Genomic DNA, 125,887 nt, shown 5'->3' on the forward strand with positions numbered 1-125,887 from the left:
AGCTCGATTTCAAGTTTTTGGAGGAATCTCCATATCGCTTTCCATAAAGGTTGAACTAGACGGCATTCCCACCAGAAGTTGATAAGAGTTCCTTTCTCTCCACATCCCCGCCAACACTGTTTATTCTCATTCTTTGTGATGTGTGCCATTCTGTGTGGTGTGAGGAGGTACCTCATAGTTATTTTGATTTGCATCTCCCTGATGATTAGTGATGTGGAACATTTTTTCATGTGTCTTTTGGCCATTTGTATTTCTTCTTTGTCAAAGTGTCTGTCCATTTCTTCTCCCCATTTTTTGATGGGATTAGAAGTTTTTTTTTTTCTTGTAAAGTTCTGTCAGTGCCTAGTATATTTTGGAGATTAGCCCCTTATCTGATGGGTATTGGGTGAATAGCTTCTCCCACTCAGTGGGTGGCTCTTGTATCCTGGGTGCTATTTCCTTTGAGGTGCAGAAGCTTCTCAGCTTAATATATTCCCATCTGTTAATCTCTGCTTTCACTTGCTTGGAGAGTGCAGTTTCCTCCTGGAAGATGCCTGTAGTCTCAATGTCCGGGAGTGTTTTGCCTATGTGTTGTTCTATATATCTTATGGTTTTGGGTCTGATATTGAGGTCTTTAATCCATTTCAATTTTACCTTCGTACATGATGTTAGCTGGGGTCTAAGTTCAATTTTTTGCAAGTGGCTATCCAGTTGTGCCAGCACCACTTGTTGAAGTGGCTTTTTTTTTTTTTTTTTTTTTTTTTTTGCTCCATTTAGGATTTTTTGCTCCTTTATCAAACATTAGGTGATTGTCTGTCTGGGGAACATTTTCTGAGTATCCAAGCCTATTCCACTGATCGGAGGGCCTGTCCTTATTCCAATACCATGCTGTTTTGATAACTATTGCTTTGTAGTAAAGTTTAAAGTTGGGGAAAGTAATTCCTCCCATATTCTTTTTCCCAATGATTGCTTTAGCTATTCTAGGGTGTTTATTGTTCCAAACAAATTTCAAAAGTGCCTGATCCACTTCTTTCAAGAATGCCATGGGTATCTTTAGAGGGATCGCATTAAATCTGTATAATGCCTTGGGGAGTATTGCCATTTTGATGATGTTAATCCTGCCAATCCATGAGCAGGGTATGCGTTTCCATTTCCGTGTGTCCTCTCTTATTTCTTGGAGCAGAGTTTTATAGTTTTCTTTGTATAGTTTCTTCACATTTTTAGTCAAGTTGATTCCAAGATATTTGAGTTTGTGTGGCACTATTGTGAATAAGGTTGTTTTCTTAATGTCCATTTCTTCCTTTTACTATTGGTGTATAGAAAGGCCATTGATATTTGTGTGTTAATTTTGTAGCCTGCCACCTTGCTATATGAGTCCATTGTTTCTAGAAGCTTTTTGATAGAGTCTTTAGGGTTTTCTAAGTAGAGTATCATATCATCTTCAAACGGTGAAAGCTTGACTTCTTCCTTTCCTATGTGGATTCCCTTGCTATCTTTTTCTTGCCTAATTGCTATAGCAAGTACTTCCAGTGCTACGTTGAATAGGAGTGGTGAGAGGACAGCCTTATCTTGCACCAGAATTTACAGGGAAGGCTTTTAATTTTTCTCCATTGAGGATAGTATTTACCACTGGCTTGTGGTAGATGATCTTAACTATATTGAGAAAGGTTCCTTCCATTCCCATCTTGCTGAGAGTTTTGATCAAGAATGGGTGTTGGACCTTATCAAATGCTTTCTCTGCATCTATTGATATGATTATGTGGTTTTTATTTTTCTTGTTGTTGATGGTGTGTATGATGTTGATAGATTTATGGATGTTAAACCATCCTTGCATTCCTGAGATGAAACCTACTTGATCGTAGTGGATGATCTTCTTAATGAGGCATTGAATCCTATTTGCCAGAATTTTGTTGAGGATCTTTGCATCTGCATTCATCAGTGATATTGATCTGTAATTTTCTTTTTTCGTAGCATCTCTGTCTGGTTTAGGTATCAGGGTGATGTTGGCTTCATAAAAGCTATTTGGAAGTGTTTCCATTTGTTCAATTTCATGAAAGAGTCTTGCCAGGATTGGTAGTAGTTCCTCTTGGAAAGTTTGATAGAATTCATTAGTGAATCCATCTGGGCCTGGGCTTTTGTTTTTCGGCAGACATTTGATTACCATTTTAATTTCATCAATGGTGATGGGGGTGTTTCGGTATGCTACATCCTCGTCCTTCAACCGTGGAAGATTATAAGAGTCCAAGAATTTATCCATTTCTTCCAGGTTCTCATTTTTAGTGGCGTAGAGTTTCTCAAAGTAGTTTCTGATTACCCTTTGAATCTCTGTCATATCAGTAGTGATCTCTCCTTTTTCATTCCTAATAGGACTTATCAAGTTTCTCTCTCTTTGTTAGTTTTGCCAGTGGTCTATCAATCTTGTTTATTTCTTCAAAGAACCAACTTCTGCTTTTGTTGATCTTTTAGATTGTTTTTTGGGTTTCCACTTCATTGATTTCTGCTCTCAGTTTTGTTATTTCCTTCTGTCTCCCTATTTTTGGGTCCTTTTGTTGAGCACTTTCTAGTTCTATTAGCTGTCTCATTAAGCTACTCAGGTAAGCTCCTTCTTCCTTCCTGATGTGTGCTTGCAAAGCTATAAATTTTCCTCTCAGTACTGCTTTTGCTGTGTCCCATAAGTTCTGATAGTTTGTATCTTTATTGTCATTTGTTTCCAGGAACCTTTTGATTTCCTCCTTGATTTCATCTCGGACCCACTGGTTATTCAGTATGAGGCTGTTTAACTTCCAGGTGTTAAAGTGTTTCTTCTGTGTCCCTTTGGAATTCACAAATAATTTTAGAGCCTGTGGTCAGCGAAGGTAGTCTGCAAAATTTCTATCCTCTTGATATTATGGAGGTATGTTTTATATGCCAGCATGTAGTCTATCCTGGAGAATGTCCCATGTACATTGGAGAAGAATGTGTGTCCAGGTTTCTGGGGATGGAGTATCCTATATATATCCACTAGGCCTCTTTCTTCCATTTCTCTCCTCAGGTCTTGTATATTCTTGTTGGGTTTCAGTCTGGTTGACCTATCCAGTGTTGACAAAGCCGTGTTAAGGTCCCCCACAATTATTGTGTTGTTGTTGATATTATTTTTCAGATTTGTCAACAGTTGTATTAAATATTTTGCTGGCCCCTCATTCGGTGCATATATGTTTAGGAGAGTTATTTCTTCCTGCTCTACATACCCCTTGATTAATATAAAATGTCCATCTTTGTCCCTTACAACCTTCCTGAGTAGAAAGTTTGCATTATCTGATATTAGTATGGCCACTCCAGCTTTTTTATGGGTGTTATTTGCTTGGATAATTTTTCTCCAGCCTTTTATTTTGAGTCTATCTTTGTTCTGATTATTCAGGTGCGTTTCTTGTAGGCAGCAGAAGGTTGGATTGAGTTTTTTGATCCATTTAGCCACTCTGTGTCTCTTAACTGGTGCAGTTACTCCATTGACATTGAGAGAAAGAATTTTCCTGGGATTTAGTGCCACCTTTATATCAAAATTTGGTGTGTCTTTTGGTTAGTCTTGTCTTAAATTAGGTCTTTCAGTTTTTCTCTTAAGACTGGTTTTGAGTCTGTAAAGTTTCTGCGCTGCTTTTTGTCTGTGAAACCATGTATTCTTCTGTCAAACCGGAAAGTGAGTTTTGCTGGGTACAGTATTCTAGGTGAAGCATTCATTTCATTCAGTCTTGTCACAATGTCCCACCACTGCTTTCTGGCCTTGAGTGTTTCTGGTGACAGGTCTGCTGTAAATCTCAAGGATGCTCCCTTGAATGTAATTTTTCTTTTTGATCTTGCTGTTTTCAGAATTCTGTCTGTATCTGTGGGATTCGTCATTGTGACTAGGATGTGTCTTGGGGTATTTTTTCTGGGGTCTCTTTTGGTTGGTACTCTTCGAGCATGCAGGATTTGATCACATATATTCTTTAGCTCTGGAAGTTTTTCTTTAATGATGTTCTTGACCATTGATTCTTCCTGGAAATTTTCTTCCTGGGTCTCTGGGACTCCAATGATTCTTAAGTTGTTTCTGTTGAGCTTATCATAGACTTCTATTTTCATCTGTTCCCATTCTTTGACTAATTTTTCCATTGTCTGTTCATTTGCTTTAAGTTTTTATTCCAATCTCTCCTGCTGTATGGAATTGATATGTATCTCATCTTCCACAGCACCAAGCCTATTCTCAGCTTCTGATACCCTGTCCCAGAGCTTATCCATTTTGTCATTCACTTCATTTACTGAGTTTTTCAGGCCTATTAGTTGACATGTTATTTCAGTTTGGGGTTTTGTAATTTCTGTCTTCATATTTTTTTGGTTTTTATTAGTGTTCTGTTCAACTCAATCCATGGTTTCTTTTAGTTCATTGAGCATCTTCCATATTGCTAGTCTAAAGTCCTTATCTGAGAGGTAGATTAGTTGATTGGTCATTATCTGGTCATCAGAATTGTCATCTTCATTCTCTATGTCTGATGCTGGCCTGCGTTGTTTCCCCATTGTCACACTTGTATTGTGGGTTTTTCTACGTGTTGTGGTGGTATTCATTGGCTGAATGATGCAGGCAGCCACACTCCTCCAGCTCCGCCCTTTCTGGATGGGTCGACTTGCCTCCAAGGGAGGGGAGTCCTCCGTGGATGAAGCCTCACACAGGATCAAATCTTAGGCCCAAGCACGCAGCAGAGAAGACAGTCTGGAGAGAAATGCTGGGCTTCAGTGATCCAGCACAGTTCTTAGTGTGATTTTTTTCTTCTTGTTGCAATGGTGTTCTTTTCTTAGAAAGAGCGCATGGCTGTGTAGCAAAGCGGAGCTAAGTGCTCTTCTGGAGCCCCTTTGAGCCCACTCCCAAGAGTTTCATGTAACAGGACAGTAGACAGACACACACAGGCAGCACTCACAATTTTTCACAGTCGAGCCCCACTGGACAGGCATAGTTTCATGGATTTTCCCAGCCTGATGTCACAAATGGGACCTGGCTTTTACAAAGTACTGCTTATAGCCGGTTTTCACTTTATGGAGCAGTTCCTTGGTGTTCCCGCCCTAGAATTGGCCTCTGGGAGAGCGAGTTTTCTGGAACCTCTTTTTGGCCCACTCCCAAGAAGTTCATGCAACAGGACACACCCAGGCAGCACTCACAATTTTTCACAGTTGGGCCCCACTGGGCAGGTGTAATTTCATGGATTTTCCCAGCCTGACATCACAAACAGGGGACCTGGCTTCTGCAAGCCTCTTTTTGGCCCACTCCCAAGAGGTTCACGCAACAGGACAGTAGAAAGACACACACAGGCAGCACTCACAATTTTTCACAGTCAAGCCCCACGGGGCAGGTGTAGTTTCATGGATTTTCCCAGCCTCACTGTTTAATTTGTGAATAAGACTAGTTTTGTGTGTTGCAAGAATAATTTTTAGCATTCTTTCCAGTACTGAAGAGGGTGTTTGTCTTGCATTCAGCTGGCCCAGGCTTGATCCCTGGTATCTTATCTGGTCCCCCAAACACTATCACATGTGATTTCTGTACACAGAGCCAAAAGTAATCTCTGACCATTGTCAGATGTGGAAGAAAACAAAACAAAACAAAAGTCAAAAAACTACCATGAGGTTAGAAAATAAAAGTTATGAACTATTGTAAGCCTAATTATGCTTATTTAATAATGCACATCCCATATCTGCTGAACTCCCAGAAAGCCTATTACATGCCCTCTGTGATGAGCCTTTTACAGGAGTTGTCATGCAATAACTATTGACCTCCCCTTTGTGACCATCTGAATCTGATGGCAAGGATTCACCTTGGATCACCAAGCTAGAAGACCAAGGTAAAAGGAGACACTACTGAGGATAGCAAGTAGTTGAGGGGTAAGACACCCACAGGATTCACAAGGATCCCTAAAGGAAAGGAATTACTCTTCTTTCATTCAGATTTCTGATTTGAATAGTAAGTGGAGATATCTTAAGTGGAAATATGGCAGTGCATGAGTTTCCTCCCTTTGGCTTACTGGCTTACTGTATCTCCCATGATGAGGTAGGCAGCGGGCAGATGAACCTCAGCGCATCATGAGTGTGAGCATAGAAAACTCACACTCATCTCTGTGCTAGTTCTAGAGGAAGTGGCTTCTCATCTCAGACCCACTGCTAGACTCTGAATTCACTTATCTGTTACCCCCCACTTAGGGGGGCACACACCAGACATGGCCTTTTGCCTTCCTGTGGCAGTGCCTTCCTCCCAAAGAATTATTTGCCAAAAGTCCCGCTCAGCAAAGTCAATCATTTGACCCTTTGCATGGATTGTTGGCGTAATTCCAATATGGCTTTAACATTACATTTTCTCTTTATTTGGAAACTATAGAAATCCAGCCTCAGCTTTCCTACAAAGAAATGTCAGTACCAAAAACCTGCCAAAAGTTCCCTGCTGGCTAGTTTATTTGTGACTCGCATAACCTGGTGCCAGCAGCTTGTTTTTCTGAGTCTAGCTCTATGATGGTAAACAATTATTTTCGTCCCCCCTAAAATCTATTTTCCGGCAACTACATAAACATCATAAATGTCTCTGTCTCTTTCATCCTGGTTTCTTGTAAAATCTGTTTTCTGTTTACCCAAAAACACTTCCACCACCAACCTCCCACAGGATAGCTGTTTTGATATGTAGATTCTAGGCTTGGTTCCCCATTGTACTGCTCCCCTGCTCTTTCTACTCCCTGAGGACACCTTGCATACCAGAGTTTGTGCTTATAAATGTCATCAGCTGAAAAGTAAATTTGTCTCTTGTCCCTTGGACGAGGGTCCCCAGACAATGCATGTTGTGTGGTCTCAATTATTTCATTTTCATATTTCATATTCGTCCACCTTGTGTACCTGCTTAATTTACAGTGGGAATTTATCTGATCCACTAAGGTTTTTGCTTAGGGACGCTAACACATCTGCAGCACTTATCTTTATTTCTGTTTTTACAAAATCAGAAAGAAACACTTTTCAGTCATACTCTGTTACTACTTTATTTCATACAGTGGTGGAGATGTTCTATGGTTATCTGCCATTGTAGAGTTGAATGCTGAAGGCCTCTGCAGAACATTGCCCGCCCTTAGGAGTTTCTTGTATGTTGTTGTTATCCTCTTAACAAATATGCAGGGTAAATAGTAGTCTTGAAGCCCAAGTCTTAGTTCATGAATTGAGCTCAAACTATAAATCTTATTCCACAAACTGGATTCTTCCCCACCTCTAAGTGTGTCCTCGTGCTGGCAAGTTCATCAAAGACTGTGCATCACTCTTCTGTGTTTTCTCAAAAATCCAGTCCAAATACTCAACAACTTTAGTATAGACACCTGGTTGATTCCTGCGGGCACAGCCTTCACCCCAACTGGTGATACCCACCTGATGCCATATTCCATTGTGTTTGCAAACTAAGGGGCCACCTGAATCTCCCTGTGTCACAGGGGGTAGAAAAATAAAGTGTTAAGAGTTATAATTGATGTGACTATACAATTCTATAATCACATTGCAAGGCACACATCCAATATTTTGGTGTTTCCAAATAACTAATCTGCCTTATAAGCTGGTGGGTGAAATGAAATATGTGTTAATTGATTTAGTATATTGATTCCCATGAAACTTTAACATCTTCACCACAAATGCCAAAATAATATAATGTCTAGTAAAATAATGATGTATACAATTGTTCTCTCTAAAATATAGCAGGCCCCAGGGTGAAATGTAAATGACATAATATCAGTTTAAACGATCTTTATATGTGTATATATTAGATGTTTAAAAGTTCTTATGAAATTAACCAAACATTTGTCTCTGAATATTTCAACTATAATATACACTATTGGAAAATACTTTTTGAAATTTTCTCAATAGTCTGTTGCATATTTTCTAGTAACCAATCACCTTACCTTACAGGCATCTTTTCCCCCTTCTTTATAGCCAGCACAAGTCATTTGTTTGATTATTTTGTAGCTTCTGTAACTTTTCTGACATTCCTCATTGGGTACCAAAGGAACACTTGCCTTTTGTAGGATACTCTGGACTTCACCTACAAAGTAACCAACACAGAGAAGGAAATACAATCAATATGAAAATAGGGTTAAACCTTAAAGGGAAAAATGGATATTTCTTATTATTTAGGTCTTTAAATTTAAAAAGTTAATAAAAGTTAGATACATTTCCACAAACCCATTTATCATCTCTATCTAGTCTGTTTATACTTATCCTCTATATATCTGTCATGTCTCCTACTACACATATGTACTTTCTCTCATGCTTTCTATATGTATCCATCATCTATATGATTGCTCTATCAAGCTGTATTGGCCTTTTATGATCAAGATAGCATTTAAAGCTTGCCAGACTGTTTTTGTATTCTCTGTTATGATTTTATCTCAATAGAATTCTCTCAGAAATTCCCTCTACTGCCTATAAGCCAACGGCCTCGAAATTTTTACTTTTACTATTTATTTTGTATATCCAGAATAATCTTAAAACATATGATTAAGAAAGTTCTGGGGGCCAAAGAGATAGAATGAAGGCAAAGCATTTGCCTTGCATGCAGAAGGACAGTGGTTCGAATCCTGGCATCCCATATAGTCCCCTGAGCCTGCCAGGAACGATTTCTGAGGGTAGTGCCAGGAGTAATTCCTGAGTGCCGCCAGGTGTGACCCAAATACAAACAAACAAACAAACAAAAACCCAACAACAAAAAAAGAAAGTTCTGACCACAGAGCATATTATTCTTTGAGTAAATTAGCATTTCTCATGGAAAACATTTGTTCACAAAAAATTTTACTTGCACTGGTGTTTAGGTGCCCATTAGATATTTAATAGGAGTATTCTTTGTTTAGTTAAGCTTCTTTTAATCTCTTTAGGTCTCAAAGTACTAGTCAAAATATTTTATAATTTTAATTCACTAAGTGAAGGATTCAATCAGGAAAAATAAAAAGAGCTTGGAAGCTAACTTTTTATCTAAAAAACGATACAAATATGAGGGCTGGAGAGATAGTACAATGGGTAGAGTGTTTGAACATGAACATGGCTAAACTGGGTTTAATCCCCAGCATCCCATATCAACCCCTGTGCCTGTAATTTCTAAACACAGAGCCAGAAGTAAATCCAGAACACCACCAGGTGTGGCCCAAAAACCAAAAAAGGAAAAAGAAACAAGAACAATACAAATAATATTCCTCTTCTATTTTTCCTCAGAAATATAATTTTTGGAAGAATTGTCTAGTTCCTGAACAATTTAAGAGCAATTAAAATACTCCCAAGTATTTGTAATCAGGAATCATTGACCTAGTGTCCATAGAAATAATTCCTAAGAACTATCAACTTTGTTAAGAGATAAATATGTTTTCCATAAACCTCTAGTATATATATGCATATATACTTATACATTCTATTTTTAATTATAAAAACAGCTATTAAGAGTATAAAGGCATAAAGGTATATAAACATATAAACGGATTAGCAGTGCCTTTGATGTTGGCATGACTAGAAGTCACAAACATTTTCATATAGCATTATGAATGGCAATACTTGTTCTCACCATAATTTTAAAATTATATATTTAATTATATATTTATATAATATATATTTTATATATTTATATATTATATATTTTGTATATAATATGTTTATATTTTATATGATTATATATATTAATAAATAATCACATGCACTGTTGTCATACTCAAGAACATTTTGAAACTGTACTTCAATTTTATTGTCTTCTATCATAATACCATGTGTTTTGCTGAAGTATTAAAAACATTATTAGAGGGGTTGGAGCAATAGTACAGCAGGTAGGGCATTTGCTTTGCACATGGCTGACCCAGGTTTGACTCCTGGCACCAAATATGTTCCCCTACATCCCCCTAATCCAGGAATAATTCTCAAGTACAGACCCATAAATAATTCCTGTGCACTACTGTGTGTGCCCTTACATATGTAAACAAAGCAAAAAATAACATCATTAAAAGTGTGGTTCATAGGTATGGTAAGATTAGGGGCCAGAGCAATAATACAGCAGGTAGGGCCTTGCACTCCTATCTGAGTTCAATCCCTGGTACCCCATAAGGTCCCCTGAGTGTAAATCCAGGAGTAGCACTTGAGCATTGCCAGGGGTATGAAGCTCCCCAAAATAAAATATTACAGTAAGGGTTTATGGGGGAGGCAGAAGATGAGGAACCTGCCATGAAAAGAAGTGTTCTTGCCTGCCACTTAGTGATTTCTCACAAGGGAAGACAATGTGATAGAATAATGAACATTATTAACACTGAGGATAGCATGGACCTGAGTGGGTTTGTTAGTTCTATATGAGACTAACCCAAGTCAAACAATGATTTTTATTTTAAAGTAAGATGCTTAAGAGTTTACATTTCAAATTTTTCTAGGACCCAGCAAAAATGCATTTTTTAACAAAACACTTAACAAGAATTTGGGAGTGAAGAGACTAAAAATAACTGGGATATAATTTTAGATAAACTTAGACTAAGCAGTCTCATTGCACATCCTTAACATCTAAAACTTTCCTATGAGCAATGTTAAAAATGCCATTTCATACCTTTGTATTCCTTTGTATGACCCCATCCAGTTACCCAGCAGTTAGAATAAATTGTATTTACATCATCTTTGGAAGGTAGGCATATTGGCTTTTGAAATTCTAAGGAAAAAAATTCAAGATTAGAATTTAGTTAGGAAAAGTTACAGATACTGAATTGAAAATTAAAGACTTTCCTTTCCCTGTATTTTTTTCCTAAAGAGCAACACCCAGAGAAATTGCTTCACTTCTATTTAACTTCTAGTTAGTCCATCAAGAAAGTTTCTCACATCAAAGTCTTTTATACCTGTAACTTTTAGCAGTACATTTTCCCCTTAAAATTTAAAACCAATATTTATTTTCAAAAGCATTTAACTATTTTTAGGTCTTATTCTGTCTGTTATACCCTAAGTGTAGTGGTGCTGATATATATTGTTCTGTTGTTCAAGTGCTTTATCTTACGGACTTTATTACGACTTTATTATAACAAGCTAATGGACTATCAGTCTTGTTTTACAAGGGGAAAAATGGAAAGTTCAAAAAATAAAAGAAGGTAGCCCACGGTCATAGTCATTATGGGGGATTCACTAACTCTGGGTCATTCTATCTCCAGAGTTAGCAGCTTCAGCTAAGATACCACTGTATTCCCAGAGTTCCCTTGTATATCAATCAGTTTTGTCTTACATTATACCTTAAAATTAATAGTGCCACTATTCTCAGAAATCCAAAAATCTCTAATCCCAAGACAATGTTTATGATGATCTTGTTAATGGAAATAATGCTTCTCAAATGGCAAAAAGACATTTCCTGTGCATATTTTTTCAATAATATAGATGGAGTTCTATTCCTAACTGAAGGAATTAATCAACATTTCTTCTCTTTTAATCAGGTTGTTGTTGTTGTTGTTGATCAAGTAACAGGTCTTAATTTTGTAGACAGTCCATACTTTTCCCCAACTCCACCAACCAGAAAATAAAGCTAATATTTCTAGATTCTGACCTCTTAAATATCATGTTGATATATATATTTAAACCAATGCAGTTCAACAGTACAATTTCTCCTTAAATATGCCACGTACCAGTATAATTCAAAGGGGTCTCAAGTTTCACTAAGGCAATATCATGACCACTTTCTGATAGTATATAATTTTGGTGAATAATAATCTCCTTTACTTGTGAGAAATGTGTTTCATTTGATATCGCTGACAGATTTAAAATACCACTATAAATTTGCCAAATATCCGACAAGAGAAGCCTAGGAGGAAAAAATAAATATCTTTTTGAAACCAGAAAGACAGCCTTTAGTTATTCTTCTTTTTTATTTTCTTGCTTTATTGCTCGAAAAAAAACTGGGAAGAAAGTATTACATATGACAATTTTTTCTTACCTGATTATTCCACCTGTCAATTCACCTTCACCACCAGAGCAGTACTGAATTGCTGAAGATTGTTTTGTTTTGTTTTGTTTTGGGGTCAACACCTGTAATGCACAGGGTTACTCAGGGTCCTGTCTGCATTCATGAATCACTCTTGATGGGCTCAGAGGACCATATGGAATGCTGGGGATGGAACATGGGTCAGTTGTGTGTAAGGCAAGTGTCCTACCTGATGTAATATTGCTCCAGCTTTTAAGATATTTGAAGATTTAATACTAAAAGTACACTTATGTGTTTCATGTTTACTGTAAGTAAACAAAAAACAAGAATATGTCTGCTTATTCTAGAGGAATGGGTGAGGAGTGACTATAGCAGTTTACCAAAGAAAATTGATCCATACCTGAGAGCAATTACATCCATGAAATTCAAACTATCAAGGAATAACACTGATATTATATAATTTCCTTTAAAAAGATAAAAAAAAGTGTATATAGGCATACATTTTTTAAATATTTTTGAGAAATATGAAATATTTATATATTTGGGAGATATCAAAACTTTAACCCATTAAAACATGATTCTATACAAAATACATCTAAAATAATGTTCTAATATATTTGTATAGACTCTAATTTTTTTTATTTTATTTTTTGGTTTTGAGTCACACATGGTGACACTCAGGGTTTACTCCTGGCTATGTGCTCAGAAATTGCTCCTGGCTTGGGGGAACATATGGGACACTGAAGAATCTAACCACGGTTCATCCTAGGCTAGCAGGGGCAAGGCTTTACCACTTGCGCTACTGCTCCGGCCCCATTTTATAGACTTTTAAAATTTGCCTTTTAGAGTCTGATATTGGACATACATGCTCATACAAAATTATTGTCTCCATTATTTCAAAGTCATCATACTTCCATGCATATTATTTCTCATAAACTCACAGAGCTTTCAAGAATGAACATTTTTAAACTGATATGACCACTATTGGAACTCAGTCCAGAGATTTTTTTCCAAGTGATTAAAAATAGAGCTACTCTAGGTACATATGAAAATTGCTAAGTGAGATCTTTTCTTTTTAAACTTTATTGATTGATTGATTGATTAATTGGATTTCGGGCGATGCTCAGGGGCTACTACTGGCTTCTGCACTCAGAAATCACCCCCAGAAGTTTGGAGGACCATAGGGAATGCCAGGAATCGAACCGAATCCCTCCTGGGTCGGCCGCATGCAAGGCAAATGCTCTACTGCTATGTTATCTCTCCAGCCCCCACTAAGTGAAATCTTGAAGGTTATTATCACAATTATTTTTAATCATGAGATGTGACAGACATGCTAATATTATTGTAGTAATAACTTTTTATTATATACATATATCAAATCATTATATTATATACCTTAGATTTGCATAATATTATGTCAATTATTGTTCAATGAAGTTGAGAAATGAAGTAATACAAATTCTTAGCCTCAACTTGGAGTGTAGTTAGTAAAAACAATCGCCTGTTATTTCCTATCATAAAGTTTGTTTCTTCTAGACTAATAGCTCCCCCTTAGCAGTGCCATGTGAAGCAGAAGTCCAAATGTTAGTGTCCAGCTGTGCTACAAACCACATGACAGCAGAGCAGCAGAGCTTTGTTCTTATTTGTAACTGGTACAAAGTAAGTCTTTTAGGTAGGGGAATGACTGAATTTTTGTTTTGTTTTTGAGTCACATCCAGTGATTCTTCTGGCTCTGCACTCAGGAGTCAGTCCTGAAAGTGCTCAGAGGACCATATGGGATGCTGGGAATCAAACCCTAGGTCAGCCATCTGCAAGATAAATGCCCTACCCAAATTCTATGGCTCCAGCTTCCAGGAATGAGTAAATTTTGCAAAAACAAGATTACTTTTTGAGAACAATTAAGTAAGTGCTTTTTTTTTTAATATCAGGGATATTGGGACCATATCCAGTTTAACTATCTCTCTAGCTCCCAGAGTACCTTAACTCCTGTATTATTTCTCTGGCTCCCCTTCTTTCCATTTTTTATTAGATGTTATGACAACAATTTTTTTGGTTTTTTTTTTTTGGGGGGGGGTCACACCTGGCAGCGCTCAGGGATTACTTCTGGCTCTACACTCAGAAATTGCTCCTGGCAGGCTCATATGGCAGGGGACCATATGGGATGCCAGAATTCAAAACATTGTCCTTTTGCATGCAAGGCAAATGCCCTACCTCCATGCTATCTCTCTATCCCCAACGATTTATTTTTGTATACTTTTAGTTTCTAGGTATAGTACTAAACAGTTTAAATGCAACATACATTAACTTTCTAATTTATTACAAATAATAAACTGTTATAATTGTATATATTTACAAACAAAAAATTAAGCCTAGAAAAATTTACAAACCATCCAAGATCATTGACACCCTTAGTAAAAGCTACAGAGCTATGACTAGTGTCCTTTTCTGTCCAGAGTCTACTATATGCCATCTTTATCTGACAAAGAAGAAATATCATTTCAGATTATATTAATTGAAATAGACATAATAAAATATTTAATTTATATTTAACTCTATTACATAGTATGTTTGTGGCTCAGAGGTAAAAGTACAATCCCCATGGACATCCTGTAAAATAAGTGTTTGAAGAAGAATATATTTGGGAAATATTTGGGGAGTGATGTATGGAGGTGATAGCATCCTAGTAGAGGGATTTTTTTAAATTATAGTTTGAAATTTAAAAAAAATAGCCCACTCCTTTTTTTGCACTCAAGGATCGTTCATGACCAGCTTGGGGTGTTGGGAATAGAGGGTGCTGGGAATCAAGCCCTGCATGCAAGATAAGCACTTAACCCACTGTGCTATCTCTCCACCCCATATTTTTAAGTATTTTTAAAAAAGAAATGATACCTCTGGGGCTCTCCATGTCCTGCAAAACATGTCACTCTGTTCTAAAATGTCAAATTGATCAGTATGCAGGCCCTCCTGATTCCTTAACACCATTTAGCCTTTGTCATGTTTTAAAATATCTTTCATGATTAGAAAATAACTTTCTATGAATAGGCTAGCAAGGATAGTTGAGATTTTTTTTTGGTAGGTGGGGGTTTAGTGGTAGATTTAGTCCACACCTGGTGGTACTTCGAGCTTTTTTCTGGCTCTGTGCTCAGGGATTTTTATTTTATTTTATTTTATTTTTTGGCTTTTGGTTTTTGGGTCACACCCTGCAGCGCTCCGGGGTTACTCCATTCAGAAATCGCTCCTGGCAGGCTCAAGAGACCATATGGAATGCTGGGATTCGAACTACCGTCCTTCTACATCCAAGGCAAACGCCTTACCTCCATGCTATCTCTCCAGCCCCACAGGGATCACTCTTAATTTTTGGAAGACCATGCCTGGTACTGAGAAATGAAGCAGGGTCAACCATGTCTAAGACAAGCCCATTGTCTTCTGTAATATCTCTCTGGCTCTGGAGGTTGAGAAATTTTATATAGGTTCAATACAAAAGGCACGATAAGCTGCTTATGATAAGATACTTACCCATCAAAGCAATGGGCAGCAGTCAGGACCCACTGGCGTCCAATGATGGATCCTCCACACACATGACTTTGCTCTTTTAGCTTCACTTGCAGGCTGACCTGCCAGGGCCACTCTCCCAAAGAAGAGTCAGTTCCTCCAACAACACGTGCATTTGTTTTTGTAGTACATACTATGGAAGAGAACATTAATAGTTGGAATTGGAGATGATTCAGTTACCTCTTCAGTCAAGGACAGAAAAATACACAATTCCATTAAGATTAAACAATCTGGGCACGGAGAGATAGCATAGCGGCGTTTGCCTTGCAAGCAGCCAATCCAGGACCAAAGGTGGTTGGTTCAAATCCCGGTGTCCCATATGGTCCCCCGTGCCTGCCAGGAGCTATTTCTGAGCAGACAGCCAGGAGTAACCCCTGAGCACCGCCGGGTGTGGCCCAAAAACCAAAAAAAAAAAAAAAAAGACTAAACAATCTGGGGCCAGTGAAGTGGCGCTAGAGGTAAGGTGTCTGCCTTGCAAGCGCTAGCCAAGGAAGGACTGCGGTTCCATCCCCCGGTGTCCCATATGGTCCCCCCAAGCCAAGGGCAATTTCTGAGCGCTTAGCCAGAATTAACCCCTGAGCATCAAACGGGTTTGGCCCCAAAAACAAAACAAAAAGACTAAACAATCTAGTAAAACATCAGACATCCCTTGCAGGGGTCTCAAACTCAATTAACCTAGGGGCCGCAGGAGGCAAAGTCAGGGTGATCCTTGAGTGCAAAGTCAGTAGGAAGCCTTGAACATTGGGGGGTGTGACCCAAACAACTAAAACAAAACAAAACACAAAAAGATTCCTCTAGGGCAGGGCCACAAAATGTTGTACGGAGGGCCGCAAATGGCCCGCGAGTTTGAGACCCCTGCTTTAGAGTCATATGAAAGAGTGAAGTTTACTTACTAGAGTCACCTCCACTTCTGCATAACCTCAAAGAGTATCCAGAGTGTAGTTGGGTCCCAGATGTAATTCTTGTTGGTGAACCATTATGAGATAATCGTAGGGAACACTTACACCTAAACAAAATGATCGGGATGAAGGTTAAACCTTCACTAATGGGTACACATTTCTGAAATTTTCTTGCAAACTTTCTATAAAAAAAAAATAAATGTTTACTAACTTATCTCCTCTACAGTCCTCTGGGAGTGAAGAGTAAGTAAAAAACTGACAGCGAATCATCTTTGTACAAGTTTCTCGGCAAACATTTGTTCCTTTAACGAAGGTCACATTCAATTCTTCCCCTTCAAAATCAAGTCCTGGGTAAAGTTTGGAATGGCAGGGTTCTGTAGCAATTATACATATACATATGCATATATATAAGAATATATATTATATACACAGAATAAAACCACAACTTTCGTTGACAATGATTTTGTTTTAAATCCATTACTTGTTAGGTCATAAAATTTCTCCCTCTATGATAATATTTTTATTGAATAACATTACCAGGAAAAGTTCGCTTGCAGGTTAAAAGGCTATATCCCGATACAGTGTTTTCCTGAGGAGTAGGGGTGCTTGGGTTCCCACTTCTTGATGTCTTAAGGAAACAAACATTTCTATTCAAAATAAAGGAAGAGATGAAAGAAAACTACATTAATAGCAAACATAAAAGAACCTCATACAGGAAAGAAAGCACTTGTATAAATTATTTTGCTGAGAAATATAACTTTAAAGTAGACAAAGTTAGACTAATAAATCACAGTAATTACATGTAAATCAAGCTGCATCACACTGGGAAGAAAACTGATTGGCACAATAACTTGAAAGGAGGAGAATGATAAAGTCCCACTTTCTAACTGAACAACAACAGGGTTGAAGCTATTGCACAGCAGTAGGGCATTTGCCTTGCAAACAGCCAACCTGGGATTAACCCAGATTCTATTCCTGGCATCCTATACGAACCCACCAGCCTGCCAGAAGTGATTTCTGAGAACAGATCTGGGAGTAACCCCTGAGCACCGCTGGGTGTGACCCAAAAGAAAAAGAAGAAAACAAGAAAATGAAAACAACAACAACAACAAAATAGAAGAAAGTAATTCTGGAGATATATGCTAATGATACTATTATATAACTTTACTCCATTTTCTTAGCTCTTACACACAAAGAAGGAAGAGGATTAGCAAAGGGTGAAACTGGAACCTTGGTTAGAATAAACAGGCCTCTTGTTTTCGAAACAGGAATTACAGCCAGTGAGTTTTAAGAATATGTTGCTGTTAAGTGGTTTGTACTTAGAGCCAATTCAGAACTAAGAGCAGTAATAAAGGTGTCAGGTTCTTTGTTTTCATGGTTGTTGTTTCCTTGACTCAGTGGTATGTTTAAGTACACAAGAGAAGACAGGCAGAAAAAAAATCTACTAATCTCTTAATTAATCTGCACCTGGCCAAAAAAAGAAAAGTGCCTATGCTTTGAGCATTTTGAGGAAATGAACAAAACTTTAAAAACTCATAATAAAGAGGCATAATGGAAGCCTGAATTTACACAGCCAAACTCACCTTTGAGACTCTATGGCCCACTGATTTGTATAGAATGTAAAGAAGAGGCAGCTGGGATGGTAGGTACAGATGGTTCGACACACAGTGGCATCTGGTGTAATGACACTGGCAATGTCCACATCTGAAAATGCTAGACGTTGGAAAATATTCATCTGGCAACCTGTAAATTTACAGATGGACAATATTCCTGAGCAGATGACATTGTGCTCATTTTCTTATTTAAAAGTAAATAAATAGTTGCCAGCGACCTTCCCAAGACAGCTCCTCTTGTGCAGAATGGGGGTTGGGAAAAGCCTGGAGTCCCCATTAAATTCCTCCCCGGCACCCACCTCTTTGGCCCCCTGAGCGGGGACCCAGGAATAGTCCAGGATGAAGGAGAGGGAAGACTGTTGGGGTAGGCTGAGCCCTACAGCTTCCCCTAAGCTTGGCAAAAGGACCTTTGGCCTAGACGGGAGCCTTGCTATTTCCCATGCTGGTAAAGGCTTCCTATCCCAGAGAGGAAATTAGTTCCTTAATTGTGTTGGAAGCCAGAAGTTTACCAGCCTGCTCCCCACCCCCACCCCTCTTGTGCAGGTTAGGGGTTGAGTAAAGACTGGGGTCCCAGTTAAACTTCTTCCCAGCACCCAGCTCGCTGGCCCCCTGAGGGGGGTCCAGGGATAGACCCAAAGTCCAGGAGGAAGGAGAGGGAAGGCTGTTGGGGGGAGGCCGAGCCCCACAGCCTCCCCTAAACTTGGCAAAAGGGCTTTCCCACCAATGTCCATTCTCAAACTTCTTGAGGGCTAGGGCCCCCTCGCGTATAATATAGATAGTTTAATAGGATGTAATGAATTTGATCTATGTTTACAATATGTAGAATGTCTATGTTGTATACTTTCCTTCCCCTATTGGCTCATCACATTACAGGCTCATTTATAGTCCTTTACTCTCACCCCCACCGCCTATTACCCAACATTTACCATTTTTACCCTTAGTTCTTGGTTTCTCATGAAGCAGATCATTATCCTCACTCAAGCTAGCTGCCAACCAGCTCCCCAGTGAAAAAATAGACTCTCTGCCTGAGAAGAAATCAATACTCTGTTCCTATTAATCTACTCTCGGTGGTCTTCTATCCTCCACCTTCCTTCACTGTGTACCTATGTTTGCTACCATACTTGGTTTCTGAGAAGCCACCACTCAAAGACATTTCCTGATATGAGACTGCTGGGAGTCGTTTTGCAGATTCCACATGGCCAAATCACAAACCAAAGTGGTGTCCCGGATTCAACACCCTCCCACTGACTATTTCTTTTGTTGTTGTGGTGGTGGTGGTGGTGGTTTTTGGGTCACACTCGGCAGTGCTCAGGGGTTACTCCTGGCTCTACGCTCAGAAATTGCGCCTGACAGGCTCAGAGGACCATATCAGATGCCAGGATTTGAACCACCGTCCTTCTGAATGGAAGGCAAATGCCTTACCTCCATGCTATATTACCGGCCCCTTATTTTTTATTGCATTTTTAAAATTTATTTTATTTTTTATTATTTTCTTTATTTGTATATAATATTTTGTTTTTATTTATTTATTTATTGGTTTTTGGGTCAACCCGGCAGTGCTCAGGGGTTCCTCCTGGCTCTATGCTCAGAAATCGCCCCTGACAGGCTCAGGGGACCATATGGGATGCTGGGATTCAAACCACCATTGGTCCTGGGTCATCGCTTGCAAGGCAAACGCACTACTACTGTGCTATCTCTCCATCCCCCTACTGACTATTTCTAAAGAAATAAAAGGGACTTGTGTATCTCCTTCGTAGATTTTAGATGTATTCCCTTAACATCTATAACTCTTTTTGAATAACCTCTTATATAGTGACAATTTTGCTCACTATTTTTGTTTCTCCTCTGAGATCTGTTCAATAAGGAATTCAGGTAGAAGAGTCTCTTTAGAATTCATGCTAGAACCAAGTTTCGGTGAATGTTGTATTTGTTCCCTCAGCCCCCTTGATGCACCAATAATATCTTATGGCATTGTTTCTCTTTTGCATAGGCATTTTAAAATAGGAAAATATTACATATGCAAACAAGTTCTTGTCTAATAGAGATAGGAACACAAATTTTGTAATGAAGTTAGGCTTTATACTCTGAACATTGGCATAATGACTTGGCTCAGGCCTCAGAAGAATGGACATTGCCCATACACTCCTGAAGCATGGATACCATCTATGGAAACAACCACAATTGTCTATAACATTACCAGGAAGCAAACCTCTACCAGGAAAGACCCTACTGCTGCTCTAGCATTGACTTACTCCAAAGAGTGCTCTCTTAACACCCAGATGGCAGAGAAGGGCTCTCCTTATCTAATGGTGGGGCGAAACTAGAGGATGCTCCACATCAGCCTGATTTGGATGAAGGAAATGCACAAAAACCAGAATCTTTAACTACAGGAACCTGACACCAACAACAACTAATGTGCAAAAAAGTTTCAGTGGGACCACGGAGAATGACTCAGGTGTTGGGCAGCCTGGTATGCCTAGAGCCCAGAGTCTGCCTTATGCTGGAAAACTTCATGGGTGAGGTTTCCTTGTATTTAGGCCAAGACTTTTATTTTTCCGTTTTCCTCATATTTTGCTGGACCTGAGCAAAAAAATGGCGATTGTCACTCTCACACTGTTACTACTGTATTCTTTTAACACTTACCCTTTAAGAAAGAAAAACAAAAAAACTAAACAGCTTACTAAACTTTGAAAAAAAATAACTGTAGTAAAATGCCTGTCTCGAATACAGGCAGCGAATGGGAAGGAGGGGAGGAGCATTGGTAGTGGGAATGTTGCACTGGTGAAGGGAGTTGTTCTATTTATGACTGAAATCCAACTACAATCATGTTTGTAATCATGATGCTTAAATAAAAAATTTATATTAAATAAAAAAGTAAATAAAGTAGCTTTTGTCAGCTATGAAGTTTCCCAGCAGTTACTTGTCCATTTATATTTCAATTTTTATTCTTTGACAGCCTGTAAAGATAACAGCTATACATTCATTTAAAAACTTACAATATCCTGCATCTGAGTGCATTTATTCCATCTGTCTGGCTCCCTCTGATTCATTTCACTCAGCATGATGCATCTCCATATCTAAGCAAATTTCATGACTTCATTTTGACTTGTTTGACTCATGATGATACTCTCCTTTTATAAGCAAATTTCACAATTTCATTTGTCTTAATGGCTGCATAGTATTCCATCATGTAGCTGTACTATAGTTTCTTTATCCACTTATCTGTTCTTGTGCACTTGGGTTGTTTGCACAGCCTTGCTATTATGAATAGTGCTGAAGTGAACATAGGAGTGCAGATGGCTTTTCTGCATTATATTTTTTGGTCCCCGCTCACATTGCGGGATATTAAAAAGAAATTTATATTAAGAGAATAATATCCAAAAACAATATAAATGCGGGCCAAGAGGATTGGTAGGAAGCCTGCCACAAAAATGGGGTGGGGTGCAGTTAAGATCATTATGACAATGATAGTTGGACAAGAATGGAGTGATGAAAGGCGGTAACAGTTTTGCAAACCATAGAATCTAAAACGAAAAAGGTTAAGGGAGTAGGGAGAAAAGTGTCTGCCATAGTGGCAGAGTGTAGGGGAGAAACTGAGGACATTAGTGGTGGGAAGTGTACACTGGTGAAGAGATCGGTGTGGAACATTGCATGACTGAAACTTATGATAGGAGCTGGAAAGATAGTACAGCAGGTGAGGTCAGGTCAGGGTTTGATGCCTGATTAAAGAGACTGTGACCCCAAAACAAAAGTAAATAAAATAATATCTTATGATGGTGTTTTCATCTCTTAGTTTGGATTTCCTTACTTTTAAACTATAGTTTCTTATTTCCTGTTCTACCAGGAAAGATGCATATGCCATTTAAAACAAATGCTTTACTGTCTTAAATTATAAATGTATTTCATCTCTATTGAGAATAGCCTGTCCATTGCAATAGCATTTAATTTGAAAACTGTTTAATTGATAGTAGGCAGGAAAGCAACTTTGTTTGCTTGCAATGGGCAATTCTCAGTTTTATCTCTAAAAAACTCAAGTTTTTATTTTTCTTAGAGTGGGATTATATGTTTTAAGTCAACGATCACTGTAACTAAGGAAATGATGACTAAGTATTATGCAAAGCACTAGCCAAAGTCTATGAAAATATTTTGAAATTTGTTTGCTTTTTAGGAATGAAAAACTCTCATTTTATAAAATATTTATATATCAGAGAAATAAAAATGTTCAACCTATGTTTCTAGCTCTATATTTAATTAGTGCAAAAGTTATTCTTGTTTTCCCTTATTTTATCCTGACATTGAATTTCAAGCTCTAGGAATAAAAAGTTTTATATTATATTTTTCAGAACATTATAAAAAGAATTTTAATAAAATAATATTAAGAAAAACATTATGTGCTACCAAAAATTATATGTTTCCATTGAAATTAGAATAGGATAAAATCTGCTTTCATTATCTTTACATAATATTTCTTTGTAATTTCACTTAACTGTAGTCATATTTATTCTGTTAATTTAATAAAAATTATATTGAAATTGTAGAAGTTTGAAGATATATGATAAAAGACAAAAATCCTAATTCATTTTTTGCATCAAGTGGGAACATTTCTTATAACAATATTTTATATGTGTAGGATAGTAAATTATATTTCAATCAATGAAATGTTTCCTAAAACAAATAAGCAAAACAAAAAAATCAGACTTGGAACTGGAAAAGAAATTATGTCCCATTTAATGCTAACCTATAAAAAAAATTTCTCAAGGATACATATCATACAAATTGTTCACCATTTATTTGGAAAGTTATAGTGTAAAGATCTAACTAACATATGTGTGACAAATTTCTATTGTAGATCATTTTATACGTTAGAATTAAAAAAAAAAAAAATATATATATATATGTTCCCTGACAACATCTATAGAAGCAAGCAAATTAGCCTAATTCATTTTCCAATGATAGCCAGAACATTTTTTAAAAAATTAGGACAGCTATCTTGTTTAAGTATTTTTCAGATTAAATTTCCTAAGCTATTCTTATAATCATTACTTCTTTTGTTTGTTTGCTTGCTTGTTTTGGAGCCACACCCGGTGGAGCTCAGTGGTTACTCCTGACTCTGTCATCAGAAATTGCACTTGGCAGGCTCAGGGGACATATGGGAATTGAACCCACATGGGCTACATGCAATACCCTACCCATTGTGCTATTGCCCTGGTCCCTAATAATTCTTCTATTTATTTTCCAAACCTGGTTGCTAATTTTTGAAGTGTTTTAGTTATGTGTTTTTTTTTTAATTACCCAATGACATCGCCTTTTCTTCCAAGCTCAAGGAATGTCCTAAATTTATTTCCACTAAAAAAAGATGTCACTACAAAATCTCCAAATCTGGCATGCATAGAATGGAGGGAATGGGGTTGTACTACTCTGAAAAATATATCTCCAATTATTATTCACAATTGACCTGTTTGGAGGTTTGAAAGAAAGTCACTGCTATACAGACTAGGTTTTTCTTTTTCTTTTTTGTGGCACTGAGTCAAGCCAGAGTCTATAGCCTTTTCCTTACACGTTTGTGCCAAAAGCCAAAACAGAACAGAAAACGAGCTGAATAATAAGATATTCATGAGTGTTGGTGTCTGAAAAGTCACATATATTCCTGGGATTCCTGAAGACAATATGTAGGGCTGAGTATATGAGTGTGAAAGATTTGTAAAAGCCTTAAACTTGCTGCTGGGTTGGCTGACTGCATCCTGTGCAGTTGAAATTGAAAGCTACTGTGAAGATGCAAAAAGCCTGCCTGAATGTTGAGGGTCTTTCAACAATCTCACAGAAATCCCCTTGTAAAAGTTGTTTTTTACAAACATTTAAGGAAATCTCTGTCCAATATATAGGTAATTACAAAGAAATCAGAAATGGCAGTATCTATAAATGGCAAAGAATAAGCTCTGTGTAAAATTAATTCACCAACATTACTCAATAGCATTAACAATAAAAATAACTAATAACCTTGAGAATAGAGAGAATCTGATAGCCAAAGTTTTCACATGATTATCTTTGCTTTGTTTGGGGGTCACACTTGTGCTCAGGGCTTACTCTCTGCTCAGAGATCATTCCTGGTGCTGCTAGGGGGACCACATGGTAGATAGAACCCAGCTCATCTATGTGCAAGCAAGTGTTCTACCCTCTGTACTATCACTCTGGTCCCTACCTCATGATTATTTAATACCAAAAATTATAGATCATGTACAGAACAAGGTCTGGCCCAAATATAGATAAGCAGGCAATAAAGATATTACTGAGGAAACACAAATTTTTGATTTACTCTACAAAGATTTTATCACATTTTTAAAATATGCTTAAATCATCAAGGAAATAAAATACAATGAACTAAAAAATTATATCATGTGGCTTCAAAAATAAATATCAATAAAGATGAAAATTTGATGGACTTTTTTGCCACTTAACCTGGAGAAATTGTAGTGAGTAAATAATTGGGGGAAAATGTTAAACAGATGATTGCTCTCTTATATGAAGTATAAAGAAATAAAGCAAGGGACTAGACAATCCACAATAAAAAAAAACTGAGGTATGATCAATAGAACCATGGTTTGAAGATGCTATGAGAAAGAGAAGGAACGTTGGAATGATTTGGAAGATTTTGGCACTTTGGAGGTGGGCATGGTAAGGCAGCAATGCAAGTATAAAATATTATAATAAAACTACTGTAAAAAATTTTAAAATAGAGTGAATGAATAAGCAGAACTTTCCACAAAGAAAAGCCCAGGACTATTTAATTACCATTCAATTCTGCTAAACATTAAAAAAAAAAAATGAATAGTCCATGAGATAAAACAGAGGAAGGTACTTGACTATGTATGGCAGACCAGGGTTTAGTTCCTGATACCACATTTGTTTTCTTGAGTGTCCCTACATATTCCTTGAGCACAGAACAAGGAGTAAGCCCTGAACACTGCTATATGTAGTTCCCGGTCCTCCCAATATAAAAATTAAATGCAGAATGGGTATTCATTAATACCAAATCTTCAAATTGCTGAACAATTATTCTTATAAAATATCTGAATAGTTACCAATATCTGATAGTGCACAGGGCTTCAGTGAGAATCCAGACACCAAGTTATCAATCACTTTTATACTTGTAGGTGTTCCTCCTGGGCTGTGTTTTAGTAGGCAGTTGTTCCTGAATGAGGAAAACAGTTACTTTGCTTCCAAAAATTAATGAACATACAGCACTTCTTTTAGGTTTGGGATGTTTTACATAGTGGAAAATAGAGTAATGGGGAAAATAGCCTTGATAATAAATGGGTTTGTTTTTCAGAGTCAGTTAGACAACTTCTCCCTCTATTGAAATTAAGGGTAGAAATGGATACTATTGTACAGTAGGAGACTATTGTACAGTATAAATCCCCATTCCACAAGCACTGCCCATTTGTGTGTCAAATAGAAACTGATTTCTTTAGAAAAAATAACACCAAAATAGTCAAAGTCTATAACAAGAGAAGTTAAAGTTAAAATTTCTGTTTGATTTTTAATTAGGAAAAACTAGAAAGAACACAAACTCTAAAAAAAAAAAAATTGCATCAAGAGAACACTGAAACTTACCAGTAATTTTTATCATAAAAATTTTGTGTGGCATATGTATAAAATTGGCAGAGAATGTTATTGGTGCACATTTTTTGACATTCTTCAACACTTTTAACTTTAGATATATTAAAATTTGTTCCTCGCATATCGATTCCTTGATAAACGTCACGTTGACAAGCTGTCCAGATAAAACAAATGTTGTCAGTTTCCTTCTAGAAGTGAATTATCATCAGGGTATTTTTGAAGTTTGATTTGGGCAACGTTATTGATTAAGACTTTTATCATTTCTATTATGTCAATAAATTTTTAAATCCTGCTTGAATAAGCACATCCCAATCTGTTTTAGAGCTGTATTTTTTCCTTTCTGTGGCCCACATTATACAAGTTGGTCCCCAAGATTTGTGTAGTGGACCCCCCAAGTACATGAATTTCACTTGGACTATCCTAGAGAGTCACAGGGAACCATATGACTCCTTGAGAAATACTGCCATTGAACATTTGTGTTATGATAGAAGCTAAATTGCTTTCCAAACTGCAAGGTAACAGTTTTACAGTTACTGTTTCGCTTGATAAGATGACCCAAAAGATTGCATTTACACTCTGAATATGGGAGCCCTGAGTCTAATTCTTAGCTTTCACAATATCCTGGGCATCAAATTGATTATAGTTCCTGAAATCCACAAGATGTGTTTTAGTCCCCTAAATATTCCCCAAACAGATAATAGTTTATGCTTAAATTATTGTATAGTAATAAAAGTTAAGACAGTAATAAAGATTGATGATGTGTGCTAAGAGTTTGCATTATTAAACAAATTGATGGGGACTTTTGAGTGAAAGAGCTTCTCTCTGTTTATCTGCTTTCAATTATGGCTTTATGATGATGAGTGGAAAAGATTAGCCAAGTCATCAGTATCTCTGTATCAAATCATTATAAAATGTGGTTAACTCTTGTACATACATGAAAAAAACATTAATTCTTGCATTAAAATTTTATTAAATTTCACTTGGACATCACTCCATACAAAATTTATCTTACAAACAGTATTGATAACTTTTTTTTTTGGTTTTTAGGTCACACCTGGCAGCGCTCAGGAGTTACTCCTGACTATGCTCAGAAATTGCTCCTGGCAGGCTTGGGGGACCATATGGGATGCCAGTATTCGAACCAATGACCTTCTGCATGAAAGACAAATGCCTTATCTCCATGCTATCTCTCCGGCCCCAGTATTGATAACTTTTAATGGAATATGAACCAACTTTATAGGACAAGTTTTTTTTCTTTAATTTTTATTGTGACCAAAGTGCATTAGAAATCTTTCACTGCATCATTTATGGTACATAGTGACAATGAATGAGGGGCATTCCCGCCACCAGTGCTGTCACGTTTTTTAAAAAAAAAATATGTTAGATTCTTGGGGAGGGAACTTCTGGCAGTGCTTAGGGCTTGCTCCTGGCTCTATGCTCAGGTAATACAGCTGATGGTGTTTAAGACACCATATGTAGTGCATCACACCAGGATTAGCTACATACAAGGCAGGCACCCTAACTCCTGTTCCATTCCTCCAGCCCTTGTGAGTAAGAATCTTGGTTAAGGAAAAATAGTATAAACTATAACCTATTTTGTGTCATTTTCCACTCATAAAATACAATATTAAATAATTAATAAAAGTAAATTTAATGGGAATTAGAATAAACAAATTTGCAATAAGACAACATATTAAGGAAGGCAGGAAAGTGGTTCATGTAAACAGAAAGTCACAGATTGTAGAGTGGAGTCTTTTCGGTTCTAATGCACATGTGAGAAAATATAGGAAATATAGGAAATGTCTTAATTTCAACTTTCCTTTATGTTAAATACTTTTTTTAATTTTTTTATTTTTAATTATGAGAACAAAGATGCAAAGAAAGAGGACAAGGTAAAGTTACAGTGGAAGGAAAATCACCCATAACATAACTCTCAGAAGAAGTCCCCCTGCTGATATCTTAACTTTGAACTTTCAGCCAAAGAACATTAAGATAAATAAAACAGAATCCATGTACAATTACTTTGTCCCTCAAGTCCCCAGATTGTAACACATTGTAATATTTCTTAACAGTACACAAGGCAATCTAAAGCCATAAAACTTGCATAACTCCTTAAACATTAGAGGCATAGTATTTTTTACATTTATATGTACATGTATATTAGCTTAAATTAACCTTAAATTTTAAGTGGTTTTTTTTTTTTTAAGGATTAGAGTCAAAGGAGCACAGTAAAAATGGTGTTAGAGTGGCAATTGTTGTTTGCATAGGCCCACCTAAATATGAGGGGAATGGAAAGGAATAACCTTTGCCTAAATACAAAGAGACCCGACCCCTGAAGTTTCCTGGCATAAGACCAACTCTACGCTCCAGGCAAGCTAGATTGTCCAATCCAAGACATTGTCTGTAGTGCCAACACACTTTTATTTTTCACACAGTCTCTGTTGTTGGTATCATGTTTCTGTATTAAATATCCTGGAATCTGCATATCCTACATTGAAGCCAGGATGTGGAGCGTCCTCTTGTTGCACCTCACTATTAAAAGGCAATGCAGAGAGCCCTGTCCTGTAAGCAGGTCTTTGTTGTTGTTAAGTCTTCTCAGTGTTAAGGGAAGTCTCTTTTGAGCAGGTCAATGTCTGAGCAGTGGTAGGGTCTTCTGTGGTAGAGGATTGCTTCCAGGTGATGTTAAGACAAACTTGGATGTTTTGTGGATGGCTTCCCTGGTTCAGGGGTGAATGGAAAATGCCCTATCTTCTGAGGCCTGTGCTAGGTCGTTATGTCAATGTTCAGGGTGTAAGGTCCCTTTGCACTACAAGATTTGTGTGTTCTAATCTCTATTAGATAGGATCTTATTTGTATGTATAGTATTTTCCCATTTTAATGTGCCTATGCAAAAAAGGAGCAATGCCACATGGCGTTATTGGTGCCTATGGGGGCCATAAGAACAAGTCCAACAATCCCCATGACATGGTTCAATCATAAGCATTAAACTGGGTGACTCTTTCAACAAAATTTCTTGTTGAACAGCTCATAAAGAGAAGATAAAAAGTGGTTAGAATCGTCACTGTATAAGAGAATATTTAGTAAGACTTATAGCTATCAGAGAAAAAAACACAAAATATTCAAAAGAAATACGTGTCCATTTTATGTCTTTTGAAACAGTTTGGGGTTGTCATACACAATGCATGGCTTTGGTCTGTGATTAGGATTGTGCAGTACTAAAGTTAAAAAGAGCCTATCAAGGCTCCCAGCGCACCCAAGTTAGGGAGAAGGCCTTCCACATGGGGTCTCCCTAAACCCTATGCGGCTAGTGCTAGCCTCCAGCTCAAGAGGATGGATAGAGAGCCGGAAGCCAGGATCTGCCTGCCCTACACCCTGTGCCCTTCCCACCCTAGAGCTGGGGGAAGGGCAGGGAAAGCTTGGGACCCCATCTAGGAGGGACCCCCCGACACCCACCTTGTCTGGCCGCCTGGGCTGCCACCCCAGAAGGCCTGGAGGCCGGGGGCAGAAGAGGGGAAGGCTGGGGGCCTATCAGGGCTCCCAGCGCACCCAAGTTAGGGAGAAGGCCTTCCACATGGGGTCTCCCCAAACCCTATGCGGCTAGAGCTAGCCCCCAGCTCAAGAGAGGATGGATAGAGAGCCAGAAGCCAGGATCTGCCCCCTTTATGGTTAAATACTTTAAACTAAAATTTGTTCTGAGTTCTGAGACTTTACATGGCTGGGACTGTCTCTACTTTAAGATACTTAGACAAATTTAGAAGGGACCATTAAATCAAGCTCTGTGGAACAACTAACTTTGTGAGAAAATATAACAATAATTAAGGAATATTGGAAAAGGTGCAACATTTCTTTTCTTCCAATTTTATTATGATGTACAGTTGACAGAAAAATTGATAACCTATATCAAGATATAAATTTCATATTGATCTAAGAAATGTACTCCTCAAGTAAACTACATTTGAGCTAAATCAAGCCACAAATGCTTAAAATTATATAGATTTAGGGAGTAGCACTATGAAAGATTAAAAAGTGCAAAATTATCTAAACTTTGAGCCTAACCCTTAAATATTCATAGTAAAAAGAAATTAGCAATGTCACCAGGTAATTTAAAGTTGTGAGAAACAGTTAAAAGAATCTTCTCAACACGATTCACTTTCTGATCAGTCCTACTAGAGGAACTGTTCATTTACCTTATTTATTAGAGTAACTTAACTCTTCTCCTGAGATCAGTGGACATTGAACATGTTCAGGATGGTATGGTCATTGATTAGTAACTTTTTTTTTTTTGGTTTTTCGGGCCACACCCTTTTGATGCTCAGGGGTTACTCCTGGCTACTCGCTCAGAAATTGCCCCTGGCTTGGGGGGGACCATATGGGACACCGGGGGATCGAATTGTGGTCCTTTCCTTGGCTAGCGCTTGCAAGGCAGACACCTTACCTCTAGCGCCACCTCGCCGGCCCCTAGTAACTATTTTTTAAAGTGTAAGCAGCAGTATGTTACCTGGCCTCATTTTTTTTGTTTGTTTGTTTGTTATTCTTAGCAAAATTTCCAAACCAGTACTTCCATTTGGACTTAGTTTTCAACAGCATTTCTTACTTTGTTCATTATCATTTGGGATTAGGAAATTTCTTTACAAAGATTTCCCTTTGCTTTGTGGCGTATTAAAGTAAATCTTTGTCTCTACTTACTAAATTACAGTCGTGTTTTTTTCAATTTTCTTTTTTTGTTTTTGTTTTTGTTTTTGGGCCACACCCAGCGATGTACAGGGGTTGTCTGCTCAGAAATAACTCCTGGCAGGCACGGGGGGGGGGGGGGGGGGGGGGGACAATAATGATTCTAGGCTTTGCCAAAAGTCTCCTGGAGGAAACTCAAATCTTCCTGTTGTTGAGAACCATTAAGAACCAGTAATTGCTTCTTGCCTGAGGCTGCCAAAGAAGACTATAGCAAACAAAAGCTCTCAAGAGCCCATCACAAAGGTAGGTAGTTTCCGCCTACAAAGACTGTGGGCTGATTCTTGTCTGTGTTTGGGCACTAAGGGGACACTATAAGGAGATACACCTGTACTCCTACCTGTTTTCCTGTTTTTCTGTGTGCAGTAGCCAAAGAAGATCCCAGCAAAAATAAGCTCTCCAGGACCCATCACAAAGGTACGTTATCTCAGTCCACAAAGGTGAAGCCAGAAAAGTGCAGCTGCTCCACTTCTCTCTGCGGCTGTACATATCTTCTAGCCCAGGGGTGGCTAACACGCGGCCGCCTGCAGCTCCCTTCCAAAATGAATGCGGCTCTTTGCCAAGTTTGGATTTTGTTCTGCTGCTTCTGAGGAGGGACCTCTGAGGAGAGATCTCTGAGGGCGGAGTCCCGCCCCCAGGCTGCGTCCTCCAGTCTCCCATCCCTTGGAAACAACCGCACAGGCCAGCGAGGGGGGGGGGGCACCCATATGTCACATGTTGGGTCACATCTGGCCGTTAGTCTGAGTGTGGAGGACGCAGCACACCCTCACCATCACTGCAGGATTTTGACCCTCACTCAAAATGGCAAAATGCAATATGTGTTTAATAGATTATTGTTAAAAATTATATGCTTTTGTGTGTTTGTTTTGGCAGGTCACTGCGTGGTGTGGCTCTGACTCTCACAGTTTAAAATTTTTGCTCTTTGTGTCGAACTTGTTTGCCACCCCTGTTCTAGCCCATGAACCCCATTACAGCATGTAGTAAAAACCACACTACAAGCGTGTCAATGGGAAATAACGCAGGACAACAGCATGCATAGAGAATGAAGATCTAAGCTCTGATGATTCACAAAGTACCAACCACCTAAATAGCCTCTCAGATAAGGAATTTAGAATAGAAATTTGGAAGATGCCCATAGAACTCAGAAAAAGCATGGATCGAGCTGAACAGACCACAAGATAAAAATAAGAAAACGCCAAACTGAAGTAACAGGACTGAAAAACTCAGTACATGAAATGAAAAAGTCAATGGAAAGTCTCTCCAACAGAGTAACAGCAGCTGAAGACATATTAATCAGTGATCTGAAAGATGAGATGCATAACAACTCCATACAGCAGAAGAGACTTAAAAGGAACATTAAAGAAAATGATCAGACAATGGAAAAAATTCTCAAAGAATGTGAGCAGATGAAGTGTTTTGAAAGAATAGACATGTTTGATAAATTCCACAGGAAAAAAAACATAAAGTCATTGGAGTCCCAGAGACCCAGGAAGAAAATCCCCAGGAAAAATCAATAGTCAAGGACATCACTACAGAAAAATTGAAGAATCAGGAACACTCCTAAATAGTTTTTATGAAGCTAACATCACCCTGATTCCAAAACCAGACAGAAAATGCTGCAAAAAAGAGAACTACAGACCAATATCCCTGATGAATGCAGATGCAAAGATCCTCAACAAAATCCTGGTAAATAGGATCCAATGCTTCATCAAGGTCATACACTACGACCAAGTAGGATTTATTCCAGGAAGGCAAGGATGGTTTAACATATGTAAATAAATCAACACAATACACCATATCAACTAAAACAAAAATAAAAACCATATGATCTTATCCATAGATGCAGAAAAAAGCATTTGATAAGGTCCAATTCCATTCATGATAAAAACTCACTTTCAGATAGGAATAGAAGGAACTTTTCTCAATATAGGCAAAACCATCTACTACAAGCCAATGACAAATATTATTCTCAACGGAGATAAACTTTCCTCTAAAATCTGGTACAAGACAAGGCTGCTCTCTCTTTCTCTCTCTCTCTCTCTCTCTCTCTCTCTCTCTCTCTCTCTCTCTCTCTCTCACCACTTCTATTCAACATAGAGCTGGAATTTCTTGCCATAGTGATTAGGTAAGGAAAAGATATCAAAAGCATCCAAATAGGAAAGGAAGAAGTCAAGCTCTCACTTCACTACAAAGAGTGGTGAGTGCAGTTAGAGAAATAACTACACTGAGAACTATCATAACAATGTCAATGATTGAGGTAAGTAGAAAGCCTGTCTCAAATACAGGTGGGGGAAGGGTGTAGATGGGGGGGATTTGTGATGGGAATGTTGCACTGGGGATGAGGGTGTTCTTTTATGACTGAAACCCAACTACAATCATGTTTGTAATCACAGTATTTAAATAATATTATTCTATTTTAAATAAATAAATAAATAAATAAAATTGTGAATAAAAAATAACCAGTAATCTGAAAATTACCTTCAAGTGAAATGGCAAAGGCAGACACTGTATTCTTCAAAGTTCTTATGTGGAATGTGGCTGGCTATTGTTTAGATATATGTTCACTTTCTGAAAATATTCACATTGTGATACTAACCTCATAACTAATAGAGGCTAGTGAGTATGGGTTGAATGTTTCATTGTTACTAAAGTCTGTGTGAGTTAGTACTACTAATGCTACTACTGCCTGTAGTTAGTGTATATTTTGTTTAGTTTTAGTGCCAGGAAACAAAACAGGGCCCCATACATGCTAGGCATGTGTTCTACAACTGAGCTACATTTCTAGACCCAAATATGTGTTAATTTTAAAAGTCAAGAGAGTATATGTAGAATACTGCCCATTAAGCACCAATAAGATCTTGTTTATCTTTCTAGTTGTTTCCTTCCAGAAGTCCATAGTACAGGAGAGACAGCTCAGGACTGAGAAACTTTTCTAGAATGTTACATACACCAGTTTAATTTCCAGAACTTCATATGGTCCTCCAAGTGCCACGAGGAATAAGTCCAGAGCACAGATATAGGATTAACCCCTGAGCACTTGTGGGTGTAGCCCAGATCCTTTTCCCCAAACATAGACCCCAAAACAAAAGCCCAAATTAAAGACTTTAAGCAGAAGCTAATTTAATGTGAGCCCATTATTCACTGAAATTGATCTAAGAAGTCCACATCTTACCACTTATGTGATGGCCACATTGCTTTAAAGAATGTCCAGAGATGGCATTTGTTTTTGACTCTCTCGGCAGGATTCCTGTAACACTGTCTTTCAAGAAGCAACCAAACCTGTTTTTAAAAGTAATTTCACTTAGGAAGTGGAAGAATAAGCACACTTTGAGGAATTGTCTGACATTTTTATATGATGGTAAATTGGTCCAGAATTAAGGAAAGTAATACACTCTTCCTGACATCTTCTGAAAATGTTTAATAAAGAAAATTCCATGACTAGCATTGTTTCTAATGTCAGCATCGTTATCTTTTATAGTCTTTTTGTTTTGTTTTGGTTTGGTTTGGTTTTCGGGCCACACCCATCATGATGCTCAGGGGTTATTCCTGGCTATGCGCGCAGAAATCACTCCTGGCTCGGGAGACCATCTGGGTCACCCGGGTATCGAACCAAGGTTCTTCCTGGGTCAGCCACATGCAAGGCAAGCGCCCTATCGCTGCACTATTGCTCTGGCCCCTTTAGAGTTATTTATAAGTATGGGAAGTTCGTTATATTAAAGAGTTGATGAAGTGCAGAGTGGTCCTCTCCTCTTCAGACCAGGACACTCATCAGAACAAAAAATTATGAAAATTAGTTCATTAATGTCTACGGCAATACAGCCCACTTCTTTCCTGCAGTCTCACCCACATTCAACCTTATAGGAAAAACCTGAACAGTGCTAAAGCTGTTAGCCTTGTCCCAGAAATCCAGATACTTGACTTCATCAAAAGAATGAGTTCAAGAGTAAGTGAGTGAGAGAGAAATAAAGAGTGATTCAGTACAAAAGCAATTTATTAAGATAAACTATATACTTAAGAATTAGAGTGCAGGCATTACAAAAAAAATTAATGAATAGGGGCCAGAGTGGTAGTACAATAGTAGGGTGTTTGACTTTCACACAGCTGACCCAGGACTGACATGGGTTCGATCCCTGGCATACCATATGGTTCCTCAAGCCACGAGCTATTTCTGAGCACAGACCCAGGAGTAACCCCTGAGCACTGTCACGTGTGGCCCAAAACAAAACAAGACAAATTAACAAATAAGCACAGGTTGACTTTGTTTGCTTGTTTCTATGTTATACCCAGTAGTGCTCAGGGCTCTCTCCTAACTCAGGAATCACTCCTAATGAAGCTTGGAAAATTATAAACAGTGCCCAGTATTGAGCCAGCTAATGTCTTAATCCCTTTACTATCTCTCTGGCCTTTCAATCTTACACTTAAAAAATGATATTTTTTCTTACATTCCTAAACTTTCAGTGAATTATGTTCCCATTGCAATATAAAGTATAATGTAAAATTACTCTTACTGTTGTCAATCAAAATTAGAATTATCATAAAATTCATGTACTTCAATCAACTTATGACCAAATAAGATTTTTAATTATCAATCCTCTTGGGCTGGAGCCATAGCACTGTAAGTAGGGTGTATGCTTTCCATGCAGCTGACCTTGGTTTGATCCCTAGTATCCTATATGTTTCCCTTAACCTATTAGGAGTGATTTCTTTAGCACAAAGACAGGAGTAACCCCCGAGCAATGATGGGTGTGGCCCCCAAACCAAAAACTAAAACCAACCAAACAAACAAAAAAACCCTATCAATATTCTTTCCTTTGCTTATTTCTCCACATTTTCAGCTCTGAATAATACTTAACAATATTTCAACAAAATGTTTATTTTTGCTTTATACTGTATTTCCTTAGAACTCTTCTTTTCCACAATGTGATCATAGAAAGAATGCTTCCTGATTCAGTTGAAATATTCACCCCTCATTAGAACCTTTCCTGAGACAGTTTATAGTCCATTGATTTACAAACATTTTCCTGGAGGTGGTGGGCATAAAGTGACATACTTTGAAACTAGCAATTGTTCAAAATATTTATTTTTCAAGCTCAAGGGAGCTGGCCTATTCAGTAAGTTGGCCAAAGAATCTGCTTAGGGAAGAACTTCCACTACTAATGACAACTGACCCTTGAAGCCCATTTGAGAAACATAATCCTTCAAAAAACACTATTTTGCTAATAGCTGACCCCATTCTGAAAGTTACTGCCTTCTTCGGCAATAAAATAACAGTTATTACCTTTTGTCGGGGTTTTTTGTTGAATCTGCAGGAAGAAAACTGAATAGCAAACACCTCGGGTGGAAGGTGCACCTCATCTGACAGTACTGTACACTTGGGGCATAAAAGGTGGCCACATCCCCACCTCTGAAGAAGGTATTTTTATAGACTTGAATCAGGCATTCTGTTGGTGATAAACAAAGCAGATACATTTAGAGTAATGAAATGAGTGCTTCATAGGAATATATTTGTGTTCTGAAACATAATTCTTTGAATTCAACTTGATGATCATTCTGACATGAATTTAATTATAAAGACAATGAGCACATGAAGTCTACCAGGTGAATGCAATCTGATTTGACTTAAACTCACATGGGTATTGCTGGATAAAAATCTTAGTTAAAAATTAAATTATACACTAATTCGTCCATATCTAATTTCCAAGAAAACACAATCCTAGCTTGATTTCTCCCTAACAGGGTATAGACATATCTATCATGCCTTATAAATCTCTCATGAACCAGGGATATAGCTCAAGAAATAGAGAATCATGCTTTGTAACTGCTAGGTCCTGAGTTTGATTCCTGATACTGTATTTTCCCCCAAGTAATGCTAAGAGTTCTCTCCCAGACTTCCAAAAGTGTATTATCCCTATAAAAATTTTATAACTTACATCTTCATCACATTCTTAAAAAGTAGGGAAATAACAGAAATTACAAATATTTTGGCAAGAAGTATCTGAAGTGAGTTGCCTTGTGAGGCAAAAGAGTTGTGTGGCTAGTGGGTATTTTTAGATATAAAGCCAGACTTTTGGACTCCTTTTCTCTGGTTCATTATGAAAGGTTCCTTGTCTCAATTTTAATTAGTCAAACTAAAAGTTATCAAGTAATGATTTTGGATGAATTCAGGAACAATATCTTTTTTATTTTATTTATTAATTTTTTGTTACACCAAGTCCTGGTCAGGGGATACTTTGGCTCTGAAGTCAGGAATTACTGTCAATGCTTAGGCTATCATTTGGATGCTGAAAATTGAAGTTTTATTTGAATTTAAAATTTGAAAGAATCACTTCAGTATTTCTGAATTTAGGAAAGTATCTTGTGATAAGAAAACTTTACAAATTTTTCCTTACAGGTTCTGGAGCAGTAATAGAGTGGGGTAGGGTGTTGACTTACATGTGGTCAACCTAGGTTTGATCTCCTGCATCCCACATGATACTCTCCGGAGCACCATAGGAATAATTCCTGCTTGCTGCAAAAATCTGCTCAGCACCAGGCTTTGCAACCAAACCTTTGCTTAACTTTTAGCCAACTGAATTTGAACTATGAGAGATTGCACAGGCATGAGTTTGGGATATTCTCTTATCATTGTGTGGAGCTTGAGAGCAAAGGTAAATTTATGGAACAAAACAAATATAAGAAAAATGAGTTTTGATGAGACAAGCAAGCTAAACCCTATAAATTTCCAATTCTGTAAGGCAAAGCTTATTATTTCCCATGAAGGAAAAAGCTATCTTTACATTCATCCATTTTTATCATTAGGCATAAATTAATATTCTAAGTTATATGATTCCTTGGGATTGAATCCTTGGCTGCATTTTAGGCAAATGCCCTGCCTGCATATATACCATCACCCATGAAGTTTCTTGTTTTGTTTTCTGCCAAAAGATGAAAATTGAAGAGACTGTGGGCACAGTACCTCTGACTTATACTCCTCAGCATTCAGTGAACTTGGATATGAGTCATCATGATTTAAAAGAACGATTAAGAATAAGGATAAAAGAGTATGGTGGTTTATTTTTAAAAATGGGGAGAAAAAGGTACTTTTTGCACAAATTGTATCTCTTCGAAAGTCATTTTACCCTTCCTCAAGAGGTATTGATCTTAACCATGCATTTGAGAGGAAAGAATCACAATGATGTAGCCAACAGAAACCAATACAGATTCAAAATCCAACCAAAATGGTGGGCACACAAAACTTCTCTGCACGTTATTATGAAAAAATAGTGCATAGAATTGTCCTTATTCTCTACAACTTTAAGGAAGCTGAGAGGTCAAAATGTGATGTGGAAATAGGAATCATTCATATTAGTGGCTTACTCAATTAAGTTTAAACCAGATGTTTGACTAACCCTGAAATGTTTCCCTAGTTCTCTAAAGACTAAACATGTCCATGGTACTTACTGTGATACTTGGGCTAGTTAGGCCCAGGCACTATAAATACCCGGAACTCTTGAATAATCAGTTGAAACTGCTGTGTGATCTGCTTTGTAGAGTCAGTTGCAATCATAAAAGGCTTCCTGATAACACATGCTCCAAAGTGATCTCGTTTTTAGTCCCAAGGCCTATGTGCTATAGTAGTTCTAGCAAATATATGCGATTGAAAGGATCTGGACCCTGACTTATTAGGGTTTTACTTCTTGCCCACAGATGTATACTCAAAGCTTCTTCCAAGAGAAGCCTTACTTGCTATCTGTCTCTCACACACTCACCAATAACTTTATATCTTACAGACACTCACTTACCACAGGATACTGTAGCAAAGAAGCAAATGAAATAGGTTGCTTGCCTGAAAGAAATCATCCTAAAAAAGAAATAATGCATGCATAACTCTCTGGGTTACAGATTATAGTTAACATGAAATTATTTTAGGTGGCAGAGATTTTCATGTAAGTGTCTGAATTGCAAACCAGCACAATTAGCAGCACGGAAGGCAAGTGTTTCTGGACATTCTACATAGGAACTTGCACCAAAAGCAAATTGAAAGCTCTAGGCTTCTGTTAAATTATTGTTCATTTGCCATTAATATTGAATATAAGGATAAATTAAACACATAAAAGCACTTGATTTTAGCAGAAGCAAAATTACTGTATATGGCAATAATACAAGTCTAGAATTCCTAAGAAAATACTCCTAATCAATCCAATTATTTTATTTTTAAAGCAATCAATATCTCTTTACTTTTGAAACGTCATGCTTAAACATTTCTATTTTTCACATATAGGAACAACATTTTTTATCATTCCATACAGAATATTAGAAAAGAAAAGAATATGCAGAGAATTAATACAAAGCAAAGAATGTAAACTAAAGCTCCTTTATAAAGTACAAAATGTGTTCAATAAAATTAAAATTTGGAAGCAATCAAAATAAAATTCCTCTACCTGTAAGCACCCATTTCTGTGGTTCTGGAAGTTTCTCACCACTGTTAAGTCTCTAACCACTTGAAAATGAAGGATCATCAGACTTTCCCAACGTGGTGCTCCAAGCAGCATTTGCTTGTCTCCAATATTGACTTTGGTTTTCTGCCAGCTATTTCAACCTTTTGTCCTGTCGACATAATCTAAGGTCTCTGCTGACTACATTAACTGCTAACCACATTAACTATTTCATTTTGTGGCCCCACAATCCATGCACAAATTTCCACCTTCTAAAATATTGATAATATTTCTACTTATTGGGGTCAAGTGACAAAGAATTTATCTAATAACTTATCCAATCATCTCATTTAATGACCTGATATACAACCAAATATGATGACATGAACAACTCACCCTGGAAGAATCTCTGCAGATCTTGTATATGTCTTCCCTAGCCTACTAAATGAATCACATAGTACCAAAATTATATATATGGACAGGAATTGATCTCAGAAGTCTTCCTTCTACTCAGTCCTGGAAGTGAGATATTGTCATTCCATATTGTTATTAAGTTGTTATGCCATAATTTATGGACAAATAAGCTCCAGTAATCCAATGTCTGTAACTAAAATTTTGTTGGAACACAGTCATATCCCTTTCTTGGATTGTCTCTGCTTGTGATCTGTTTAACAACCACAGTTTTGGGCCCAGAGAAATAGCACAGTGGCGTTTGCCTTGCAAGCAGCCGATCCAGGACCAAAGGTGGTTGGTTCGAATCCCAGTGTCCCATATGGTCCCCCGTGCCTGCCAGGAGCTGTTTCTGAGCAGACAGCCAGGAGTCACCCCTGAGCACCGCCGGGTGTGGCCCAAAAAACAAAAAAAAATTAAATAAAATAAAATAAATAAATAAAAATAAAAAAAAAACAACCACAGTTTTAAACAGTTAGAATAGAGATCGTTTGACCTGAAAAGTTGAAAAGATTTAACATCTGTCTCTTCTCAAAAACAGTAAGCCCACATCTGTTGTATGACATTCTGGCACAGTATAGACACTTCTTTGTCAGAATATCTTGACCATTATAAAACATGGGTTATTGTGGGAACCTATTCCAACTTCAGGAATTCTGTTTTAATTTTAATTTTTCCTGTGTGCTGAAATATTTCTTTTTATCAACTTCAATTTTTTTTTTTTTGGTTTTTGGGTCACACCAAGCAGTGCTCAGGGGTTACTCCTACTAGCTCTACGCTCAGAAATCGCCCCCGGCAGGCTCAGGGGACCATATGGGATGCCGGGATTTGAACCACCGTCCTTCAACATGCAAGGCAAATGCCCTACTGCTATGCTATCTCTCGGCCCCTTTTTATCAACTTCTTTCCTCAGTTCTAGATCTGTCTACTAGATGCCACAAAACAATTCATTTTCTTTTTGTTCTTTTAAAAATATTTAAAAATCATCATGATCACTTGTCTACTAAAACTTTATTTTCTAACTGTTCTTTAAACTTATGGCATAGCATTGTGATGAGTAAAAGATATTTTTAGGGAATTGATTTCTAAATACTTATATTATAATGCAGTATTTTATTTATTAAACTGTAGAATAAATGTTTACTGTTTCTCATATACAGGCAGGTGGGAAGAGGAGAAAGATTGGGGACACTGGTGATGGGAATGTTGCACTGGTGATGGGAGTGTGTTTTTTTATGATGAAACCAACTACAATCATGTTTATAATCCAGGTGCTTAAATAAAGGCATTAAAAATAAATAAAATCTATAGCCTGTTAAACAAGAAGTTCAGGATATATTTAAACTATATAATGAAAGTAGATGAACAGATCCTAACAATACTTTGTGATGTGGTCTTTGGTGAAGAAAACAAAACAAAGGAATTTATTATGAGGAGAGCTCATGGATTAGATATTTAATTACAAGGTTTATCTCAGTATACTGAGAGTCCAGGAGCCTCTTAGAGAATCAGGACTCTCTCTCTCTCTCTCTCTATATATATATATATATATATATATATATATGTATGTATGTATATATATACATACACCATCCAACCCCATATAAATGATTGCCAGAGGATTGAGTAGAACTTGTTTTGTCATTGATTTTCATATTCTTTGAAGTTTTCATTCCCATTTACTAAAGAGCAAGAAATGATGAGCAGCTTTGAGACTAGGTCACTGTACCCCAAACAGACCAGGATCACTTCTGGAAGAGCTCAGGAGACCATATGAGGTGCCAGAGATGGAACCTGGATTTTCCCATACGCAAAGCAAATGCCCTGATGTACTAATGCTCTGGACCCTATAGAAAGCAAGAAAAATAAATAAATAAATAAATAAATAAATAAATAAATAAATAAATAAATAAGAGAAAGAAAAATGTTAAATGTCATCAAATGTCATGTTTAAAGTATGCATTTGGGGGAATCAGAGATGATATATCAGGTAGGGTACTTGCTTTGGACACAGCCAACCTGGGTTTGATTCCTGATATCTCAGAATGGCTGGCATCCCTGGCACCCTGAGCCTGCCAGAAGTGAGCCCTGAGCACTTTCATGTGTGGCCCCAAACAAATAAATAAAATGGATTTCCCAATCTAATTTCAGAGGCTGCAAATTAAGAATAATTTTAAGAAAAATTAAGAATAAATTTAAAGATGTAATTAAACCAGGGACTTTGATTTACTAAAAGAGGAGATGATGGTGGTGAGACAAAACTGAGCTTTTGGGCCGGGCAGTGGCGCTAAAGGTAAGGTGCCTGCCTTGCCTGCGCTAGCCTTGGACGGACCGCGGTTCGATCCCCCGGTGTCCCATATGGTCCCCCAAGCCAGGAGCAACTTCTGAGCACATAGCCAGGAGAGTTCCTAAGGGATTCTAGATTGGGGTGGGAGGAGCCTTGGAAACAGTGGGGAATCTGCCTGCCCCAAGAACCTGAGGAGCTTCTGTGGTTTCCCCAATAGGAAGAAACAGGGAAGCACTGATTCCTGGTAACTGCTGTGTCACCGGATGTGCCCATCAATCAAGAAAGATGAGCAAACCTATGTTGTGCTTCTTAGTTCTCCAAAATCTTTCATGCTACACTAATATCTCAAAAAGGCTTTCTGCTATTTGTGTCTGTAGTATTAAACATTCCTAAGAATATCTAATTCTTAATATTTTTAATATAATTTTTATTTTGATCATAGTGGCTTACATATTGTTGACAATATTTTAGGTACATATTTACATAAAATCAGGCTGATGTGGAGCATCCTCTAGTTTCAGCATACCATTAAATGCGGAGCAATCTGCCCTGCATGCAGACTGTTGCTGAGTCGCCTGGGTGTTGGGAGTACTCTTTGGAGTAAGTCACTGCCAAAGCAGTGCTGCACCTCTACCAGTCTTCCCTGGTAGAGGCTTGGATCCTGGTAATGTTAAAGACAATTGTGGTTGTTTCCATAGATGTTATCTATTGTTCAGGTGTGTATGGGCGATGCCTTCTGAGGCCTGAGCCAAATCATTATGCCAATGTTCAGGGTAAAAGGCCTAATTACATTACCAAATTTGTGTCCCCATCTCTATTAGATAAGAACATGTTTGCAATATGTATTATTTCCCCCATTTTAATGTGCCTATGCAAAAGAGAAGCAATGCCACAAGATATTGTTGATGCATCTGGGGGCTGACGAATAAAGACCAACATTCCCCGTAATTTGGTACAAACATGAAATCTATACAGAGATATTCTTCTACCAGTATTGCTTATAAAACAGATCTCAAAGGGGGGGAAATCAAACAATCAAATAACAAATCCAGTGGGCAAAATTGTCACTATATGAGGATATTCGAAAAGAGTTACAGCTGTTAAGGGAATACATCTGAGATATACAAAGGAGATACACGTGACCCTTTTATGTTTTGGAAATAGTCAAGAGGGAGGGGGGTATTTCCAAGACACCACTTTGGTCTGTGATTGGACAAACGAAGAGAGCATGGAGCCATGTCCTCCACTTGTTGCCTGCTGAAGCTTCCGACTCCCCGAGAGGCTTTTGCTTCCTAATTGCTGGAAGTTGAGAATTCAGCAGTCCCCTCCCAGCCCCTTGCATGAACAAGGAAAGCTGGGGTCTCTTTTAAATTGCACCTCACTGGAACCCACTTGCTGGGACCCTGAGCAGGTGTCCAGGTGTCCAGGTGTCCAGGGACGGGGAGGAAGGAGAGAGAAGGCTGTGGGGGGGGGGGGCAACTGAGGCTGCATCTTCACCTTATCTTGGCCAAAAAGCCTACAGCATGAAACCTTGCCGTGACACATTGCCTGCTGAAGCTTCAGACTTCACCCAAAAATTACTGTGAAAGATATGTAATCCACCTTGGCCAAAACAAAAATCATTAGTACAGAAAATGGTTAAATGTGTGGTAACAAGAGATGGGAGTGAGAGAGTAAAGGAATAAAAGGAGTACATGTTTGGTGTAAGACTACGAAGTAATAGGATAGGTACAGAGAGGACCACATATTCTAGCAGCCCTGGGGGTGAGGGAAGAGGATATGGAAGGTAGGACAAAAATGGAGGAGTAGGGAAGACAAACCGGTGATAGGAATCCCCCCTGATTTTATGTAAATATGTACCTAAAATATTATTGTCAACAATATGTAAGCCACTATGATCAAAATAAAAATTATGTTAAAAAAAAAGGAGCACATGGACAATGTTCAGAAAATGACTAGCAGATGAAACACAATGATATCCATATATTTCTTATAATGTTCCGTGCGGGGGCGCGGTTTCACAATGGGCAGGTTTAATAAGAAAACTTCCCTGATAAGTACTAATGCCAGAACCTATTGTGACCCATGTCCCGCACCCCCTTCCTAGGCCTGGTTACAAAGCAGCCTTTGGCATGGCGGAGGGCTGCCAAACACCATGCTGGCAGGACCTCCCAGCTCGGCTCCCAGGAAGGAAAGGGGTCCTTCCCGAGCCTGAAGGCCGAGAGGTCGGAGCCCCCTCCCCCAGACCCTCCGTTTGGAGGTGGGAGGGAAATGGGGCAAGCTTAGGAACACCAATAAACTCCTCGAAGGGACCCACCTCGTTGGTTTGCCCCGCTATGTGGCCAGGCAAAGCCCTGGAGTACCGGAGGAAGGAGGTAGGGGGGGTAAAGCGCCATTCTTTACAAAGATATTCACAGCTATTATACAGATGACGTTTCAGCACTGATCTAACCACCACTGTCAACTTCCCTCCAACAGTGTTCCCAGGTTCCCTTCCCACCCGCACCTCTCAGCCTGCCACACTGACTGGCACATTTTTAAGTATGGCTTTTGAAGCCTGGACCTCACGTTTTCAGTGTTGTTGACTGTGTTTGGATATTTAGCTATAGCAATCTTTTATGTAGCCAAGTCCCCTTCTCCCTGATCCCGTTTCTCATCTCTTTCCCCTGTGATGTGTCTAATTTTACCAGAACACCTGTCATTGTGCTTGTAGCTAGGCAAATATTAGGGCAGGTCAGAGTAATGAAGGTCTAAAGCAGTATTTATAGAAAAAAATATAGAGATGCTTATGATTTTAGCTGATTCCTAGGTAGATTTAAGACAATTTTACTTTGTGCTGTCAGCTGTACTAAATGTTATACTTCTCTGGTTTAGTCTTTAGTAATGGAAATCTGAAAATCAGCCCTTGTAGTGGCAAAAGAATATTTTGTTGGGATGTCTCAGTCAGTCACCCTGATAATATACTCTGAAGAGTGCCACTTCTGTCCATTTTATTATGATAGTCTTCATAATCACTAATTTAGCTTTCTAAAACAGTATCTGTACTTCAAATTGACAGATTATTACAATAAAATATAGAACCTGTGCTTAAAATGTATTTATTTTTCTTGAGATAACTCAATCAAGGAGAAGAAAAGCAGCATGGATATAAGATATTTGGTCATGGACTTATTTTCTTTTTTTGTTTGTTTTTGTTTTTGGGTCACACCCAGCAGCACTCAGGAGCCACTCCTGGCTCGACGCTCTGAAATCCCTCCTGGCAGGCTCAGGGGACCATCTGGGATGCCAGGATTCGAACCACGGTCCTACATGCAAGGCAAATGCCTTACGTCCATGCTATCTCTCTGGTCCCTCTTGGGCTTATTTTCATCAAATGAGCAAACAGTGCAGTATTATGGAATATGATACAATCTCTCAATTTCAACTTTGATCCAATTTAAGTGAATTTCCAATTTAAATATTGTTATGGTAAAAAAATGCCTACGAAGGCATTAAACATGTTTCCATTTAATTTTGCATCAAGTAGAGAATAACTAAAAATAAAAGCAATATAAAAGCAATAGTAAATATTAATGCTTAAGATTGAGGAATAATACTGATCTCTATAAATAAAATTTTACTTTTCCAAAGTCATGTGAGAGGAAGATCTTTTACATGTATCAACTTTTTATATAATATGGTTATCCTGGGGCCAGAGTGATAACACAGCAATAGGGCGTTTGCCTTGCATGGGGCCGATCTAGAACCAACTTTGGTTCAATTTCCCGGTGTCCCATATGGTCCCCTGAGCCAGGAGCAATTTCAGAGTGCATAGCCAAGAGTAACCCCTGAATGTCACAGGGGTTATCATGTCATATATTTGTTGACTTATGTCATCATCTTATTCAATGTGGTGTCTATACTATGCCTCATTAGGATAGTAAAATGATGAAGCTGCTGATCTTGTCCATCTGCTGCCTTAGTGCTTGACAAATGTCTCTGGTCTAAACTCTTCCTTTTTCTTTTTATTATAAAGGATATATTCCTCAGTCAGAGCCATAGTACAGAGGTAGGACATTTGCCTTGCATGCAGCTCAACTGAGTTCTATCCCTAGCATCCCCTAACGCCCCCTGTGCCTTCTAGGAGTAATTTTTGAGCATAGAGCAAGGAATAACTTTGAGCAATACTGGTGTTCCCCCTCCCCAAGAAAGAACATATTCCATACTTCTAATTTGTTGTTCCTATATGATATTTTTTGAGAAAACTGAAGAAATATAATTTTGTAAAATATTTATTAAATGACTTTTTAAAAAAGTTGAAAGTAGGTGTGGCTCTGGAATTCCAATGTAGGGAATAGATATAAGTTGTCAGATTGATAGGTATGTACTGCAAGATTGAATTTACTAGAAGTTAAAGATGATTTAGAAACTACTGGGTTAATAAATATATGTAAATATCTTCTCTTTTCTCTAAAAGTAGAATTCTAGGAGCAATATTCTAGAGTACAAAGGCAGATAATCCATATTCTAATGGCAAGTCTGACCATGAAATCTGTAGTAGCATATTACAGTTTAAAGTGTACCAAGTTAGAAATGGAGAGGTTAATTGACTAGTTCTTTTTTTATTTCCAGCCTTCCCTTTAGTTTAGAAGAAACTTATCTTTTCATTGATACCATTCTTTTGTGTCTAATAAAAAGAGTCTTTATTTATTTAGATCATAGGCCTTTCTAGTTCAGTTCCAATAATTCTATAAGGCACTGTGAGGGATTGAATATTACCAAGAGAACTATCTCCTGTTATATATTTCATATTAAAGTCATTGTGAATCTATAAACAATGAAAACAAGCTACATTAAAAAAAAGTAGGAATAAACTTATATTTCAGGGCCAAAGAGATAGCACAGCAGTAAGGCATTTGCCTTGCATGCAGAAGAATGGTGGTTCAAATCCCAGCATCCCATATGGTCCCCGGAGCCTGCCGGGGGCAATTTTCTGAGCATAGAGCCAGGAGTAGCACCTGAGCGCTGCCGGGTGTAACCAAAAACAAACAAAAAAAATAACTTATATTTCAATTTAAAAGAATAGGTACTATGGATGGTAATTTTTAATTATTAATAATTGATTATTATTAATTATTCTCATTACTGATGAAACTGATCTAAATTTTAAAATAAAATTTCTCAATATAATTAGTACATTTTTGCAAATTAAATATGTACACACATATACATATAGAGGCCGTGTGTGTGTGTGTGTGTGTGTGTGTGTGTGTGTGTGTTCCCAAGTCAACAAGAATATCTTTTAAATTATATTCTATCATTTCGGTATGCTAGTTAAAGTAATAATTGTCTATGAATGCTTTCATTGAGAAACTTTTATACGTTTATATTGGTATGGACATTAACTTATTTTTGGAATAAAGAATGTAGGCAATTTGCAGTTTCTGTGGTGATGAAAGTTAAAAACCCACTCTATGGTAGACTTGAAACTCAAGATAAATAAGATTAAGAAAAGTTAAGGCCTAGGGACTAGATGTATTGAATTCATCACATACAAATTATAAATTCACAGTTTCTTTTAAGAAAGAAGAGCACAGTCTAATCACAGAGCTAGGATTCATCTGTGTTTCTCCTCTTCAGCGTGATCCAGATGCCATTAGTTGGACGAAGAATTAATTCTCCTGCCAGACCAAGTTCTTCTCTTTTCTGTGTAGTTTCTACCCAGAACTTCCTCAGGAGACAAGAAAGAATGATCTTTTCTTCCATTATGGCAAACTTTTGACCTTCAGAGTAATGTACATATCGTTACTTTAGTTAAAGTTATAACTTAAATATGACAAATAGCAGGTCCTTTTGGAGTAAGTGAGCTACTTTACACAGTAGATCCTGGGAACATCATAATCCCTTGAGATATTTTTTTTATAAAGTATTCTTGGGGTTCCTTTTTTGCTCCCTGATTTCACATCTGATTGGTAGAGGTGGGGAGATGTAGTAGTTGGACAGTGGTAGGGGTAGTAGTAATAGTTATAGTGGGCAGTAGTAGTAGTGGGCAGTAGTCATAGAGTAGGCGGGCAGTGGTAGGAATGGGTAGGATTTGTTAGCAATGGACTTCAGAAATCCTGAGCACTGTAGTAGGAGAATCAGAACTTTAGGCTACACTCTTTTTATGATTATAGGTAGCTTTCTTTTCATGAATTTCACATCCATTGGTTCTCAGGGCTAACTCTGGCTCTGTGCTCAAAGATTACTCTTGGCTGTGCTAGGGGAACCATATGTGACAATGAGGATCAGCCATGTGCAAGGCAAGTACCTTACACTGGGAACTGTCTCTCATTCTCTCTCCACCTCTAGGCTGCTTTCTTATTGAGTGTTGGATTTACTATAAAATCATCATACATAGTTCATATCAATTCATTAAATTTCACTTCATTTTGCTATTGCCTAGTTTATTTATATGATAAAATGCTACAGATACTAAACTGAAAGTCTTTAAAATGCACAATGATATGAGTTCATTTTGTTTAAATACTTCATCTGGCCATATGGTAAGTGTTCTTTTTTTGTTGTAAGATGCAATTATTTAAGTTAGCAAATGTGAAATTACAAGACATCATTGAAAATAATTTCCTGGGCCCGGAGAGATAGCACAGCGGCGTTTGCCTTGCAAGCAGCCGATCCAGGACCAAAGGTGGTTGGTTCAAATCCCGGTGTCCCATATGGTCCCCTGTGCCTGCCAGGAGCTATTTCTGAGCAGACAGCCAGGAGTAACCCCTGAGCATCGCCGGGTGTGGCCCAAAAAACCAAAAAAAAAAAAAAAGAAAATAATTTCCTACCATATAAAATATAGTCTCCTTTAATCTATAACTGTTTAAAATATAAAAATTAAATGATTATGCATTATACTATTATGAGCTGAATAATACTAAGCTTAGGGCAATAATTTAAAATGGAGGAAAAGTGGAACAAAAATTTTTTTAATATTTTCTCAAATAAAATCCTACATTTCAAATAAAAGATAGGACACTATATTACAAATGTAAATATATATATATATATATATGTGTGTGTGTATATGTATATTTAGAGAAAGAGAGAAAGTAGTTCAGCCTTTACGAAAAGCAATATGGCGACTCCTCAAAAAACTGGATTGAGCTCCCATATGATCCAGCTATACCACTCCTAGGGATATACCCTAAGCACACAAAAACACAATACAAAAATCCCTTCCTCACACCTATATTCATTGCAGCACTATTTATAATAGCCAGAGTCTGCAAACAACCAAGATACCGTTCAACAAATGAATAGCTAAAGAAACTGTCGAACTATACACAATGGAATATTATTCAGCCATCAGGAGAGATGAAGTCATGAAATTTTCCTATACATGAATGGACATGGAAACTATTATGCTATGTTAAATAAGTCAGAGGTAGAGAGATAGATTCAGAATAGTCTCACTCATCTATAAGATTTAAGAAAAACAATAAACAGTATTGTAATAATCCCCAGTCACAATATGAAGCTCACCACAAAGGGTGGTGAGTGCAGTTAGATAAATAACTACACTAACAACTATCATGACAATGTTAATGAATGAGAGAAGTAGAATGTAAGTCTGGGATATAGGCAGGGGATGGGGGAGAAAGGGGATAAGGGGCATTGGTGATGGAATGTTGTACTGTTGAAGGGGGATGCTCTTTTTATGACTGAAACCCAACTACAAACATGTTTGTGGTCATGGTGCTTAAAGATTTTTTAATTCTCAAAATAAAAACCTACATTTCAAATACTCAAAGATAGTACATTACAAATATAAATGTGTATATATATATATATAGAGAGAGAGAGAGTATTTGTATGTAGAAGAGAGAAAAAAGAGAGACCTCACATGCAGAGATTCAATGCCAATCTGATGAATACAAACCTATACAGTTTCTCAGACCAGCAGAGAAGGGCACGTATGCATATGGATGGCGTCCTTGTGAGTTCTCAGGAAAGAACCTTTCTGGTTTGAATTCCTCTGGATCGGGGAAATACTTTGGATCTCTGTGCAGGGCATAGGTAATGATGATTGCTTGAGAACCTTTCGCAATCTTGTAACCTGCTGTCAAAACACAGTCGATAAGTCATGAGAACAGAGCAGAGTAGACCATAAAAACAATGAATCTCTACTATTCTGATTATAAAAACTTACAAATTTCACAATCTTCATTGAGATGACGACCAAAAAAAGGCACAGAAGGAAAAAGGCGAAGACTCTCCTTCAGAACACATTCCATATATTTAAGTTTCTTCAGATCATCTAAGGTAGCAGGACGATCAGACTTCCCTGATTAAATTCAACATGTACAGTGATGATGAACTATTTGAGGTTGGAGGATGTAGCATCACAAGAAAATATACTAATTAAAATATTATTTAAATATTATGTATAATCAAGATAAAATGTGAAAATATGCTTAGTAATAGAAACTAGACACTAAAGGTCATATATATATATATGCATATATATATATAATGGTTCCATTTATAGGATATACTTAGAGTAGGCAAATACAAAGAGACTGAAAGCAAATTATTGCTGCAAGGAGCTAGGGCAAGATGAAGTGATAGACAGTGGCTGATTTATAGTATACATTTGCTTTAAAATGCTTTGGATTTAAGAAATCCAAAATGGGGACCAGAGAGATAGCACAGTGGTAGCGTGTTTGCCTTGCAAGCGCTGACCCAGGACCAATGGTGGTTCAATTCCTGGCATCCCATATGGTCCCCTGTGCCTGCCAGGAGTGATTTCTGAGCAGAGAGCCAGGAGTAACCCCTGAGCATCACTGGGTGTGGCCCAAAAACCAAAAAAAAAAGAAAGAAAGAAAAGAAAGAAAGAAAGAAAGAAAGAAAGAAAGAAAGAAAGAAAGAAAGAAAGAAAGAAAGAAAGAAAGAAAGAAAGAAAGAAAGAAAGAAAGAAAGAAAGAAAGAAAGAAAGAAAGAAAGAAAGAAAGAAAGAAAGAAAGAAAGAAAGAAAGAAAGAAAGAAAGAAAGAAAGAAAAAAGAAAGAAAGAAAAAGAAAGAAGAGAAAGAAAGAGAAGAAACAAAGATAGAAAGAAAGAAAGAAAAAGAAAGAAAGAAAGTAAGAAGAAAGAAAGAAAGAAGAAAGAAAGAAAGAAAGAAAGAAAAGAAAAGAAAGAAAGAAGAAAGAAAGAAGAAAGAAAGAAAGAAAGAAGAAAGAAAGAAAAAGAAAGAAAGAAAGAAAGAAAGAGAAAGAAAGAAAGAAAGAAAGAAAGAAAGAAAGAAAGAAAGAAAGAAAGAAAGAAAGAAAGAAAGAAAGAAAGAAAGAAAGAAAGAAAGAAAGAAAGAAAGAAAGAAAGAAAGAAAGAAAGAAAGAAAGAAAGAAAGAAAAAGAAAGAAAAAGATCCAAAATGCTTTGGATTGAGAAAGAGGAAAGAGGAAACAAATAATGTGAATGTACAAAGAATTCCAAGCACCAATCCCTGTGACAAAAAGAGGTTATGAGGGGGCACAAGCAGTGCACAAGCAGTAGGGCATCTACCTTGCATGTGCTAACCTAGGATGGGCCGCAGTTCACTCCCTCGGCATACCATATGGTCCCCCAAGCCAGGAGCGATTTCTGTGCACATAGCCGTGAGTAACCCCTGAGCGTCACCGAGTTTGGCGAGAGAGAGAGAGGAGAGAGAGAGAGAGGAGAGAGAGAGAGGAGGAGAGAGAGAGAGAGAGAGAGAGAGAGAGAGAGAGAGAGAGAGAGAGAGAGAGGAGAGAGAGAGGAGAGAGAGGAGAGAGAGAGAGAGAGAGAGAGAGAGAGAGAGAGAGAGAGAGAGAGAGAGAGAGAGAATGAGCTGATTCCTGCAGGTGATCAAGGGAAGCCTGGCAGAAAGGAAGGGACCCTACAGATCCTAATAAACTTCCTAAGGAGCAGAAATAATACAAGTTTTATGGGATTTGGCTCCCATGATAAACTGTGGAATGGGCCGAACATACCAAACACTTCCTCCAGTTCCATGTCCACCTTTTTCTGGACTTCTGGATAAGAACCCAGCAAATACAAGGACCAGTTTATTGCAGCTGCAGAGGTATCATGGCCCTGCAGATGGAAGGGGAAATAGGAGCAGTGCTATGCTGAGATTAATAAGTTTATTTTACTTTATTTTATTTATTTATTGCTTTTTGGGCCACACCCGGTGACACTCATGGGAATATGTTTATTTTAAATAGTCTCTGTTTTGACTGGAGTAATGTGACTGCAGAACCCAACCTGTGTGTTGTGTATATCTTGTTCCCTCTATGAAAAACAAGCAAAATAACCCTTGCAAGGTGGACTTTTGCCACCACACAATGTAATGTTGTGAGCAGTAATTGTACTATGCTGATAAGGGTGCATTCGAAAAAAGCTAGGTACACTAGACTGCCTTTCAGTTTTCGGAATAGTGAATAACAGTATGTGACATGAACATATCTTTAAGTGCACCACTATAAAATCAAATTCACCATGCACTTGCCATATTTGTCCCAACTAATCAATATATCCTTCTCCTCTCCTACCTTCTGGGAACCACTAATTGGTTTTAGTGTATAAATGCTTGTTTTTGTTTGATTTGTTTCATTTATTTAACAAGTTGTTATTTCTATATTGTACAGGAATAAAATAAGAAGGCATTCACCTAGACCACTTTATATATTATATTAAATTAAAAAGTTTATCTGAGGCACTATAATTTACAATCCTGTTAATGATAAGGGCTATGGATATGAAATTCCAACATGACACCTTCCACCAACATGTCCAGTACCTTTCAAAATTGCCTTAATTTGTCCCAGTGATTCTAAGTTTATTGCAGCACTATTCACAGTAGCCAAATCTGTAAACAATTCATGTGTCTAACTACAATTGACTAGATATAACTCATCTTTAAGGGAAACAAATTATTAGATACAGATTCTCATAGCAGGGAGCATATGTGTAATACTGAGTAAGACTCTACATCAAGAAGCTGATAGCCTCAATCTTCACAAAACATCATTAAAAATTTATCATGCTACTCACATTTTAGAGATTCAAAGCTAAGATACATGAATGTTAAATGTCCTCAATGTATATACAATGGTGCCACATATGAGTTGTAAAAAAGATGAAATTACGCCATGTACAGTATAAATAGAGCAAGAGGGAATTATGCTAAGTATAAGAGTAAGCCAGATAGAGAAACGTCATATGATTTTACTCACATAAAATACATAAAGGAAAAAATGAACAAAAACAAAACAGTAGCTGTCAGTATGTAATGTTTAATATAGTTAAAATAATCTTGGCTCCAGGGGGTAAGGGTGGGGGATATGGGATACAAGATGGAAAGGGGGAGGAGGGAAGACAAATTTGGTGATGGAAATCCCCCTGATTCAATGTTAATATATACCTAAAATATTACTGTGAAAGATATGTAAGCCACTTTGGTCAAAATAAAAATTATATATATATAAATTATATGCAGCATACCCCTTTAGTAACAACACTGCAAACTAGTTATTAAAAGGAAAAATAGGAATAGTGGTAGGGAGAAGAGGCAAGCAGGGAGGTGGGTGGGAGAAAAAATAGACATTGGTGGCAGGAAATGTGCATTGGTGAATTCATAGGTGTTGGAATTTACATAATAGAAACTATATAATAAAATGTATAGCATGTGATTTAGTTAAAATATTTTTAAAAAGTAGAAAAATAAATAAAGGTAACTACACTTAAAATAAATAATAATAATCTTGGCTCACACCACAGAGATTGGCTCACGTCACAAAAAATTAGAACAAGCAGTGCTGGCGGGGATGTGGAGAGAAAGGAACACTTATTCACTGCCTGTGGGAATGCCATCTAGTCCAACCTTTATGGAAAGCGATATGGAGAATCCTCCAAAAGCTGGAAGTTGAGCCCCCATATGATCCAGCTATACCACTCCTAGGGATATACCCTAGGAACACAAAAATACAATACAGAAATCCCTTCCTCACATCTATATTCATTGCAGTGCTGTTTACAATAGCCAGACTCTGGTAATAGCCTAGATGCCCCTCAATAGATGAATGGCTAAAGAAACTGTGGTACATATATACAATGGAATATTATGCAGCCATCAGGAGAGATGAAGTCATGAAGTTTTCCTATACATGGATGTATATGAAATCTATTATGCTGAGTGAAATAAGTCAGAGGGAGAGAGATAAACACAGAATGGTCTCACTCATCTATGGATTTTGAGAAAAATAAAAGACATTTCTGTAATGATTCTCAAAAACAAAATAGAGGAGGACTGGAAGGTCCAGCTCACGACATGAAGCTCACCACAGAGAGTGATGGGTGCAGTCACAGAAATAATTACACTGAGAACCATCATAACAAAATGTGACCGAATGTGGGAAGTAAACATAAATAAATAAATAAATATAAAAAATAAAATAATCTTGGTAATAACTTTTTTTGCATTTGAAGACTAGAAATTTCTTTAATCATCAACTGACAGTGAGAGTCTTTATCTCAAGGCTGCATTTTTATATCAAATCATCTTAGCTAGGGCAGCCTGTTTGGGCTGCTTGATATAGCTATATACTTATTGGTAGAACTTCAAAGAAGAAGTAGTGAGGAAATAGACATGTGAGTTTGGAAGACTAACAGGAAATATTAAGTAATTACAGAGAAAAGAGAGAAATTTGGCTCCTCTTCTACCTGGAAAAGTATGAACAGCTATAACTTAGGGGGAAAAAGTATGTCTACCACTAGTTAGAATATTTTTCTGGAGTGTAAGGATCTTACTTTTTGAAATGTCTTGTCTTGATAAAATGCCTTTTTATCAATTATATTGATGTTTAAATTATCATTAAAATGCTAAAATAATTGGAATTCCCTACAAAATAACTGAAATGTAATGTTACTCCAAAATTACAGGATAGTAAGAAATAGTAAAATGAACCAAAGAACAATAGTACCTCAAACATGAAGGTGTCAACTTCTTCTCGAATATCTTCATGACTTAGCTTGTTTCCTTCATCATCAGTTACATTTAAAAGCAAATCAAGGAAAACCCTCCGTTTCTTTTTGAGTGGGGTAGTGTCCCCTTCCTCAGTCCTGTGCTCTTCCTCTCTCTTCATTGCATTGGCCCGTTCAATGATGACCTGAACAATTTAAAACATAGCATGCTTGCATTTGGGATGCCATATAGCAACAATCTATTTCTCCTATAAAAAGATTCATTGTTCTTTAATCAATTTGTGAATCCTTTCCTGTTCTTTCTGCCTCAACAATAACTTAGGTTTGTGTGGAAATATAACAAAGTGTCCTCTTCCTATATTAAGGCATTATGCAAAAGGAGTTTAACTTTTGACGTAAGACTCATTCAATTTTCAATTGTGACCTCCGTAGTGCTTCCCAGACAGGCAGCAGAGCTGGGACCCATGAGATTGGAAGGGTCTAATGAGGAAAAAGTTCAGGTGGTGGAGAGAATGCAACCATTCTATGACTAACTAATTACAGGTCATTCTAATTACATGTGCTGAAAAAAGAAACAGTAAGTCGATTAGTTAGTTCAGCTGTGTGCCACTGAACCTCTCCCTGGAATGCTCTTTTTCTTTTTCTTTTTTTTTTTTTTTTGTGGGTTTTGGGGTCACACTCAGCAGCACTCAGGGGTTACTCCTGGCTCTATGTTCAGAAATCGCTCCTGGCAGGCTCAGGGGACCATAGGGGATGCCAGGATTCGAACCACCATCCTTCTGCATGCAATTTTTCCAGCTCCTGGAATGCTCTTTCTTCAGATGTTTCCTCAGAATGTGGCTGGCTCCTCCACTTTTTCAGGAAGGAACTGTGCTATAGAAACTTCCCTGCCCAAAGGCCAAAGTGATAGTATAGTAGACATGGCATTTGCTTTGCATTTGGCCAACTGGGGTCCACTAGGAGTGACTCCAAAGTCAGGAGTATGTGTTAAGTACCACTGGGTATGGCCCCAAAACAAAAATATAAAAACAAAACAAAAACTTGCTCTGCCCATTGCAATGTTGGTCTCTAGTACTCACTATCCTCTTGACATTGTTTTATTTTTCTCAGCTTCAATACCATTTGGCATTAGGTTGTACTTGCTATTCAGTGCCTTTCTCCTCCAGTTTTTATAACCCATCTATCCAGGTAGAGTCCTTAAAATCTAGCATTAATAATTATATTTTTAATATTTATTAAACTAATACTAGGGATAACTCGGGGGGCTCTGTGCTCAGGGATCATTCTTGGCAGAGCTCAAAATATAAAGAGGTACTGGGGATCAAAATTTGATCTTCCATGTGCAAGGCAAGCACCTTACCTGTTTTACTATCTCTACAGCCCATTTTATCATTTCTGTAATTATCTGTTTATATACCTCTTCTACTAAATTAATCCCTTTGGGGTTAGGAGCACACATACAAATATTGGATACTTGATAGTGTTTAGCACCCAGCAAGTTCTTAGTAATTGGTGAATACATAATTTAGTCTTAGTCATGTTGTCTAGTTTTTTAAAAAAAAATATTCTTCAATGATTCTCTAGTGAAAAACAGAGCCCATGATAAAACACTAGATATGGTGACTAAAAATAAAAATCATGGACTTGGGCCCGGAGAGATAGCACAGCGGTGTTTGCCTTGCAAGCAGCCGATCCAGAACCTAAGGTGGTTGGTTCAAATCCCGGTGTCCCATATGGTCCCCCGTGCCTGCCAGGAGCGATTTCTGAGCAGACAGCCAGGAATAACCCCTGAGCAATGCCGGGTGTGGCCCAAAAACAAAAACAAAAACAAAAACAAAAAAAAAATCATGGACTTGGGGCCAGAGAGATAGCATGGAGGTAAGGCATTTGCCTTTCATGCAGAAGGTCATCGGTTCAAATCCCGGCGTCCCATATGGTCCCCCGTGCCTGCCAGGAGCAATTTCTGAGCATGGAGCCAGGAGTAACACTGCCGGGTGTGACCCAAAAACCACAACAACAACAACAACAAAAAAATCATGGACTTAGGAAAGTTCTGGGAGGGCTATTTCTGATAGTTTTACAATTCTAGTGCATTATATGTTTTGAAATTGTATGTTCAAAATGACAACTACATAACTACATGTACATTTTACTGCAATCAAAAATATAAAAGGAGGGGCCGGAGAGATAGCATAAAGGTAAGGTGTTTGCCTTGCATACAGAAGGATGGTGGTTTGAATCCCGGCATCCCATATGGAACCCAGAGCTTGCCAGGAGCGATTTCTGAGCGTAGAGCCAGGAGTAACCTCTGAGCGCTGCCAGGTGTGACCCAAAAACCCAAAATATTAGGAAATAAAAACAATTTAAAAAATAAAAGGACAAAGCTATAGCACAGTATATAGTTTGCCTTGCACATGGCCAACCTAGGTTCGATTCCAGGCATCTCATATAGTCCTTTGAGTCTATGAGGAGAAACTTCTGAGCATATAGCCAGGATTAACCCCTGAGTACCACTAGATGTGGCCACAAAATAAAACAAAACAAAATCAAAGACTTACCTTGTTGGTAAAATTATGTAGAATTTTTAGACTCCTTTTGTACTCCCACCCTTCTTTAACCATAAGGAACGAAAGGTCAAACCAGAGCCAAGGCATCTTCATTCTTCGATGTATCATATCACTCATACTATAAAAAGGATAATAGTACATCTGCTGATACTTCAAATAAGTATTGGGGCCAGAGTGATAGTACAGTGGGTAAGGCCTTGCCTTGCATCCAGGCTACCCTGGCATCCCATATGGCCTCTGAGCTCACCAGGAGTAATTCCTGAGTGCAGAGCTAGGAGTAACCCCTTGAGCATTTTTAGGTGTGGCCCCAAAACAATAAAAGTATCTAACATGTATTTCTAAACACCTACCCAGTGCTGGTCCCAATGAGTGTTAATAAGGGAAATATGACAATTTGTCTTAAGGGCTACTAAGAATTTTATAATTTGTGCATAATAACCCTGGCATGATTATACACTAGATAAAATTGTTAAAGTTAATCATTTCTATAGAGGAAAAGATAGTTTGTTATTAAACATCCCTACTAGCTTGCCATCTTATATCTACTTGTTTTTCCTGGGAATATCCTGACTTCTCAAGGCCTCTCTGGCTCTCATATCACTTGTGAAGATGAAATCTATCTCTGCTCAATGACCACTCCTCTGGACTAACAGAAAAAAAATGACCGCCCCATTCTATGGAAAATGCAAATTATCCGTTCTTCATTTTCAGTGATGGAGCACAAAGGTTTCTCTGTACCTGGTCTTTTCCATGACCTGGCTAGATGCCAGTATTTAGGGTAGAATTTTCTATCTCTGGCTGTCATATCACTCTAAAATAAAATTTATTGTTTCTAAGTACTTTCAATCATTTGTAATAATTTCTTTGTTTCAATGCCTATCTCCTCTTTGTTATTTGTACTGTAATAAAACTAAGCAGCACATAGAACAATGAATGACAGATTAAAGACAATAAGTTTATAAGAAAGTGAAATATCATATACTCAATAAAACTATATTCAGTCAACTTTAATCCCTGTCTATTAACAGCTGAATAATTATAAGTAAAATATTTTAATTAAAATAATACATTTATTGTAGAAAATATGAAAGGTGAATTAATAACAAATAAACCAAAGTAGAAAAGAAAAAAAAGCATATAAACAGAATCATAATGTTCATGGTTAACATTTTAGTATAGTATCTTAGATTTTTAGTATATTTTCTTATATTAGTGACTTCAATACTAAAATGTTTTCATTGTTTTTTGTCACAGAGAGTCATGATATACGATTCTAGTACACTGTAAAATGACCATTTAAAGCCAGAGACATAGTACAGAAGTTAAGTTCCTGCTTTGCATGCAAACACCCCCAGTTTTATCTTTGGTACCACATATGCTCCAAGAATAGAGCAAACAAAGATAAACCTTGAGCACTATCAACTGTGTCCCAACACCCCCGTCTCCAAAATAACAAAACCAAAACAATCATTTAAAAGACACGGCATATTCTGAGTGTACCATAATTTAAATAACCACTTCACTGCTATTGAAATGCACTTGGTTAGATGATTAAGTTAATTTTATTACTGTTTTGATAATTATAGATAACAAAAGTTTTCCAAGTTATCGATACAGTAAAATTATGAGAAATTATTAGTAATGGTTTGTTATGATAATGACAGCAAACTTTGGTGGTTCCCAAGAAGTGTTTAAGGTCCCCAGGGCAATTGCTCAGGACACAATGAAGTGTCAGGGGCCCGAAGGTCTCCGCATGTAGGGCATAGAAGACTCTAGCCTTTTTGAGCCAGCAATCTGGCTCATTAGTAGCTATTTTAAAGATAATCAAAAGAACCCCTTTACCTGTAAACAGCATGGACATACTCGGAATCATCATTTCTCTGAGCATCAATATTCTTTCCCATGGCTGTTTCTGTAAAACAAAGTGAGAAACCACCTTTCAACTCATGTATGTTTCTGATGTTGGTCCTCCTGGGACCCCACTTGAAAAGAGATGTGCAAGCTGTTAATGTCTCCTCTCCTCTGCCTCTCTGCTCTTGGTCTTTTTTTTTTCCTCCTATTCCCTGCTGCTAATCTTTTCCCCCTTTTCCAGAATGACCTAGCCGGTTGGCTCTCTGACTACTCTGTTCCAGGTTCTATAAATTTTGTTTATATAACAGCTGATGCTTCTCAGGCAGTGGATTCAACAGTAGGTCTCTTGAAGCACCCAGTGTCCTTTCCAATAACTCCTCTGATATTTCCCAAGTCCTGTTATTTTCCTTTGGGGCCATTTCTTCTTAAGAAAACAACAGTAGGAAGAAATCCCATTGAGACTTACCGCAAATGATATCTAAGGCACAAAGAGTGATATAAAAAAAGCAGTTAAATGCTTCCTGGTTAACATGTTTTTCAAGTTTACTAGCCAGTATGTTTGCTTGTTCATTCATGACATCTAAGAAGTCCTCCAGAATTGTAAAGTGGAAGGTGGGAGTTAACATTTTCCTCCTGGAGCGCCATTTTTTTCCCGTACTAGAAATACAAGACATAATTATAAGAGAAGCAACACCTGGAGCAAAGTATAAAAATAAGGAGTAGTAACAAAATAGATCAATCTACATAATCTCCAATGCTCTGCTTAAAGAAACTAAGATCCAGGGGCAAAGGAGGGAGATATGGAACACATGCTGGGAAAGGGGGAAGAGGGAGGACAATCCTGGTGATGGGAATGGCCCTACTTCATTGTCACTATGTACCTTAAATATTACTGTAAAAGATTTGTTATTCACTTTTGGTCACAATAAAAATTATTTTTAAAAAAAATCCATAAGTAGCTACATAATGTAAACTACATATCACACTATATTAGTAACTTTAGAAGAACATTTATTAAAAATCTAAAGTATGTTTTTAAAACTCTAACTTCTAAGTTTCTGAACGTTAGCCTTTTTTTTTCACTTCCCTATCAGTGCATAAGTTTTCAGATCATCTTCATTATCCAGGCTACAGTGGCCTGTCCTGAGTTCTGCAGAGTTCCCCAAAGACCCTACACTTGTATTGCTAGATGCTCACTCAAAGGTTGAAGACTTCATTCTGGATGCCAGCTGTGGATTTGAGTTTCCACCCTCAAAATATGTCTTTAACCATTTCCTTTAGATTTTTAAGATGTACCTACTCGGAACACTTCTCGACTTCACTCATCTTTTCACCCTAACTCTAACTTGCTCTAACTTGCCTCTAACTCTGCTTGGCAATGAGCATCATTATTGTAATCGTGGCTGGAGTCTACCTTCAGCTGTGGACTTCTGCTTATCAAAGGATCATTGATAGTAAAATACTGTTTTCCAGTTTCTCCCCTACTTCCCAGTAGCACAGTCTGGCCTCAAGAAAACTTTCTTGCATCAAGTCTTGATATGACAAGTTAATCCTGAAGGCACTGTTTCTGCAAGACAGCATTATACATGGATACTCACCTTGTAAGAAGTCCTAGGCCAAGCCATGGTTCTAGGAACTTGTACAGAAATGACTTGTCAATTTGCTTTGAACTAGTTAGAATTGTCTTAGAAAGAGAAAGAAAAGTATTTTTGAAAGATATTAAGACATCAGAACAATCTTAATAAGATACCTGGATAGAAAAAACAGCTTTATAAAGTAACATGTTATAACTTATATTTCTTTGTGATTCACTTTTATTCCCATGTCTCAAGAAACTTCAAGTAAAAATTTGAACATAAAACTGTAATTTAGTCTTGGCTACTGTATGAAGTGTAGAGAAAGCAAAATATCTAAGAATCTTTCATGGTTTCTGCTATGAACTAGGAACTAATTGAAGTCAATTTTAAGCACACTGAGTTAGAAAGAAAACAAAAGTTCAGATTAAGTATGATAGATAGCATGGAGGCAAGGTGTTTGCCTTGCATTCAGAAGAACAGTGGTTCGAATCCCGACATCCCATATGGTCCCCTAAGCCTGCCAGCAGCGATTTCTGAGCCTTGAGCCAGGAGTAACCCTTGAGCAGTGCCTGGTGTGACTCAAAACCCAAAACCCAAAAAAAAAAAAAAAAAAAAAAAAAGGTATGATATTTTGGATACATTTGATTTGCCATAATCTGATAGCAAGTAGGAGCTCAGAATGAACTCGGGAGCTAGAGAAATGCATCTGAATCCTCCTTCATATGAATTTAAGTAACACTGGAAGCTGGTATGTGATTGAGTCACTGTATGTATAAAAACGATTCAATCACACACTTTTGATTGAGACTTAAGTGTACTTAGGTCTACCTATTAGGTACTGTTCCAGACTTCTTGCTCTTCCTGTTTGGAAACCCTAGGGACCTATGCCAAGAAAGGACTCCAGCCCCTGGAGTATCTCCCCAACTCCCAAGCCTGCAGTGTTTTTGAGGAGTAATTTACAGTTGCACAGATTAACTATACTTGCTTTGTTTTTATTGAGTTAGCATGCTAAGAAAGTTAATTTGGAAGAAAAGCATTTAATATAAAGATGAGTCTGAGATTCCTTTAAGGAGAAAAATTCCTATTTTATTAGTGGTATATTTTCAGAATCTTAACACAGTACAAAGTATACATATTCTGCTCACCTATGGAACATCAGTTCATAGTGATAAAAATTTTATATTTTTGAAAATAAAGAAACACATATTTTGAGGCTTGGTAACAAATGTGCTCAGACAGCTTGCAGTTATCATTTTCCCCAGGATCAAGAACACATGCAGAAAGTATTAAGTGTTTCTATGTTGCCCAAAATGCTCAGTGCAATGTTTGATATATGGAATTTAGTAAAAATTAATCTGTTGCTGCATTTATTGTGACAAGATTCATACAATGCCAAACATAGATTACAATTATACTGATTTATATACTCACCTCCACATTTTCTGCATTATATAGTGCTAACATTGGTATTGGCCCAAGCCAGAGTTTCAATAGTGGTGTTTGTCGGAACTCTTCAGTGTAAGTTATAAGCTGCTGAAAAAATTCTGGGAGAAAGTAGTTCATTTGAAACTCAACCAAGACAAATTTTTTGTTTAATAGTTTCTTATTGTGCCAAGTAGTGGCTTTAATTAATTTATTTACTTTGAGTGATCCACTTAAATATCTCAGTTTTCTCATTTCTTAAAGATAAACCATACAGTTACTATTAAATAATCAGATGGCATTAAAAAGATACAGGGAAGTGGACATTCCAGGGGTGGTGGTAGTGACGGTGAAGTTTGGAATGTTTTATGTAAAAAACCGTATCATTAACAGTATTGAAAATGGTGGTGCTAAAATGTAAAAAAAAAATTGCTGTTCAAAGAGGTAGTTTGAGAGTTGGAGGGAACATTGATGGAGGGAAGTTTCAGTAGTGGGATTGGTGTTAGAGCATTGTGTACCTGAAACTCTATTATGAACAACAAGGAAGGAAGGAAGGAAGGAAGGAAGGAAGGAAGGAAGGAAGGAAGGAAGGAAGGAAGGAAGGAAGGAAGGAAGGAAGGAAGGAAGGAAGGAAGGAAGGAAGGAAGGAAGGAAGGAAGGAAGGAAGGAAGGAAGGAAGGAAGGAAGGAAGGAAGGAAGGTTTCTCAAAGATCCCGAGGCCTTTACAGAACTTCTTCTCTATCTGAAAAACTATTTCTTACCATTAATAAATCTAAAAATATAAATAAAATACCTGCTTCTGTTTCTTCTTGAAGTTTTGTTTTTAAATCTTAGCATCAAGTCTTTTATCTACTTTGAAGTGAGCATTCCGTTTATTGCAGAGTACTTCTGGTTCGTTACTTTGCACATGAGTATTCAGTTTTTCCAACACCACTTTTTAAAATATCTGTCCTTTCCCATTATATGTCCCATTGTATTTTCCATTATATGTATGTATGTATGTATGTATTGACATAAATCAATTGAAAATATAGACATATGTTTTTTTCTGTGCTTTCTCTCTTTTATTTGATTCCATGAGCTTCTGTTTTTATGTCAGTGCTATCCTGTTTACATTACTGTGATTTTGTAGCCCTGTTTTCATTACTTGCAGTTTTGTAGCATAGTTTAGAATTGGGAAGTGTGATGCCTCCAGCTTTTTCCTGTCTTCTTGCTATTATTTTTTTATGTTTGGAGTCATTTGTATTGATTTTTATAAATTTGATTTATTTTTGTGAAAAATACCATTGAAAATCCGATAGTGATTGCACTGTATCTGAATACTGCTTTAGGTACTATTAATTATCAAGCAATATTAAATCTTTTAAACCATGACCATGCACTACCTACCCATTTATTTGGATATTCTTTAATTTGTTTAACAAGTATTTATTAGTTATCATTATAGGATTAGTTATAGGATTAGTATAAGGTTTATCAATTTACCAGACTTTTACTTCCATGGTTAACTTATTTCTAGGTATTAATTAACAATTAAAGAATTGTGTTTTTTACTTTCTTTATTAGTATATAAAAACAGTTAAATTTTGTGTATTGACTTTGAACTTTACTAAATTAATTTATTAAATTTTTTATAAAGTCAAAAGGTTTTATATAGAATACTGTGTCACTGGCAAATAGAGACAATGTATTATACACACACATTTTATCTTTCAAGCTCAGATTTCTTTTATTCCAATCCTATATGAATTAAAGTGTCAATCACTATCTGCTGCTGATCTAATAGAAAATACTTTTAGCATCACTTCTATGATCTTCTTGTCAAAAATCCATGAACTTAATTATGGGGATTGTGGAATGCTCAACCTACCATTCAACACTACCTGACCAATACTCAACAGAAAATTTAAAGCCTTGGCAGAAAAGGAAAGACAGAAATTATCCCAGATTTTAAAAGATTTAGAGAATATGATAATTAAGGTCATTTGAGATCTCTGAGTCTTGGAACGGAAAGAGGATACTCTGGGAAAAGTTGTGAATATAACTAAAGCCCACAGTTTTGTAATTGATATCATACAAATGTTAATTTTATAGTTTATACAATTATATATCAACTATGTAAGTGACAATTAGGAGCGGCTAAATGCATAGTACTTTGTACTGTTTATTGACCTTCCTATAGATCTAAACTAATACAGACTAAATATAATTTTTTCTTCTATGTTTTTTTAAAAATTTCTCATACCCAGCAGTGCTCAGGGCTTAATCCTGATGGGACTCAGGAGACCATAAGGGATGCTGAAAACTGAACTTGGTTGGCCATATGTAAGGCAAGCACCCAACCTACTGCACTATCTCTGTAGCTTAATAAACATACCATTTAGGAGAAAAATATTTGTTTTAAAGGTGGAGAGTACGAGATTTTAAGGAAGTTTTTGAGAAGTGGAGCTAGATAAAACAAAAAATTGTTTTGTTGGTGGGAATAAAGCATAGTGTATAAAATATATAAATCTCCTGTATTTTTATTTATTTAATGTAGAAAAAATTATGAGTGGCAGAACTGGATTTGTATATGTGATTAAAAATGCGGAGTGATTATTAGTGCAAATATAAGAACCACCAGGCTAAACATTTTACTGAAAAAAATGATAACAATTTAGGGATGAAATAAGAAATCTTTGTACTCAAGATTTATTATCAGTTTCCCAATATATATTTAAAAATGGAAGTGAATATGATGGAGTTATCTTAACCTACCTCGATATACAGCATTGAATAGGTCCTTCCAAGTGTCCTCATCCCTACTCTTAGGAACTGAGGACTAATGGGATATGGCCACTTCGAAGTGGTGTTAAGACAGAAGTTTAAATCTTCGTTTTGATGGCGACAAGTGGGAAATGCAGTGATGCCAATGGCTAAGAACCTTATAGAATGAGTTGGAATTTATAAGTGGAAAGATAACATGGGGCTGGGAGAGAAAATATCAACCAGGCAACAGTGAGAACAACTGAACAGAGAGGCACAGGACCTAAAAACCCCCCAAAGGTTCAGCATGATATAGGATCAAGGACAATAATACTGGGAAATAAAGCAATTTTTAGAGAGGCAGGAATTAGTGATTTTTCTCTTATGGACTCTAGGAACAGCTGTACAATTCTGGTGAAGACTAGCAGGGCAGGGCGTGAACTTTAGGACACCACATTAATGTGTACAAGAAATATGAGCTTTTGGGTAAGATGAAACCACAAGAAGCTTCAGTACAAAAATGATAATAATAATAATAATAATAATAATAATAATAATAATAATAATAAATGCTGAGAATCCACGCAGCCAGGATGATAATTCTGATCCTGCTCAACAGATGGCCCTGGTATTGGATTGGGTAAATGTGAACATAAGTCCCAACTACATGAGAATCATGTGGGAAATTTGGGAACAAACAAGTTTTTCTGTGTGGCCCTCTGTGTGATCTCAGTCTGAGAAGGCAGCAGGGCATTAGGAGAAGCCAAACAGCAGCAAATCTCTAGACAAAACACTACCTCATTGGTGAATGCTCCTCCACAGCCTCCATTGTCTGCCTCATGGGAATACATGAACATGAACATAGCCAGGAATCAAAGGCTAGGGAGCTTCTAGGCCAAGAGAAAGCCGAAGTAACAAAAGCAGAATGAAATTCAGCTCCACTGGGAGTTTACTATAGTAGTATCTGAGATTTTTTGAGAATTGTTCTGATCACTTGTTATATTAATGACATGGATATTCCATTAGTTAAAAAATGTATTTGGATTTCTTCTACTAGTAATTGTTTTTAGTATTTTAGTAAAAGATTTTCATGTTACTGTGAACATATGTTGCATTTATATATATTTAAGCAGGGGTCTCAAACTCATGGCCGCGGGCCGTTTGCGACCCTCCTTACAACATTTTGTGGCCCTGCCCTAGAGGAATCTTTTTTTGTTTTTGTTTTTTTTAGTTGTTTGGGTCACACCTCCCAATGTTCAAGGCTTACTACCGACTTTGCACTCAACGATCACCCTGATTGCCACCTGCAGCCCCCAGGTAAATTGAGTTTGAGTCCCCTGATTTAGAGGATAAAATTGGAGAAAAATATTTTTCTATTTTTGGAATTAATGTTCAGCCTGTAAAATTTAATTATCTGAGGAGGAATTGAAGTTTAGACATGGCGTGTTTTAAATATATAAATCATTTGGTGATCAGTCTTTTCTGCTATGGTACCTAGATTTAAATGATCATGAAGATGAAATTTTAAGATCTATATGACCTTCCCTGACGAGGGATTGCAAATACTAGGTTTTTTGAGCACATTGAAAATAAAAATGATTAAAAAGAAAAGAAAAAAAAACTATTTTTTTTGGTTTTTGGGCCACACCCGGCGGCACTCAGGGGTTACTCCTGGCTGTCTGCTCAGAAATGGCTCCTGGCAGGCACGGGGGACCATATGGGACACCGGGATTTGAACCAACCACCTTATGGTCCTGGATCGGCTGCTTGCAAGGCAAACACCGCTGTGCTATCTCTCCGGGCCCAAGAAATATTATTTTTAACCACCAACAAATCATAACAGACCTTCATTACAAAAACATTATCATTAAAAACAAACAGTTTCCCAAAAGTCCCTGCCATCAATTTATTATATAATCTTAAAAAGACTGAAATATGGGAGCAGAGTGATAGTATAGCAGGTCCTAGACTTGCCTTGTACGTGGCTGAGTTGGGTTAGACCCTAGGCATCCCAAATGGTCCCTCTTAGCCAGCAAGCTAGAGGCTAGTGCCCTAAGGACTGCAGGGCACAGCCCCAAACAAAAAAGATGGCACTCTGAAGGTCAAGAAGAAAACGGACTGGTGGTAAAAATTGTGGGGGGGGGGGGCATGAGAGAGAGAGAGAAAGAGAGAGAGAGAGAAGAAGAGAAGAGTAGAGAAGAGAAGAGAAGAGAAGAGAAGAGAAGAGAAGAGAAGAGAAGAGAAGAGAAGAGAAGAGAAGAGAAGAGAAGAGAAGAGAAGAGAAGAGAAGAGAAGAGAAGAGAAGAGAAGAGATAGGAGAGTATCACTAACGCATCGTCAGTTCATTCAGAGAGGCAAGAGAAATAAAATAGTTTATGTGATACAATGGTTCAGATGCGTTGGTTCTGGGATGTTTCAACCCCCCAATTCTTTGGCAGCATTGCAGACAGAAAGACAGACAGACAATGTATTGCCCTCCATGCTAGACATGAAGACTAGGAGGCCTAAGTAAGAATGTGTGCTCAAAACATAAATACTACTGAAATCATGACAGCTCGATCCAAGATATGTGCCTATATCCACATGCAAGCTTGCCCCGATCCTAAGGACGCATATTTATGTGCATATAAAATATATTCGTCTACGGACATGACCTCTTTCTGATCCCTGCAGACTAGTGATAAGAGATCACATATGTATCACAAATGTATTTCATAGGGATCGGAGGACAAGAGCGACTTGAACAGGTGTCAGAGGGGTGGGACCCGGGGGAGATTGGGAATAGCTGTGTCCTGCAGGTAGGTAGAGCAGCCATCGCCTCTGGCACTGGAGGGGGGACGCGGGCGCAGTTGGGGGAACCCCCTTACCCCTGGCGTCGGGCTTGAGCATCAGCGCGTGTCCCACCAAGGGGTAGGCCCCGGCGACGGTCGGCAGGGGCCACAGCAGCAGCCACTGGCGCGCGTAGCTCGCCACCATGCGCAGGAGGCGGAGGGCGAGGGAGGCGGCCGCCAGGCTCGCGGCGCCCAGCGCGCCCCAGAGCAGCAGCTTCTGCCCGACGGGCACCAGCCAGAGCGCGGGCATCGCGGCTCCGCTCGCTCTGCGGCCCGGGCTTAAGGCGGCGGCGCTTAGGGCGGGGCGGTCCGGTCTGGTCCCCGAGGGGAGCGCGTCGGGCTGGGGCGGAGTTGCAGGGATCCCGGGGGAGTTCGAGGCCGTGAGTGGGCACGGCCGGGCGGCCCCGAAGAGGGACTGGGGGCGGAGGATGCGGCTCCGGGGACCGCTCTGGCCTTGGGGACCCCGGGGGGCCTCGAAGGCGGCTCCGCCTAGCATCGCCAGGCTCCTTGCAGCGCCCGGCAGGACCCTCCTGTCTTGGTTCGGTTGGAGCGCAAAGCGAAAGCCGGGAAAGCAGCCTCCGGGCTCTTTGGGGGTGCTCCGAGCAAAGAAAGGCACCCCCGGGAGGAGAAAGTGGAGATGCTGGAGGCGCTAAGAGACCGAGACGCACCGGGACCGGGCGCTGAGCCAGACTTAAGACATTCTGATTTAAACATGCGAATTTTACTTTTTCCCTCAAAATATCCTCCACCAACAAAAGACAGAAGATGGTCAAGCTATCTGAAAGAAGCGTGGGTAAAAGATGTGGTGGGTGGGGCGGAGGACGCACAAAGCCTGCTCTAGAAGGAAGTAAGTAGGACCCAGTGGAGAAGACCCCCACTTTCTGCACTGGGCTCAGTCCCTCACTGCAAGTTAGTTCTGTTCTGCGCAGGCAGCGCACCCCTGATTTACTCATTGTCTTCAAAAGGGACAAGGAAAGCCCTTTGCCACAGATGAAAGAAAAGTCGAGGGATTCTGTTGTAATTCAGTAGCTGCTGTAGAAACTGCCCACTTGCACCTGCAGGAGTTTCTGATGGCAAGGAATAAAGTCTGGTCTTTTACTCCTGCTGAAATGTTTATTTCCCAAATGGGGAGTGCTGGGCTTCTCTGGCTACGCTCAGGGTTTACTTACTCCGGGTTCAGGGTTCTGGATCACTCCTGGCAGTGAGTAGGGTAAGAGCCAGATGAGGTGCTAGAATGCTAGATAGACCCATCAGAGTTAGGTAGGTGTTAATTCTAGAGCCAGACAACGAGGTGGGAAAGCAGCAGGGCCTTAGTGTTCCCTGATAGGCAAGGGGGTGAGCCTGGGAAACCTTTGGTAGGAATGGACTCCCAAGATCCAGTCTCTCTATAATATGCTCAAGGAAGCTCCACCCTCCTCAGCTCATTTCCCTCATTAGCAGCTCATTAGAAAAGGGTTAGCCTTTGTGTTGGGCCCCATGAGCTGGCTTTTCAGCATGCATTATGGGTAATGGCACCTGCATAAACAATTTAGTTATAGACCTTGCAGCTGTGAGTCAAACACCTACAGTCAAGACCCCGCACCGAAGTGATGTAATCACCCGAAAGTTCTGCTAGAAAAATATCTATTGGACCTAGCAGGGTCGGGTACAAGCCCGGTAATTAACCGCTCCCACTTTTTCCCGCGTGTCCTCTGCTTTAATAAACTTACTCTGATGCTACAGAATGTGTGTGTGTGTGTGTGAGAGAGAGAGAGAGAGAGAGAGAGAGAGAGAGAGAGAGAGAGAGAGAGAGAGAGAACCGCAGTGTGTGTATGTGTATGTTTATACACCAAACCCTTGTTAATCTCCCACAATTTGAGGATGTTTAATAAACCCCTATGTTTTTTCATTTCAGTTTTGTGATCTAGGGCCAATTATTTGCCATCGGTGCAGTCTGTTCACTTGTTTTGTTTCTCTTTATCTTACAGGTGAGTATTTGTCCATCTAGTATTTGTTCTCCCTCTGCCTTATTTTGCTTAACATCATGCCTAATCCAGTAAATTATTTTCTTTTTTTTAGTAAGCTTTTTTTTTTTTTAAAAAAAAAAAAAAAAGGATAAGAGTTTTAAAAAAAACACAGTACTCACGGTGTGAGAGTGGCAAATGTTGTTGTTTGCATAAGCCCAGCAAAATATGGGTAAAATGGAAAGAAATAAAAAAAAAACGTGTCCTAAATACAAAGAGACCTTATCCCAGAAGTTCTCTGGCATAAAACCGACTCTGGATTCCAGGCATCCTATGTTGTCCATCCCCTGATTTATTCTCTGTGGTTATGGCGAATTTTTTTTACACATTAGCTGTTGTTGTCCGGTTTATGTAGTTAAAGATTCTGGTTTCTGTGCGAGAATTCTGGTTTCTATGTTTCATCAAAGTCAGGATGTGGAACATCCTCCAGTTTCACCTCACCATCAGATGTAAAGTGTCCTGCCCCGCAAGTATGTTGCTGCTGTCGCTGAGTCATCAGGGTGTCAAGGGAACACTCCTTGGAGTAAAGTCAATGCCAAGGTAGCGGCAGGGTCTCCGTGGTAGAGGTTTGCCTCCTGGTGATGTTGTAGGCAAATTGTGGTTGCTTTTGTAGATGGTCATTGGCTCAGGGGTGTGTGAGCAATGCCCATTCTTCAGAGAGAGGCCTGAGCCAAGTCATTATGCCAGTGTTCAGGATATAAGGCCTAATTGCATTACAAAATTTGTGTTCCTACCTCTGTTAGATAATAGCTTGTTTGCATAAGTAGTATTTTTTCATTTTAATGTGCCTATGCAAAAGAAGAACAATGCCAGCATGTATTATTGGTGCCTCTGGGGAGCCAAGGGAACAAATCCAACAATCTCCTTAACTTGGTTCTAACATGAATTCTAAAGCAAAAGACTCTTCTACCAGAATTTCTTGTTAAATAGATCAGAAAGAAATAAAAACAAACAAAAACTAGTGGGCACAATTTCACTGTATAAGGGGATATTCAATAAGAGTTATAGCCGTTAAGGGAATACATTTAGGATGTTCATAAATGCATGTCCCTATTGTCATTAAAAATAGTCAGGAAGAGAGTTGAATACTGGACGCCACTTTGGTCTATGATTTGACCTGCTGGAGTCTGCAAAATGACTCCTAAGAGTTCCATATAGGAAAATGCCTTTGAGTGGGAACTAAGCAGAAACCTAGTATATTAGCAGTCACAATTACACAGTGAAGGAAGGTGGACAGGTGGCTACTGAGAGTAGATAAGTAGGAACAGAGTACTGGTTTCCTTTCAGCCTGAGTCTATTTATCCACTTTGGTAGCTGGTTGGCAGCTAGTTTGGGTGGGGATAATAATGTGCTTCATGGGGAGTCAAGAACTGGGGGTGGGGAGAATGGTTAAATGTGGGGTAATAGGTGTTGGGAGTGAGGTAGTAAAGGACTAAAAATGAGCTTTTGGGTGGTGAGCCAAGGAGGGAAGGAAAGTATACAACATAGACATTCTGTATATGACAAACAGGTGAAATGCTCTGGTATCCGCACGGTTTCAGAATGGACAGGGGTAGGAAGGAAAGGTGCCTATGACTTCCTGAAATCAGCACCTCTTGTCTCTTGTGCTGCCATTCCCCATGCTGACAAACACTCCCGGCTCCCAGGAAGGAAAGAGATCCTTCAAGAGCTGGAAGCCCGGAAGCTCACCACCCCCACCCAAACCCTCCCTCCTGAGCCAGGTGGGAAATGGGAAGAGCCTGGGATACCCTTTAAACTCCTCTTCGGGACCCACCTCACTGGCCTCCTGGGCAATGGCCCAGGGATAGCCCCGGAGTTCCAGAGGGAGGAGGTGAAAGTGAAAGGGTGCTGACCCAAGCCCCGCACCCCTCCTAGGCTTGTTTAAAAAGGCCTTTGGCATGGCAAAGGCTCACCATCCCCCATGCTGGCAAACACTCTTGACTCCCAGGAAGGAAAGAGATCCTTCAAGAGCTGGAAGCCCAGAAGCTCACCACTCCCACCCAAACCCTCCCTCCAAAGTCATGGGAAATGGCGAGAGCCTGGGGTCCTTCTTTAGGACCCACCTCACTGGCCCCCTGGGCATGTGGCCTTTTTTTTTTAATATCTTTATTTAAACACCTTGTTTACAAACATGATTGTAGTTGGGTTTCAGTCATGTAAAGAACACCCCCCTTCTCCAGTGCAACAGTCTCACCACCAATGTCCCAAATCTTCCTCCTCCCACTCCACCCCCACCTGTACTCGAGACAGGCTTTCCACTTCCCTCATTCATTCACATTGTTATGATAGTTCTCAGTGTAGTTATTTCTCTAACTAAACTCATCACTCTGTGGTGAGCTTCATGAAGTGAGCTGGAACTGTCAGCCCTCCTCTCTTTGCCTCTGAAAATTATTGCAAAAATGTCTTTCATTTTTCTTAAAAACCCATAGGTTTTTTTTTGTTAATCAGTGAGACTATTCTGCATCTATCTTTCTCCGCTGACTTATTTCACTCATGTACATCCATGTATAGAAAAGTGTCATGACTTTATCTCTCCTAATGGCTGCATAATATTCCATTCTGTATAAGTACCACAGTTTCATTAACCATTCATCTATTAAAGGGCATATTGGTTGTTTCCAGAGTCTGGCTATTGTAAATAGTGCTTCAATGAATATGTAAGGAAGGGATTTTTGTATTGAATTTTTGTGTTCCTAGGGTATATCCCTAGGAGTGGTATAGCTGGATCATATGAGAGCTCAATTTCCAGTTTTTGGAGGAATCACCACATCACTGTCCATAAATTTTAGACTAGACAACATTCCAGGCAGTGGATAAGAGTTCTTTTCTCTCCACATCCCTGCCACCACTACTTGTTAACATTATTTGTATGTGTGTCAATCTCTGTGGTGTGACATGGTACCTCATAGTTGTTTTGATTTGCATCTCCCTGATGATTAGTGATGTGGAGCATTTTTTCATGTGTCTTTTGGCCATTTGTATTTCTTTTTTGTCAAATTGTCTGTCCATTTCTTCTCACAATTTTTTGATGGGATTAGATATTTTTTCCTTGTAAAGTTCTGTCAATGTCTTGTATATTTTGGAGATTAGCCCCTTATCTGATGGGTATTGGGTGAATAGTTTCTCCCACTCAGTGGGTGGATTTTGTATCCTAGGCACTATTTCCTTGGAGGTGCAAAAGCTTCTCAGCTTAATATATTCGCATCTGTTAATCTCTGCTTTCACTTGCTTGGAGAGTGCAGTTTCCTCCTTGAAGATGCCTTTAGTCTCAATGTCATGAAGTATTTTACCTACGTGTTGTTCTATATACCTATGGTATCAGGTCTGATATCAAGGTCTTTAATCCATTTGGATTATACCTTCGTACTTGATGTTAGCTGGGAATCTAAGTTCACTTTTTTTGCAAGTGGCTAGCTAGTTGTGCCAATACCAATTGTTGAAGAGGCTTTCCTTGCTCCATTTAGGATTTCTTGCTCCTTTATCAAAAATTAGGTGATTGTATGTCTGTGAAACATTCTCTGAGTACTCAAGTCTATTCCACTGATATCAGGGTCTGTCTTTATTCCAATACCATGCTGTTTTGACTACTGCTCTATATTTTTAACTACTGCTTTATAATACAGTTTAAAGTTGGGGAAAGTAATGCTTCCCATATTTCTTTTCCTGAGGTTTGCTTTAGCAATTCAAGGGTATTTGTTGTTACAAATGAATTTCAAAAGTGTTTGATCCACTCCCTTGAAGAATGTCATGGGTATCTTTAGAAGGATCACATTAAATCTGTATAATGCTTTGGAGAGTTTTGCAATTTTAATGATATTAATCCTGCCGATCCATGAGCAGGGCATGTGTTCCCATTTCCGTGTGTCCTCTCTTATTTCTTGGAGCAGAATTTTATAGTTTTTTTTGTATAGGTCCTTCATGTCTTTGGTCAAGTTGACTCCAGGCTATTTGAGTTTGTGTGGCACTAATGTGAATAGGGCTGTTTTCTTAATGTTCACTTCTTCCCTATTATTATTGGTGTATAAAAAGGCCATTGATTTTTGTGTGTTAATTTTATAGCCTGCCTCATTGCTATATGAATCTATTGTTTCTAGAAGCTTTTTGGTAGAGTCTTTAGAGTTTTCTAAGTAGAGTATCATGTCATCTGCAAACAGTGAGAGCTTGAATTCTTCCTTTCCTATCTGGATTCCCTTGATATCTTTTTCTTGCCTAATCCCTATAGCAAGTACTTCCAGTACTATGTTGAAGAGGATGGTGAGAGTGGACAGCCTTGTCTTGTACCAGAATTTAGAGAGGAGGCTTGTAGTTTTTTTCCATTGAGGATGATATTTGCCATTGTATTGTGGTAGATGGCCTTGACTATATTGAGAAAGGTTCTTTTCATTTCTATTTCCTGAGAATTTTTATCTTTTGAACTTATCAAATGCTTTCACTGCATCTATTGATGTGATGATGTGATTTTTTATTGTAAGAATTTATTCAAGAGACAAAATTGATTAACATAATGAGGTAAACTAACATAACATATAATATAATTGATATAATAATAATACATGTAAGTCAAAGAAAGTTTCTGATTAAAAACACAATTTTTTTCATAATGGCTTACATATCTTTCACTGTAGTATTTTAGGTATATATTAACATTGAATCTGGGGAAAAGCCATCACCAACTATGTCCTCCCCCCATTCCAGTTCCCTTTCTACAACCCATATACCCCACCATCACCCCCCGGGCTGCTAGAGTAGGTGGATCCCTCTTTGACTGGCTTACTATTAGTGATCACATATCTGTTTGGTCCTGGAACCCTCCCTTGTTTCCCCTCTATTTTAGAGGCAGAGCTAGAAAAATCGAGGTATGTGGTTTTGTTTGAAGGAAAGAAAAGCAATAGATTGGGGTACAAAATAAGAGGAAAACAAAGTCTAAAGTCAAATACGCTGAAAATGGGCAGAGTCCCTCTAGAGGCTTCCAACCTCAGTTTGAGAGAGGACATGAAAAAGGTAATTGAGATACCACAACAATACAGAAAAAATATATCGAATTAAATAACCGGTGAGCACTACAACAATAAAGACAGGCACCACACAATAGTCTCAGTTCTGAAATCAAATCATGCTCGAGTGCAAAAAGAAAGAGAAAGACAAGACAAAATAATATAAAATAACATTGAAGTCTTCCACACACCACGAAAGCAGCAAGGGGAGAGTAAATGATCATGCAAGGAGTATAGAGTTAATCCCATGACAGTATACTTCAGGGGTGGAGAAACCCTGTATCTCCTAGGTCAAGGGAATTCCCTCTACAATATCCCCAGTAGTTACTGTGCCTATGCAGGGGGATAAAGAAAAGGGGGGGGGAAAGCACAAAACAATCATTTTCCACATATTTATTTATTGATTGATCGATTTTTTTTTGACGTCTCTGATTTGGTGTGGAGACTACAGTTGATGTCTCCAATATTATTTTATATTATTTTGTCTTGTCTTTCTCTTTCTTTTTGCACTCGAGCATGATTCACTCGAGCATGATTTGATTTCAGATGATGTGATTTTTATTTTTCTTGTTGTTGATGTTGTGTATTATGTTGATAGATTTCTGGGTATTAAACCATCCTTGCATTCCTGGGATAAAACCTACTTGATCGTAGTGAATGGTCTTCTTGATGAAGCATTGGATCCTATTTGCCAGGATTTTGTTGAGGATCTTTGATTCTGTGTTCATCAGGGATCTTGGTCTGTAGTTCTCTTTTTTGGCAGCATCTCTGTCTGGTTTTGGTACTAAGGTGATGTTAGCTTCATAAAAGCTGTTTGGAAGTGTTCCTGTTTGTTCAATTTCATGAAAGAGCCTGGCTAGGATTGGTAGTATTTCCTCTTGGAAGGTTTGAAAGAATTTATTAGTAAATCCATCTGTGCCTGGGCTTTTGTTTTTGGACAGACATTTGATTATGTTTTAACTTCTTCCATAGTGATAGAGTGTTTAGGTATGCTACATCTTCCTTATTCAACCATGGAATGTTATGAGTCCAAGAATTTATCCATTTCTTTCAGGTTCTCATGTTTAGTGGATTCAAGTTTCTCAAAGTAGTCCCTGATTACCCTTTGAATCTCTGCAATATCTGTAGTTATCTCCCCTTTTTCATTTCTAATACAGGTTATCAAGTTTCTTGCTCTGTTTCTCGGATCCACTGGTTATTCAGTCGCAGGCTGTTTAATTTCCAGTTGTTAAAGTTTTTCTTCTGTGTCCCTTTTGTAGTTCACATCTAATTTCAGAGCCTTGTGGTCAGCGAAGGTAACCTGCAAAATTTCTATTCTCTTGATTTTTTGAAAGTATATTTTATGTGCCAGCATGTGGTTTATCCTGGATAATTACCCACGTACATTGGAGAAGAATGTATATCCAGTTTCTGGGGATGGAGTGTCCAATAGATATAGATATAGATATGGATATAGATATAGATATATCTACAAGTCCTCTTTCTTCCATTTCTCTTTTCAGGGCTAGTCTATTTTTGTTGGGTTTCAGTCTGGTTGACCTATCAAGTGTTGACAGGGCCGTGTTGAGTTCTCCCACAATTATTGTGTTATTATTGATGTCTTATTTCAAATTTCTCAATAAATGTATTAGATAATTTGCTGGTCTCTCATTGGGTGCATATATGTTTAGTGGTGTGATTTCTTCCTGTTGTACATATCTCTTGATTAGTACAAAGTGTTCATCTTTGTCTCTTACAACTTTTCTAAGTCTAAAGTTGGTGTCATCAGATATCAATATGGCCACCCCAGATTTTTTTAAAGGTGTTGTTTGCTTGGATGATTTTTCTCCAGCCTTTGATTTTGAGTCTATGTTTGTTCTGACTATTCAGGTTTGTTTCTTGTAGGCAGCAGAAAGTTAGGTTCATTTTGTTGATTCATTTTGCCACTCTGTGTCCTTAATTGGTGCATTTAGTCCGTTGACATTGAGGGAGATGGACAGTAGTTTCTATTACACAACCTACCATCTACATGTAAAGAGCCTGGGAGGGTACTCAAAGAGTATGTATCTTTTTTTTCCTGGCATCTTTACCATTCTAACTGATACCTTAATATTGTTCCAGGCTTCACATTTACCTTCAAGGCAAGAGGGAAGAGGAGAAAGGGGATGAATGTGTTATTTTTCTTTGATAGTGTTAAAAAAATTATATTAACTTAAATTTGTTATCAATTTTCATCAGGAACATATTTTCTGAAATTCTAACTCCCTCAGTTTAAATTCAGTAGTAGCATTTAACCAAAACTTTGTTATAGCTGTCATTACGTGGATAATTAATAGAAGTATAAATCTCTTGCCACTTCTGTTGTCTGCCAGTAATTCCTAGGTTTGTTGCCAAGTCATTCAAATCTCTAATCACCCTAAAGACAGTATACTTTATGTGGTATGCTTTTGGTTCCATACTTTGTGTGTTTTTGTTTTTCTACTTTGTTTAGTTACATTCTCTCTCTTTTTCTCTTTCTGTCTGTCTCTCTCTCTCTCCTTCTCTCTCTCTTTTCCCTGACCTCTATACAAATATCTGGTGGTTCGTGGCTATCTGGTGAAATCTAACAGTGAGTTACTAAAATTTTGAGTCAATGCTGGGCTTTGGTTTTCTCATTAAATATCTGAAATTCCTGTGGCTTTTCTTAAGAGATTCCAAATGTCAATCTCTGCAAGTCACTTTGATAAACAGCTAGATGGTCTTTACAGATAAACACACTTCAGGGCCCTGACTTGGGGAGGAATAAAGTTCTGTCTATGTTCTTGACATGGTTAAGCCAATTTGTTAGTAATGGTTGGAGGGTATTTTGTAATCATGACTAGAAATCCAAGGGCTAATTCAATCATAATATTGTCTTAAAATAAAGAAATGCTTAAATGTAAAAATACTTGCTCCCTGGAGATTTATAATCATTTGCATAGTCATAAATTGCTAAGATTAATACACAGCGGGCCCGGAGAGATAGCACAGCGGCGTTTGCCTTGCAAGCAGCCGATCCAGGACCAAAGGTGGTTGGTTCGAATCCCAGTGTCCCATATGGTCCCCCATGCCTGCCAGGACCTATTTCTGAGCAGACAGCCAGGAGTAACCCCAGAGCACCGCCGAGTGTGACCCAAAAACCAAAAAAAAAAAAATCATTTTTGGCTTGGTGGTTTTTGTTTTGTTTTGTTTTGTTTTGGAGTTTTTTTGGTTTGTTTTTTTGTTTGTTTGGTTGGTTTGGTTTGGTTTGGTTTGGTTTTTTCTTATTTCTTCCCTTTTCTATCACTGGTTTTCTCTAGTTGAAACTATTTGAGGACACACATTAACTTGCTAATAAGGAACCCTTGCACCACAATGATTGGCTTTTCTTTGTTGCCTCTTCCTATGGCTTATTCTGGTCAAACTTGGGCATTTTACACATTTATATCTGATTTTAGCAGATGTTGAAGATGGATTGCTACTCCCATTTACATGAGTTTCTCTAAAGAAAACTTCTATTGTGAATTTGGATAGTTTCCATCAAAAGAAAACTATTCTGTAACCAATTTAAATGTGTCATTTAAACTCAACTGAGACCATCCAGAACCTCTTTATCTTTCCCAGGTAATGCAGACTAGTAGTGATTAAAAAAAGTTATATCCTGGGCCCGGAGAGATAGCACAGCGGTGTTTGCCTTGCAAGCAGCCGATCCAGGACCAAAGGTGGTTGGTTCAAATCCCAGTGTCCCATATGTGTCCCCCGTGCCTGCCAGGAGCTATTTCTGAGCAGACAGCCAGGAGTAACCCCTGAGCACTGCTGGGTGTGGCCCAAAAAAACAAAAAAACAAAAAAACAAAAAAAAAGAAAAAGAAAAAAGTTATATCCAAATTTGAGGGTTTGTGAACATTTCAACCTCCTCTGATAAGTGGTGTTTTTTTCTACTTTCAAAATCTCCGTCTTAACTTGTTTTTGCCTTTCTTTTATATTTCATTTGATCGTTTATAAATTATTCAGTTGTCTCTTGTTATATTCTTCCTCCCTTCAACCAGTCCAGAGCTTGCTATACTCAGGAAACATCTTATGCTTTGATATTCTGATGTAAAATAAAGGAATTTATGGGGCCATACAGAGAGAAAAAAATCTAGAATGTGGCAAAAAGAAGGTACATGTCTGAAAAATTTCAAGAACTCAAAAAAGTATCCATACAAATAATTCTATAAATGTACTACTTTAGACTGTAACAAGACTTTTACCTCTATCTAAACCCAAAACATTTTAATATCTAAGAGGAAATCTTGTCTCATTATTAAGTTACTTCTTTCTTCTTTAGTCCAAAACACTAAGTTACTTTAACTAATCTATAGATTTTTCTACTCAGCGTACTTTCTATAAATGGAACTATCACTCACACACACACACACACACACACACACAAACACACACACACACACACTTAGTCCAAAACAATAGCATAGCTGGTAGGATGTTTGCTTTGCTCATGGCCAAAGCGTATTTAATCCCCAGCATCCCATATAATTTTTTGAGCATGCAGAGTCTAAGCATGATTAACCCCTCAGGGCTGCTAGATATGCCCTCCCAAATAAAAGCAAAACAAAACTCCACAATTTTTATGTCTGACTTCTTTAATTTGGAATATTGTCTCATTTTAATTCATTGTATGTAATATTCAGAATTCTTCTTGGTGGAAGACAATTCACATTTGGTCTTTTTTTGTTTGGTTTGGTTTGGTTTAGTTTGGTTTGGTTTGGTTTGGTTTTGGGGCCACCCGGCAGTACTCAGGGGTTACTCCTGGCTGTCTGCTCAGAAATAGCTCCTGGCAGGCACGGGGGACCATATGGGACACTGGGATTTGAACCAACCACCTTTGGTCCTGGATCGGCTCCTTGCAAGGCAAATGCCGCTGTGCTATCTTTCCGGGCCCATCACATTTGGTCTTTTTAATTAGTTCATCTGCTTTGATATCCTGTCTTCTAAACCCAAGTCATTTGTTCACTGCCACTTGATCTATTTACTTTAGTCAGAAAAGTCTGATCGTCCTGTTACAGTAGAGGCCCTGAAAAAACTAAATATCTGGAATGTGTTATTAAGGAGATTCTTCGCATATTTCCTTCGGTTCCTTTATTTATTCGTAAACTTAATGAAGACTGTGAAGTTGAAGTTGGTAAGTAATTCTCAGATCAAAATGGTAAGGAAAGGACCAGAGTGATAGTGCAGCAGTAGGGCATTTGCCTTGCACGCAGCTGAGCCAGGACGAACCTCGGTTTAATCCCCGGCTTCCCATATGGTCCCGCGAGCCAGGAGCCATTTCTGAGTGCATAGCCAGGAGTAACCCCTGAGTGACACCAGGCATGGCCCAAAAACCAAAAACCAAAAAAAAAAAAAAGGTAAGGAAACTATGTGTTTTTATCTCAGGGGAGAGAGGACTCTCAAGCATTGTTCCAGATGCCTTGGGGTCTACTCTCTATGATACTTTTCTAGTACACCTATTTGGATCTGCCTATGCAGTACTGCTCAGACCAGGTAGCTCTGGAATCTACAACACCACCCTTAGAGGTGCTTGGAAGAATATGTATTACCATGGATTGGACTATGGTCTCAAACATGTGCCTGGCCCCTCTGAGCGATCTTCCTGGCTTGACAGATGTTTTTTTGTTTGTTTGTTTTTTAATATTTTCTGTCCTGTTCATATTCATTATTCATTTTTCAATATATGGCATATTCCTTATTTCTTGACAGCGGGTTACAAAATTGTGAAAAACTCTGAAGCAATCAACTCTACCTATGGACTGCATAGAGATCCACAATATTTCCCAGACCCTGAGAAATTCAAGCCAGAAAGGTTCTTTCTTGAAAACTCTCAAGGATGCCATCCATAAGCATATGTGCCCTTCTCTGCTGGGCCCAGAAACTGTATAGGTTGGCATTCGTCAATGATTAAAGCATTCAGTATTGATCAAGTATGAGAGGGTTGGGAGGCTGTTACACAAAGCCACCAATGTACCTGATTCCTATGTTCCCCAAGAAAGATTTCATGATGAAGAGAAAATATTAGAGCAAGCATTTATTTTAAAGATTAGAGGAGGGTCCTAAAAATGTATTATTATAAGTTATGTCAACTATGTAATGCATTTTCTTTAAATAAATTAATTTAAAAAATTAGAGGAGGGGCCATAATGGTGGCATAGCGGAAGGACATCTGCCTTTCACGTGGTTGATCTAGGACAGACCTCACTTCAATCCCCAGGTATTCCATATGGTTCCCCAAGACAGGAGGGATTTCTGAGCGCATAGCCAGGAGCAACCGCTGAGTGTCACCGGGTGTTACCCAAAACAAACAAAACAAAAAATTAGAGGAGACACATAAAGAAAGCTAGTACCCAGCAGGAAAAATTAAGTTTTTATTTAAGAAAAAGAGAAAGTGAGAAATTGCTCCGGGCAGCGGAGACCCCAGACGCCCGGGTCCCTGCTCCTTTACACGGGCGCCTAGCCCGCCACATCCCCCGGAGACCCCAGACGCCGGCCCGGGAGGCCTGGGTGAGTCCCTCCTGCCTCACGCGGGAGCCTAGCTGGGCACATCCCCCGGAGACCCCAGACGCCGGCCCGAAAGGCCTGCGCGGGTCCCTGTCCTTTACACGGGCGCCTAGCCCGCCACATCCCGCGGAGACCCCAGACGCCGGCCCAAGAGGCCTGCGCGGGTCCCTGCTCCTTTACAAGGGCGCCTAGCCCGCCACATCCCGCGGAGACTCCAGACGCCGGCCCGGGAGGCCTGCGCGAGTCCTTGCCCTTTCACACGGGTGCCTAGCCCGCCACATCCCGTGGAGACCCCAGACGCCGGCCCGAGAGGCCTGCGCGGGTCCTTGCCCTTTCACACGGGCGCCTAGCCCGCCACATCCCCCGGAGACCCCAGACGCCGGCCCGGGAGGCCTGGGTGAGTCCCTCCTGCCTCACGCGGGAGCCTAGCTGGGCACATCCCCCGGAGACCCCAGACGCCGGCCCGGGAGGCCTGCGCGGGTCCCTGCTCCTTTACACGGGCGCCTAGCCCGCCACATCCCCCGGAGAACCCAGACGCCGGCCCGGGAGGCCTGCGCGGGTCCCTGCTCCTTTACAAGGGCGCCTAGCCCGCCACATCCCGCGGAGACTCCAGACGCCGGCCCGGGAGGCCTGCGCGGGTCCTTGCCCTTTCACACGGGCGCCTAGCCCGCCACATCCCCCGGAGACCCCAGACGCCGGCCCGGGAGGCCTGTGCGGGTCCCTGCTCCTTCACGCGGGCGCCTAGCCCACCACATCCCCCGGAGACCCCAGACGCCAGCCTGGGAGGCCTGGGTGAGTCCCTGCTGCCTCACGCGGGAGCCTAGCCCAGCACATCCCAGGGACCACGAGCGCCTGCGAGAGTGATTTGGGCAAGTCCCTTCCCCCAGGTGGGCACCTGGAACGGCAACTTGAGCAACCCAAATAGACGGGGGGAGATAGGGCCACCCTTCTGGACTCGCAGGTGACCTAGAGCAGTCCACCCCCCTGGACCCTGGAGTGGACCAGGGACTCCCCAAGGGCGAGGGCAGAGCCTGAAGGGTCGGACTGAGGGAACTCCTTCAAGGGAAACTTGGAGGGGGCAGAGCTCCATTGACTCCCAGAGAAAGGAGGGGGGATTGGGAGCTAGGCTCAATAGCGCCAGCAACCAGTGTGGCCAGGAGTGGAACTGCACCGCCGACAGAAATAAGGAGTAGAAAAGCAATAATACCCACTGCAGGAGGGCCGAACTCTAGGTAGCAAAGGGGAGGAGAAAGAGCCAGGTTCAACAAGCCCACCCAACAGCATCCTCTAGAATCACCTTCAGGAAGGGGACCAAAGCAGGCCGAAATTAGAAGCCACAGCACTCCAAAACACACCATTAAATACAAAGAATTATGCGTAAATCAAGGAAATCCCTAATATCTGGAGACAACATGACAAACCCTATTAAATTTCCAAGTCCACCAAAACGCACAGATCCATGGGAAGAAGACCTAAAAGCGGTCATGAGGAAGGAAATGCAAGAATTACTAAAACAGATGAAAGAAACCCTAGCAACCGAGTATAAGAAAGCCATGGATGAAAGAATCAGCCAAATTAAAGAAGAAATGTCAAAGAACATGAGAGATTCCATACAAAAAGAAGTGAAGGATTTAAAAGACAAAGTAACAAGCCTTACAAGCAGAAACACAGAGTTGGAGAAGCACATCGAAGAACTCGAAGGAAAACTGCAATCAAAAAATGATCAAGAAACCAACAAAGAAATAAAAGGCAAAGCACTGGAAGGAAAAGTCCAATATCTAATGAATAAAGACAAAAGAAACAATCTAAGAATTGTAGGTATACCAGAAGGGGAGGAAATAGGGAAGGGGGAAGAACAGGTAGTCAGGGAGATAATAACAGAGAACTTTCCCACCCTCTGGAAAGACAATTCAGGACAAATCCAGGAAGTCAAGAGAGTCCCTAATAAAATAGACCCTAATAAACCCACACCAAGACACATAATAATCCAAATGGCAAAAAACAAAGAGAAAGAGGAACTCCTGAAAGCAATAAGGGAGAAAAAAACCCTCAAGTACAAAGGAAAAGACATAAGAATCAAACCAGATCTCCCATTTGAAATAATTCAAGCAAGAAGACAGTGGAATGACATATTTAAACGACTGAATGAAAGAAATTTCCAACCCAGGGTCCAATACCCAGCAAAACTATCATTCATATGGGAGGGCAGACTAAAAACATTCTCAAATATGAACGAACTTGAACTATTTGTGCAAACTAAGCCGATACTAAGCGATTTACTCAGAGACGAATTACACAATCCAAACCCCCGATTGTAACAACAACCACCCCACACAATACAACTGCACAACAGTCCTCTCTATCAATAATTTCCCTAAATGTAAACGGACTAAACTCTCCAATCAAAAGACACATAGTAGAGAACTGGGTTAGGAAAAATAAACCGGACTTCTGCTGTCTACAAGAAACACACCTACAGTTACAGGATAAGCACAGGCTTAGAATAAAAGGATGGAAAGTAATCATCCAGGCCAATGGAAAACAAAAAAGAGCAGGGACAGCAATTCTTATATCAGATCAAATTGTATTCAACCTCAAGAAAGTGATCAGAGACAAAGAGGGTCACTACTTACTGATCAGGGGAACATTAGATCAAGAAACACTAACCCTGGTCAATATATACGCACCTAATCTAGAGTCAGCAAAATATGTGAGGCAACTACTGGCAAACCTGGAGAAACACATGAAGGGAAATGTGATAATAGTAGGGGACCTGAATACTCCACTATCACCACTGGACAGATCCACCAAACAGAAAAATAGCAAAGAAATAAGAGCTCTAAATGAAAAATTAGAAGATTTAGGGCTGATAGACTTATATAGAGCCCTCCATCCCCAGAAAGCAGAATACACATTCTTCTCAAGCCCACATGGAACCTTCTCCAGAATAGACCATGTCTTGGGATACAAAGCCAACCTATATAAGACCACAAAGGTAAGGATCATTAGAAGTACCCTTTCAGATCACTATGCAACAGAGGTTAAAATTGATATCAAGAAGAAGCAATGGAGAAAAACTAATACCTGGAGATTAAATAACATGCTGCTCAACAACACCTGGATCAAAGAACAACTCAAGGAAGAAATAAAAAGATTCCTTGAGACAAATGACAATGAAGAGACAACATGTCAAAATTTATGGGACACAGCAAAAGCAGTAATTAGGGGGAAACTCATAGCAATACAGGCCTATGTCAAGAAACAGGAAAATAACAAAACCAACTGTTTAAAAGATCACCTCAAAGAATTGGAGCAACAGCAACAGAGAAATCCAACCACAACCAGAAGGCAAGAAATAATAAAAACCAGAGCAGAAATAAACAACATCGAAACTAAGAAAACAATACAAAAAATCAATGAGACCAGGAGTTGGTTTTTCGAAAAAATAAACAAGATAGACAAACCATTGGCAAAACTCACCAAAAAAAAGAGGGAAAACACCCAAATCAGTAGGATCACAAATGAAAGGGGTGAGATTACAACAGAACCCCATGAAATACAACATATCATGAGATCATATTATGAACAACTATACTCAACTAGGCTAGAGAACCCAGTAGAAATCGACAGATTCTTGGACAAACACCCTCTTCCAAAGCTGGAAAAGGAAGATCTAGAAAGTCTAAACAGTCCAATCACCTCAGAGGAAATTGAAGATGTAATTAAAAAACTCCCTAAGAACAAAAGCCCAGGCCCAGATGGATTTACAGGTGAATTCTATCAAACATTTCAAGAAGACTTACTACCACTTTTCCATAGGCTTTTCCAAACCATAGAAAAAACAGGAATCCTCCCCAACTCCTTTTATGAGGCTAATATCACACTCATTCCCAAAGAAGGCAAAGACACCACTAAGAAAGAAAACTACAGACCAATCTCACTAATGAACATAGATGCAAAAATTCTCAACAAAATCTTAGCAAACCGAATCCAACACTTCATCAAAAAGATCATTCATCACGACCAAGTGGGATTCATACCAGGAATGCAAGGTTGGTTCAACATACGCAAATCAATCAATATGATACATCACATCAACAACATGAAAGACCAAAACCACATGATCATATCAATTGACGCAGAGAAGGCGTTTGACAAAATCCAACATCCTTTCATGCTAAAGACACTCAGCAAAATAGGATTAGAAGGAACCTTCCTCAAGATAGTTACAGCTATATATGAAAAGCCTATAGCCAACATTATACTTAACGGCGAGAAACTAGAAGCATTCCCACTAAGGTCAGGAACTAGACAAGGCTGTCCACTCTCTCCACTCTTATTCAATATAACTTTAGAAGTCCTAGCAATAGCAATCCGACAAGAGAAGGGAATCAAAGGAATTCAAGTAGGGAAAGAGGAACACAAGCTATCTCTATTTGCCGACGATATGATGATCTACATCAAAAACCCTAAAGAGTCCACAGTAAAACTCCTAGAAACAATCAACCAATACAGCAAAGTGGCTGGATACAAAGTAAATACACAAAAGACAGTAGCGTTTCTATATACAAACAATGAAGTTGAGGAGAGAGAGATTAAAAATACAATTCCATTCAAGATAGTATCAAAAAATATCAAGTATCTAGGAATCAACCTTACAAGAGAAGTGAAAGACCTATACCAGGAAAACTTCAAAACACTTCAGAAAGAAATTGAAGACGATCTAAAGAAATGGAAGAACATCCCATGCTCATGGATAGGTAGAATTAACATAGTCAAAATGACTATCTTACCCAAACTTTTATATAGATTTAATGCAATCCCTATCCAAATCCAGACACAATTCTTTAAAGAAATAGAACAATCAATCACAAAATTCATCTGGAACCACAAAAGACCCAGGATAGCCAAACACATATTGAAAAACAAGAAGCTGGGAGGCATCTCCTTACCTAACTTGAAACTATACTATAAAGCCATAGTAATTAAAACAGCATGGTACTGGAACAGAGACAGGACCTCAGACCAGTGGGTCAGAACAGAATTCCCTGACATAAACCCCCAGATATACAGCCAACTAATATTTGATAAAAGAGGCAAGAATCTGAAATGGAACAAAGAAAGCCTATTCAACAAATGGTGTTGGTACAACTGGAAAACCACATGTAAGAAAGTGAAAATCGACCCATATCTCACCCCTTATACAAAAGTCAACTCAAAATGGATCAAAGACCTTGAAATCAGACCCGAATCTATAAAGTTTATCGAGAATAAAATAGGCAGAACACTCGAAGACCTATATATCAAAAAGGTCTTTGAGAATGGAGCACCAATGGCAAGAACTTTAGCATGTAATATAAACAAATGGGACTACATCAAACTAAAAAGCTTCTGCATGGCAAAACAAACCCTACTTAACGCAAGAAGACAGCTAACAGAATGGGAAAAAATCTTTTCACTCGACATATCAGATAAAGGCCTGATATCTAGAACATACAAAGCACTCAGAAAGCTGAGACCCTCAAAACCAAATAAAGCCATAAAAAAATGGGGAGATGAAATGAATAGACACTTCTCTGAGGAAGACAGAAGGATGGCCAACAAACACATGAAAACATGCTCACCTTCACTCATCATCAGGGAGATCCAAATCAAGACAACAATGAGATACCACCTTACACCAGTGAGGATGGCTCACATCAAAAATAATGGAAACAACCTTTGTTGGCGGGGATGCGGTATGAAAGGAACTCTCATTCACTGCTGGTGGGAATGCCCCCTAGTCCAACATCTATGGAGAAAAGTCTGGAGAGTGCTCAAAGAACTCAGAATTGAGCTGCCATTTGACCCAGCAATTGCTCTCCTAGGCATATACCCCCAAGATGGAAGGGCATTCATTCCAAAATACGTATGCACCCCACTATTTATTGCAGCACTCAGTATAATAGCCAAATCGTGGAACCAACCTCGATGTCCAACAACAGATGAATGGATCATTAAGATGTGGTACATATACACAATGGAATATTACATGGCAGTCAGAAACGATACAATCACAGACTTTGCAGCAACATGGATGGACTTAGATCATGTTATGTTAAACGAAGTAAGTCAGAAGACAAAAGATAAACACAGAATGGTGGCACTATTCTGAAACACCTAGAACATATAGTTTAAACACAACTAATACCTAACAATCAAATAACAGGGTTTAACAGGGTAGAAACTTCGAACACTGTAATACTCAACATATACGTGGGAGCAGTGTCCAAAATTCATGAAAAAGGAGCAACACAAACACTTGACAACACATTATACCACAAAGAAAGCAGCAACAACAGAAACAACAGCATTAAGAGAACAGGTAAGTAATCAGACTTCCAAAACAAAGGCCCACAATAATCCCTTAGAGTTCGTATACAGGAACACAAGTATAGAACACCAAGGGAAATCACGACTGCAATGGCAGCATACCATAGCACTATGTTTTAATGCCTTTATCTTACTATATTTTAAATAACCTCTCAGCTCTTCTGTCCACAGGCGCCCTTGGATACAAAGGGCGGACAAACTAAGATGGCAACTCGGGATACCACACGAGATACCATACATAGCATGCACTACGAGAGGGCCACGAGAAAACTCTCTAACATATACTTTATCTCTAGGTTATTCCTTCTTTTAGGAATTGAAGCAAGTGACCAGTCAGACCACCGAAGCAGTGCCTGTGATGTACAGACTTAAACTACAGGCTCTATTCTTCGAACACATTCAACCTAACCAGCATTCCCTTGCTATTCTCCCCTCACTTCTCACTACTTTTTTTTTTTTTAATTCTATTCCTCTCTTTACTTTTTCCCCTTTCTCTTCTCCTTTTCTTTCTAAGGTATTTTCTCTTTCCTCTCACTGCATACCCCTCCCATATACCTTCCCCTGTCTCCCCTCTGGAAATCCAACTATCCCTTCACCCCTCAATTCCATCCAGATCTCCCACCATATTAAAACTCTTCACCCTCAATCCTTAATCTATTAGGCATCAAGGCCGACCTCCTACCCAACGAAACAGTACCCAGCACCCAGGCGAGGGGACACCCAGTCAAACCCACACCTCGTCTCCTGCAAGAAAAGACAGCCAACTCCCTGCGGACTCATGCTGTGCGGCCTTCCCTACCAACTCCCCCTAACGTGGACTGTTTCTTGAAACCGGATCTAGGTCCAAAAGTATCCCCAACGCAAGAACTCTTCCAAGACCTCCCTGCCACAAATTTTTACCAATCTGAAGAAGGTCAGGGGGTGGGATAGGAAGATGCCTGGGAACCCACACACCACAGGAAACACCCAAAAGACAATGGGAAAAACTGTACCTCCAACATAGGCATAAGACTGGTAATACACCACCTCTTTACCTACTCTCCCCCAAATGTAAGGTAGTCTTTTGCACCACTTTGGTCCCTTAAAAAACCTCACTAACTCACCTTAAATTTTTTTTTAATTTTTTTATTTTTTTTTAATTAATTAATTTATTTTTAAATGTTTGTCCTACATATACATTTGTGAGCGCATACATTTTTATTTCCTTTTTTTTTTTTCTTTTCCTCGCTTTTGGGTATGTGACCTGTTTCTGTTATCCCCTCTGTCCACCCACAAATACACAGACATTATAATGTAGCACCACTTCCCCCTGCAAAGGCACACCAAATAAAGGGGAAATCTTACATATAAAAAAAAAGAGCTCTTGTCTACTAGAGATGGGAACTCATAGTTGTTTACAAAACAGGGATATCTCCTACCTTGAAAATATGTCATGTGGAATCAACTTAGACCTCAGGTGATCAGATACCATTCATCCAGCCTTGAACCCTGGATCCCAGACATAGAAACGGCACAGTTCCTCACAACAGTGGCAAGAAACAAATCCCAGCCGGGACTGCCTTAATACTGCGGGGTCAACAACAAGGGCCAACTCTAACATGATTTCCTGACAATGAGGAAAATCTGAACATCCTGACCTCAGAGCAGATTAACCTACCTTACCAGCTAACGACAAGACACAACCAGAAGTCTCGGCACCCTTTGGTAGGTCCAAAAGCCAAGATCGTGATTTATAGTTGACTGGCTGCTAGAACTACGACCAGACGGTATACATCTTGGGACCAAAAAAAAAAAAAAAGCCCTAGTTTAGGGTTTGAACTATGACCTGCACAATAACCAGGATCCCCAGTCCCAAAGGTCCGGCAGAGAAAATTGTAACGGAACAGGGCTTTTGGAAGCACAAAGAAAGATGCTATCCTAGGTGCCACCCTAGGATCAGGGCAAAGACCAAGATCACCAACCACAGAAGATGGTTTAAAATGATACGGAGGTAACAGAACCTCTAGAACCACAAAGACTGACTTCATCATAAGTCCCACCTCAGGAGCTGTGCAGATACTGAGACCTCTAAACACAGAACAGAAGTCTTCCACACACCAAAAAAAAAAAAAACCACCACCGGGAGAGTAAAGGCTCCTGAGCAAAGTCTAGTGTTGATCCCATGACAGTATGCTCCAAGGACGGAGAAACCCCATATCTCTTAGGCCAAGTGAATTCCTTTTCGAATGACCCCAATATTTACTGTGCCAGGGCAGGAGGGAAAAAATAAAAATACAAAAAGCACAAAACCTTGGTTATTATCTATATATTTTTTACCTCCATTTATTATTGTTGTTATTATTTTTATTCACCTATCTATTTTGGTCGATTTCTCTGTTTGGGAGTGATTATTGAAACTGTCCCCAACCATACTTATATTTTCTCTTCCTTTCTTTTCTTTCGTTATGTGCTATGCCATGTTTCTCATTTCAAGACCATGGTGTGTTTTTTTTTGTTTGTTTGTTTTTGCTTGTTTTGCTTTTTGTTGTTTGTTTGTTTGCCTGTTTTTTTTTTTTTGTGGTGCTTATCGATACAGCTCAAGCCCTCACTAGATATTTGACACTTCTTTTGGTACTGGTGGAGTGTTTCACCTTCTTTTTCTCCATCTCTCAAAACGATGATGAGAGCCTCTAGAAGGATTCCGCCCAGTTTCGGGGTATTAGATCCTTACCCCAGTTTATTACTTTTCTCTTTTTCAAACAAAACCACGCAACTTGAACTAGCTAGTCCTGCCTCCAGTTAGAGGGGGAACTAAGGGAGGCATCAAGACCAAACAGGTGCAAGACTACTAAGTTGTGGGTTAGATAAAGAGGGGACCACATATTCAAGCCGACCTGGGATGAGGGAAGAGGAAATGGGAGGTAGGACAGAAATGGAGGTGTAGGGAGGACAATTTGGTGATGGGAATCCCCCCTGATTTTATGTAAATATGTACCTAAAATATTATTGTCAACACTATGTAAACCATTATGATCAAAATAAAAATTAAAAAAAAAAAAAAAAAAAAAGAAAAAGAGAAAGTATCAAAGACATTGGCAAGGAATACAAACTGTTGTTTCATCTCCCTTATGCTTTCAGGATTCACATCTTTCTTATTCCCTTTTTAACTTTCCTCCCAAAAGAGTGGTAAATACCTGGAATTGAGTTCTTGATCATATTTGGCCACTCTTATAAGTTGCTATGGTATTATAATAGATATAACATCTGTATATGTGATTTTGAAAAGGAGAGAACTGATATGTTAGTTATTTTAATGATGCTATGATGAGGTAAATTTTATCTGCTGTTATTTAAGGCTGATCTACATTTATTCCCCTGGATTGTAACCATGGGACTGTTGGCCCATCCTCCATTTTTCCTGTAACCTGTTAATAAAACCTGCCCATTTCTGGGAGAAGTCTTTGGTAGGTAACAAAAGGCTTGGCCTGAGGGGATTGAGGGGGATTCAGCAAGAGAGATGGAGGAAGAAGAAGGGCAAACTGAAGAGGTTTAAGATTGTAGGCCACACATATGGTGGCTAGGGCATAAATAAAACTGATATCGGGGCCGGCGAGGTGGCGCTCGAGGTATGGTGTCTGCCTTATAAGTGCTAGCCGAGGAAAGACCACAGTTCGATCCCCCGGCGTCCCATATGGTCCCCCCAAGCCAGGGGCGATTTTTGAGCGCTTAGCCAGGAGTAACCCCTGAGCATCAAAAGGGTGTGGCCCAAAAAATCCAAAAATAAAATAAAATAAAATAAAACTGATATCTCTTGAAACCTGTATGTACATTTCCTCACCTGTTATCCTGAAACCTCGACTCGATGGCTGGAGGGAGTTGGAGACACGTGGCCCGGGCTGGAGGAGAAAGACCTCTCACCCTCCATCACCATCCACCATCAGCCAGCCCCATACAAGAGCTCTTTTATTCTACAGGGACAACTCTCTAGTCAGAGAATTCCAGTGAAGTTTTCTTCTCACTACATTTGGCCTGGGTGTCCCCCTGCTGGGCATTCATTTTAAACACTAGAGACTGGTTGTCTGCGACTTTTCTTACATTCCTATAGTGCATATATTTGTGCATCCCTCCCTTACAGTATCACAAGGTAGTAGTTTTCCTCCCCAGGAGTGGATCCTTAGCACTGAGTCAATATAAGTTTTGAGCATAGAAGATATGGCCCAAAAGTCAAAAAATAAAATAATTAAAAAATGAAGGAAAGAAAGAAAAGGAAAGAGAAATAATTTTATTTGTTGCAAATAAAACACTCTTTTATTTCAATTTCTCTTTTGGTTGCTTGGGCTTTGAGGCCAAAGAAAGAAAGCAAAAGAAAGAATGCTAATGGTATGACAGCTAAACGACTTACCATCATCATGCATTATAAAGACATTGTGTTTTAGCATTTTTTCCACTTACATATATTTGGGGATTATTAGGATGCAGAGATAATGGATGAATCTCTTTAATATTGAGTGATTCAATAGTAAATTAAAAGCCCCCAATGAAAGCAACATCTAGTGATGCAGCTACCACTACAATGCTTTGGATACATATGGGAGTATTGCTAAAATTCCCTAGACCACCCTTGCTACTTAGATGTTTTGATTGGGAGGGATACTCAAGAATCTTCATATTTCAATAAACATAACAAGTAATTCTGATTATTCCTGGGCCTACTGTGAATATACAGCTTACTTCATCCAATAGGGTTTGTTATTCCTTATATTTGAGTAAAATCTTTAACTGAAGTGATGGTATTTGCATTAATTTGAAGGTCAAAGTTTTGCCATAATGGAAAAAAAGACCATCCATTCTTGTATCCTGGGACAGTTCTGGGTCTCAGAAGAGAAAATAACTTTGTGTGGCAGGAGAGCTGATTTTTTAGTCAACCAACAGCATCTGGATCAAGTTAAAGAGGAGACACTCAGATGAGTCCTAGCTCTGGGACTAAGCTAAACTATGCCTTGATCCTGAAAAGTATTTAAGCTTCGAGTTGATAATTTATAGATTTTGATTTTGAAAATCTTAATCCATAGACCTATTTTTTTCTTAGCACACTAATACTGATGTTAGATCTACTAAATGAAGGGCCTTTAAATTTTCATTACCACCAGAGATCTTATGCTGTTTCTGATAACTAAGTAAAGTTAATTGATGGTTTTTTCTTTTAATAAGAATTTAGTAAGACTCTTAAAAGACACAGCAAATTCAGTTTTAGTGGACAAACCCAAAGGATATATCAATGTTAAGAATTTCTTTTTGCTGTTTAGAAATAATTATATGCCATCTATACCTATGCATTCAATCAGAAAGACAATATTATTAAGTCCATTAAATTGAATAGCTTACATCTCTAATGACATCAACAATGAGAACAATTATTATAACATTTTCAGGTTTTTATCACAGAAGTAGGTAGCACATAATTTAATTTTATGCACATTTCTTTTTAGACTTTGAACTTGGAGCTCTTATTTTATTCTTATTGCATAACAAATATATTAGATGCTATTCGAAATATTCCTCTTGGAAATAGGCAATCTCTTTTGGTGCCTTCTAGGGTTGTTAAATAGATTTTGGAACAAGAATTACAAGGCTTAAACAGAGTGTTTCTTCAGTATTCAAGTCAATCCAGATATAAAACACAAAGAGGATGGAAGTTGTATTTTTTCAATATGAATCAAAAGAAGAGTTCATAAACAACGTTATTTATTGAACAGTACAAATGAGGCATATGAGTGAGGTCAGCAGCTCTATCCACTTTAAGATTCCAAAGAGCTCCAATGTAAACATCCTAGTCTCTTTGATGATCATAAGAGTCAAGGAAATTTCTAATGTAGTTGAAAAAGATGCCACCCCATGACTAACTTTGTATTTAAAAATTGGGCAGATGTGAGGCTGAGATAGAATTTGACTGGCCTGAACACATGCTTTATATGCAGGAAGTCCAGGTTTGATCCCTCGCACTGCATGGTTTTTGAGCACCTAGCCAGGAGTAGGCCCTGAGCACCACCGGGTATATCTCACTACACTAAAAACAAGAAGCAAAAACTGAGTTCCAAAAATACATTTATGTAGAAAACATTCTTATAAAATGAATCAGTGTCTTAAAATGTATTCTTGGAAATTGGTATTATTTCTCAATTGTATGTACTTAATTTATATTTAACCCTTGCTTTCAAAATAAAAATTAAAGAAGCCAGAGTAATAGTACAGTGGTAAGGCATTTGCCTTGCATGCTGCTGACTCAAGACAGACCGGGGTTCAATCCCGGCATCCCATATGGCTCCCCTGAGCTTCCCAGGAGCGATTCTGAGCATAGAGTCAGGAGTAATCCATGAGCACTGCCAGGTGTGACCTAAAAAAACAAACAAACAAACAAAAGACTCAGCTGGGGCCAGAGCGATAGCACAGTTGTCAGTCATTTGCCTTGCACGTGGTTGCTCCAGGACGGACCTTGGTTCAATCCCCAGTCCCATATGGTCCCCTGAGCCAGGAGTGATTTCTAGGTGCATAGCCAGGAGTAGCCCCTGAGCGTCACATGGTGTGGCCCAAAAAGCAAAAAGCTTTATATATAAATATATATATATATATATATATATATATATATATATATATATATATATACAGGTAGGAGAGGAGAGTTTGGGGAAAAAATTATTAAACAACCTTTGTATTAAATCAACCTTGCATTCCAGGGATTAAATACTACTGTTATGGCGTATTATCTTTGAAATATATTGTTGAATTTGGTTTACTAATATTTTGTTGATGATCTTTGCACCTATGTTCAGGGATATAGGTTGATATTTTTCTGGTAATGTTTCTGTCTTTGGTATCAGGGTTATGCTTGCTTCAAAGAATTCCTGTTTCTTCAGCTTTCTGGAATAGTCTGAGAAGGATTGGAAGTAGATCCTCTTTATATGAATATATAAACACACACACACCAAAAAAATAAATAAATAACCTAAGAACTGAACTATGATTTTTAGCCAATAAATACAACCACAACACATAGAAAAACTCACAATACAAGTGTGACAGTGGGGAAACAACACAGGCCAGCATCAGACATAGAAAATGAAGATGGTAACTCTGATGACCAGAACATGGCCAACCAACTAGTCAGTCTCTTAGATAAGGAGTTTAGTCGCAATATGGAAAATGTTCACAGAACTCAAAGAAAATATAGAAGATAACACACTAATAAGAATCAAGATAATATGAAGATAGAAATCAGAAAACTCCTAACTGAAATTTTAGGTAAAACAACAGGTCCGAAAAACTCAGTAGATAAATTGAAGAAAAAAATAGATGAGCTTTCCCACAGGTTAACAGCAGCTGAGGATAGAATTAGTACACTGGAAGATGAGATGAATAACAACTCCATACAGCAGAAGAGATTGGAAAAAAGCCTTAAAGCAAATGATCAAACAATGGAAAAATTACTCAAAGAATGTGAACAGATGAAAATAGAAGTCTATGATAAGCTCAACAGAAACAACTTAAGATCATTGGAGTCCCAGAGACCCAGGAAGAAAATCTCCAGGAGGAATCAATGGTCAAGAACATCATTAAAGAGAAACTACCAGAGCTAAAGAATACATGCAATCAAGTCATGCATGCCCGAAGAGTGCCAACTAAAAAAGACCCCAGAAAAAACACCCCAAGACATTCTAGTCACAATGACGAATCCTACAGATAGAGACAGAATTCTGAAAGCAGCAAGACCATAAAGAGAAATTACATTCAAGGAAACATCCTTGAGATTTACCACAGACCTGTCACCAGAAACACTCAAAACCAGAAGGCAGTGGCGGGACATAATGACAAAACTCAATTAAATAAATGCTTCGCCTAGAATACTGCACCCAGCAAAACTCACTTTTAGGTTTGAAGGAAGTATACATGGTTTCACAGACAAACAACAGCTCAGAAACTTTACAGACTCAAAACCAGCCTTAAAAGAAAAACTGATAGACCTACTTTAAGACAAGACTGATCAACAGCATCACCAAACTTCGATAGAAAGATAGCACTAAATCCCAGGACAATTCTTTCTCTCAATGTCAATGGACTAAATGCACCAGTTAAGGGACACAGAGTGGTTAAAGGGATCAAAAACTCAATCCAACCTTCTGCTGCCTACAAGAAATGCACCTGAATAGTCAGAACAAACACAGACTCAAAATAAAAGGCTGGAGGAAAATCATACAAACAAACAACACCCATAAAAAAAGCTGGAGTGGCCATACTAATATCAGATGATGCAAACTTTATACTCAGGAAACTTATAAGGGACAAAGATGGACATTTTGTATTAATCAAGGGATATGTACAGCAGGAAGAAATCACTCTCCTAAACATATATGCACCAAATGAGGGACCAGCAAAATATTTAATACAATTGTTGACAAATATGAAAAAATAATATCAATAACAACACAATAATTGTGGGAGACCTCAACACAGCATTGTCAACACTTGATAAGTCAACCAGACTGAAACCCAACAAGAATATACTAGACCTGAAAAGTGCAATGTAAGAAAGAGGCCTAGTAGATATATATAGCACACTCCACCCTCAGAAACCTGGATACACATTCTTCTCTAATGTACATGGGACATTCTCCAAGATAGGCTACATGCTAGCACATAAAACATACCTCCATAATATCAAGAGGATAGAAATTTTGCAGGCTACCTTCACTGACCATAAGGCTCTGAAATTATATGTGAATTCCAAAGGGACACAGAAGAAAAACTTTAATACCTGGAAGTTAAACAGCCTAATACTGAATAACCAGTGGGTCCAAGATAAAATCAAAGAAGAAATCAAAACCTTCCTGAAAACAAATGACAATAGAGACACAAACTATCAGAACCTATGGGACAAAGCAAACATTTGCACTCCAATGTTTATTGCAGCATTATTTAGAATAGTTAAAATCTGCAAATAAAGTGAGTATTTAAGAACAAATGCCTGCATATAAAGTCTATGACACATACACGAATCATACTTGATTACAAAGAAAAACTGAAATGACACCACATAGATGGACCTATAATTCAGTGAGAAAAAAAAGGGAAAGACACAGAGTCAACTCTAATATGTAGGAGACAGATATAGAAATATAGCATGAGAATGATGATGGCCAAAGACAAGAGACATTAGTTTACAGAACTGAAATTACCAAGAACTGACAGGGAGGGATAGATGATTAGGAGGGGTCCTTGAGACAATGGTAGAGGGAGGAAACTTTGGTGGAGAAAGTGGTATAATGTTGTATGTATGAAATTTTATCATGAACAGTAGCAGAGCTTCAAGTAAAATAAAATAATTTTAAGAGCCACCTTTGTAAAGACAAGCAACTCACTGTGGCAACGCACTGCTCATCACAACTTCAATGAGTAATTTCCCCTCTTCTCTAACACTCATTTACATTTTTCTGTATCACCTACATGTGTGTGGGGAGGGGGGGAATATCTGTCAGCACTCAGCGCTTACCCTGCTTTTAGGAATCACCTGAAGAGATTCAGGGAAAGATGGCATGCTAGGGGTTGAATTCAGGTCAGTAGCTGCAAGGCAAGTGCCCTACCTGTTCAGGCCCCTCTCTTTATCATTATTTTTCTAAATAAAATAATATTTAACTTTTGTTTTTGTTGTTGTTGTTGCTTGTTTGGGTTTTTTGTTGTTGTTTTTTGTTTTTGGGTCACACCCAGCAGCGCTCAGGGGTTACTTCTGGCTCTCATTTTCTGATGCTCAGAAACCACTCCTGGCAGACTCAGGGGACCATATGGGATGCTGGGATTCAAACAACTGACCTTCTGCATGCAAAGCAAACACCTTACCTCCATACTACCTCTCTGACCCCTTATTTCACATTTTAAGAAAATAAAATAATTAAGGAGCAAGAAAGATTATTCTATGGCTTCAAGTGTTTGCCTGGCAAGAATGAGTCTATGAATTCTAACATTTGTTCTGCCTTCATGCACCATAAGCCTGAAAGTTAGAAACCTCAGCAAGTGAAAAATATGTGCAATAAAAACAACACAAGAAAACATGTGCATGGGGTACATAAGCTGATAGGTAATTGTTAATATATCATGTTGACAATACAGAAAGTTAAAATGACTGACAGAAAGCCAGAGTCAATATAGAAGCCAAGAAAATATTGCCTGTAGTACCACATCAGGAAAGCTTGAAAATCTCCCAGTTTTACTGGTGAGAGCCCCACCTCCAGAGCCAGGGAAATAGTTGGGTTTTCTTATAAAATTCACTTATTGCAGCTTTTCAATAGTTTTCTTAACTTAATCACAATTTTCACTTTACCTTATGCTATAATTTCTATGCAGTTCAAAGGAAATGTTGTTCGATATCTGGAAATAAGGAAAATTTTAAATACATAATGTTTAAATCCAAAGAGACTATTGACTGATTTAAAAACTAAAAATTAGTGCTCACTTTGGCAGCACATATACTAAAATTGGAACAATACAGAGAAGATTAGCATGGCACCAGGGCAAGGATGACAGGCAAATTCATGAAGTGTTCCATATTTAAAAAAAAAAAAACCCTAAAAATTAAAAGAAATTTTTACAATAATTCCCAGAGACAAAAGAGAGAAGGGCTGGAAGGTCCAGCTCATGACATGAATCTCACCACAAAGAGTGATGAGTGCTGTTAGAGAAATAGCTACTTTGAGAACTATCCTAACAATGTGAATGAATGAGGGAAGTTGAAAGCCTGTCTCTAGTGCAGGTGGGGGTGGGGTGGAGAGGAGGGAGATTTGGGACTTTGGTGATGGGAATGTTGTACTGGTGAAGGGGAGTGTTCTTTACATGACTAAAACCCAACTACAATCATATTTGTAATCAAGGTATTTAAATAAAGATATTAATTAAAGAACTCTCAAAAAGATTGGAATAAAAAAATTAAATATAGTCAAAGTTATTTACCACAAGCCCATGGCAATAGAGCCCAACAGTAGATGAGTGGCTAAAGAAAGAGGGGTTCATCTACAGAATGGAATACTACATGGCTCTTAGAAGAAATGAAGTCATGAAACTTACCAATTCATGGTTGGGCATGGAGACTCTCATGCTGAGTGAAATGAGTCAGAGAGAGAGAGATAGACACAGAATAGTCTCACTCACTGTGGGATTTAAGAAAAATAAAAGACAGTATTGTAATATTTCCCAGAGACAATAGAAATGAGGGCCAGAAGGACCAGCCCATTATATGAGGTTTATCACAAAGAGTAGGAGAACAGAGAGAGAAATAACTGCACTAACCACTACCATGACAATGATAGTGAGAGAAAAATAGAATACCTACCCCAAAGACAAACAGTGAGTGGAGAAAATGGAAAATATTGGTGTTGGTAATACTGGTGGAAATGAAAAATATTGGTGGTGAAGTTATAACTCCTGAGAGTGGAGGTGTACATTCGATGACTTAAACCCAACTATAAACATTTTTCTAACCATGGTGCTTAAATAAAGCAATTATTCCAAAAAATAAAGATAAAATAAAGATTTTTCTATATAAAAAAATAAATAAAAATAAAAATTGTCAGGGCCGGAGCAGTAAGGTGATTGCCTTGCACAGTCTAACCCAGGACGAACCGCAGTTCGATCCCCCTGCATCCCAAATGGTCCCCCAAGCCAGAAGCAATTTCTGAGCAGATAGCCAGGAGTAAGTAATCCCTGAGCATCATGAGGTGTGGCCCAAAAAGCAAACACACACACAAAAGAAACCCAACTAAAAATTGTCTTAAATATTATACATATGTATATACACACATATAGACATTCTGGACCAGTATCATTGCCATTGGTAATAGTAATTTTTCTTTCTCACAAACCAAGATATTTCAAAAGTTTTTAATTCCTCCCAGTAAAGCTTTTTCTACAACTAGTGACTAGAGAGATAAAAAATGAACATACAGTTCAGCAGGATGGAGAAAACACCAGTTGCCATATAGTAGTTTAGAAAATCCATCGCAACAGGGAAAAAGGCCCACTGTTATATCTAGAACTGGTGATATAAATATTTTTATGTATTTTCTCTATTAATGTGTCATCACTGCATTAAAGAGTTGCTAATGATGCCCCTGCTTGACAGGTGTGGATATTGGCCATGTACTTTGAGATGAGAGTGAACTTGTTCAAAGCACCTGGCCTGTCAGGAGTAGAAAAAAAGATACTAGTCTTCCCATTTCACTGTAAGGGAACAATATTTTATTCAGTGCCATAATGAGATTTAAGATTCTATTTCTCTAAAAATAATCCACATATGATAGTATATGTTTCAAAATATTCAAAGTAGATCCATTTCATAGTATTTCTAGTATTTCATAGTATATCTAGCCAATTTTATGCTTACCTAAAATGTCATTAAGAGATATGAAAATCATAAATATTGATAGTTTTAAGACAAATACATATTATATAATTTATTTGCATAAACTTTCCCTATTTTTCTGCTTAAGTATACTACTTTCTACCATGCTTATTCATAATATTTCTTGATTATATATAAGATGTCAATTAGATGAAGAAAATATCATGTAGTTTTAACAGTCTTTTTCTTTTTTTTGTTTTTTTTTCTTTTGTTTGTTTGTTTGTTTTTGGGTCACACCCAGCAGTGCTTAGGGGTTACTCCTGGCTCTACGTTCAGAAATCGATCCTGGCAGGCTCGGGGGACCATATGGGATGTCGGGATTCAAACCTCTGTCCTTCTGCATGCAAGGCAAACACTCTAACCTCCAGGCTATCTCTCCAGCCCCTAAAAGTTTTATTCTTACATAAGATGTATGTTTAGGTTTAAGAGGCTCCTGCTAACTGAAGTAGTTAACTTGCCTCTCATTACTCTTTGTTGTAAATACTACAGGTTAAGTGAAGGCAGAATTTAATCTCATATAATGATGATTCTTAAACCATTTACATTCAGAAAGTCAAAATTTCAAAATTAGGCACCTCTGTCATTGGAACTGAAAGCACAGTAAGAGAAATCTTAGAGTGTTATCTCTATTAGAAATATTGGAGGTCAGCCTTTCCAATAGTATCTGTGTAGAAAAATATAATTTTATAGAAAATAAAAATGTTCACTCTAGCATTAGCAAAGTATTTTTTCTTGAGAGAAGTTAATGTTTAAGAGGTTCACTGAAAGCATATCTTAATGATTAACATTGCGCTCCACTAGTTAGGATTAACCTTATTTAAAAATTAAATATTATTACATTTTAGTTTTTTATTAATTAGGGTTTTGAAAACTCTGCAAATCAAGCTACATACCGAATAACACAGAGCAAACAAAATTATTTTAAGTTATTTTAGTTATGACTTATTTAAACATTTAGTGATTCAGAGATTTTGATCTTTATTAATATGAAATTGTCCACATTTTTGTTGAAGGTTTTTGTAAGAACACAGCTATCTGATCAAAGTACAAATAGAACTTAAAACTCGTCCACGTATCAGTGGCCAAGTCTTAGGTCCTGAATGAAACCATGTGCAGAGAGAATTTGCAATCTGGACACCTTTTATCACTCTGGCTCATTCACAAAATGTCCATATTTCTTAGTTTACATAGTGATGTACAGTGATTAGATAAAGATAAGACCTTCTATTCTCTGACTTTAAAGTATACTATCACTTAAGTCTTTATGGGGCCGGAAAGATAGCATAAAGGCAAGGCGTTTGCCTTGCATACAGAAGGACGGTGGTTCGAATCCCGGCATCCCATATGGTCCCCCGAGCCTGCCAGGAGTAACCCCTGAGTGCTGCCGGGTGTGACCCAAAAAAAAAAAAAAACTTTAGTAGTCTGAATGTGTGGCATGCGCTCTTTCTAATGAATGAACCCCACCATAAAACGCAGAAAAAAATCACACTACAAGTGTGACAATGGGGAAACCTCGCAGGCAAACACCATGTACAGAGAATGAAGATGATAGCTCTGATGACATAAAAAATTCCAACCATCTGATTAACCTCTCAGATAAGGAGTTTAGAATAGAAATACAGAGGATCCTCATGGAAATCAAAGAAAACAGAAAACAGAAAACTTCAAACTGAAATAACATCTGAAAAACACTGTAGCTTAACTGAAAAACTCAATGGACAGCCTGTCCAGCAGGGTAACAGGAGCCAAGGACAGAATCAGTGAGATGGAAGATCAAATGCAGAACAACTCCATTCAGCAGAAGAGACTGGAAAAGAGCCTTAAGGCAAGCGATCATACAATGGAAAAAGTACTCAAAGAATGTGAACAGATAAAAATAGAAGGTTTTGATAAAAATCAACAGAAACAACATAAGAATTATTGGAGTCCCAGAGGCCCAGGAAGGGAATCCACAGGAAGAAACAATAGTCAAAGACATCATCACAGAGAAACTCCAAGAGCTAGACTGCATGCAATCAAACCCTGCATGCCCGAAGAGTGCTAGCTAAAAGAGACCCAAAGAAAAACACCCCAAGACACATCCTAATCATAATGATGAATCCTACAGATAGAGATAGAATACTGAAAGCAGAAAGACCAAAAAGGAAAATTACATTCAAAGGAGCATCCATAAGATTTACAGAGACATGTCACAAGAAATTCTCAAGGCCAGAAGACAGTGGTGGGATATTGTGACAAGACTAAATGAAATGGAGGCTTTACCTAGAATACAGCACCCAGCTCAACTCACATTTAGGTTTGAAGGAAGGATACATAGTTTAACAGATAAGCAACAACTCAAAAACTTCACAGATGCAAAACCAGCCTTAAAGCTGAAAGGTCTACTTTAAAACAAGAGAGACCGGGGCTGGAAAGATAACATGGAGGTAAGGCATTTGCCTTTCATGCAGAAGGACGGTGGTTTGAATCCCGGCATCCCATATGGTCCACTGTGCCTGCCAGGGGCAATTTCTGAGCATAGAGCCAGGAGTAACCCTGAAAGCTGCCGGGTGTGACCCAAAAACCAAAAAAAAAAATTAAAAACAAAACAAAACAAGAGAGACCAACAAACACACCAAACTTATACACAAAGATGACATTAAATCCTATGAGAATGATCTCCCTCAATGTCAATGAACTGATTACACCAATTAAGAGACACAGAGTGGCAAAATGGATCAAAAAGATGAACCCAACCTCCTGCTTCCTACAAGAAACACACCTGAATAGTCAGAACAAACATAGACTCAAAATTAAAGGCTGGAGGAAAATCATCCAAGCAAACAACACACTTAAAAAAGCTGGGGTGGCCATATTAATATCTGATGACACCAACTTTAGCCTCAGAAAAGTTGTAAAGGACAAAGATGGACACTTTGTATTAATCAAGGGATATGTGCAACAGGAAGAAATCACACTACTAAACATACACACACCTAATGAGAGACCAGCAAATTATCTAATACAATTATTGACAAATTTGAAAAAAGACGTCAATAATAACACAATAATTGTGGGAGACCTCAACACGGCCCTGCTTGGTACATCAACTAGAATGAAACCCAGAGAGAGAGAGAGAGAGAGAGAGAGAGAGAGAGAGAGAGAGAGAGAGAGACTTGATAACCCGTATTAGAAATGAAAAGGGGGAGATTACAACAGACATTGCAGAGATTTAAAGGATGAGACTACGTTGAGAAACTCTATGCCACTAAACATGAGAACCTGGAAGAAATGGATAAATTCTTGAACTCTTATAACCTTCCACGGTTGAATAAGAAGGATGTAGCATATCTAAACACTCCAAACACTGTTGAGAAAATTACGACAGTAATCAAATGTCTGCCCCCCCCCAAAAAAAAGCCCAGGCCCAGATGGACTTACTAATGAATTCTTTCAAACCTTTCAAGAAGAACTACTACCAATCCTGACAAGACTCTTTCATGAAATTGAAAAAACGGGAACAATTCCAAACAGCTTTTATGAAGCCAACATCACCTTAATACCAAAAGCTCCTGGCAGGCACGGGGGACCATATGGAACACCGGGATTCGAACCAACCACCTTTGGTCCTGGATTGGCTGCTTGCAAAGCAAACGCCACTGTGCTATCTCTCCGGGCCCCAATATTTCTGATGAACACAGATGCAAAGATCCTCAAGCCGGGCCATAATGCAATGCAAATATAGGTTATACAAGAGATAGTTAGGAAACAAAATTAAAATGTTTTTTAAAATTAAAATTTCCAAATGCTTAAGTGTAAGTTTTTCCATTCCTTGCCTCTTATATATCAAACCTAGCAAGAAAGGGTGCCGTGTATTAATCTCAGCAATTTATGACTATGCAAATTATTATAAGTCCCCAGAGAACAGGTATTTCCATTTAAGCATTTCTTTATTTTTAAGCAATATTATGATTGAATTAGCCCTTGAATTTCCAGTCCTGATTACAAAATACCCTCCAACCATTACTAACAAATTGGCTCACCATGTCAAGAACATAGACAGAACTTCATTCCTCCCCAAATCAGGGGCCTGAGGTGTGTTTATCTGTAAAAACCATCTAGCTGCTTATCAAAATGACCTACAGAGATTGATATTTGTAATCTCTTAGAAAAAACCACAGGAACTTCAGATATCCAATGAGAAAACCAAAATCCAGCACTGACTCAAAATTTTAGTGACTCGCTCTTAGATTTCACCAGATAGCCAGGAACCACCAGATATTTGTATAGGGGTCAGGGAAGAGAGAGAGAGAGAGAGAGAGAGAGAGAGAGAGAGAGAGAGAGAGAGAGAGAGAGAGAGAATGTAACTAAACAAAGCAGAAAAACAGAAACACAAAACAAAAATGGAACCAAAAACATATCACATAAAGTATACTGTCTTTAGGGAGATTAGAGATTTGAATGACATGGCAACAAGCCTAGGAATTACTGGCTGACAACAGAAGTGGTAAGAAAATTATACTTCTATTAATTATCCAGATAATGACAGCCATCACAATGTTTTGGTTAAATGTTACTACTGAATTTAAACTGAGGGAGTTAGAATTTCAGAAAATATGTTTCTGATAAAAATTGATAATAAATTTAAGTTAATATTTTTAACACTATCAAAGAAAAATAACACATCCATCCCCTTTCTCCTCTTCTCTCTTGCCTTGAAGGTAAATGTGAAGTCTGGAACAATATCAAGATATCATTTAGAGAAGCCAGCACCGTGGCGCTAGAGGTAAGGTGTCTGCCTTGCCAGCGCTAGCCTAGGACAGACCATGGTTCGATCCTCCGTCTTCCCATATGGTTCCCCAAGCCAGGAGCGACTTATGAGCACATAGCCAGGAGTAACCCCTGAGCATCACCAGGTGTGGCCCAAAAACCAAAAAAAAAAAAAAAAGATATCAGTTAGAATGAAAAAGATGCCAGGAAAAGAAAAAAGATACATGCCCTCTGAGTACCTTCCCAGGCTCCTTACATGTAGATTTCAGGTTGTGTAATAGAAAGTACTGTCCATCTCCCTCAATGCCAAAGGACTAAATGCACCAATTCAAAGACACAGAGTGGCAAAATGGATCAAAAAGATGAATCCAACCTCCTGCTGCCTACAAGAAACACACCTGAATAGTCAGAACAAACATAGACTCAAAATCAAAGGCTGGAGGAAAATCATTCAAGCAAACAACACACTTAAAAAAGCTGGGTTGGCCATATTAATATCTGATGACACCAACTTTAGACTCAGAAAAGTTGTAAGGGACAAAGACACTTTGTACTAATCAAGGGATATGTGCAACAGGAAGAAATAATACTACTAAACATATACACATCCAATGAGAGACCAGCACATTATCTAAGACAATTATTGACAAATTTGAAAGAGGACATCAATAATAACACAATAATTGTGGGAGACCTCAACACGGCCCTGTCAACACTTAATAGGTCAACCAGACTGAAACCCAACAAACATATACTAGCCTTGAAAAGAGAAATGGAAGAAAGAGGACTAGTAGATATAGATATAGATATAGATATAGATATAGATATAGATATAGATATAGATATAGATATAGATATAGATATAGATACATACATACATACATAGGACACTCCATCCCCAGAAACCTGGATACACATTCTTCTCCAATGTACGTGGGTCATTCTCCAGGATAGACCACATGCTGGCACATAAAACATACCTCCATAAAATCAAGAGGATAGAAATTTTGCAGGCTACCTTTGCTGAATACAACAAGGCTCTGAAATTAGATGTGAACTACAAAGGGACACAGAAGAAAAACTTTAACAACTGGAAATTAAACAACCTGCTACTGAACAACCAGTGAGTCCGAGATAAAATCAAAGAGGTAATCAAAACTTTCCTGGAAACAAATGACAATGAAGACACAAACTATCAGAATCTATGGGACACAGCAAAAGCAGTCCTGAAAAAAAAATTTATAGCTTTGCAAGCACACATCAGGAATGAAGGAAGAAAGGACATACCTGAACAGCTTAATGATGCAGCTTATAAAATTAGAAAATGTTCAACAAAAAGAACCAAAAATAGGAAGACAGAAGGAAATAACAAAGCTTAGAGCAGAAATCAATGAAGTGGAAAACCCAAAAAACAATCCGAAAGATCAACGAAAGTAGAAGTTGGCTTTTTGAAAAAATAAACAAGATGGATAGACCACTGGCAAAACTCACAAAGAAAGAGAGAAACTTGATAACTCATATTAGAAATGAAAAAGGGGAGATCACTACAGATATTGTAGAGATTCAAAAAATAATCAGAGACTACTTTGAGAAACTCTATGCCACTAAACATGAGAACCTGGAAGAAATGAATAAATTCTTGAACTCCTATAACATTCTATGGTTGAATAAGGAGGATGTAGCATATATAAACACCCCATCACTATTGAAGAAGTTAAAACGGTAATCAAATGTCTGCCCAAAAAGAAAAGCCCGGGAACAGATGGCTTTACTAATGAATTCTTTTAAACCTTCCAAGAGGAACTACTACCAATCCTAGCTAAAACCAGACAGAGATGCTGCCAAAAAAGAAAATTACAGACCAATATCCCTGATGAACACAGATGCAAAGATACTCAACAAAATCCTGGCAAATAGGATCCATTGCCTCATCAAGAAGATCATTCACTACGATCAAGTAGATTTTATCCCAGGAATGCAAGGATGGTTTTACATCCATAAATCTATCAACATAAGGGCCCGGAGAGATAGCACAGCGGTGTTTGCCTTGCAAGCAGCCAATCCAGGACCAAAGGTGGTTGGTTCAAATCCCAGTGTCCCATATGGTCCCCTGTGCCTGCCAGGAGCTATTTCTGAGCAGACAGCCAGGAGTCACCCCTGAGCAACTCCGGGTGTGGCCCAAAAACCAAAAAAAAAAAATCTATCAACATAATACACAACATCAACAACAGAAATATAAAAAACACATGATCATATCAATAGAAGCAGAGAAAGCATTTGATTAGGTCTAACACCCATACTTGATTAAAAAAAAAACTCTCAGCAAGATGAGAAAGAAAGGAACCTTTCTCAATATAATTAAGGCCATCTACCATGAGCCAATGGCAAATATTATCCTCAATGGAGAAAAACTGAAAACCTTCCCTCTAAATTCTGATACAAGACAAGGCTGTCCACTCTCACCATCCTCTTCAACATAGTATTGGAAGTACTTGCTATAGTGATTAGGCAAGAAAAAGATATCAAGGGCATCCAGATAGGAAAGGAAAAAGTCAAGCTCTCACTGTTTGCAAATGACATGATACTCTACTTAGAAAACCCTAAAGACTACCAAAAAGCTTCTAGAAACAATAGATTCATATAGCAATATGCAGGCTACAAAATCAACACACAGAAAGCAATGGCCTTTCTATACACCAATAATAATAAACAAGAAAAGGACATTAAGAAAACAACCCCATTCACATTAGTGCCACACAAACTCAAATAGCCTGGAGTCAACTTGACCAAAGACATGAAGGACCTATACAAAGAAAACTATAAAACACTGCTCCAAAAAATAAGGGAGGACACATGGAAATGGGAACACATACCATGCTCATGGATTGTCGGGATTAATATCATTAAAATGGCAATACTCTCCAAAGCATTGTACAGATTTAATTGTAATCCCTCTAAAGATACCCATGACATTCTTCAAAGAAGTGGATCAAACACTTGTGAAATTCATTTGAAACAATAAACACCCTCGAATAGGATTGCTAAAGCAATCCTTGGGAAAAGGAATATGAAAGGCATTACTTTCCCCAATTTTAAACTGTATTACAAAGCAATAGTTATCAAAACAGCATGGTATTGGAATAAAGACAGACCCTCAGATCAGTGGAATAGGCTTGAGTACTCAAAGAATGTTCCTCATACGTTCACCTAATTTTTGATAAAGGAGCAAGAAATCCTAAATGGAGCAAGAAAAGCCTCTTCAACAAGTGGTGTTGGCAGAACTAGCTAGCCACTTGCAAAAAAGCAAACTCAGATCCCCAGCTAATATCATGTACAAAGGTAAAATCCAAATTGATTTAAGATCTTGATATCATATCTGAAACCATACAGGGGTCTCAAAACTCAATTTACCTGGGGGCTGCAGGAGGCAAAGTTGGGGTCAGTAGTAAGTAAGTAGTAAGCATTGAACATTGAGGGTGTGTGACCCAAACAACTAAAACAAAACAAAACAAAAAAAGATTCCTCTAGGGCATGGCCACAAAATGTTGTATGGAGGGCTGCAAATGGCCCGCGGGCCACGAGATTGAGACCCCTGCTAAGGTATATAGAACAACACATAAGTAAAACACTCCATGACGTTGAGACTGAATACATCTTTAAGGAGGAAATATCACTCCAAACAAGTGGAAGCAGCGATAAATAGATGGGACTATATTAAGCTGAGAAGATTCTGCACCTCAAAGGAAATAGTGCCCAGAATACAAGAGCCACCCACTGAGTGGAAGAAACTATTCACTCAATACCCATCAGATAAGGGACTAATATCCCAAATGTACAAGGCACTGACAGAACTTTACAAGAAAAAAACATCTAAACCCATCAAAAAATGGGGAGATAAAATGAAGACACTTTGTCAAAGAAGAAATACAAATGACCAAAAGGCACATGAAAAAATGCTTCACATCACTAATCAGCAGAGAGATGTAAATCAAAACAACTATGAGGTACCATTTTACACCAGAGATTGGCATACATCACAAAGAACGTGAACAAGCAGTGCTGGCATGGATGTGGAGAGAAAAGAACTCTTATTCACTGCTGGTGGGAATGCCATCTAGTCCAACCTTTGTGAAAAACGATATGGAGATTTCTCCAAAAACTGGAAATCAAGCTCCCATATGATCCAGCTATACCACTCCTAGGAATATAACCTAGGAACACAAAAATAAAATACAAAAATCCCTTCCTCACACATATATTTATTGCAGCACTATTTACAATAGCCAGACTCTGAAAACAACCAAGATGTCCTTCAATAGATGAATGGCTAAAGATACTGTGGTACATATACACAATGGAATAATATGCAGCCGTCAGGAGAGATGAAGTCATGAAAATTTCCTATACATGGATGTACATGGAATCTGTTATGCTGAGTCAGAGGGAGAGAGATAGACACAGAATAATCTCACTCATCTATAGGTATTAGGAAAAATGAAAGACATATTTGCAATAATTCTCAGAGACGAAAGAGAGGAGTGCTGGAAGGTCCAGCTCATGACATGAATCTCACCACAAAGAGTGATGAGTGCTGTTAGATAAATAACTACATTGAGAAGTATCCTAACAATGTGAATGAATGAGGAAAGTAGAAAGCCTGTCTAGAGTACAGGCGTGGGTGGGGTGGGGAGGAGGGAGATTTGGGACATTGGTGATGGGAATGTTGCAGTGGTGAAGGGGGGTGTTCTTTATATGACTGAAACTCAACTACAATCATATTTGTAATCATGGTGTTTAAATAAAGATATTTTTAAAAAGAAAAGCAAGTTTAAACCATGGTTATTTTTAGCCACGTTTTAAAGATGAAATATTCTTATTACTTGAGTTTTCTAATATTCCTCTGTGTGTAAGAAGTCAACGTCTTTTGAGAGGAACATGAAAATTATGCCAGTGTTATTATTCATGTTGGTGGTTAAGTAAAAAATATATTGGCTTGTAGATGATATGTAAGAGACCTTCAGTTCACTTGGAGAGGGAATATTGATGTTTTCATCCTTGGATTCTATAAATCTCACATAGATTTTCTTGTTGTCATAGAGAAATCAGTTGATATTGATATGAGTTTGTCATGTTCTTCCATGGCAAGGGACTTGGTAATTGTGTGCTAAAGTATAAAACAAGGATGAAATACAAATGTTCATAAATAATAAAATTCAAATTAAAAAAATAAAAATAAAACTTGAATGTGTGTCCATTTATTTACAATCTTTAACTATGTCTCACCAGTTTGAATTACCTTCTCTTGTTCTTGTTCTTCTCTTGTCCTTTTCTCTTGTTCACTTCTCTCCAATTTTTTGATAGGGTTATTAAATTTTTTTATTTTTGACCTTTGTGAATGTTTTATTTTACTTGAATACCCACCCCTTATATGATATGATGTATTATGTGCAAATATTTTATTTTATTAAGTAAGGTTTCTTTTACTTTTAACCTATGTATATTTTGCCTTACAGAATTCTTTAATTTAGTAAAGTCTCATTTGTTTGTTGTTGTTGTTGTCTTTACCAATAAAATTATTTCATTGCAGATGTCATGAGCTTCTTGCTCAGATCCACAAATCTTCATTTAAAAAGATGTTACCAATCAGGAAGCAAGCAAGTTGATATAATCTATATCAACTCAGCTCATTCTGTGTATGGGTGGGGCCTTGTTGCTGAAGGGACTGTATCAGCAGTGGAGGTTGCTATTGGTTTTGCTCCATAAGTTATAATCTGAAGAATTGTGACACTGAAGCCCTCTGGTGGTCATTGTCTTAATGTTACTCATCACTCACAAGAACTACCCTAGGAACACAAAACTACAATACAAAAATCCCTTCCTCACACCTATATTCATTGCAGCACTCTTTACAATAGCCAGACTCTGGAAACAACCAAGATGCCCTTTAGCAGATGAATGGCTAAAGAAATTGTGGTACGGCCTGGAGAGATAGCACAGCGGCATTTGCCTTGCAAGCAGCCGATTCAGGACCAAAGGTGGTTGGTTCGAATCTCGGTGTCCCATATGGTCCCCCGTGCCTGCCAGGAGCTATTTCTGAGCAGACAGTCAGGAGTGACCCCTGAGCACCGCCGGGTGTGGCCGAAAAACCAAAAAGAAGAAGAAGAAGAAGAAGAAGAAGAAGAAGAAGAAGAAGAAAAGAAGAAGAAGAAGAAGAAGAAGAAGAAGAAGAAGAAGAAGAAGAAGAAGAAGAAGAAGAAGAAGAAGAAGAAGAAGAAGAAGAAGAAGAAGAAGAAGAAGAAAATAAAAGAAACTGTGATACATATACACAATGGAATATTATGCAGCCATCAGGAGAGGTGAAGTCATGAAAATTTCCTATACATGGATGGACATGGAATCTATTTTGCTGAGTGAAATAAGCCAGAGGAAGAGTAATAGATACAGGATAGTCTCACTCATCTATGGGTTTTAAGAAAAATAAAATACATTATTGTAATAATTCCCAGAGACAATAGAGATGAGGGCTGAAAGGACTGGCTCACCAATATGCAACTCACCACAAAAAATAGTGAGTGCAGTTAGAGAAATAACTACACTGACAACTATGGTGACATTGTCAATGAGTGAGAGAAATAGAATGTCTATCTCAAATACAGGCTGGGAGGGGGGAGGAGGGAGATAGGGGGCATTGGTGATGGGAATGTCGCACTGGTGAATGGGGGGGGTGTTCTTTATATGACTGAAACCCAATTACAATCTGTCTGTAATCAAGGTGCTTAAATAAATAAAGATATTATTAAAAAGAAAACTCAAAGAAACACAAGATTGTTGCAACATTTTCAGGATTTTCTGAACACACACACACACACACACACCTCTCAAAAAATTGAGACCTGAATTGGGCACTAAAGCTCTATTTAGGTCCTGTTTGTTATTTGGCTAAACATCAGTGTGCTTACAACAGCCAATTAGTCCTCCAGCAAAAAAAAAAGGGGGGGGGTAATCCCATACTAATGTTGAAGTAGGTTTCTTTCTTTAAGATTAACAAGTCAATGACCAAAACATATAAATAATTTACTTTAATTGCTTAGTTTTTCTATATAGCCTTACTTTGTAGTTTTAGATAGGAAAAAATTATGGAGAGGAAAAAAATCTCTAACTTTTAAATAAAATTAAACCTGACTAGGGTATAGTATTAATCACTAAACTGTGCTTTCAGTGAGCCTTTTTAACATTATATCATCTCATAAAAATGATTCCCTAATGTTTAATATTAATAATTTCTGGGGCCGGGAAGGTGGCGCTAGAGGTAAGGTGTCTGCCTTGCAAGCGCTAGCATAGGATGGATCGCGGTTCGATCCCCTGGCATCCCATATGGTCCCCCCAAGCCAGGCGCGATTTCTGAGCTCATAGCCAGGAGTAACCCCTGAGCATCAAATGGGTGTGGCCCAAAAACCAAAAAAAAAAAAACAAAAAACAAAAAACAATTTCTTATTTTAGAAATACAGCTCAGGAAAGATAGAGCAGGGTTTAAGGTGTTTGCCTTTAATCATGCTGAGACCTTTTCAAATTCCTGGTCACCAGCAGTCATTCTTGAATAGAGTCAGGATTGCTGACTATGACCCATCCCAAATATAAAATATTTAATGATTTGATAGTATTTATAAAGAATATTTCTGGGATCTCCAGGTGGGTTCCTGGAAGGAGCGGACGGGGCACCCTGGGTTTTCCCCACTCCCAGGCCGAGCCCGGACACTGGCCTGGGGTGGGGCTCAAATCCCTGTCCTCGGGCTTGGGAGGGTCTCTCTCCCTTCCTGGAGCAGGATTTTTAGCCGGCACAGACTGGCAGCTGGCAGGCCTCCCCATGTGCCAGCGGCCTCTTGGTCCGGCCTAGGGTAGGGGGGCCCGGACCTGGGTAACCCAACCCCCCTCTCCCCCATTCCTCCGGATCTCCAGGTGGGTTCCTGGAAGGAGCGGACGGGGCACCCTGGGTTTTCCCCACTCCCAGGCCGGGCCGGACACTGGCCTGGGGTGGGGCTTAGGGGGTGGAGTTTGATCTGGTGGGTGGCAGATAGCTGCTCAGCTATACTCAGGCTGTCACTGGAAATTTCATACCAGTCTACATTTTGCAAACCAGCGCCCCCGCGCGAACATTTGCTCCTCCCAACCATCAGTACCCCAGATTTACCCTTCTTAACTTCAGTAACACATAGTTCTAATCTCTGACCTAAGACATACAGTAGTTCTAACAAATCCCAGAACTATTTAGAAGGACACAAATTGAACACATATTGAAGACATATATCTTTTGAATATTTTATGGGTATTTTCTTTAACTGATATAACTCTCTATATATTCTTCTACCATGATGTTTCTATCCACTTTTCATCTTGTCTTTTCTTTGTAAGCTGTTCAGTAAGGATTGTTGTTGGAACTGTCCCTCAGTTTGATGCCTATGATTGAACTATGTCATGGAAATTGCTGGTCTTGTTCCTATTGCCTCCAGATGCACCAATAACGCTTCATAGCATTGATCCTTGTTTGCATAGACACATTAAAATGGGAAAACACCATACATACAGATAAGTTCTTATCTAATAAATCTCAGTACAATGTACCTTACACTCTGAACATTGATATAATGACCTGGCACAGGCCTCAGAAGAATGGGCATCCTCCATTAATGCCAGAACCAGGCAAGCTCTCTACGAAACATCCAAGGTCTTTTATAGCAACAGCTGGAAGCAGTCCTCTACCAGGAAAGACACTACCAAGGGTCTGACATCGACCTCCTAAAAAGAGACTTCCGTTTACACTGAGAAGACTTGACAACAACAATGACCTGCTCTACAGGACATGGTTGTCTCTAGTGCCCCTTAAGTGTGAGGTGAAACGAGAGGATGCTCTGCACCATCCTGACTGCAATATGGGATATGCAGACTCCAGGATCTTTAATACAGAAGCATGATACCAACAACAGAGACTATGTGAGGAATGGAGGTGTATTGCCACTACAGACGATGACTTGAATTGGACAAACTAGTTTGCCTGGAGCCTAGAGTCAGTCCTGTGCCAGGAAACTTCAGGGGTAGGGTCCCCTTGTATTTAGACCATAATTTGTTTTTCCATGTCCCTTATGTTTTGGTGGGCCTATGCAAACAAATGCCACTTTAATACCGTTTTTTACTATGTTCCCTTGACTCCAATCCTTAAGAAAAACAACCCACTAAAACTTTTGAGGTTAACTTAAACTAGTAAGCATGTGCATGGAACTAGAGAAATGTACTTTGCCCTCAATGTTTAAGGAGTTACATAAGTCTAATGTCTTTAGATTATATTGTGTGCTGCTAAGAAATAGTATGTACTACAACTGGGGATTTGAGGGACAAAGTAATTGTATTGTACATGGGTTCAGTTTTGTTTTTCTTAATGTTCTTTGGCTGAAAGTTCAAGGCTGGGATATCATCGATGGGAATACCGAGAATTCTGTTTATGGGTGATTGTGCTTCCACTGTAACTTTACCCTGTCCTCTTTCTTTGCATCTTTGTTGTCATAATTAAAATAAAATTAAAAAAAAGAATATTTCCATGTACAAGTAGCATTTTTGTATTAAATGAAGATCCAAAGTAATTCGGGGGAAAAAAACAACATTAGTGTATCTAACAGAGACACTACCACTCTGACAATCTTTTTTGTTTGCATTAGAAGGACCATAGATATAGTGAAGTGGTAGGGCATTTGCCTTAGACGCTGAAGGACGGTGGTTCGAATCCTGACATCCCATATGGTCCCCTGAACCTACCAGGAGCGATTTCTGCGCGTAGAGCCAGGAGTAACCCCTGAGTGCTGCCAGGTGTGACCCCCCCCCAAAAAAAAAAGTTTGCATTAGATTTCAATGGAAATGGTACTTAAATTTCACCATTTATTTCTGAACTCAAATGAATTTTTAAACCGTGAGCCTGCAGTACTTTACAATAAAGTAAACTATAATTAACTGTAATTAACAGTTAATAACTATAAAAATTTATTAGGAGTCTTTTTTAAATCAAAACTTATTTTATTACCAGCTTCTCTCCAAAATTTAATCTGACACATTTATGGCACATGAACTGAGCATGCATTCCTTCAGATAGGATATTGTTTGCTTCTACTAAGTATTCTAAAATAATATTTATATAGCAATGCTTTATTTCTTCATAATTTTATTTTGGGGGGCACATCCAGTGATTCTCAGGGATTACTCCTTTCTCTGTACTCAGGAATCACATTCAGCAGACTCGGGGGACTATATGAAATTCTGGGCATAGAATCTGTGTCAGTCATGTGTAAGATAAATGTCCTACTCACTTCACTGCCATCCTTATTCAGAATTCTTTATCCTTTAAAATAAAATTATTATAGTTGAGGCAACATGTTTAAAATAATATTAACATTTATGCTCTCTGTATAAACTATTACTGTACATCTTAATTTTTTTGGAGTGGGATTTGGGTCATACCCAGCAGCACTCAGGGGTTTCTCCTGGCTCTATGCTCAGAAATAGCTCCTGGCAGGCTCAGGGGACCATATGGGATGCCAGTATTCAAACCACCATTTACTGCATGCAAGGCAAACACCTTACCTCCATGCTATCTCTCTGGCCCCACATCTTAATTCTTTACCTGAGGCTTTCTTATTCCCACAGAGTTTACATTTGAAAAATAAAGCTATAGTTTTGTATAGTTTTCTCCAAATTCAAAGATCAAAAGTTGTCTTTACATTCATTCTCTTTTTAGATATAAATATTTTTAGAAATATTTCTTATAAATTTCCATGTGGAATTTAACTATGTAAAGGATCTAAATTTTAACTAGCCATCATTTTAACTAACTAACCATTTTAGTTAACTAACCATTTTACTATTATTCAAGAAGCATAAATTTAGTCTATCTCCCACTTTCTGTTTCTCTTTCTTTCTCTGCTCTTCCCTCTCCTACTTTGTCTCTCTCCCTCCCTCTCCCCCCTTTTCTATTTCTTCCTTGCCCTTTCCTCCTCTCTTCCTTTTTTTTCTATCTCTGCCCCTCTGTATCTTTATAACTTTTAATTACTTTTGCCTTAACTGATTCTTTTTGGTTGGAACCTGGGTATTTTTCTTCTCTCTTGTTTAAAAAAGCTTTTATATTTGGAGAAAGAGTTTACTTAATACAACACACAGACAGAAAAATTCACAATTTATATATAGCATTGTTGAAATTAAAGATATAATTGCCACCAGATATGTATAGATAGATGACATTATTAAACTATCAATTTCTTATCTCTTCTAAAACTGTTTTCCAACTGCTCTAGTGTAGCAACTATACCCACTCTTATCTTTTTATATTATATTTTCCAGTTTTATAAACAAAGGTAAATAGAGGGATACAATCATGCCACCCTTTTCTCTGGTTATATTTTTTGCACAGAAATCTAGATCCTTCCCCATATTTTTCTGTGCACACAGTTTTCTTTCTTTCACTTATGAGTGGATCATTTATGAATTCATAATGAATAAATTCATTTATGAATAAATCCCTGCTTTATTGATGTCTTATCTCTAATTCGGGCCATCTGAAATGTTGCCAATTCTAATATATGAGTGTAATTCTGTTAGTCTCTTAGTGAATATACATGTCATTTCTGTTGGGTGCAGTGTTGCCTGGCATTGCTGGACTAGGCCTGCCCTTTCTGCTGCGTGCGTGGAGCTTGATGGAGGTCTTGTGTGTGCGGTGACAGAGATTTCTGTCTGTCCTTGGAGCTTCTCTCTCCCTGCTAGGTGGAACTCAAGAGTGGGAGAAGGAAGGATGCTCTCTCCTGGCGACCCAGCCCTGTCCTCGAGGTCACCAGCCAGCGAGGCTCCTTGCCTGCATCCCTGGAAGAAACTTCAGGAGGACTCAGACAGATGAGGATGAGCTTCTCAAAGACTTGAAGTATAGGAAATTATGGCCCAATGAATGATGACTTTCTTTTTCTTTTTCTTTTTTAAATTTATGAAGACAAAGATGCAAAGAAAGAGGACAAGGTGAAGTTACAGTGGGAAGACAATCACCCATAAACAGAATCCTCAAAAGAAATTTGAGAAATTTCTTTTGAGAATTTCTTTCTTGAACAGAGCAGCCATCAATAGTTTGGAGAGTCTAAGGTCTTTGGACTATACACTAGAATGGCATCAGTTAAAATGACAAAGTATGAGTATAATTTTAAAATAGCACCAACTTTATATAATGGTAATCTGTGAAGAATATCTTATTTAGTATTAATTGGCATCAATATAGTATGAGTGTAAATTGAGGATATATTTATTGGTCATATTATATATATACATATATATATACATTTTTAATATAAGTAATTGTTTTGTTTATTCAGGACTTGTAACTCTGTGAAGGGACTCAATTTTGTTGACCCAAAGTTAAATTTCCATTAAAGACTAACAAGGCTAAGTTTCCATTTCAAGGCCAAGTTTCCATCCCAACAATAATGAAGCTCCCAAAGCCCTATCAACCACAATGTACCACCTTAGACATCTAGTCGTAAGAGGACATGATGAAACACCCTAGACAACAGCCAATCAACTTCAAGGTCAAAACCTCCTCCTTCTAGCTATGGCTTGAGACCCCTGGGTGGGGTTGCCTTCTGCTTCAGGTGACCCTGATTGTTCAGTTTGTAGCTTGTTGACTGATGGAATAAAGCTATGTTCTGCTTTATTTCAATTGTGTGGTCTCGTCCTTCCACTCCCAACCCTAACAAATCCATCTGTACTATGTAGACATATCCTGCTCGCGGTTCCAACAGAAAGAGAGAGACTCCAAGGACAGGGCATACATCTCTGTCACCATGCACACAAGGCCTCCATCTGGCTCCTGCAGTGATCCATGAGAGCTGAACCAGGAGTAACCTAAGCACTACAGGGTGAACCCCAAAATCAAACCAAAAACAAACATGCAAAAAGACCTTGCTCTTCAAAATGATGTAAGTTTGTTCTACTGAAGGCCTTAAACTTGCTTTGCCTTACCAGTGACTTATATCTAACAGGAGTTCCATCACAGGCATGCTTAAAGTCCCCAGAGTCCTGCCAGCACAGCCAAACATGACCCACACACAGAAAATATGGATGGTGACATGCATAGTAAAAGTTACTCAAAATTATTGAAATGACTGTAGTTATGGTGATTACCTGTCTTGTCCAATAAACTTTCTCCCATTCCACACCCCAAAAGTCACTTTTTCCTCTTGCAGTCTCCAAATCTTACAAAAATATGTTATCAAAGGGAATAAATCACCTAGTTTTATTTAGGATTTAAGTGCAATGTTGGAATTGCATGGACATTCACATGAGTTCAATCCATGGAGAAATAGTACAAGTATTAAGGCTCTTGCCTTGAACATATGGTTCCCAAACACACCAGGAGTAGTCCCTGAGCAGCTCCAAGCTCCTCAACAAAACACTTCATAGGCTAAGGTTAGTAGGTTAAAGCCTTATCTGTAGCAGCCTCCATTTGATCTCTAGTACTGCCTGGTCCCCCAACAATAATGATAAATATGTCACCAAAACAAGGAAGACCTCTTAAATAGCACAAAAAGATGCTGTTTGCTGGGATTGGTGAAATTAAGATACTCCAGGGAATAGAATACAGGGCAATTGTGGGAAACCTAAGGCCTGACAGGCAAAAGGACTAAACTGAAGTCAGGAGAATCCACAGAAGGGGTCTCCTGGGGTGGTAGTGCGGCCATCCTGGAATGCCTTAGAGGATACACCAGGCTGAATTCAAATTTTTGAATTTCCACTGGAAGGTGGTCATTCAGGAGGCTGGGGAGTGCAAGTACCCAAGTCACTCTTCTTTTTTTTAATTTTTTTTTTTTTTGGTTTTTGGGCCACACCCTGTGAGGCTCAGGGGTTACTCCTGGCTATGTGCTCAGAAGTAGCTCCTGGCTTCTTGGGGGACCATATGGGACGCCGGGGGATCGAACCGCGGTCTGTCCTAGGTTAGCGCAGGCAAGGCAGGCACCTTACCTCCAGCGCCACCGCCCGGCCCCCCAAGTCACTCTTCTAAGAGATATTACAGCACCATTTTAAGTGAGGGAGGAGCCAGAATAAAATCAGGTGCAAAAGAAAAGCAAGTGACTTCAATATAGCAAAAGGAAGGGTAATGAAGCCACAACATGAAGAAGGGAGCAGGGAGCAAACGTCCCCTCGAGTTCCAGTGATTTCATCCTCCTGATTATTCTAAGAATTCAATGTGATCAAAATATTCTCAGATGCAAAAGCATAACTATTATTACATGTTGGTCTAGATTTTGGTACCTGAAAGAAAGTACAGGGGTTAATGTTAACTTCTTTCTTGGGTGGGGCATACCTGGGAATGCTCTAGGGGGCCTTTCCTTTCTCTGTATTCAGAGTGACCCAAGTGGTACTCACCAGACCATATAGGTGGTACCAGGGATCAAACAAAGGCTACTCTATGCTCAGTACTCACTAATGTCCAGCCTTTGAGTTTTATTTTTTGAATTTTAGGGAGTCTGTTTATTTTCTTTTTGGTTGGTTGGTTGATTGGTTGGTTGATTGGTTGGTTGGTTGGTTGGTTGGTTGGTTGGTTGGTTTGGGGGCCACACCTGGCATTGTTCACCTGCTGGCTCTATAGCACTTAGGAATTACTCCTGGCTGATTGGAGAAAGGGTTGAGGGAAGGGGAATATGACGGGGTTGATCCCAAGTCCGCCATGTGTAAGGCAAGAGCCCTACCTGCTGCACTATCTCTCCTGCACAGCATTTGTTTAAGAGCAGCTTTGAGATGTACTGAAGAATCCTGGTGATTTCATGGTGATTTCATGGAGCTTCATTGAAGACCAGGGAGTCCTGCCTTCTGTTTCTCCTTTGCCTGCTGTGACTATGTATATTTTGATCACCTGGTGGCAGTATACCTCAATCATGAGTTTTCATTGACACAACAACTGATGACTGCACAGAAAGATAAGTGAGCCTGGAGTGCCTCTTTTTCTGGGCGGGCATGGATGTGGGGCCATCGGCCACACCTAAGCGTCAATCAGAGTTTATTCCTACCTCTGTGCTCAGAAATAGCCCAAAGGCCTTTTCAATGGTGAAACCCTCTGAACAGTGCCTTTCAAGATAATAAGTTTCATCACACCCTATCAGAATAATTGTTTCATTGATCTTCATTGACTGAGGGAGTTGATAGTTCTTTCTTTAGGGGTTTCTTGCAGTTATTCTCAATTTTGTGATCAGGAGACCATGTGGAGCAGGAAAAAACTTGAATTCGTGCATGCAAAGCCAGAAGAGTCATTGGATCCTCTTTCCTAGCCCTCCTGGATATAATTTTAAATAAAAAAATCAGGGAGAGATGTCCTGCCCCACGTACAATCCATTACCTGATAATACCTTGGCTTTTCGAATAATCCCAAGATTATTACATAATCATATATTATAATATGTAATTATATGTCATATATAATTATATAGACACAGCCTCTATCCTGTATCCTAGTTCGCTGCCCCATGACCAGTGCCTCATTTGGGACATTTTATCCTCTAGAACAATGTGCCAGGTGTGTGGACACATCTGTCCTCTGATCAAGGAGTCCACATTGGGGAGCCAGTAAGCCCCACTGGTTCAAGTGCCCTATATGTGGCACTTGTATATTTCTGTCCCCCACATCCACGTTTCAAATTTGGGGAACATTTCGGTCCCAGGAGACAACCCAAGTGTTGGAACAGTGTGTAAAATCACCCCACACGCTGTATCTCCAATCCCAGTTGAACGAATCTAAATCGGGATTGTGCATGAAATATTCCAAACCAGTCTGAGGGACAAACATGTGTAGACCAGCAAGCTGCCTGCCAGAACTGCCATTTTTATTGGGTACAGAGACCACCCCTGGGTGGGCAGTAAGGACAGATAGCTCAGGCTAGCCTGAGCCAGTCCCACCCAGGTTTACAAGTAAGACCATCTCTGTTTTGTGGTAATTCCAATTTGTAAACAAACATACAAAGGAACCAGGGATGATCTTTGGTTTAGGTCAAATAAGGTGTAACCTCAGACCCCCTACCAGTGCTCGAGGGACCATTGAAGATGATGGGAATCGACCTGGGTTTCTGCATGGAAGGCAAACACTCTCCCTTCTGTAATCCATCATCCCTGATGCAAGAGTTTTTGTTAAGTTTAGGATTTTTAGCACATACCCCATTGCTAAGGGTCAGGCTAGGCAGCACACAGGGGACCAGACGGGCCCCGACTGAACCCAGGGTTCCCACACTGCCAATACGCCCTCAGCACTTTGACCCATCTGTTTGGGTACCCAGCAGTAAATTTGACAGCAGGATCCAGCACATGCCATACTGACAGTTGTTTGCGAGAAAACTGGAACAAATGTTTCTTTGAAAAGAATCAGCTTGTGGCTGGAGACAGAGCACAGCTCTAAGGTGCTTGCCTTACACATGATCAACCTTGGTCTCTGGTGCATCATCTGGCTTCAAATCCCACCAGAGCACAGAGCTAGCAGTAAGCCCTGAACATCACTGGGAGTTCACCCAAACACACACACACACACACACACACACACACAAACACAGCAAAAAGCCAGCTGCCCTCCTGTCTGGGGTGTATAGTTCCTACTCAACTTGATGACACACTGCCTGAGATGGAGATCTAAGACTAACTTGTTGGAGAGTGAGGGCAGAACGTTAAAGCTCTTGCTTGTTTGTGTGTTCGTTTTTGGAGACAGACCTGGCAATGCTCAGGGGTTAATCCTGGCTCTGCACTCAGGGGTCACTCTTGATGGACATGGTAGACCATATAAGATGTCGGGGATTGAAAACCCCATCAGCTGCGTGCAAGGCAAGCAAACTCCTTACCCGCTGAGTTGTCAAGACGGCCCTCAAAAGTTCTTTAGAGATGTTTTAAACGTGATACTACTTTGAGGGCCTTAATGAGGTTGAGCAAAGAATACAGAACTCAAGACCTGGACTTGAGAAAAATCAAGACGTTGAAAAGACTGGATCTCTAGGAAGAATGAACTCACCCAGGTGGAGAATCCCCCCCACCCACCCACCCACAGAACACGAAAGAGTCCAGGCCCAAAGCAAGAGGAACCTTAGAGAACCCAGGAACCAAGTTTCCTAGGAAACTGCCAACGCTTGTGCAGTGACATCACAGGGCCAGCAGGGTGTGGTTATTAACACCGATGGGTGGAGTATAGGTGAGCAACAGATATAATGATCTAAGGAAGATGTATTCTGGATCTTTTGTTGCTGTTTGTGGGGGCCACACCCGGAAAGGTTCCAGCGAGGCTTACTGAGCTCAGAAATCACCCCAGGCGGGCTATGGGGCCATAAAAGAAGCCAAAGATGGAACCAATATCAACTGCGAGCAAGGCAGGAGCCCCATCCGCGGTACTATCGCCCCAGCCCCAGGGGTACTTTTGTTTTTTGGGGGGCCACACCCGGTGACGCTCATGGGGTTTACTTTAGGCTCTGCGCTCAGAAATCGCTCCTGGCAGGCTCGGGGGACCATATGGGATGCCGGGATTCGAACCACCGTCCTTCTGCATGCAAGGCATGCCAAGCATTCTCATCTCCTCTAGCAAGCTCTCGGCAACCCAGCCGAGTATCCAGGCGCTCGGGAAGGCCCCGCCTCCGGGGCGTGGCGTCCCAAGGAGGCTCTATGCCGGGGCGGGGCGTTACTGCTAGGCCCCGCCCTTCCCGGTCTGCCAGACGAGACTAATCGCTCGGCGAGATCATCGCTCTGCCCAGGCTACTGCGTCGATCTGGGCTTCACTGAATCCCAGGGCAAGCCATGGCGGAGAAGGCTCAAAAGAGGTGAGTGTTCTCTTTTGAGAAAGACGATCCAGGAGGGGCAGGGTGTCTGTTTCTAAATCTCCAACGGTGGGGGCTGAGAGGCGGCTTGATGGGCCCATTGGGCTTGGGAAGCGATGAGGGGCATCTGCACTGGGAAGCGGCCTGTGCAGCTGGAGGTTTTGTTTATGCTCAACGCTCCGGGGCTCCTGCCCCGCGCCTGCGCCCTCCGCACTCCCGCAGCGAGGCCCGGGCCGGACTGGGACTGGATTTTTCCCTTGTGGCTGCACCCAGCACGGTGCAATGACTGTTGATCCCCGGCATTGCGTCTTGTGCCACCACCACCCCCCCTTGAAAGATTCAGGTTTTTCTTCTTTTGTTTTTTTGTTTTTGTGTTTGTTTTTTGTGTCACACCCGGCAGCGCTCAGGGGTTCCTCCTGGATCAAAGCTCAGAAATCGTTTCTGGCAGGCTCGGGGATGCCGGGATGCAAACCAATGACCTTCTGCATAAAAGGCAAAAGCCGACCTCCATGCTGTCTCTCCGGCCCCAGGAATATTTTAATTTTTTTGTTTGTTTTTGTTTTTGGGCCACACCCGGCATTGCTCAGGGGTTACTCCTGGCTGTCTGCTCAGAAACAGCTCCCGGCAGGCACGGGGGACCATATGGGACACCGGGATTCGAACCAATCACCTTTGGTCCTGGATCGGCTGCTTGCAAAGCAAACACCGCTGTGCTATCTCACCGGGCCCTATTTTAAATTTTTGACATTAATTTCTATATTAATATTACTTTGCTGGCTAAGTTGGGGGCACATGTATTGGGCCCCACCTGCAGAGCCCAGGACTTATTCCTGTTTCTGTGCTTGAGAATCATTTCTGGCGATGCTTGGCCGATATGGAGTGCCAGAGATGGAGTTGACATTAACCACATGCACACCAAGTACTATACCATTGTACTATGTCTCTAGCCCTTTAAATACTTTTAGTAAACCATCATTTTCATCGTTTCTTGCAAAATTAATGGCAAATCATTTGCGGACCCTTTTGTGGTTACACATATTTTTGACTCAGTATTGACCAAAGATCATTCTAAATGTTTGCATGAAGTAGCATTAGTTTTTTGTATGTATCAGCTCACAGTGTATCATATTTATTAGCCATTTCTCTGTTTGTGAATACTTAAGATTTTTCTTCATAATTTTGCTACAGAAAAACTGCTGCTATAAGAAGAAAAAAAGGGTCCAGAATGATAGCACAGCAGCAGGATGTTTGCTTTGCATGCAGCCAACCCCAGATCCATTCGGGTTCAATCCCAAGCAACCCATATGATCCCCCAAGCCTTCCAAGAGAGATTTCTGAGTGCAGAGCCAGAAGTAACCCCTGAACACCTCCAGGTGTGGCCCAAACACCAAAAAAATAAAGAAAGAAAAAAAAAATCCAGGACACCTTTTCTTTTCAGCATTTTAATTAAATAGTATTTATTATCATTTAGACTGATAGAAAGTATGTCTCCTGAGAAGTTACAATGTGTTAAATCTTGCCCTCTTACAATTTACTTAGTATTTTCACACCACATTTTTTTTCTTGGCCTTTTCTCATTGATCTTTATATAAAGCTTATAGACACTATTCTAAAATCTGTAAAACATATTTTCTAATTTGCCTTTTCTGGAGGTGGGGCACACATGATGGTCGTTAGGGTACAACCAACTTAGTGCATGGGGTTGAGGGTGGTAACGGTGCCATAAGCCTCTGTTTGTTGGAATGTAATCTTTGTTTCCTCCACCCATAGAGCTGCCATTCCAGCCCTCCTCTTGTTTTCTTTTATTGGACCATATCCACTGGTGCTTAGGACTTACCTCCTGGCTCTGTGCTCAGGAGTGACCGTTGACAGTTCTTGGGATAGCATGGGGGTGGCCATATAATGGCGCCAGCGATCAAACCAGGGCCAGCTGCTTGCAAATAAGTGCTGTTTTAACACTCCAACCCTGCTTTTATACCTGGCCTGTCCTGAATGCTTCCTTTTGTTTTTACAGTGTGAAGATTGCTCCCGGAGCAGTGGTGTGTGTAGAAAGTGAAATACGGGGAGATGTAACTATAGGTAAGAAGATAGTCTAATAGTGTTATTTCCCAATAACCAGTATAATTTGACTATTTCAGTGCTCTCCAATTAGGTATTATCATTGGTGCATATGATAAGACACAGACACCAATGATTTTTACTGATAAGACCAAATAATCTTATTTTTTCATAGATATGTAGTACTTCTGAGAGAGAGAAAGTAGAATAATGGATCTTTCTTTTTTTTTTTTTTTTGGTTTTTCGGGCCACACCCGTTTGATGCTCAGGGGTTACTCCTGGCTACGCGCTCAGAAATTGCCCCTGGCTTGGGGGGACCATATGGGACGCCAGGGGATTGAACCACGGTCCTTCCTTGGCTAGTGCTTGCAAGGCAGACACCCTTACCTCTAGCGCCACTTCGCCGGCCCCCAAATAATGGATCTTTCTTAAAGTCCCACTGATAAGTGGTCTTGTTATATTGTCTCATTAGCTTTATTGAGAGGTTTCTATTTTATCGCTGCTTTGTGTCAGCTCAGTGCTAGCTCTGGAGACCTGGCAGTGAACACAGGAGCTTTGGCCCTCATGGTGTCAGGCTTTTTAGCATTTACCTGCTCCATCACCTTGGACATGCTCTGTCACCTTGCTTTCATTTTTCCCACCTGTAAAATTATGTTAGGTTCAGTGCATCAAGTGGTGGCAGAAACATGCAAAGGTTTGTTTCTTCTCTAAGAAGATGAAAAATGGGTAATTCAGGGTTGATCAGTTGATTGTCCAAACACTGAGGCTTCGGATGAGATGCCCCTGAAGCTGTAAAGACTAAAGACTTTCTCCCAGTGTCTGATGCTTTGAACCTGTTTTCACTGGATACAGTGCCTCTATACCAAATTTTTTTCTTCTTCTGTTTTTGGGCCACACCTAATGCTACTCAGGGGCTTCTCCCAGCCCAGCTCAGGTGTTGATCATGGCAGTGTTTGAAGAACCAGGGCAGTTGGTCCCAGGGATTGACCCAAGCCCTCAAACATGATTTATATTCTGTGCTCCTTTAGTTTTGTTAGTATGAACTCATCTTTATCAATGGATATTAGACTAAAATTTTCTGTGAATAAAATACACTTTCACAAAGAAAATGTCATGTTCCATTTTACATTATCATTGTCTCTAACAGAAAAAAAAAGTAAATTTTGATGTCTAAACCTACCCACTTGACATCATATTTTTACAAAACCAGTGATAATTGTGGAAGCTACAAGAGAGAGTATCAGGGTGAAGATGTTTGCCTTGTAAAATGCCAGTCCCAGTTGAATCTCACGTACCACATATGTACGTATCCCTAAGATTGCCAGCAGTGGTATCTGAGTTACCACACCATTTAGGGTGTGATCCACATCTCCACCGCCTCCCAAAAACAAGGTTGCACCAGTATTTGGGAAGGATGAGGCATAACCACAAGACACACTTATGCCTTAACTCCTGAACTGTCTCGCAGTTCCAGTATTATAAAATCCTC

The 125,887-nt window shown here is 38.9% G+C and overlaps 2 protein-coding genes and 1 non-coding gene across 3 annotated transcripts; 1 reads left to right on the forward strand and 2 right to left on the reverse strand.

The window, feature by feature from the left end:
- Positions 1–6,939: 6,939 nt before the first annotated feature.
- On the reverse strand, positions 6,940–38,846 carry KLKB1 (kallikrein B1). Its single transcript, XM_049772431.1, has 15 exons — positions 38,738–38,846; positions 38,099–38,157; positions 35,596–35,758; positions 33,490–33,596; positions 25,584–25,743; positions 25,052–25,161; positions 17,943–18,102; positions 16,897–17,006; positions 16,571–16,733; positions 16,354–16,466; positions 15,425–15,593; positions 11,613–11,788; positions 10,559–10,657; positions 7,896–8,035; positions 6,940–7,422 (listed from the first exon to the last, which is right to left on the reverse strand). The coding sequence occupies exons 1-15, from the start codon at positions 38,749–38,751 to the stop codon at positions 7,219–7,221; spliced, it is 1,947 nt and encodes a 648-aa protein (XP_049628388.1). The 5' UTR covers positions 38,752–38,846; the 3' UTR covers positions 6,940–7,218.
- Positions 38,847–47,057: 8,211 nt separating this feature from the next.
- Positions 47,058–67,675, reverse strand: LOC126006835 (cytochrome P450 4V2-like). Its single transcript, XM_049772365.1, has 11 exons — positions 67,462–67,675; positions 61,859–61,971; positions 60,449–60,534; positions 59,317–59,507; positions 58,842–58,911; positions 56,991–57,117; positions 54,432–54,617; positions 51,441–51,543; positions 49,645–49,779; positions 49,375–49,554; positions 47,058–47,230 (listed from the first exon to the last, which is right to left on the reverse strand). The coding sequence occupies exons 1-11, from the start codon at positions 67,673–67,675 to the stop codon at positions 47,058–47,060; spliced, it is 1,578 nt and encodes a 525-aa protein (XP_049628322.1).
- Positions 67,676–97,793: 30,118 nt separating this feature from the next.
- LOC126007352 (U6 spliceosomal RNA) lies at positions 97,794–97,900 on the forward strand. Its single transcript, XR_007494932.1, has one exon. It is a non-coding gene; the product is annotated as a U6 spliceosomal RNA (small nuclear RNA).
- Positions 97,901–125,887: the final 27,987 nt, after the last annotated feature.

This window comes from Suncus etruscus, chromosome 4 (genome assembly GCF_024139225.1).
Source record: "Suncus etruscus isolate mSunEtr1 chromosome 4, mSunEtr1.pri.cur, whole genome shotgun sequence".
NCBI lineage: Eukaryota > Metazoa > Chordata > Mammalia > Eulipotyphla > Soricidae > Suncus > Suncus etruscus.

Bases quoted from the DNA above. Each gene is read 5' to 3' on its own strand.
- KLKB1 (XM_049772431.1), bottom strand. The intron at 15,594-16,353 runs GTAAGTAAACTT...TCTCTTCCATAG, and splicing joins CAGAAGTGGAGGTGACTCTA to TATGTACTACAAAAACAAAT. The intron at 8,036-10,558 runs GTATGAAATGGC...GTTACTTTGTAG, and splicing joins TCATACAAAGGAATACAAAG to GTGAAGTCCAGAGTATCCTA.
- LOC126006835 (XM_049772365.1), bottom strand. From the start codon at position 67,675: ATGCCCGCGCTCTGGCTGGTGCCCGTCGGGCAGAAGCTGCTGCTCTGG. The intron at 60,535-61,858 runs GTGAGTATATAA...TCTCTTTCTAAG, and splicing joins ATAATGCAGAAAATGTGGAG to ACAATTCTAACTAGTTCAAA. The intron at 49,555-49,644 runs GTAAGTTTTTAT...GTGTTTTGACAG, and splicing joins CAATGAAGATTGTGAAATTT to CAGGTTACAAGATTGCGAAA.